Consider the following 144,179-nt stretch of genomic DNA (forward strand, 5'->3'; position numbering starts at 1 on the left):
GGACATTCTAACAGAAATCTCTCCACATTAAGATAGCTTAAGCTAACGTGTAAAATTGAGATTTGTTGCTAGTTAACTTTAGAGGTAAATTTTGTTACCTAACCACTGTGGATGTGCACAGAACAGAGGAGCATATTTCATGAGAAAAATAGTGACTACTGATACGTATTAATATGCCTAATTGTGCTGAAAATCAGCAAAATTCTACTGTTAGCTAAAAACCCACTCAGAGAGATAGCTGTTATACACACATACTATTTGACAAAAGCTTTTAAGTCCATTTGTGGAAAACTTTGCAAATGGAAGCTAGGTTTCTAGTTTAACCCATAAGAGTGTAAGTAACTGTCCACGAAGCTGGACTATATAACATAATATTAAATGCTCAAGTTCTGGGTCCTGAGAAGGAGGCTTATGTCATGTAGATGAGTTTCCTCTCTTGCTCTTGGAAAGAAGACTGAAGTAAGTAATGATTAAAATTGATTTACCTTTGTCATATCCTTCTAGCTCTCTAACCTTTTTTATACTCGGGTAGGGCACACGGCCCTAATTGTGCTGCTGGAACAAAGCTATTTGGTCCTACCTACTGTGTCAACAGCCCTTCCTTGAATCTTCCAATAGTAATTCCACAACTGTGGAGCAATTGATGGACATCTCAACAAATAACCCAGAAAATGTTACCACTGTTAAAATATAACTAGTGTTGAAAGAGACCATCTGTTACTTATAAAAGCAAAAATATTAGAAATTGATGTTAAAAATTTTAGAGACATGGTCAAATAAATTATGATACATTTATATGATAGAATATTATGCCAATATTTTTTAAATGTTTAAAAGTAAGTTGAAATGACATGAGAAATATACAAAATATAATGCTGAATAAATAAAGATACTAAATGCTATGTTCTTTATGAACTCATTTATGGAAAAAATACATGAGGACTGGAAGCTAATAACACCGTTGAGTAGTAGACTTGTAATTTATGGATTTTTCCCAGTTAGTACATGAATCCATGCTTTCCAGATTTTCCCATATCAAGTAAGTGCTATTAAAAAAAAGGAAAATCAGAGAAAAAAATATAAATTCAAATAAATGTCTAATTGGTAGAATTTTAGAGAGCTATAAACAGTGCTAATTAACAGGCAATGTGGAAATAGAGCTTTGTGGGCAAAGGAGCATTCCTTTATTTGTTTGCAAAAGACTTTAATTAGGAGACTTATTTTATTTTGTGTGTGCATGTGTGTGGTTTTTTTAATTGAAGGTCCCTTACCGCTCCTGCTTCCATGCGTGGCCACCAGCAGGGGAGAAGGGAAGGGGAACCAGGCAGTGCAAGGAGGGGTCCTCTCTGCAACATTCCATTTATACACAGAACTAAACAGACAAGCACAGAGTCACTATTGATGTTAGAAGTTACCAGCATGGGGGATGCCTGGGTGGCTCAGTGGTTGAGTGTTGCCTTTGGCCCAGGGTGTGATTCCAGGATCGGGCTCGAGTCCCACATCAGGCTCCTTGCAGGGAGCCTGCCTCTCCCTCAGCCTGTGTTTCTGCCTCTCTCTCTCTCTCTCTCTCATGAATAAATAAATAAAAATCTTAAAAAAAAAAAAAAAGTTACCAGCATGAGAAAAGGAACAGGTGGGAAATTGGAGTGTCATAAAAAAAAAAAATACAGCCCCCCCTCAAACTGGGGTGACAGGGGGAAACTTGGTCTGTTTCAACCCAAGAGGAATCAGATCAAAAGCAGCTTGGGAAGGCCAGAACCATCAGGGATGGACGGAGCAGGAAGGCCCAGGGGGTGAGAGGGCTGTCTGGCAACTGAGGTGAAGAGATTGGCCTCCCTTGCTGGGATCTCCCCAGCCCCTCAGGTCTGGCAGGAAGGGCCGCCTGCAACCCCCATGTGCAGGTCTGGGGCTGCCCGATGCTCCAGGCAGAGCGCTGGAGGGGGCTCACAAAGGCTTGGCCTCCAGGGAGATAACGGCACGGCCCCCCAGCTTCTCTGCCCGGTTACAACAGTCCTTGACCCCCTCCTAGCAGTTTGCTTGTAATTCATGCTTGATCTCCGTCAGCTTCTTCACGATGGCATCCTTAGCACTGGCATAGATCATTTTGCTCTTAACGGGTACAGGCTCAGGTGTCCAGAAGATAAACCCAAGGTGTCCTCCTTCTTGCTCTCTCAGTCTCGTAGGTTGTGTCGCAGAGGGCACAGTGGCGGTCCTTGTCTGACAGCATCCTGACAAAGGTGGCATAGGGGTGGTCGACAGTCTGGCCCACGTCACCTGCCAGGATCTGCTTGCGCTCCTCCAGGTTGACGTTGTCCTTGTCCTGGCTCGGGCAGAGGAGTGCCGCCTTCTTGCGCTTCCTCACCTCCTCTGGTGTTGAGGACTTACCGTGCTTACCCCTCATGTCACCAAACACTTTGATGATGCCATCAGAGACTGCCACACCAGAGGCCACGTTTCCGGTACCGAAAGGGAAATAACAAGGACAGTCAGAAGACAGGAGAGCCATTGCCACAATGCTGCTGGGATTGGACTGAAAGAGACTTACTTTAAGCTAACCACATTATAAAAGAGTAAGTTTTGTGGTCATGAAAATAGTGCTTATTGCTACTGCTACGGCATTTTATAGATCCTAAAACCTACGACTGATGCTTGCTTTCCTCGATTAAAGACACCAGCGTTTCTTTTTTACATATATCACATAGAAAATAACACAGGCATGGGATTTAGATAAATAGGAAATAAAGGTTATATAATGAAAAAGTCTTCATCCCGTCTTACAATGCTTTCCCACATATAGCAGTGATCCACAGCCCAGAAATTATTCTTGTGTAAATCTGCCCGATGTGTATTTATACACTAATTACTCCCTATATGCCTTATTTCACTCAACATACCTTAAAAATTTACATATCAGTATGTGTAAGTCCATCTTATTCTTTGTAAATACTATTTAGTATTCTGTTGTATGGCTGTAACTTATTAGTAACCCCTCACTGATGGACATTTAAATTATTTCCCATTTTTCTCTATAACAAGGCTTCAGGAAATATATTTTAAGATTTTATTTTTCTTTATTCATGAGAGACAGAAAGAAGCAGAGACATAGGCAGAGGGAGAAGCAGGCTCCATGCAGGGAGCCCGACGTGGGACTGGATCTCAGGACCCCAGGATCACGACCTGAGCCAAAGGCAGATGCTCAACCACTGAGCCACCAACGTGCCCCAGGAAATATTCTTGTACAAATATCTTTATGTACATGAGCAAGATTATCCAGGAGATAAATTCTTAGAATTCATATGGAGTCAGAGTATATGTACATTAAAAAAAAATTTTTCACACTGCCAAGGTGCCTGGGTGGCTCAGTCGGTTAAGTGTCTTTTTTTTATATATAAATTTATTTTTTATTGGTGTTCAATTTGCCAACATATAGAATAACACCCAGTGCTCATCCCATCAAGTGCCCCCCTCAGTGCCCATTACCCAGTCACCCCCACCCCCCACCCACCTCTCTGTCCACCACCCCTAGTTCGTTTCCCAGAGTTAGGAGTCTCTCATGTTCTGTCTCCCTTTCTGATATTTCCCACTCATTTTTTCTCCTTTCCCCTTTATTCCCTTTCACTATTTTTTATATTCCCCAAATGAATGAGACCATATAATGTTTGTCCTTTTCCGATGGACTTATTTCACTCAGCATCATACCCTACAGGTCCATCCACATCGAAGCAAATGGTGGGTATTTGTCATTTCTAATGGCTGAGTAATATTCCATTGTATACATAAACCACATCTTCTTCATCCATTCTTTGGCTCAGGTTATAATCTGAGTCCTGGGATCAAGTTTCATATCAGGCTCCCTGCTGGGGGGGGGGGGGTCTGCTTCTCCCTGTGTGCTTGCTCCCTCTCTCAAATAAAAAGGCATTACCAAATTGCCTTCCAAAGAATTTGTGCCAATTTATACTCCAGGGAAACATTTCCAATCAACATAGATTCTTTTTTTTTTTTTTAAACATAGATTCTTTAAAGCAAACTCTAATGCTGTCAATGGCCAGGAAGGTAACATAAACCAGGGGTGCAGGCTGGGACAGGCAAACAGAAGACTGAAGAGCGTATTCAGTCACTGAAAGAAGCAGCTTCTCCTCAATTGCACCTACTATGCCTTCTAGGAATCAATACCCAACATTGTTAGTGTTTTCTTGATCTCTCAAAAGCCTAAAATCTAGACTTCTGCATGAAACTTCCGGATTTTTTATATGTTGACAACTCATTTCAGAATTTTAGAATTGGCATGACAAACAAAACTGAGTGGAAACCACCTACTGGGCCTCCAAATTGTGACCTACACTTTAAAGCTGGGATTTCCGGGATGCCTGGGTGGCTCAGCAGTTGAGTGGCTGCTGAAGCTCAGGGCGTGATCCTGGAGTCCCGCATTGGGCTCCCTGCGTGGAGCCTGCTTCTCTCACTGCTGTGTCTCTGCCTCTCTGTCTCTCATGAATAAATAAATAAAATCTTTAAAAAATAAAAAATAAAAAAATAAAGCTGGACACACTATTAGATACACTATTTCTGGACAAACTACAAGAGTTTATTAACTATGTGGTCACTATTCCTTCAAACTATGTGATCAATTTACTACGTGGTCACTATTCCTTCAAATTATGTGATCAATTTAATCTACTCTTGCTCAAATGTTTTTATTAATGGGTTCTTACATTGTGCTCCTTTGTCCTATACTTTTATTGCTTTAGAGTGCTGTGTTCCTGTTTTCCTCATTTTATGGAACCACTACATGTTTTAAGGGCTGAGTCATTTTCCTATAAAAGTAATCTTTCACCCAAAGGGGTTAATAATCTCTAGTCATTTTTCTATACTACTTTGCATTCAACGTATCCATCTACTTACAGAAGACATTATAGGACTACAGTATATTAAAAAGACTTGCTCCTCTTGCTTAAATAGTATTTTTAATCCATATAAAATATTTTATATTAACTACATTCTTATAGTTAAAAGATAAAAACAACATAAAAAATAAACCTTGAATTTGCTAAATTTGTATCAAAAATATTCAAATTCAGGGGTAAAATACCATGAGATTTTTAATATTTTAATATCTCTTCTACATAAATACTTGCAGAAGGACCAATCTGACAAAGCCCAATGTATTGTACAAAACAGAAATAAATGTTTGTAAACATTAAATTATAAGGAATGTAATATTAAAGTGGTCAGTTACCTATTTGAAAACCCAGAAGGCAACCTCTTAAACAAGTGAACTTTGAGAATAAAAATTTTTAATTAGCTTCATTTATCATAAATATGCATCTGAGTCTTAATTTTAAAGCTAATTGTCATTTTTAAAGAATTCCTAGTTTTGAAATTAATTTGTTCAGAAATGCTTTCTCTCTACATATATATATATCAATACGTATATATACGTGTGTGTATATATATATATATATCTGCAATAACAAAAGACCAAAAGACATATATTCAAGAAGCTCTATAACGTATCAAAGCTGTCAATGTATGTTGAAAATATGACTAGCCACTCATAGAAAAAAATCTGCATGAGTCATTTTACCAACATCAATACCACTGGATAGTGTACTTTTAGTTTCCAAAGGCAAAGTCCTAGACATTGTAAGTTCCTCTGTTAGCACTTCTAAATATGTAAGCATTCCTACACTTCCCCTTAAAAGGTATGCTGCAACTACTCAAGTGTATCCTTTCAAAAGAATATTGATTAGATCACCGTAAAATTTAAGAACCCAAAGCTCTGTATTAGACATATGTCACCTGATCTCAGTATTTTAATCACAAAAAACAAGAATAAAAAATTACATATTTAAATTGTAATCTGCACATTAGATTACTTCTTCAAATGTTAACAGAACTCACAGATAAAATAAAAAGAATGTGGTAAAATATTACATTTAGTTTTGCCTAAAATATAAATTAAAATAGGGCATAAGAAAAACTTTGAGACTACAATACATATATGGAAAACTGACCACTGAGAGATGCAAATAATTCATACAATATAAGCTTTAATATATAAATTGTCATTTCATCAGCTGTTAGTCACATCAGTCTAAACTTTACATTATATATTAAAATATTAAAAAGCTAAAAAACATCATTGCAATATAGATTCAATATGGGAAAATACATATTTTTGTGGCTTTATACACAATCTAAATTAATACATTCTATACAATAGTTTTCCAAAATATAAACAGCACTTTACATGCAACAGAACATACCAGGCTGGATGTCCTAATATAACTTAATATATAGGAAAATAAAGAGAAAACACCCTTTTAACAAGACAGTTACATAGTGGAGGTGGAATGTAGAATAAGATTTTTGCCTTAACACAATCTTGGATAAGAGTAAAGAAATATGAAAAAAGACAATTTCTACTACTTTCAATTAGCACTTTTTAAATTGAAGACCACTGTGATTTTATATTTTCTAATTGTGTCGCAAACAGAAAACATAAAAGGGAACCGGGAAGGGAGGGTAGAAAGCGTGATCCTTTATGAATTTTAAACATCAGCCCTGCCTATGGGGTGCATTTAGGTTCCTTTTCTGTTGACAGTTTCCTAAATTATTTCTGCCACTCTGAATTGCGCATCAGTAATCGGATGAAATTTTCAGAGTTCTTTAAGCCATTGTGTAACCATAGCTGCCACAATGTAACGCCACAAGAAGTCTGTCCTTGAGTATTTCTTTACTTGGGTATTCAGGTAACTTGAGCATGTTGATGCTTTAAAAGAAAAATATACCACCATTAAAAAGGAAATCTATGAAATTTCTTATTGTTTTGTCTAGCAGTTAAAACACTACTCAAAATTAACATAAAACCACCCTCTCAAATTTGCATTCAAATTGGAAAACCCTGAAGTAGTATTTAAAAAGAAAAAAAAACTGCTGCATTGCAGTTTCCTTTAGCATGCAAATGTAGTGGAAGAAAATAAGTTCCTTTCAGTCTAAAATTAATAAGCAATAAGGGAATTTAGTGTGAAGTGATGGTATAACTCAGCAGTGATACTTATGACAGTGTAACTTCAGTGATACTTGAACGACATTCAACTAAAATTATAGGTAGGTCGTTTCCTCAAATATTTTCCCTACCATAAAAAGAAGAGGCAATGAATTATGTTGATACTTATTTATCACTGATTCCAAAAAGCTAAAAAGAGATTACTGTTGAGGTTTTCCTTTAATGTAGCAGTATAATAGTTAGACCTTTAATCATTTCAAAAGTAATCAAGACAATTCACAATGCATTTAAATAAGCCAATTTAACATACCATGTGCTTGAAGTTGGTAGGAGATTTGGAGTATATGGCACAGCAGCAATTGTAAAGTTTTGCAATCCACTTCCACCCATGATGTTAGCAAATCCACCATGTGGGACCCTGGAACTAAGAGTTCATATCTTAATAACTTGTAATCATGAAAGGAAAATCTTTGTGATACATACATTACAAATTACAAGTTAGAGTAAGAATATATTCAACTCCAGGGCACTGACAAGGTAACATCTTTGGCCCGGCAGAACTCCAACTCATTATTAAAAGATGCTTTGTGGCCAGTTAGCACGCTTCCATGGAGACACTCCTCCACATTTCTACAAGCCATACTATGCTTTCAATTGGCCACTGCACACATACCTCTATTATTGTACATAGCATACTGCACGTACAATTATTTTCTTCTGTGTGTCTCTCCCCAATTAAACTGGGACTAATCTGAGGATCTAAATGTGTCATATTTGTATCTGTACTCCTGGGGTTACTAAAAACTGGCATCTGACAGACATTCATTAGATATTTGCTGAATACATGAATGTTTGCTTGATTAATTCAAGCCACAGAAAGTCTGTTACACATAATCCAAATGATTTTTCAATTTGTGAAAAAATATCTAAGTATCTAGGGTTTGATAGGGTTCAGGGTAGGCCATCCCTAAATATGCCACTTAGGCGTACTAATATTTTTTTTTTTTGCATACTGATTATTTTAAATTAAAGTTACTTAACAACAACCAGTGAAAAAAGGACACTTTAATCTTCCTGTCTCCCTGAAAGCAGGAAATAAAGCTCCCACGTGAAAGGTACTCTTACTGTTCCTGGAGGTGAAGAAACATGCTATGACTAGAGACGGATTCAGGGCTGAGATAGCCGCAGAAACAAACCTCATCACTTCTTTAACAATATACTACCCCAAGCACAAACTTCTTTGTCTTCTCAATTCCTCAAAGATGCATTGTCTTTTTGTCTAAAAAGTGTCAAGCCTGCCTACTTTGGTCACTTCTCTGAGACTCATATTTCTATGAGCTCCAAAACATATGAATTAAATTGATTTTCTTCCTATTAATCTATCCATGTCAATTTAATTCTTACACCAAGCAGAGTAACTTTGAAGTGTAAAGAAAAATTTTTCCTCCCCAATAGGTCAAAGGGTTTTTGTTTTTTATTTTGTTTTTCACAGTGGGAAAACTAGAATATCCTTTACATTTCTGTTCCAAAGACCCCATAATATCAGCGCCACCTTCAGCCCGGGGCGTGATCCTGGAGACCTGGGATGGAGTCCCAGGTCAGGCTCCCTGCATGAGGCCTGCTTCTCCCTCTGCCTGTGTGTCTCTGCCTCTCTTTCATGAGAGACATTCTGTGTGTCTCTCATGAATAAATAAATAAAATCTTTAAAAAAAAAAAAAAAACAAACTTGTGCACCAAAAGATACCATCAACAGAGTGAGAAGGCAGCCCATGTAATAGGAGAAAATATTTTCAAGTCATAAGTCTGATAAGAATTGATATCCAGAAAATAAACAGAACTTCTCCAACTCAACGAAAAACAACAAAACCCATTTAAAAATAGGGAAAGGACCCAAATAGACATTTCACCAAAGAAGATACACAAATGGCTTTTAAGTATATGAAAAGATGCTCAATCAACATTACTAGTATTAGGAAAATATAAACCCAACCCACAAATACCATTTCATACACATTAGGAGGATCTTCTTTTAAAATTAAAAAAACATATATGTATGTATGTATGTATGTATTTTAGAGAGAGAGAGAGAGAGAGAGAGTGTGTGTGTGTGTGTGTGTACAGGGGAAGGGGCAAAGGGAGATAATATTTTAGAGAGAGTGTGTGTGTGTGCAGGGGAAGGGGCAAAGGGTGAGAGAGAGAGAATTCTCAAGCAACCTCCATACTGAGCATGGAGCCCGACATGGGGCTCAATCTCACAATCTTGAGAACATGACCTGAGCCAAATATCAAGAGTCAGATACTTAACTGACTAAGCCACTGGGGCACCCTTCAGATGATCATTTTAAAGAAAAACACAAAAATTTTAAAAAACACACAACAAAAAATAAGTACTGGAAAGGATATGCAGAAATTGGAATGCTTATACACTGCTGGTGGGAATGTAAAATTTACACCAGCTATGGAAACAATATGGCTGTTTCTCAAAAAATTAACATAGAATTATATATATAGCCCAAAGAATTGAAAATAGAAACTAAAAAAGGTGATTTGTACATCCATAGTCATAGCAGCATTATTCACAAAAGCCAAAAGTCATAGCAGCATTATTCATTCACGAAGCAACTGAAGTGATCATCCACTGATGAAGGAATAAGCAAAAGTGGTATATATGTATACATTGGAATATTATTTAGCCTTCAAAAGGAAGGAAATTCTGACATATCCTACAATGTGGATGAACCTTGAGGACATTATTCTGAGTGAAATAAGCCAGTCACAAAATGACAAATGATGTATGGTTCCATTTATATGAAGTACGTAGAGTAGTCAAATTCATAGAGACAGAAAATAGAATTATGGTTGCCCAGAACTGGAGGGAAGGGGTATGAAGAGTTAATGTTTAGTTGGTTGACAGTTTCAGCAGAAGAAGATAAAAACGTTTGGGAGTTGGATAGTTGCACAACAATGTGCCTGTACTTAGTATCACAGAACTGTACTTAAAAATGGTATTTATTTTCTGCCACATATACATAAAAACTGTGGAAATATGCACCATGATTCTGTTTATTTTTTACAAGATTTTATTTACTCGTGAGAGACACAGAGAGAGAGGCAGAGACACAGGCAGAGGGAGAAGCAGGCTCCATGTGGGGAGCCTGATGCAGGACTTGATCCCGGAACCCCAGGATCACACCCTGGGCCGAAGGCAGGCACTAAACCACTGAGCCACCCAGGGATCCCCAGATTTTCTGTTTAAACTCATAAATGGTATGTATACGTTCACAGGAGGAATAATAACAATCCAATATAAATAAATCTCTAAAAACAGCAGTTTTCTTTTATCACTGGGAAGTCATTTGGTTGCTATTAAATGCTTTACTGATGAAATGCCTGAGATTACCTTGGAAATCCAAGTGACTATTAAAAAAAGTCTTGTTAATAAACATTCATGCATGAGCAATTCCTACATAGGGCAAAAGAATAGCTAAAGAAGACCTGGACATGTCGGTAAACTGAAATAAAATTCAACACTAGTCTATGCAGATTAACCTTTGCCTAAAACTTTAATAAAGGCAACCAAAAATGAAAAGGGATAAAAAGCCAAGCTGTTCTCAACTTCCTGCAAAGGTAGAATTTAAAAGTACACTATTTTATCATGGTAAGGTGAGAAAATGAGACTTGACACTGTTTCTTACACAAATTAATACACAGTATTTCAATATCAGAATGACTGATCTAAGGTTTTTTGTGTACTAAATTTTTAAAAATAAGGTTAAAAATCAGAAGGTTTCCCAATTTTAAGATCTAAACTAAAATTATACCGTAAACTGATATTCACTAGCAATCCCTGAAACTTTACTCTTCTTCTAAAATTTTTTTTTAAAGATTTTATTTATTTACTCATGAGAGACACAGAGAGAGAGGGAGGCAGAGACAGAAGCAGAGGGAGAGCAGGCTCCACACAGGGAGCCCGATGTGGGACTCGATCCTGGGTCTCCAGGATCAGGCCCTGGGCCCAAGGCGGCACTAAACCACTGAGCTACCCGGGCTGCCCAACTACTCTTCTTCTAAACTACAAATATGACCATGCTCTAATACCTGAATAAGCAGTGAATCTTACGCTAAGACGGCTCATCAAGCTTTAGCATGTGTGAGAAAAATAAATGAAATGGTCTTTGGTTGGATATTATGACACTTGGATTATATAATGTAAAATTACAGTTACTATAAACGACATGCATATAAAATAGAAATTTTATACACAAATCAAGTCTGATTTTCATTATTCTTAAGGGTTAAGGACAAAATAGAGTAAATCATTTAATTAACAGAGACTGATAGACCAACAAAATAATGTCACACCATAAAAATACTTTAAAAAAAACTTAAAAATTACTTTTTTTTGCACTGATTCTCTTGGATCTAATAATTGGAACACATTTGACTTTTTAGTAAGTTTGCACTAAACTATGGATAATAGAAAAAGATATTTTAACATCTAAAATATAAACAAATAGATAATCAGAATTTTCCAGAAAGGGTTGAATAAAAAAATACTAAGCTTAGAATGGCAAACTCTATGCCTATACTAAATGAAAGTTAAGGTTTAAAAAAGCTTAAAACTTAGTCTGAATTCAAAACAAGGACTCTGTAGACTGTATTGAATGGTGGCTTCTTCAGCATGGTGTTGAAGCTTAGCTCTGTGTTGTTCCCCTCAGCTTCCTTGGCTTCTATTTTTACTCACATCATTCACCTTGGTTTAAATGGATTCACAGGCTATACTTCATGACCAGTTAAATAATAAACAGTGCAATTCTTTTCAGTACTGCTAACAAGGACTATATGATTGACTTGGGAGACGCACTCTGTATTACTAATATAAGAGTTTTTCATTCTACAAGAGCAGCAACTTAACAGACATTTTTAGTACCAGAGAACTTGAGTAATTGTAATTGTTATCTGCAATTTAAAGACTTATACCAACCAAATCATGGTGGCGGTGAGGGGTGGGGTGGATATAATAATCCACTGAATGGTGTTTAGATATTATCATTTAGAAAAATAGTAAGAGCTCTATACCTCAATACATAAACCAAAATAAAATCCAGATGGCTTAAAAATTGGAATGTAAAAATAGGAATTAAAAGAAACTACAGAAAAATGCAAATATATATATTTGTATACAATATATTTGTATATATTGTATACAAATACATATATATATTTATAAAACCTTGAGAGAATGGGGAAGGATTTCTAAAAACCACAAAGTACTGATATCAACTTACAAAATTAATCACTTCAATTTTATACATGTATACTTTAAATTACATGGAAATCTGTATATTTAACTTAATGAACTTAAAAGGCAAATGATAAACTAGGAAAAGTACCTATAGAATTAATATCCCACATAAACAACATTTAGAATTGAATTTTTTAAAAATGACGATAGGGGAGCCTCGGTGGCTTAGTCAGTTAAGTATCTGACCCTGGTTTTAAGCTCATGTCATGATCTTGGGGTTGTGAGATCAAACTGGGAGTCTGCTTAGGATTCTCTCCTCCTTCTTCTCCCTCTCCACAACCCACTCCCAAATAAACAGATGTTTCATAAATAAATAAATGAATTACAATAGAATAATGCATTCAAATTAAGACCAGCAATTTACATAAAAATTATATAAATAAAAAATTAGATGAAAATAGAAATTATTACATCTAGTAATTGACAGAGTAAAAGGAATCAGACCCCTGACTCCCTGTTGATATGAATACTGAGACCTTTCTAAAAGGGTAAATGAACAATATATATCAGGTTATAAAAATTTACATACTTTTGTATCCAAAAATTTCCCTTCTAAGAATTTTTTCTATATAAATAATCAAACTGGCCCACAAGTGTATAAGTACAAGAATTCCTTATTTGTTCAGCATTATTTATAAACAGGAAAATTTAGCAAAGAAGGACAGTACTAATTAAGAGAGGTCCATAAACTGAAGAATAAGCAGCCATGAAAAAGATTAGATCTATAAATGGAACAATTTTTAATAATATACTGCTAAATTAAAAGCTATAAAAGAGGAATGGTGTTTTTAAAAACTAAAATCTATGGGGCACTCGGCTGGCTAGGTTGGAAGAGCATGCAACTCTTTTTTTTTTTTTTTTTTTAATTTATGATAGTCCCACAGAGAGAGAGAGAGAGAGAGGAGAGACACAGGCAGAGGGAGAAGCAGGCTCCATGCACCGGGAGCCCGACGTGGGATTCGATCCCGGGTCTCCAGGATCGCGCCCTGGGCCAAAGGCAGGCGTCAAACTGCTGCGCCACCCAGGGATCCCCGAACATGCAACTCTTAATGTGCAGTTGTGAGTTAGAACCCCAAGTAGGGTGTAGATATTACTTAAATAAAACTTAAAAAACAAAACAAAACAAAAAAAAGGTAGGGCAGCCTGGGTGGTTCAGTGGTTTAGTGCTGCCTTCGACCCAGGGTGTGATCCTGGAGACCTGGGATCGAGTCCCACATCGGGCTCCCTGCATGGAGCCTGCTTCTCCCTCTGCCTGTGTCCCTGCCTCCCTTTCTCTCTCATGAATAAATAAATAAAATCTTTTAATAAAAAAAAAAAAAGTAAAAGTTTAGGTATGTCGGGAAAATTCTGAGACACTGATATTAGAAGTGATTTTTTTTTTTTATTGAAATTATCGGGATCCCTGGGTGGTGCAGCGGTTTGGCGCCTGCCTTTGGCCCAGGGCGTGATCCTGGAGACCCGGGATCGAATCCCATGTCGGGCTCCCGGTGCATGGAGCCTGCTTCTCCCTCTGCTTATGTCTCTGCCTCTCTTTCTTTCTCTCTCTGTGTGACTATCATAAATAAAAATTTTAAAAAAATTGAAATTGTCTAACCCGGGCAACCCCGGTGGCGCAGCGGTTTAGCGCCGCCTGCAGCCCAGGGCGTGATCCTGGAGACCCTGGATCGAGTCCCACATCAGGCTCTCTGTATGATGCCTGCTTCTCCCTCTGCCTGTGTCTCTGCCTCTCTCTCTGTCTCTATGAATAAAAAAATAAAATCTTTAAAAAAAAAAAAAAAAAAAGGAAATTGTCTAACCCTGGGGCATCTAGGTTGCTCAGTGGGTTAAGCATCTGCCTTCGGCTCAGGTCATGATCCCAGCATCCTGGGGTTGAGCCCCATATGGCACCAGGCTCACTGCTCAACAGGGAGTCTGCCTCTCCCTCCCCCTACTCTTGCACTCTTGCTCTCTCTCTCAAATAAATAAGTAAATCTTTAAAAATAAAAAAAATTGTCTAACCCTCCTACATGGAATATATAATTTTTAAGTCTTTTCATTAAATTATTCAAATCTCTGGGTATTTCTTGGCATTAAGAAGCCAAAAAAAACAAAACACAAGACTAAAACAAGGTTTTCTTTTTATCTTTATTCTATGATCTGGGAATATTCATATTCTCTCTTTTTTTAAGATTTTATTTTTAAGTAATCTCTATACCCAGAGGGGTGCCCCAATTTACAACCCTAAGATACAGAGTCTCAGGCTTTCCTGAGTCAGTCAGGTACCCTGAATGATTATTCATGTTTTATTTATTGTTCAAAATGAGATTTAAGAGTGAAGGGGAGGTGGGTGGGGGATGAGGAGCTGGGTAACAGGCACTGAGGAGGGCAGTTGATGGAATGAGCACTAGGTGTTATACTGTATGTTGGCAAATTGAATTTAAGTTAAAAAAAAATTAGAGGTATAGTGTAGTACAGTGTGACTTCAAGTATTTTTCTAACTCCATAGTTAATGGACTTAGAAAATAAAGCAAATGTTAAACTATTATATCTAATTACTTAATGGATTTTCATTTTATTTTATCTATATTCTTCATCTTCCAAATTTTCTATAATGGTTATGGGGCTACTATTAAAATAAGGAAATAGTGGACTTTAAATTACATATATATATTATATATATTTTATAGAGACATATGCTCACAATTATGTTTTTAAAATAAACAGAAAAAAATACAGAAGTGAATACATCAAATTACTTATAGTAGTTTTGCTAGCAGGGAGTGGTATTCCTTATTTGTTCTAATTTCATGTATGTTCCAACTTTACTAGAATAATGAGGTACATTTATAGTGGAACAAAGGAACTATGAGTCCCATAAAGAGAACAGCACAGATGAAACTGTAAGATACTAAGAACGAAAATTAGATTTTTTAAAAAATCTTTCAGAAAGTTAAAGGAGGTTAAAAATCATCTAGTTTTCTAAAGCTTTAATCAGCCTAAAAGTAGACTTCCAAAAAAGATTTTATTTATTTATTCATGAGAGACAGAGAGAGAGAGAGAGAGGCAGAGACACAGGCAGAGGGAGAAGCAAGCTCCATGCAGGGAGCTCGACATGGGACTCGATCCCGGGTATCCAGCAGTCGGTACTAAACCGCTGAGCCACCCAGGCTGCCCCAAAAGTAGACTTTCCAAAGACATGTGGTATCACAAATTATATTTTAGGTCATGCATCTTGAGACTTTAAAATCTGGCAAGAGAAATGCCTGGGTGGCTCAGTCAGTTAATCTTCTGACTCTTGGTTTTAACTCAGGTCATGATCTCAGGGTTATGGGATCAAGCCTCCTCACTCAGCAGAGAATCTGTTTGGGATTCTTTTCCTCTCCCTCCAGGCTTCCCCCCACCCATGCTTCTCTCTCAAATAAATAAATAAATAAATAAATAAATAAATAAATAAATAAATAAATAAATAAATAAAGTCTTTAAAAAAAATGGTAACAATTGGAGGAAAAACTGCTGAGTATGGATATTATATATGTCATGTGTGTGTATGTGTGTATTGTCCAGCAACCTAAAAATATTAAAAATTTGGCACTATCTCTGACTTACCTACACAATGAAAAGATTATCAAATTACAAAATACAGTATATATTGTATTTTGTATTGCTGATTGCATTGTACTGCTGATTGTCCTGATTGAAATAGTTTATTTTTTATACATTAAATATTTATTTAGCACTACCATATGTTTATCTTTAATGGCTAAATAAACCCTTAATAACCTAAAAAAATGGAAAAGGAGGTAGAAACTGACAATTCAAAGTAATAATGCATTTTGACTATTTAAGCCATTAAAACTGCAACACATTAATCTCCCTCCACATTAGCATAAAAATACTTCTTACCTGCCAGTAACAAACTGCAAGAGAAGAACTCTCTCCTCTGGAGTAATGCCTTCCACAACTTCCCAGAACCACTAACAACAACAAAAAAAACTTAACTCATATTTCAGTGCAATTGTAGACTTGTTAATACCCGAGAATATGTAATATTCATAAAGCATATTTTATTCTATGAAACTCATTTATCAAAAATGCTTTCATACAAAGTTTTCAGATGCAATATTCCCAGGAGAAAAGTTTAGGGAAAAATTTTACTTTGTTAATTAATGTAGGTTTTCATCCAATAGTGCTGAAAAGCTTATAAAATTAAGTAGCAAACTTAACTTCATTCTCAACTCTAGAGAGATTTTACCTGAATAACTGGATCTTCTCTTTCATAGCCACTTGTGTATTCTGTATTTCTTATCCAATCGCTCACATCAATTTCTGGCATGCCAGAAAGCAGTAGCTCCTTTGGGGAAGAGGTAAAGTATTTCATTAATCTTCACTGGGAAAAAAAAAATTACATTTAAATAGTAAATTTGCCTTAATTAGAAACTAATCCCATGTAAAAATGATTTATTTTTGTGATAGTTTCTGCATGTCATCAATAACAAGTACTCCATGGGAGAGAACTCTTCATAATGATAATCTCAAATATTGCTGAGATGTGGCAATGCCTTCACATTGATAAAATTTCATTAAAACATATGAGACAAATACACAAACATATGCAACAAGTTTACATTTCCAATAATTTTATGAATTTGTTAAATTCTAAAGAGACCATAGGCTCAACATAAAAGTGACAACAAAGACCTGAGTAAGTCCTGGCTTAAGCAAAGGAAAAGATCATTGAAAAACTCTAATCACTAGGAAAAAGGAGCAATATAATAAAAACAGGTAATGTAATAAAGTGATTTAAAAAAAAAGAACATATTCAGGGCCTTGAAGAAATCTATTTTGGAATGATTTGGATCCTTTAAAGCCAACATTCTGCAGTGTAAGAAAAAAAATGCATTTTCCTAATGACTTTTGGTAGTCACCTTTCTTTACATGAAAATATTAATGAAATAAATAAAAACAAAATTAAGAATGTCAAAAAATATTTACCATATGTTTTCCAAGAGGAAAGAGAACATGGAAGGAGCTTGTCCAGATGTCTCAATGAGCCCTTACCTCACAGTTGGATGTGTTTACATGGTCAAATAAGAGAATGAATATACACCACACTCAACTAAGTACTAACAAGCCAGAACAGCTAAGTTTGTTGTCACAGACGTAGATACAATGTGTTTAACTACTACAACAACTACTCATAACATACACCTGACTAGTATAGAGGTGTGCTCTGAAGAAAATTAATGAAACCTAATAAGAAGTGAGATGTGACAGCTCTTGGGGGGTTTCTAAGATCTATTCAGAGTCTACAAGGTTCTCCCTTTTCCAACATATCTGAGTCTGGATTTTCTTCATAAAGTTCAAGCAAACAACATATTTTAAGTGATTACATGCAACAGCAGATATGAGAACCTAGTTGCCTTCTATTAACCAGATATTAAATAAACCTACAGAAATGTAAAACAATGTCACTCTTCCCACTATTTTTACCTTGATTCTAGAAACGGCAATTTTCAATTTTTTTTATTTTTTATTTTTTTAAATTTTTATTTATTTATGATAGTCACACACAGAGAGAGAGAGAGAGAGAGGCAGAGACACAGGCAGAGGGAGAAGCAGGCTCCATGCACCGGGAACCCAACGTGGGATTCGATCCCGGGTCTCCAGGATCACGCCCTGGGCCAAAGGCAGGCGCTAAACCGCTTAGCCACCCAGGGATCCCAATTTTCAATTTTTAAATGTTACTTATGTAAATATATAATGGTTTGTTATTTTTATGTTAAGAAAATATTTAGCAGTTTTTTTAAGTTTCAAATACAGTAAATATCAGGTAATATAACCCACATAGATAAAAACTTTGTTGTAAGGGTGTCCTAAAACCAAAAAGTTTGAGAATGGCTGGTCTAGGGTGTGTTCTGTTCCTTCTTTCCACAGTATTATAAAATACTTTTCCTAGATGGATATTCTGATTAGTCTCCATTTTAGCAATCTAAATACATTCTCCACCATTCTTTGTACTTTTCTGTACCCCAGGAGACCAATTCCTATAGACTGACTGGCTCTTCTTGCCCATCAGCTTTAGGCTGGGCTCCATCACTGGGAAACAGGCAGGCCTATTGAGGTGAGGATATTTTTTATTTCCACCTTGCGTCAGCACATCTTTGTAGTAACCATGTATCCTCAACCACGGCTACTACCAGGATGCCCCTCATTGGTGCGTCAGGCTCTCAGAGGGTCCTCGCAATACAATAGGAAGGCCCCTACTTTTATCCACAATTTCGCTTTCTGTGGTCTCAGTTACCACAGTCAACTGTGGTCCAGAAGCAGGTGATCCTCCTTCTAACATATTGTCAGAAAGTCAATAGTAGCCTAATGCTAAGTCATGATGCCTACATCATTCACCTCACTTCATCTCATCACATAGACATTTTATCTAACATCGTCACAAGAACTAAAGTACCACATAACAAGACATTTTGAGAGAGACCACATTCATGTAACTTTTAGTATAGTATATTGTTATATTATTGTTGTTATAAATATTATTAGTTATTATATTACTATTAGTTGTTAATCTCTTACTAGGCCTAATTTATAAATTAAACCTTACCCTAAGTATGTATATTTAGGAAAAAACATAGTATATACAAGATTCGGTACTATCCGTGGTTCCAGGCATCCACTGGGGGTATTGGAACAGATTCCCTCTTGATAAGGTGGGACTAATGTAATTTCTCCACCTGTCTCTTCAATTCTAGGGATGATAAAGCTTTCCACTGTTGCTAGTCTCTGGATGTCTCCCCATACTCTTGTGATTCTTAACACCGTCACACTTCTGTAATAGCCCCTTTGTTAAGTTTCTATTTGAACAATCTGGGGAAATTCTGTTCCCCGGCAAGACCCTGATACAGATCTGCCAAAAGGGAGCAGGGATGAATTTTACACATTTCTTATAAGCCATGAGAGTTTAGTCCTCTTCCCTTCTAGACTGAATATAAGCTTTTAATAATATTAAGTATGCTTTCATTATTAATAATTATGAATCAAAATGACTGAGAATATATTCTCTCAGGAAAGTTGAAGCATTTCATTAATATATTATTATGACTTTTGTGAAGAGGATGAAAGATCTTTATTATCCCACTTAACACCTGGGCAAAAAAAGTTATTACAGTGATTAAAAACAAGTAGATGAAATGGAAATTCCACAATAAAAAGAACATACAGCAAGAAGATTTCAAGTCTAATCAATAATTTAGTTTTAAAAAATATGACAAAATAAATGAATTTGTCTACTGGAAATGGGTATAACATATATATCCTATATGAATGGCCAGAGATGGAGTCATGCAAATGTTCATAGCCAATAGCTTACCTAGAATTCATATGGCTCAATGTGTTAATATTCAGGTACCACATATTTACTGTAGATGTCTATGCCAACTTTTTAAAAGGTTTCCTATCCCAGTCTAGCATAGCCCTTTCCTAGGAAAGACATAAAGTCATCCAGGTCCCATTTATAACTCATGCTTTTGAAAGACAGTTTGATATATTGATGAAGACAGAGTGGACTCTAGGTCACAGACCATGGGTTCCCAGTGTGGCGCTAACACATACTGTATGAATAGAAGGAAGTTCTGTACCTTCTTTGGATTGGTTTTCCTCATCTATAAATTGGGAATAATAATACTTATGTCAGAGGTCTGTTGTGGAAATTTTATTTTTTTTTATTTTTTTATTTTTAATTTTTTTTTGTTGTGGAAATTTTAAAAGTGAATACATATGAAGTGCCTGGCAAATACTACGTTTTTATTTATTTATTTTTATTAATTTATTTTTTAAAAGATTTTATTTATTCATGAGAGATACAGAGAGAGAGAGAGGCAGAGACACAGGCAAAGGGAGAAGCAGGCTCCATGCACCGGGAGCCCGACGTGGGATTCGATCCCGGGTCTCCAGGATCGCGCCCTGGGCCAAAGGCAGGCGCCATACCGCTGCACCACCCAGGGATCCCTCCCAGAGTTAGGAGTCTTTATGTTCTGTCTCCCTTTCTGATATTTCCCACACATTTCTTCTCCCTTCCCTTATATTCCCTTTCACTATTATTTATATTCCCCAAAGAATGAGAGAATACAATGAGAACATACAATGTTTGTCCTTCTCCGATTGACACTTCACTCAGCATAATACCCTCCAGTTCCATCCTATGTTTTTAATAATAATTTTCATCACTGCATAAATCAGGATCATGCTGACAACACTGCTCTTCCCAAATAATCCCTCCATCTGAAATCAGCTCAACATAGTAAAGCCAGAGTCTAAGACAGATGAAGAATCCTGACTTTACTTCTAATATAAAATCACAATTGAAAACTTAACAATAGCAGACCTACATATGAAAGATAAAGGAATAAAGCTTTTAGAAGAAAATACGGGAAAACAACTTCATGACCTTGGAATAAGAAACAGGTTCTTAAACATAAAAAAAGAAGAAAAAAAAGCTCCATCCATTAAAAAAAAAAAAGAAAAAGCAAGCGATAAATGTTGAACTGTGTTAAAACTAAAAACTTCTATTCACTAAAAGACACCAGCGTACAAGTTATTCACAATATAGATAACAAAGACTCCTATAAAGAATCTTATAAATCAGTAACAAAAAACCAGAAAACCATAGAAGAATGTACAAGTTACTTGAGCAAACACTTTAAAAAAAAAAAAAAAAAAAAAAAAAAAGAATACCGGTGGCCAATGAACACATAAATGCACTCAAACTCATTGGTCACTGGGACATGAACCACAAAAATGGTAAAAGTGAAAAAGACAGAAAGTATCAAGTGTTACTGAAGATATGGAATACCCAGAACTCTCATACTTATTGGTGGGAATGTAACCTGACACACCACTTGAGCTATTTGCAAATATCTACTATAATAGAATAAATGCACACCTTATGTCCCAGTAATTCCACTTCAAGAATGTATACATATATCCTCCTACAGGCATGTACTAGAGTGTTTGAAATAGTAGTATTTCAAATAACTCAAAGCTGAAAAATACCCGCCAAATGTTCAATCAAGAGTAGAATAGACTTCTCCACACACACACACACACAAATGAAATACTAGAATGCAATAAAAATGAACAAATTACAACTTCATGCAACAATACGCACAGTTTTCACAAAAGGTTGAACTAAAGAAGTCAGATATGTTCTAGGTTATTATTCCATTTACATTAAGTTAAAAAACCAGAAACCTAATCTAAGATATTTTTAGAAGTCAGAATGGGGCACCGAGGTGGCTCAGTTGGTTAAGCATTAGACTCGGATCAGGTCATGATCTCAGGGTCCTGAGATGGTGCCCCACACTGGGCTCAGTGCTCAGCAGGGAGTCAGCTGGAGATTCTTTCTCTCCCTCTGCCTCCACCCCTCTCCCTACTCATGCTCTCTCTAAAATATAAACAAAATCTTTAAAAAACAAATATAAGACTGATGAATCACTGAACTCTACCTCTGAAACTAACAATACACCATATGTTAATTAATTGAATTTAAATAAATTTAAAAATAATAATGTTGATGGGAAAAAAAGGTCAGAAGAGTGGTTCCCCAAGAAGAGGGATAGTGATGAGGAGGACAGGATTGGACATCTGGGGTGCTAGGATTTTTGTTTCTTGATCTGGGTGATTTTATGGTTGTATTCAGTTTGTAAAAATTCATCAAACTTTTCTGATGCGTATACTTTTCTCTACATACACTGTAAATCAATAATAAGTTTCGTAAAATTTAGAAGTATCAGTAAATTAGGAGGCAAAGTTTTCGTCAATTATTTACTTTGTTGCTATTTGTTTTATATACACAGGTCCAGAAAATAATGTAAAATTCTGTTCTGAACTTTACAAGGCGAATTTAGTAAGTACAGTACAGAAAAAGTCATTTCAGTCATGTTTAATAATAGTTCCTAAATATTCCTCCATTTCTAAGTGCTAAAAGTAACTTATTGCTATGCAAAAACTAGACCAGTCTATATACTAAACAAAACCATTAATCTTAAACCTAAAAATGCAAACAAAAAAAACCCCTCAAAACTGACATTTAATGAAACTAAGTCACAATGGGCTTCAAAATTAACTAGTAAATTCCATTCACTACTATACTAAGATATACTATGAGTGATAAACTAAAAATACTGGCACATATGTAAAATTAAAAGGTATAAATCAATGTACTTATTCATACAGTAAAGTGAAAGGCATAGGGTAAAACTACTTTATGGGAATAATAAAAAACAAAGGATACTTTTCCATTGCTCTAAAATTTACTATTCCAAATTATAATTTTTAAATAAAAAATAGCTATATTCTATTTAAAATACTACATTTTAGTAAGGAGTTAGACAACTCAAAGAGTTTGAAAATAATTTATTATCAATAATGAGAGAAAAAGGATATGAGGGAAAATACAAACATAAATCATATAAAATTAGAAATCCTGTTAGGTCACAGTAAAAAGCAAGCAAATTAAAAGAGCAACACAAACATTTATTAGAAACTGGAGGCTGGCAAAGAGAGGACTCCATATAGATTTAAAATGGAAAATGATAAAATGATATATATGGTAAAATAAGAAGCCAGAGAAATTAAACAAATACAATAAAAACTAATTCTTCTATTCAGAATGATAAGAAGTTATTATTTTATACCTCATATGATCTAATAAAAAAATTCCTACGAGTTCATTTTTGCTTGAACTCTGACCCCATGAAGTCAAAATCCATGTGTAACATCTGAAGTCCCCTAAAACTTAACTGTTAATAGCCTGCTGTTGACCAGAGGCCTTACTGATAACATAAACAATAAATATATATTTTGTTATTTGTATTACATTTCATATTCTTAGAATAAGGAAACTAGAAAAAAGAAAATAGTATTAAGAAAATCAAAAGGAAGGGGCATCTGGGAGCCTTAGTCTGTTGAGTGTCCGACTCTTCATTTGGCTTAGGTCATGATCTCAAGATTGTGAGATGGAACCTCACACATGTTCGGTGCCAAGTCTGTAAGATTCTTTCCCCTCCTCCTTCTCCCTCCCACTCTGCTCCTTCCCAACTCATGCATTCTCTTTCTCTCTCTCTCAATGAAATAAAATCTTTAAAAAGTAAAGAAAATCAAAAGGAAGAAAAAGAAGCTATAGCATTATACTGTAAAACATCCACATTTAAGTTTGAATCCACACAGTTCAAACATACATGTGCTGTTCAAGGTTGTTCAAGGGTGAACTGTAATATGAATATTGCTTTTGAGAAGACTGACCTTCAATATCTCCCATGTAAAATACTTTCATATGTGTTTCATCTTTGTTTATCACCACCTCACCCCACTTCACACTAAGGAATTGTTACTCTGGTTATTAAGCTTAAGAGAACCACATTCACAAATCTTGTAACAAGTCTCTAAACATAAACATTAGACTATAATGTCTTATCACATATGATTTCATTCATAGTAGTACTCCAAAATTATTTGTAAATTACAGAAACTGGAGTCTTGTGTTGTTTTGCAACCACAGAGAACTGATGTTTTTCCTTACCAATTCATATTCATCAAAAAGTTGTATGAGGGAAGGTGGAATGAACATATGAAAGCCCTGTAAAAAAGCATTGATCTGAGGTTGAATGGCTCTTGTCATTCGAAGTTCAGTAACAAGCTGGACATACTCCGCCTATTAAGAAAAAAAAAAAAAGTGAGGATTTTTTTTTTCAATTTCACATACATAAAGATACTGTTGATACAATCATTTCTCATTGAAGAGGTGAAGGTTTGTAATTAATTTGGTACCATTATTCATAAACCACAGTAAACCCATAATCTACCAATAGCTACACTACTTAGGCCAAAATCCTAGGAATCAATCACCCATGATTTTTCTCATATGCTGTATCAGTGAGTCCTATCAGAACTACCTCCAAAAAACATTCTCAATCTCACCACTTCCACTTCTAGCACCTTGGTCCAAGCCATCATCTTCACCTGGATTACTATAACATGTGGTATCTCTGTTTCCATTTTTCCCTCTATACAGCTTCTTCCATAACACCAAGTGATTTTTAAAAATATATAAGTAATGTTTTATATATAATTCAGATCACATTACTCCTCAAAACACTACGAGGGGCACCTGGGTGGCTCAGTCGGTTCAGTCACCTCTCTTCCTCCCTAAAACAAACAAAAACCCTATAGTGACTTGAGTAAAATTCAAATCACATTCCTAGCCTATAAGGCCGTAAATGATCCAACCTCTGCTTTGCTCTCTCATCTCATTTCTTTTCATTCTCCCCCTGGTTCATTCTCTCTACTCCCCAAACATAAGCTTGTTCAGACCTCAGTGTCTATACTTCCTGGTGCCTCTGACTGAAATATCTCATTAGAATATAATCTTTCTGGAGGCAGGGGCTCTGTTTTGTTTACCAGTATATATTCCCAGATCCTAAAAAAGTGGCTGTCACTTTGTAAATGTTCAACAAATATCTGAGGGAATGCACACATTCAACAAGTGCATGTAATATATACTCAGAACTTGATAACATGGGTGGTTTAACCATAGTCGATTTGATTCTGAATTAAGGTAAATTATTTTTACACATTTTAAAATACATCCCCCCAAAAACAAACAAACAAAAAATACAGCATTCCTGAAAACAGTGTCACTTAAAATTTAACTGGAAATAAAGAATGTATTTTGGCTCAGACAAGGATCAATTACCATACCTATCAGTCAACTCTATCAATTGTTATAACTTTATAATTATATCTAAGTGAAACTTTGTGACTTAAAAGCAAATATACCATACATAGTTCTCACTTCCCAGGTATGAATGTTCTAAAGAGAGTAAAGAAAGCCTGTTTTAGGTTCCTTCTTTTATTTATTTGGCACTAATCTGATGCTCTGTCCAACCCCACTCCCCAAACATACTCCAGGGGGGAAAGGAAAACCACAACCACTGAGCTAGCAAATTATATATAACCGCTGGCTGTGGATTCTCCATACATGTCAAAGCTACAGAAGTGTCATGGTAGATTCTCCACAGTTCTCCCCAAGCCCCATGTGGCCCCTGGTGCAATCTAGCACAGGAAAAGCTGTCATCTCTGCTATTCAGTCTACTCCCACTCCCAAATCCCATGCCCTACCATCCAAAAGCTTTTCTTTACTGCATAGGAATTAATCAGTTACTACATTTAGGTCGTTACTAGAGAGAGGGAGACAAAATTGTGTGCCAATCAAACAGAAACATAAACTAGATTTTTCAGGTCCCATCCAGGAAATAATATATATAGCACTGTTCAAATTATAACGAGCAGTGATTTCAACATTAGCACATCATTACCTTTTAGTTTATGTCTGCTCTAACTAAACTGACTACACTACTACAATTTTTCTGCTCCATTCATTCATTAATGTTTAAGGCGCTGGTCAGACCCCCTTTTCCCTTAACAAGAGTAGCTTTTTTCCAGAAGGTTTTGTTCTTAGAATCTTATGGTGCTATTCAATAATTATTGTTTAAGACCTTAAATCATGAAGCATAAAAGTAAAAGATTTGTGGGGTGCCTGTGTGGCTCAGTCAGTTAAGTGTCTGACTCTTGACTTTGGCTCAGGTCATGATATCAGGGTGTGAGATGGAGCTTCATGGCTGGCTCCACATTGGGCATAAAGACTGCTTAAGATTCTCTCTCCTTCTGCCTCTGCCCTCCCTCTCCCCTCCCCTAACCCCACACATGTGCACAAGCACTTTCTCTCTCAAAAAGAAAAGATTTGTGAATTGCTCAAGATACTTTACCTATTTTAATTTGCCACCGCATTTCGTATTTATCAGTACACATTCTGTTTTCAATAAATTAATTGCTATTATTTCCTCACACATTCTTTTTTCAAAAATTAATTTCCACGAGTATACTAATCATTCCTTACATGTTTCCTTCTATTCTAATATAAAATATTATTCTAATATTCTAAATATTTTCAACATTTATTTCTGTAACTCTGACTCATAGTTATTGCATATCAATTTGTGGAAATGAGCACCTTCAAATACTAGTTTCCATGTTATATTAATTTAAATGTGGATGAATCTTGGTCTAAATTATTTCTCAGAAAAATAATTAAATCCTAACCATCACAAATCCTACTGAGATATTTAGTAAAATAAAGTTTTCCATAAAGCTGAAAGATAACTGTGTTTAACAGAAGAAAATACAAATCCAACTGTTTTCCTCCTTCCTTAAACATTACACATCCTCAAATGGAACATAAATTAACACTTTCTTGATGATACAATATTACTATGAACATCCACTATTATTACACACTAACAGCATGACAATTCATACTGTGCAGAAATATGCTGGCTACATTCCCACTACCTATGAATCCAAGTGACTCACCTCCCCACACTTTATGCTCCTGCATAACTACATCAAATATCTTACATGCTTCAATAAGGAAACAGATGACAATCAGTTCACAAAGGAAACAGATGACAATCAGTTCACATAGAGTTGCACAATTAAACCTAAACTATCATTTTCTTTCAAGTTATTATAAGAGATTGATATAACTTGGGGATAGGGGATCTTTTTTTATCCCTAACAGATGGCATATCCTGGAGTCATATTTGCTCCCACCTGAGATATATGGTCTATTCTTTGAAGGCATAAAATAATACCAGATGCCAAAGAATTAAATTGAAGAATTAATCATATTAAAGAATCTTAATACTTTTACTAGTGAAGTATATTAATACATAGAAAGCTTTCAATTGGAAAGCCTCAGCGTGGAAACAACAGCAACAAAAAAGAGCCTTAGCAACTTTTTTCTGGCTTAACTCTGACTCTGGTAACTGATATAAAATAGATAAGCAAAAAAGAAACTGTTAAGCGAAAAACATAACACTGAGATTAGGAAGACTGAACTTGTGGACATTATGTTCCAGTAAAATTATATGTCCATATTTATAGAAACATTATTTTTAATAGTCTCCTAGTCTTCTGCATATGTGGAATAAATAATAATCAATTCTCAGAAATATTCCTTAAAATTTTAACTTCTTTTCAGGCTTTGAACCTAAATTATGTCTTCTTCTGAGGAATGGCAGTGATGTTGAAAATAAAGTCTTTTTTTTTTTTTTACATTTTATTTATTTATTTGACAGAGAGAGAGCACGCAGGCAGGGGGAGCAGCAGGCAGAGGGAGAAGGAGAAGGAGGCTCTCAGCTGAGCAGAAAGCCTGATGCGAGGCTCAATTCCAGGGCCCTGAGATCATGACCTAAGCCGAAGGCAGACACTTAATGAACTGAGCCACCCAAGTGCCCTGAAAATAAACACATTTTTAAGCTGTTTTTTTCCCTGAAAATCTTGTTTTTTGAAAGACAGCTAAATAAACCATATTTACTTAAATAAGTTAACTTTTACTAGTGAAAACAAGATGTTCTTTTTTTCCCTCCTCTAAGCAGAGGAAAAAATTGGGCCACATTTGTAGAACAGTTTGGAATAGTTATTTTTTTAATAATTAACAGTTTAAATGGCATTACTGTTGGCATAATTCAATTCACTGTTTGAATATATATCCTTTAGTGATAAAAGCTTCTTTCTTGAGTTTATCCACTTATTACTGCTCTAGTATGTAAGAGTTCTCATTGAAAATTTCTCTACTGAGAATTCCAAAGGATAACCAGATTTCTTTTGTAGAAATAAGCAGATATGTCAAAAAAGGCAAGAAATTATCTCATTTTCTCCATCCCCCCTGCCATTGTCCTATGAAATCCTCATGCATCCCCACATCAATACCAAAACCACCTATCAGTTGCCCTGACTCCAGTACTGCCCCACTTCAACTCATTCTTCACACTCCAAGCATAGTTTGTTTTTGTGTGTTTTTAAGAAACAGAATCCATTGATGAAACTTGCCTCTATAATGTCTGCAATCATCCCTATAGTCTTCAGAATAATTTTCAAATTCTTAATTGTGGCCCCTGACTTTCAGAATTTGGCCCCTGACTACTCCCCTCATCTTTTACCACTCATTTATTTTGCAATCCAAGCTAAGATCTACAACTCTTAAATACCTGTGGTTCCCTGAACACATCATGCTCTGTCATCCTTAACTTCCTATAAGCCCAGAACATTTCTGTTTTCCCCCCTTACTCCTATTTGGCCATTTAATGCTTCTCCTCTATAATTCAACTCCCATGCCATCTCCTCTATTCCCGGAAATCCTGTCTTATCCCACCCCTATTTCTTTCTCTCCCAGGCAGAATGAACTTCATGATTCACTGTAAAAATGTTATTAGCACTTAAAACTCATGTAGCTTACTCTTCAGTTCTAGGAGATAGAACTGAAGTTGTAAGAAAACCTGTCACTTCTAACTCAAATTTTATGGTTCCATGATTCTAGCTTTTGGTCAAGAATAAAAAAAGAAAGTGAAAAGTAAAAGCAAAACTTTTAAAGAAAGAAGAAAATATTATTTAAATGTAAATTGTTCAGTTTCTGGTAATTCAGCCATTTTCAAAACTGACACCAGAGTTTTGTTTTATTATTTTTTAAGATTTTTAAACAAATTGACAGATACAAAATTAAATTTAAAAGAGCATTATGTTTCAAATGTGGAACTGATATACATTCTTCTGCCTACAACATTTGTATTTATTTAATGTACTCCTTTTTAAACAAAGGTATTTTCATCTATTCGGATGAAAATTTTCCCTGTATAATTCCCAAAGCCTTTCCATAAAATTTAGGAATAAATGACTCCCCCATGTGGAGATCAGCTTACACAGATTTTCTCGTTCTAACAAGTTTGGCAACTCATTTAAGCTTCAATATGCTTACAGATTTTGAAGTTGAGCTCCAAATGGGACATTATAACTTTATACCTATAGAGTCAAGGAAGTAAAAAGCTAGGCCTAAAGTAACAAAAAAGTTCAGGAAAGAAACAGATGTTAAAAAATAACAAAATCTCTAAAAAACATGGTTTGAAATTTTTATTTGTAAATTGAATATGTTAACAATCTTAAAGCAAGCAATCAATTTAAGATGCAGGTATTTTTCTAAAGATTTTTTATTTAAAAAATTAATTAGGTTGCTTATTGAGTAAGCATTAAATGTTTAAACATCAAGAATGTGATGATCTTGATGTAAACTTCTATCTCTAATCAATTTTTTCAAAAAAGAGATGCCCAATTTACATATCCACTGAATTGTGCTCTAAGGCTGTTTCAGGAACTGCCTAAGCTATCTAACACAATAGTAAAATGATCCTTCCTAACTCAAAGTTTGATATTTGATGATTTAGTTAATTTAAATATTTTATCTATTATAAAATGTTATGAAACTCTTTTAACAGCAAAGTTTTTCTAGCTAGTGTCAGTAGGCTAGAGTAGTCAGCAAACTATCAGGGCCAAGTTACAAACAATGGCTAAGATAAATATTTGAATACTCACTTTGTTATTTTGTGTCACAAGAATACTTCCACCCCCAGGTTTCAAAGGCACCTCTTCCATTGCTCCAAACACATCAGTTTCAACAGAAAAGGTTAGTTCTAGACCCAGATCACTAATGTCATTATCTAAAATCCACTGCAAATTTTTGGCATATTCTGGATCAATGGATGCCACATCTTGGTAATTTACAGGGATACCTAAAAATGCAAACATAGAGCAGTTAGAGTCTAAATGCTTCTGCCTTTCCTTGTTTAATGGTAAAATACTGCCCTCTACAGATATTCCATAAAACTGCAAAATATAATCCAATTCACAGCATGATTTAAAATGGAGGCTAATTACTGGATTTGGAAGTCTGTTAACTTTAAGTTTGTGGGTTTTTCCACATTTTTATAATATAATCTTTCTTTGAAATCACTACACAGGAAAATTATCAGATCCTTCAAAAAGTGCCAATTCTCTTAAGTGTATTCATACTAAAATGCATCCTCAGCATAAACATATATACACTAAAATGATCAACAATTTTTTCAGCAAAAAAAGATTTTTTTACTCCCCCAGGCTCCCAAATGCCTTACATATACAGATAGCTTCCAAGTGAAATAAAAATTACCTCATCCAAAACACCACCACTTATCTACTTAGTTTTTCCTTAAGATTCTAAGAAAAACATTTTAAATAAATGCCTATGGAAATAACAGTAGAGCCATACCAAGAATGTGCTTATAGAACGATCTTGTGAAGTAAATGTTGACCAGCTGCCTGTGGTTCAAAGCTAATCCCAAGATCTGTCCAGCAAACCGGAAATAGTTCAAGTGATCAGGATTTACATAGGAATTACTATTAGGCTGAAAAGTTGTTCCTATTAAAATAAATATGAAATAAATATGAAATAATTTATTCCAAGTGATCAGGATTTACATAGGAATTGCTATTAGGCTGAAAAGTTGTTCCTATTAAAATAAATATGAAATAAATATGAAATAATTTATTTCTAGGAATCCAGATGTAGAAGAAAGATCATTTTCAGTGCTGATAAATCAGTTCATATACAACTTCAGTAAAACCAGGGTTACATTATGTATAAACTTCCACCAGAATGTTCTTTGTGGAATATATGACAATGGAATTGTCAGAAGATAATCATTAATTCACACATACTTATCAGAGTAAATCTTTGCAGAGAAAATTTTAGAATACTTTTAACTGAAAGTAGTTGGAAGATGTGTCAGAGAGATCCTGGAAATAATATACTAAAAGATAACATACCTAACACATTTTCCTCAGCAGTATAGAAATACTAGGCTGTGAATTAGGGCAGGCATAGTTTCATTCATCTATACACACCCAGTGCAGTAGACTTTCACACTTTTTGCTCCTTATGGAATAGAGCACTAAAAAAGAATAACTAAAAATTGTAAACTACAACTGTTCTTAAGTGATGAACTCAATGCCTTTTACCAATCACCTAAATCCACAAGTCAACTGATTATTCCTCGCAACAAATAATCAACTTTTTTTTTTTTTAAAGATTTTACTTATTTGAGAGAGGGTGAGAGAGCATGTGCAAGTCGGGGGAGGACAGAGGGAAAGGGAAAGAGAAAATCTCTAGCAGACTCTCCAGTGAGCCCAGAGGCCGACTTGGGCTTGATCTCACAACCCTGAGATCATGACCTGAGCCGAAACTGAGAGTTGGACACTTGAGCAACTGAGCCACCCACTGGCAAAGGCAAGAGTTACCAATTACTGTCAAAACCTAGTATGATTCCACTTATATGGAAAAAGGTCTGGAAATAGATAGTGGTGATGGTTACACAACACTGCCAACATACTTAATGCTAGTGAATTTAAAATAGTAGATTTTATGTTCTATATTTTATGATGATGCAAACTAAAGTCTAAAAACAATCTAGTGCAGTGGAAAATCTAATACCAAGACCTCAACTTTAAAGAACTCTTTTTGTATTTTTCTGTAATGATCACTAACTGTGAACACAACTCTCATACATTCAACAAATATTTATTGAGCTTTTGCTATTTACTACTGTTCTAGGCACTTAGACCCAACAAAAGAATAACTGCTTAATCTAATGAAATAGTATCCAAAAATAACATAAAATAAAGGAAAAGTGGAAAGTTTTGGAAAGTGAGATGTTTGGTCATTTGGTATATTATTTTGACAATAATTACTTTGTGCGTTGCTGATCTTTGACTTTTCACTACTGGCACAAGAACTACATTGCTGAGATCAGTTTACTTAGATCGAAGGTAAAAACTTAGAAGCTTAAGGTTGATTGACTTAAAAGGGCCACATGAAGCTAGTCATTCACTGTCAAGCACCTTTTAAGAATCATTCCCAGTCATGCGAAAGACTGGGTATGAAAAGTCAAAGAAAAGTTTTGTTAGATGAAAAAAAGACTTCAAGGACAAACATAACTATAATGCCAAAAATATAGTAATATAAGAATAGTCACAAATATTTTTGAATGCTAAGGGTATTAAAAATAGTGAATGCTAAGGCTATCGATGAATCGATCAGCAAAGATCTTTGATAACTCAACCTTGTCCCCTAGGTCTGTGATTCCTTTGCTAAGTACTTTCTTGGAAATCTATGTTATTAAAAAGAACAGATAAGGAGAAGGAGAAATGAAAAAAAATAAAGAAGGAAACAAATGGGGGAAAAATCTATTTTTTTCCTGCAGTAATAGTTTAAAACTATTCAGGAAAGAAGTAATAGGTTTTTAACTTGAAAACCACTTAAAACAGAACACAAAGTTTGGGTTCTGTTTTAAGTTCAAAATAAATGTAACTATGACACAGCTATTTTCATTACCTCAGAAAAATCCCAGTGAACAAGAAAATATCATTTTCCATACAATAATAGCCTCTAATAATTATTTCTGCTTTTTATGTGCCAGGCACTAGACTAAGCACTTTTTACATAACAGCTAATTGATTTGTCTCTCACCACATTACAAAACATTCATTATCACCATTTTCAAATGGAAAAAATTGAGATCCTGAAAGGTTACATTTACTGGCCCAAGATAACAAGAGGAGCAGAGCAGGACTCACACCCAGGGACAAAGGCTGAGATGCTACAGTAAGCATCTTAATTTAATTAGAAAGCAAGTTTTAAAGAAATTATTATAGACATGAGGACTATCCAAACATTTCCCACATTCTGGAATTTTTAATTGAAAATTGTAATGTAAGTCCCTTCATGTCAACTAAACTTAAGAACAAGGAACCATTTCACTGAGATTTTAATTTATGAATACTGTGACCCCAAAGAGAAGACTTACATGGCTTACAAAAAAGGACAAATCACAATCTTTATGATCTCTATGCTTCAATAAATGCTCTGCTAATACAGTCATAGTAAGAGAAATTACCTTGACTGAAGATTCCACACCAAATCTGTTTTTTTTTTTCAGGTATGAAACTAAACAGACAGACTCAGAATAAGGGACTATAAAGAAATGAAATAAATCTAAAATATAATGCTCTAATGCTAAATCTTTTTTCAAAGATCAGGCCTAACTAAATGCAGCACCTCCTCAAACTTGTCATAAAAACAACCAAGACACCAAATTTACCTCAGCGCAAATAATCAGAAGTTACAGAATTAAAGCAGATAGTCACATATTCCTCAATACCTTCAAACAGACCATGTGTGTCTGAGGAGCCCAGCACACAGGTGAATACCTGTTCCCTACTATCACTGCAGCCCACCACCACCTTACCACTCCTAAAGTCATCTTTCTTAGTGGAGTTTTGCCTGCTGGTTTGGTTAGAGACGAGAAGGTACAATTAATGATGCATTCTCTCCATATATATATATATATATATATAAACAACAAAACAACTTAAACATTACGAAAGAAATGATTTTCAGGAAATAAAAGCAACTGTGTAAAGCATTTAAAACTGAAATCCCAAATCAATCAATCAATCAATCAATCTGAAATCCCTTCTTCACTTGTATGTCTTTCTCAAGTTAGAGAATTGTCAAGTATTCCTCATATAGATGAGGTGGTAACCACTTCCATTTAGCCTACAATATCAAATTAGAATTATGCAAGTCAGAAGCACTATTTCAATAAACAGTTAATCTGTATTATAAAATAAGAAGAGCTTTTTTTAATTGGCCAGGTTTCAATCTTTTAAAAGGACTGAAAACTAAGTTACTATACATAAGTAGATTATAAGTTAAAATTTAATACCATGATTTCTAGACTTTGTTTTTTATGACCAATTAAATTTTAAGATTTGGCAATAGGAGAAGGACAAACATTATATGGTTTCATTCATTCGGAGAATATAAAAAATAGTGAAAGGGATTAAAAGGGGAAGGAGAGAAAATGAGTGGGAAGTATCAGAGAGGGTGACAGGATATGAGAGACTCCTAACTCTGGGAAACGAACAAGGGGTGGTGGAAAGGGAGGTGAGCAGGGGGACGGGGTGACTGGGTGACGGACACTGACGGGGTGGAGGGGCACTTGACAGGATGAGCACTGGGTGTTATATGTTGGCGAATTGAACTCCAAAAAAATATATATACAAAAAAAAATTTTAAGACTTGGAAACTCAAATAGGGTTAGCAAATTTGAATTTTTCCAAATTAATATTTAAGTCCATCTACTAGCACTATTTCAGAAAAGGAGATTTTAACTCAAAAAAGTAGTTTAAGGACAATCCTTAAATTGGATAATTTAGTTTTACTTTATAAAGAACTGATGAAAGCTTCCTTGGAGCCAGAACTGGTCCTTGAGATAAATATTTGAGAACCAACTATTTAAGAGAACAGAATGCTAGACTGAGGAGCCCCTGGGGTGGCTCAGTCAGTAAAATGTCTGCCTTCGGTAGGTCATGATGATACCAGGGTTCTGGGATTGAGCCCCGTATCAAACTCCTGCTGAGCAGGGAGTCCGCTTCACCCTCTCCCTCTACATCTGTGTTCTCACTCTCTCAAATAATAAATAAAATATTTTTTTAAAAAAAGAATGCTAGACTGAATCAGGTTCCACTCATGATCCTACTGCTCATTAACTATGTTAATGTAGATAAAAACTCTGAATTTCAATGTTCTTTTCTATGATATGGGAATACTCCACACCTAGCTCATAGAATTACTATGGGAATCAAAGGATAAAGTGCACTGAAGTAGTTTGAGAATGAGAAGCCACAGAAAAAGTCATGTAGACTGTACAACTTACCATCAGCTGACTGGGTGAACAATGCATAATCAGGATTCACTATCTCATTAGACAGAATATCAAACCACTCACGCACAACACCTTGGCCCTGAGTTCAAGAAAACAAAATTAAGTATCAACAAAATATATTATGGGGAAATCTTTTTCTGAATAATAAATTAAAATCATTTCTAATTTCTTCCCTTTTCAATTATGTACTAAACTTTATTCAAGTGCGCGTTTCAATCTTTTATATATAAAATATTTTATATCTTTTATATCTTTTATATAACAGCACTTATTTTTATACCTACCATGCCTTCTTCTCCATGGAACCGTACAGCAATTCCTTGCTTTAGCTTTGCACAGTTTGCTTTTGACACAACTTCACAGCTACTCCTAAAAATAGAATCTAAATATGTAGCATTGGTTAATTTTATATATTAGAACTTCAAAGAACTAATATTTTGTGCCTCACACACATCAGTTTATTAAACATACCTCTGTGAACAAGCAGGATATCATTTTCATTCACTGGCCTGTGCACCATGTCAGAATCTGGTTGTCCTGAGTGCAAATGTTCATAGAACCACTCACAGCGATCTTTAAATGGCTACCCCAACAAATGACAGTAAAATATGTTAGCAATATTTCAGTTACTATCAGATTATGTAATGAGCCTACTAATGCCCTTTCTACAAATAATCATTCTTAGACCTTTATTTGTAATAAATAGTTCTAGATAATGTTCTGACATTTCAAAACCTATTCACAAAAAGGCAAATCTTAGCTGAAATACTTTGATCACAAAGAGTATTTTTTAAATAACCAACATTTTTAATAGAAAAGACTTGATAAATTGGGTTATATCTAAAAACTTAATATCAGATATGTAATTGATGGCATTACTCCCAATTTCCTTTAAGCCCAACAATGCTTTTAGGAATGAATTTCCAAATCCAGAAAAATTACATTGCATGTTACACTTAATTCTTCATGAAAATAATCTTCTACCTTTATTCTTTTTTTTTTTTTGATAGAGAAAGAGTGCGTGCTCAGCCTGGGGGAGGGGTAGAGGGAGGAGAGGAAATCTCAAGCAGAATCTGCACTGAGCCTGGAGCCCGACACAGGCTTTGGTCCCAGGGCTGTGAGATCATGACCTGAGCTGAAATCAACAGTCAGATGCTTAATCGACTCAGCCACCCTGGTGCCCCTATCTAACTTTACTCTTATTTCTATTCTTTGAATATGGACTGTAAACCTTGACTATTGGGATATTTTTTCTTATTTAACATAGGTGCCTGACCTTGATTGCCAAGGCAACCACTTCAAAGAGGCATCTACTCCAAAGATGGCTATCTCAAATAAATAGAACGCCAGCCACATAACTTGATAAAGAACCAGGCCATTTTCCCACATGGAGGCTCCTCTGTTTTAGAAATCTTGGTTGATTTCTATAACTAACCATTTGGCCCACCTGTTTTTCCCCTTCCCGTGCTTGAAATTCCCACCTGTATGTTTTAGATTCAATAGTGAGTCTGTGAAACCCTAGGCGCCCACCTCAACCACAGTAAAAGCAGAACCTCAGGCCCATGTGTGTTATCATGCTTGCACATATGCACACACTCTCCCATTCCCCCAACTCCACCATGTGTGCTGTGTAATATCCAGATCCCATAAGTAATAAACCTTTATATATTTTTTTTCAGTTTCCTGATGGTTAATGTTAAAGGGCATTTTGCAACCATAATAAGAACCACAAGGGCTGGTCTAGGCACAAGCTGAGGCTTGTTATCGACAGGCTGAGACCAATATACAACCATTGGCATAGTTCGCAGGACTGCGTGATTGCCCTTAAAATTAACCAACAGGACTGTTTTTACCTACAATTTGCCTATTAATTGCCAAACTCATCATCTGAGAAAGAAGCAGCTTTAGCTGGGGTCTGTTGTGCTGCTAGGTGCTTTCACACATCGCCTGTGTTGTGTGTTGCCTGAAGTATCCAACCTAAAAGGTCACAGCTGCCGTAATGATGCAAGAATATCCCCAGAGCAGCATGATTAAAGCCATATGGTCTAATGAGATGATCAGACTACTAATTATAAAGGTCTTAATTGACAATATGTATAAGGGTCCTCCAAAGCCAAGGATATTGAGGGAGGGTGGATTAGACTGCAAGGCTACTGTCACTGCCCAAGGAAGGTTCTGGGCCAAAGGTAGATAGAAATGATTCCCTTAGCTAAGGAGGAAGTGGAGATTTCCACTTGCAACCACTGAGTCAAATGGGTTGTGCCCAAATAGATGTCCTAACTCAGAAGAGAGAAACAGCCTTGCAAATGGAAGCCAAGAGCACCACAGGGGTAACATACAACAGAGGCCTACAGCCTCTGTGCCACCACTTCACTCACCACCATTGCTACTTGTCCCCTGACCCAATAGGATACTATGGATTCAATCCCAAGTGTGGTACTGCTAAAAAATTAATGGACAAATATAAATGTCCTAAAGAATCAAAGAACCCTGAGGAGGCACACCAGCTCCTTGATAAATACAAAACCCCGTGGACGCTTCCTAGGTATTACTCAATTATGCACACCAAAATGCCAAGACTCTGGTTTATGCTCCAGAGGCCTACAGACTTTTCCCAAAGACCCTGTGCATATCATGCTACCGAAGGCAGACTCCAACTCCGAAGAGGTTTCTTGAGACACCCTGAAAAGGAAAGTGCCACCTACAAAGAGCACCTACCTGACAGTGATGTCATCCAAAATTTCCTGGTTAACTAGTTTTCCAGTAAGATTAAGGTAACAGGATAAAAACAAGAAGTAGAAATTGAGATCAAAAGCTATATCTTAACTGATATAAATTCAAACCTTTCTTAAATATTTTATGCAGCATGAAAGAGAAAGGAGAACTAATTGATTATTGCAGGTTTTCCTGTTTGTTTGGAACAGGCTCTGAACTGTTGTTACTCGCAGCGGCTAAAATGCACCAACTGGGTGGTATCTCTGAAGACTCTAAAACCCATAGCTTTCTTTAAGATCCATCTGGGCTATAATGCTCATTCCTTCTGAGAGAGTACAGATTCTGAGCCCTCTCAGCTTTCTGCTGAACAGGGCATAACTATAAACATGTTTCATGAGGTTTCCCTGCTATCAAGGGAAGAGCAGACAGGGTAGGGTTATCAAGGCCTCTCTTGAAAAAGAAGAGGGAAATAGGAAGACAAAGGCCCCTAGAGCCATTGATGTTCATATTCTAGCCCTCCCTCTTCTCACTTGGACATGTGCTGTCTGGCACTGTACCCATCCTTCCATCACAGTGATCACTGCTAAGGCTTCCAGAAGCGGCCCATCTCCTACTACACAAAATTCCCATGGTCCAACTGGTTCATCATTTCTATGACCACAGTGATCCAGATGACCCCTTCTTCATTTCCAACCCGAAGAAACCCCATTTGACCTTGAGTCTAGAGGATTATTTCACAAGGCACTCCCCCTAAATACAGGGTTGCACTACTACATTTTATTTTGACATCAGAAACCATCAAAAAAGCACTAGAACTCCTAGAAGAAAACTTATATTCTTTCTCTATCCCTTGAAGATGTAAATACAATGACTTTGAAAAGTAAACACCCTAGGAGGTAACTAAAACTCTGCCCAGAGTTGCCAGAGACTGAAGGGAAAAAAGAGGGGAAAGCCTTTTAAAATACAAAATGCTATAAAAGCTCTTTTGCCCAAACTCTAGTCCCAGCCTCCTTAAGATTATTTGTTAAGGATAAATACAAACCTTAAAAGTCTCCACAAATACTAGTACAAAGCTTTAGCCACTGGAGCAGGCAACCTTAACTTATTCTGTCTGCCAATTTGGATTCAGCTGTTATTTATATGACAGTGAGTTTTATACTGTTGTACCTGATTCATGACTAGAATGCTGGAATTGATGCTGCAGGTCTCTGCGTCTGCCTGTATGTTTATGTGTATCTATGCATATGTTATATGTATATGATTTTTTTCTTCTCTCAACTTCTAGATGGTACTGCCAAAATTAATTTGCAAAAGAACTCTATTTAATTAGCTTAAAAATAAGCACTTATGAATTAAGTCTTCCTAAAACTCTGTAATACTGAAACTAACCCAAATATTTCAAGTTCACATGATCTGGGATAATCTTTGGGAAGTAAAAGCTAGTTTAAATTTGGTTTAATTAGGGATCCCTGGGTGGCGCAGTGGTTTGGCGCCTGCCTTTGGCCCAGGGCGCGATCCTGGAGACCCGGGATCGAATCCCACATCGGGCTCCCGGTGCATGGAGCCTGCTTCTCCCTCTGCCTATGTCTCTGCCTCTCTCTCTCTCTCTCTGTGACTATCATAAATAAATAAAAATTTAAAAAAAAAATAAATAAATAAATTTGGTTTAATTATGGGATGCCTGGGTGGCTCAGTGGTTGAGCGTCTGCCTTTGGCCCAGGGCGTGATCCTGGAGTCCCCAGGATCGAGTCCCACATTGGGCTCCCTGCATGGAGCCTGCTTCTCCCTCTGCCTGTATCTCTGCCTCTCTCTGTGTGTGTCTCTCATGAATAAATAAATAAAATCTAAAAAAAAAAAAAAAAATGTGGCTTAATTTTTTAAAAAGTATGTCTTCAGATATACACATATTTAATAAAATGCAGATTATATATTAACCTATATATAATATATAATTAACATAATTATATCATGCACATATATGTACTGTATGTTAAACATAGAGATCATATAAATATAATGGGAAATATGTTAAATAAAATGCAGATAAAAATGTATTGTACCTGGATTTACTAGTCAAATAAATTCATGTTATCTCTATTACAAAATCTGTCAGCAAGTAAAGTAGCTGGGCATGATGCTACCTAATGAAGATTTTCATGGACAGTCTAAACATAATTGGTGTGATCAAGTAATTTAGATAAATGTTAAATGGTATAAGAGTTTCTAGATGAACTTTTCAGCAATAATTATGTGTTATGTCCAGCTAAAACTAGTTTCTAAAATTTTTGTTAACTTTCACCCCTAGAATTTTGCTGAATAAGGGAATTCATTGAATGTCTAAATCATTTCCAAATAAAATACTGAAACATTCATTGCAAAACAAGTCGAAGTTTACCTACTTTTGACCTCTTATCACAGAGGAAACTGAAGATATTTGGGTCTGTTAGTAAGCATGTCTTGTGACACTGAAAAGTTGTACCATGGGGAAATATATATTGATAGAAATTATGAAATATAAACACATAAATTTGCCAACCTAAAGAATGCTGGTATAACAATTCACAAATTTTGCTTTTTACTTTTTATCAGAAATTAAGGTTTCTGAGGGCTAAGAGTTCTAATTAATCTATGTAATTACAACTACTAGAAATAATATGGGAAACATCTCTCTGCATGCAAGGAAGGTAGGACATATCTTTAGTTATGAGAAGGTATGAGGTATGAAGATGTATATTTATTAAGGGAAAAGAAAGGAAATTTGTCTGAAGTAAAACTGGTTATTTCAGAATGGCAAAGAGGAAAATAAAGGATAAAATGGTACAGAAAGTAGAGAAGAAAGAATGAATTTTACCTTGTGGTTGACTTGACTAAAATCGAATTGTTGTTTACAAGGGTTTGTTTGTTTTTATAAGCTTTAATATCAATACTATGCTTATATAATTTTCTTTCATGTGTTAAAAGGACAAAGTTTTCTTGGGAGTACTGGTCAGTTCTTGATAACAGATTATGAAAGCTTTTGCCTTACCTTTTAAGTAATCTAGCTAGAAAGCAAAGATTCTGTGTTTTATCAAAATAATTAACCTGTACTTCATGCTGTTTTGATCAGGTCTTTGATTACTTAAGCAAACAGCATCTTCTCAATATTAAAGTAGTTGAATTTTGCTCCAAACTATGTAATCTTCTGTATATACCTTTAAAAATCTTTTGTCATTTTGGGTAAGTAGATAATTATTGTTTCATAATTATCTGTGATCCTATTTAGTCAAATGTCCAAAACCTTTTGATGTTTTTGACTAAATTCCCAAAATCAAATTCTAACTAATGTATTTCTGACCTGGAAATAACTCTGGAATTTTCTACAGAACCCCTGGAACATCTCAAAAGATCTGCTCACTCTCTTTATAAAAAGATAAACAGTGAATTTAGCTTATTTGGTATGATAACTACATAAGAAGCACTGTCAAATAAGAAATAATGCTGAACCTTCCTTTTGGATATCCTTGTATGAATGGATATATGCTATCAATATAAGTATTCAAGAAATTCTACTGAATTCCTAAAAATCTGATACAAAATGTTTTCAGCCATCACTCCAGTTATCATCTTACAATGTGTGTCACAGAAATAGCCAAATTTCCTTATTAGTTGTGTTATAATTAACTCTCATCAGATCTTTAAACATGGGCATTTTCAAGTGTTTTATCTTTATCATATTTAAGTCTTTTAGTTTTTTTATCCTTTACAGACAGTTACTGTTTCACTCTGATGCTTTTGCACAAGTGCTTCTTCATCTTCAAGAAGATTCCTGGAAAGAACACTGACAAACCCAGGTTTCTGATAACTTTCAGATCATATCACTGAACTGGGTAAGAAAGGAAAGAACTCTAAGGAAAAACTAGATTCATAAAACTGCTAACAAAAGATCAAGATGAAGAATCACTGGGACTGAATGAACTGATGAGAATGATTATAATTTTTTATGAGCCTTCTTTGAAACACTGTTGGTTCTTTAATCTTCTGTTTTCCAAACTTAAGGAAACTTTTTCTCTTAAGCTACTTACAGCAATTTGGAAGAATGCCTTTGTGAACAAAGATGAAACAATCACTGTTACCTTCCATCTGATCCTTCCAGAATTTGGAAACTCTCACGGTGAGTATTCTTAAATTTTCACAGTAGCATAGTTATTAACATAATCTGTTCTTGTATCACGACACAACTGGAAACAATGGTTATACTATCAAAGGCTTTGAATGGGGCAGCCCGGGTGGCTCAGCGGTTTAGAACCGACTTCAGTCTAGGGTGTGATCCTGGGGTCCCAGGACTGAGTCCCACGTCAGGTTCCTTGCATGGAGCCTGCTTCTCCCTCTGCCTGTCTCTGCTTCTCTCTCTCTCTGTCTCATGAATAAATAAAATCTTAAAAAAAAAAAAGGCTTTGAACGGAATGTCATATTTGAGAGAGATATGCATATATTCAGATATGACCAAACAGCTTTAAAAAAGTAAGGCTGACTTTATGGAACCAATTAAGCCCCTTGGGAAAATAAGTTTTACCTTACTTATAGGGTTCCCAGCAGCCTTACCAGATGAGTGAGGAAAGTCACTTCCTGGCAGGCCTGGGAACATCAGAATATTTTAAGAACCTCAAAAAATGAGGAATTCACCCAAATCTATTGGTATTATAGGTGAAGTCTGACATCAAGTCCTTAGCTTGGCTTCCCAGCCTTGAGTAGCTTTTAAAAATTCAATCTGAGACTCCTTATGAAAAAATCCACCAGAGCTGACTTACTACATGATCAATCGCTATTCATGCTGCACTTTCGTAAATAAGCAGGCCAGGTTTAAAGAGACTGGGCTTTCTTAACAAACCCTTTAGCCTTATTTTCCTCATCTCTGATAGAAATGAGGGTGACTACAGAGAGTAAAAATTATGTTTCAGTAATACACCTTTGTGAATATCAGATTTTAGTGCTTTTAATTGTCCTTGAGGTTTTGTTTTTCACCTGTAAACTGAACCAGATCATGAACTCTTCTAGTATCTTCCAGTATTTGGCTACAACTCTCCAAACTGACACTTCCTATTTTTCTCCCACCCTTCTGACTTGGAATCACAGAGAAATTAAAATTGTCTTTTTCCCAAAGCCATGAGAGCTAGAATGGAATAACCTGATATAAAATTCAGAAAAATCATTACAATACTTCATATATAGACAATACTTGCACGTGTTGCTGTGTGGACAATAGTGAGTTTATCTCAACACTTGATGGCATCATCAGAAAATCCAAACTGCAAAGATGCTTTGAGCCTAACATCTAGAAATCCTGCCTCCAGGATTCAGATTTGGTTTATAATTTGCTCCAACCATTAGCCTTTATTTTTCCTTTGTTTCCATAAAAATGCCTTTTATTAAATACCTGATTTCTTATAAATACAAGCCTAATTTTGGGAATCCACTTGCATGACCATCTCCTGAAATGAGATACAACTTTTTAATTAACTGATCTATTGTCATGGCTGGACCTTTCCAGTTTGAGACAATGGCTACAGACTGGATTTCAGACTACTGCCTGCATAATTATTAAGTTTTGCAATTATAATTATATTTAGATGTGTATGTTGTGGGTTACAAAATGCCCTGCAACAGACTTTGGCATATCAGTTACCCAGGCACTTAAGGTCCTCACTATTGAGTCCAATGCCTCATAGTCTGTAAACACTGACAGTTGTTTGGGTTTATTTCCTTTTCATAATGCAAGTGACTGACTTAAACTTTGATTGCTGTGGCAGCCGCTCCAAAGATGGGCTATCATGAGGAGGGGGTGCCAGCTACAAAACTAGATTAAGAGTGCCAGACTACCTCAACATACTGAGGTTCCTCTGTTTTATAGATCTAGGTTAATTTTAGTCATTAACCATTTGGGGAATTTGTTTTTTCTCTTCCCATGCTTTAAATTCCTGCTCTTATGTTTTAAATTCACCAATAAAGAGTGAGCCCTCAAAACCCTAGCTCCTAACTCAACCCCAGGCTCAGGAGTGCTCTTTCTCTCTACCTGTGACCTCACAGCATGGCCCTAGGTATGCTGAGTAATTCCAGGTTCTGTAAGTAATAAACCTTTATATTTTCAAAGTCTTCATGGTTATTGTTGAAGGGTATCACTCAGAACCACAAGGGCAGATGTAGCCATGACACCGGTTACTGGTAAGATGAGACTGACACACAACAGAAGACATACAGCAACTAGAAAAGAACTATTACCCTTTTTCTTCCCTTCCTCCACCCTAAAAACTGAATAATAAGATCTCTTGCAGTAAAGAAGTCTCTACATTTATGTCAGATAAGCAAACTTGCAAGTGACTTGTAGTTTTTATGATTAATCAGGAAGTATTACATACCTAATGCAGGTAACATAACAGCTTTAAAAATCTCAACTTCATTGTGAAAAATTATTTAATACACCTTAACTTCTTAATACAGTTAAAGAGATAAGGCCAACATAGGACAAACAATATGTATATAATATCACGTTCTAAATGGTGAAGTACAGACTTCCACTATCATGGTATAGTGCACTAAGAATGTAGAGACTATGCAGATGAGGAAAGTACAAAACTTTCATGAAGTCACAGTTTGAGCCAGGACATAAAGCTGGGTAAGATGTGCTCAAGCAGGGAGAAGAGACACACCAGGCTAAGGGAGTCCAAAAAAAAAAACAAAAACAAAAACAAAAAAGGCACACACACACACACACACACACACACACACACACACAAAGGCACAGAAAGAACAACTGTACGTCTCCCTAGAAGATGCAGTTAAGGTAATTGCCATAACCAGAGTCCTATCCCTACACATAATGAAGGAAATAAGTTTGTATAAGTACACTTAAGGACATAATTATGGATCCTTAGAATCAAGTGAAGAATACAGGGACCATTGTGGGTATTTGGTCAGAGGGATATAACATGATAAATGTGGTCATTAAAATGAGAGTAGAAGCAATGTTAAAGGGAGACCATCTAAGTGGCAGTTTATTAAGTATTGGGTGATAAGGAGTTGGTCATAAGATGAAAGAGAAACAAAAAGGAAATCTGAAAGACATTACTCCTTTGAATAAAGATGAAAAGAGATGATCTCTAGGGATAGAACTTAATGATAAAAACAGCTTAAACGGGGAATACTCTCCCCTCACAATCTACCCCCATAGTCCTAGGGGCAGAGGTGGTAGGATAATTAATGAGGTTTTATATAACCTGAATCTCGGGTTATTTGGGATGCAACTTAGTACTTACTAAGAGCTTGGAAATTAGCACTGGAAAGTGCCATAGCTGAAGCACTGGAAATAGAGTCATGAACAGATCTGGATTTGGACACAAAGTAAGGTTCTTTGTTCAAGAGATTAAAGATACAGAGAACAAACACCTAGAACAGAGTTTACGATCACAGGTTAGGACTGAGAATCTGCTTACTGAATGATACACATAGCTAGAAAAGCCAAAGGAGGACCAGGGTGGTGCAATAACACAAGGCCAAGAGTTTTAAAACTAAGTATCATCAATATCCAAGACCACAAAGGGTATCTTTGAGGCAGTTTGTAGAACACTAGTAAATTTCTTCATGTGAGCTAAATTATATACTAGTTTTGGTTCAAAAGGCTTAAACATTACTTTATTAAGTCTTAATAAAAATACTATTATGAAGGTAACTGGTGAGAGATTAACTTCTGCCCTTTAATACCTGCCTATTCAGTAAAAAAGAGTAAATGCTCTCTTTTTAAAAGTTAAATGTATTGGGGAATCTGGCTGGCTCATTCAGAGAAGCATGTACTCTTGATCTCTGGGTCATGAGTTCCAGCCCCATTTGGTGTGTAGAGATTACCAAAATAAACTAACTAACTAACTAACTAAATAAATAAATAAATAAATAAGACTTAACTGTACAATTTTGTCCATAATTCTAATAGTCTTTCACTGAAAAAGTACTGCTGTTATCATATAATTACTGGGCATATAAATTTTAATAAACAAACTAGAATATAAAGTGCTTGCAGTTTTAATGATTATTTCTAAAACTCTGGTAAAAGAGGAGAGAAAAAAACATTACACAGAGGTGATACATTCAAGTGAGGGCTCTTAAGTTTGATAAATATGGTTTGGAATCCTGGTTCTGTCACTACTGGGTTTGTGATCTTAGGGGAATTACTAAATCTCTCAGAACTTCAGTTTTCCCACCTATAAAATAGGGAAACTCAAGGACTGTGAGGATTAAATGAAATAATGCAAATACAGAATATAACAATAATTGCAATAATTAGTTAACTAATAATTCTTAAAGCACCTGTTTAACCAGGTACCGTTTTAAGCACTTTACACATATTTTTACACATAATCCTCCCAACACTGAGAAAAAGGGATTCATATCATCCCCAGGTCACAGAAGAGAAAAATGTAGCACCAAGAGGTTAAGGAACATGTGGAAATACTCAATATCCAGAATGTTCAAAAAGTAAGTATTGTTCTCATCACTCAGAACAGTGTTAAAATTATTTAACATGATGGAAGATGACAGAAAACTTATTCACCATTATAAGATAATAAACTATAACCTTTATCTATAACAAGTGAACCAAGAAATAAAAGCAAATGGTATTTTTTAAAGTAATTCTAATGAAACATTAAAAAGTACAAAATGTGGGACACCTGGGTGGCTCAGTGGTTGAGCGCCTGCCTTCGGCCCAGGGCATGATCCTGGAGGCCTGGGATCGAGTCCCACATGGAGCCTGCTTCTCTCTCTCTGTCTCTGCCTTTCTCTCTCTCTGTGACTCTCACGAATAAATAAATATTTAGAAAAATAAAAAAATTTTAAAAATAAAAAGTACAAAATGTTACCTTCAAAAGCTAATAAATGATCTGTAAGATCAAAACATCACACAAATTTATATACACCTAAAAAGCCAAAGAGCACGTTTCGTATGTAAAGTTTCTGAGTACCTGCATTTCCATAAAATAATTTGTAAAACAAGACTGATCACAGAGGCTCCTCTTTTTTTTTTTTAAGATTTTATTTATTGATTCATAAGAGACACAGAGAGAGACACAGAGACACAGGCATAGGGAGAAGCAGGCTCCCTGTGGGGAGCCCGATGTGGGACTCGATCCTGGGACTCAGGGACACACCCTGAGCCACAGGCAGATGCTCAACCACTGAGCCACCCAGGTGACCCAACAGAGGCTCCTCTTAAAAGCATTTGTACAGCAATACAAAATGTCTCTCCCTTTAACTACAGGCCACCTAAAAGCCACCAATAGAACAAAAAGTCATTCCCTTACCACAGGTAATTTTGTTCTATTTTTTGGGTTTTGTGAACCACTTCCAAGTTACAGAAAATTCCTAAATATAATAGAGTACAAAGCATTTTTTCCCTGATATGAGTTAGCTGCCAACATGATATCCAATCACCCTTAAATACTTCAGTATGTATTTCTTACAATCAAGACAATTCTCCTACATAACCATCAAAACATAACCATCAAAATCAACAAATTAACCCTGATACATTACTATAACTAATTCTTAGATTCCATTTTAAGTTTTATCTGTTCCCTAATAATGCCCTTCACAGTGTAAATGACTCCTGAATTGGATTCAGTTGTCCTGTCTCTTTCACCCTGGTACAGTTCTTCAGTGTCTTAATTTTCATGACCTTGATTGATACTTTTAAAAACTGCAGGTCAGTTATTTTGGAGAATGTCCCTCCACTGTAGTCAGTCTGATGTTCTTCTCATAATTAAATTCAGGGTGTATATCTTTGGCAGGAATATCAAGGAAGTGATGCCACATTCTCCTCAGTGCATCCTATCAGCTGGCATATTCATATGCCTATTTTGATGACTGCCAAGTTTTTCACTTAAGTTTTTAATCTTTGTAATTCTTAAGCATCCTATTAGTAGATACCCTGAGATTGTAAAAACACCCCACCCCTCATCAAACTTCCCATTTATTAATTTTTTTCAATATAGACTTACAGGTTCTAATTTATTTATAATACTTTGCCATCATTATTTATTTGGATATACAAATTATTCAGCTTTGGCCAGTAGTGTCCATTCAAGCTGGTTCTGTGTCATTCTGACATAATCCTATCACTCTTTGAACAACTTTCTTGCATAAAAAGAGGTTCCAAGCTCATTTTGTACTTCCCTGACCTACCCCTGAAATTAATCATTTGTCCAAAGAGCCCTGGTTAATTCAGAACGGTGTTTCTGGACCAAGAACTGGGTGCCAGGTTTGGTTTACCTATTGATCTACATTAAAAATTTTAAGTTCACACCGATATCTTCAATTCTAATATAACAGCACACGGTGCACTCTATTCTCCTCCATTTTGAAACTCCTTTCTCCAATACTAAGAAACCAAGCTCCCATAATAAATACACTTACTTATCTGATAAACTGCCCCACCCTGTATATAACCCAATTTCCTGTCACTGACATGGACACTTTACTGCATGGATGCCCTCTACCCTACTCAGGCTCTGTCAGTCTACTCTGAGCACCTGTCACCATCCTCTACACTGGACATCAGCATGTGCTGCTCCAACTCACATCTCTATGCTGGGCCCCTCTTCGACACAATCTCCTTACCACACACAAGCTCCAAAACCCCACGCTAGGCTGGCTACCACTATGCATGTGAACCCCTTCCTTACCCTGGCCAGGCAACAAAACCTCCTCTGTGGTGAAAGAGGTGGACAGCTTAATGCAGATGCTTTTGACTAAATTGTCCAGGAAAGGAAGAGGAAAACAGAAGTGAAAAGCAGAGATAATATTAAAAATAACAAACTATCTCTTTCAAAAACTAAAAGCTTGGGATGCCTGGGTGGCTCAGCGGTTAAGCATCTGCCTTTGGCTCAGGGTGGGGATCAAGTCCCACATCGGGCTCCCTGCATGGAGCCTCCTTCTTCTTCTGCCTATGTCTGCCTCTCTCTGTGTGTCTCTCATGAATAACTAAATAAAATCTTAAAAAATAAATAAAAAATAAATAAAAAAACTAGAAGCTTTTTTCACCTATAATCTCATTTGCCCTAGATTAGAGTTACATAGTTTGAATTTAAAAAACAGACTTTTAAAATCTTGTTCTCTCACTTAGTAGTTGAAGGACTTAAACAAGGTACTTAATTTCTTCAGTTAAAGAGTACCTATCTTTGCATGATTGTTATGAAAATAATCTATGTTGGGCACTTGGGTGGCTCAGTTGGTTGGGCATGTTCCTTAGCTCAGGTAATGATCCCAGGGTCTTGGGATCGAGCCCCCGCATTGGGGTCCCAGCACAGCGGGCAGCCTATTTTTCCCTCTCCTCCCGGCTTATGCTCTCTGTCGCTGTCTCTGTCTCTCAAATAAATAATTAAAATCTTTAAAAAAAAAATCCATGTAAAGCAAATATATATCTGGCCTAGAGTTAGCATTTAATAAATATAAGTTATTATTACTACCTTCTCTTTTACATTATCGTTTTTAACACATGTCACAGGATAGCTATATACACATGTATAATTTTATAAAAAGTAGTTCTTAATTTTCTTTAATTTCTGAAAGGTTCAGTGTCCCTAAAGACATTTAAAAACACCTACAGTATCTATGACTACTAACCAAACCAGAGCCTCCAGTCTATCCTACAATTTTGACAAATTATTTCCTGAAGTTTTGCCAAGCTCATATCATTCTCCTGAAGCAAAGGGCTGCTGAGAGTCTAGAAAACAAAGGTTTGCAATGTGGTAATCAAGGTTTAACAAAGTGTGATCCCAACCTATCTTTCCAGAATTACATCTCATTCCTCACCTACACAAAATTTGTTTCAGCCACTGTAATTTTATACACTTTTCCATTTACAAGCCCTGACCCATATCTTGGCTAGAATGTTCATCTTCCTCATTTACTCCCAGCAAGATTCTGCAATATTTTTCAAAGTCCAGCAGAAAATACACCTCCTCTTCAAAATTTTCCTTTACTACAACAGGCAAAAGCAAGGTCTTCCTCCCTTAAACTTCTAAACAACTAGATAATAATATAATTACTGTTTCATAGGTACATTTATTATCTCCCCTGCTAGAGTGAATTAAGATCTTTCTGGAAAAAAGACATATGCTTTCTATCTCCAAATAACTACCATTTATTGAACATACATACCAATTACATTTATTCTTCACAATAGTTTTGTGAAATTGGTATCATTATCTCTATTTTATAGATGAAGAAACCAAGACTCAAGGATGTTGGAAACGTGCCCCAAATTACACAGCTGGCAAAAACAACCTTTTCCCTAGCATGTTTCATGAAACATGAGATATGAGGAATGAACTTTGCTACTAGGGAACAGGCTCTCAGGTCAAATAAATTTGGAGGATTAAAAAAGTTTAATCACTATTTTAGGCAAAGGGCTTCTCAAAGCCTTTTAACAAGCTGTTGATATGCTTTATAAATCTCCAACAGAAATATTATTATATTTTCCAAATGCATTTGGGGATAAAATCCTTTTCTCAAGGATCATTAATCTTATAGGACAAATATTCCATGAAACCCATTTCAGGAAATGTGGCAATGTATTCTGTTGTCTTTGCACACAGTGGGCACTCAATACACACCTCCTTAAAGATAAAAAAAAAAATGCTCCTCATATTAAAGTAAGATACTAATGTAATTCCACATACTAATATACAGAATAAGGCAATTTCACTCTTCTTATAGCAGGAGGTCCAAGTATAACAATTAACATCATTAAACAGCATTCAAATTTAAAAATTTTTCATTAGACAGACTAAAAACAAGATTAAGAGAAATCTCTACCTGTGCTTTTATGATATGCATGAATCTTGACATCAACTCAGGACATTCAAGGAGGAAATGAAAGTGATCAAATATAATTTTGGGATTTCTAAAAGAAAAATATAATTTGTTTGAATGGACAGGAAGAATGAGCTGTTATTAAGTCAAATGCAAATTCAGATATACAGATACTGAAGCAGGAGAAAAATATTAATCCACACTTGTAATACTTTTACTTGTCATGGTGCATTTTTTGAATAGTAATAGAAATAACATTATTTCTGTTGAGATACAAACTATGTAAAGAAATAAAAGTCTACGAGGGCAATGCATAAATCTAAGAAAACCTTACCTATTAACAAAGCATTTTAAAACTTCATCATGTTTGCAGACAAATTCAATGAAACGGGGTGAGGTCATTCTGTGGGTGATAAAAAAAACAATCAGAACACAGAGAAATTGATGATACAGCAAATTTCATAATGATGTACAGAAATGGACTGGCTTCTATACAGAAAAAAAAAGATATGGGTTTGGACTGTCTTTATAAAAATTTGAGAAACTGAGGCATACCCAGTCAATTTATAAAACAGTAACTGTTTAAAAATCTTGAAATTTTAAACATCTTTGCTCTATACACTTTGAATACATAATTAAGCATCCTATACAAAGTAAGGATCTTTAATTAATGACTTATATAATGCTTAAAACTCAAATATTTTTAGATTAGTACAGTAAGTATCATAAAACATCAGAACAGAACCTAAAATCAACAAATTATTATCTGTTGTTACTGGTCACAAAAAAATCATAGCTTTTCTTCATCTATCAGAAAAGGAAATAATAAGCAGAAATCTTACCCTGGAGGCATCTGACAAGAACAGCACATGTAAAAAGCTTGAATGACAGCACTTAGCCGGTTAGCTGTCATAGAAATAACATCCTGACAGTCTGCACTGGCTTCCTGTTTCCCTCCAAGAGCATCTGGTTTAGATTCTCCTGTGCCACTGGATAGATTTTCATAGCTCCCAGGTCCTGGAGGTTCAAATGGAGGAATGGAAGTACCATCTTGATCTTGGCCTTTTTGTTTCAGTAAAATAGAAGTGATATCCGTTGAGTCCTTTTTGTTTTTCATCAATTCTGTAGCTATTAAAACTAGCCATTCATCTAATGAGTGCCAAAGCAATTCAAGAGGCTAGGAGAAAAACAGAAGCGTTTTTTAAATATCATTCTTAAACTCCAGGAGAAAAAAACCTCACACAAAAAAATAATATAAAAGAGAAAATTTATTCTAGATATTTCTATTTTCCCAAGTTAATGTGATAACAATGCCTAGAGGAAGTAACAAAAACATAAATGCCACATAAATAACAATTTCTTTGCTTATAGCAAAAATTTATTCCTTGGGATAAAAAGGTAAAACTAAAACCTTAACAAAAAAATGTATAAGCAATCTATCCTCTTTTAAAATTTTTCAAAAACTTAGCTTTAAAAACATATACTACTTCTATATATACAATCCCCCAACCTTTACTATATTCATGTGTCAACAATTTTCAATTATAAATCTTTTCTCAATTAGAAAAATTAGAATTTCTAAAAAAGCTTAATAAACAGCTTAGTTTTGGGGTGCCTGCCTGGCTCAGTCAGTGCAGCATGCGACTTGATCTCATGGCTGTGAGTTCGGAGCCTCACACTGAGTGTAGAGATTACTAAAAGAAATAATTTTTTTTTAAAAAGTTTACTGTGCTCTTTTTTAACAAGTAATTCACAGAATTTTGAAAATTTTATGGTAAAGTTAAAAGTATGATGTAATATTTATATATACACACACATACATGTTTTCATGCACATATACATAAAATCCATCTCTAATAACTAGTAATTATCAAATACTGACCAGCAAATTCTTAATTCCAAGTAAAGATTAACAGCTTAAAAAAAGAAAAAGAGGGAGAGAGTAAAGTGTTTCTTATTTCTACGCTATTTAAAATATTCCTTTTAAGAATAATGAAATATCTTTTGTAAATTAACAACAAATGAAATTCCTTTTTATATATTATGTGATCACAAAAGCTACAATAGGACCAAGTACTAAAGAAAATGAAATATATACATCATCCCTAATAATTAGTAATTTTTAAAAATTTTATTCAGTTATTCATGAGAGACACAGAGAGAGGCAGAGAGAGAAGCAAGCTCCCTGCGGGGAGTCCAACGTGGGACTCAATCCCAGGACCCCAGGATCACGACCTGAGCCAAAGGCAGACACTCAACCACTGAGCCACTCAGGCGTCCCCCATTAATTTTTAACAAGGAGAAATACTATCAAACAACAAGCTAGCAGTGATCTAGTATTCACCACCATAACTAGTTAGTAATACTGTACGGTTTACTTGAAAGTTGCTATGAGAGTTAAGCTTTAATGTCCTCATCATAACAACAGGAAAATGGTAATAATATGAGAGAAGGATGTGTTAACTGACCTTATACACATGTACCAAATTATCACACTTGTACACCTTAAACTTACACAGTGTTATAGGTCAGTTATATCTCAATAGAACTTGGGGGAAAAAAAGACCTGTTAGAACATTTTTAACCCCACATAAAAACTTAACAATTATGGGGGCATGGCAAGGATAGCAGTTAAATGCTCCTTTATTCCTACACTACTTTAAACATTCCTATTGAGAATGATGAATTGTCTTCCTGCAAATACAAAAGTTACTCTTCCTTTTTGTTTCTTATAGGATCACAGAATGCTACACATTAGACCATGTGCTTCAGAAAGACCCATGCCTACAATATTTCAACCAAAAGAAATAATGTTACTTTTTAAGATTAAAATATTAAAATCTTACTTTATGGAAATAGATTCTACAACTATATTTGGAAGTTTAGGGAATATTTAAACAACCTGTTCTTCCAGGAAATTCTTTACAGTTATTTTCTCTTTTTTTAACATTTAAATTCAATTAGCCAACATGTAGTAGTACATCATCAGTTTCTGATGTAGTGCTCCAGAATTCATCAGTTGCGTTTAACACTAAGTGCTCATCACATCACATACTCTCCTTAATGCCCATCACCCATTTACCTCATCCCCCTACAATTATTTTCTAACAAATTCATCTGCTATATGTTCAGCTTTTCTTATTTCCAGAACATTCTCTTTTTGAGAATATTTGACTTACTGCATTTGCAAATGATTAAATCAGCCCAAGTCCTCACTGTAATAAACCAAAAGAGGAAAACAAAACAAAATAAAGCAAAAAGCCCCCACTATCACCAACAAAAACCTATTTGCTTCATTTAACAAATATTTAGTTAGTACACACTAGGCAACAGTTAAGCAAAGTAAGAAACTAATTATACTTTGAGGCTGAAATAAGCACCCCTGTCCCCCACAAAGAAGGCTTTTCCATGGTCAGGCACAGCAGTTGGGAGATCCAGGATCCCTGAACTGCTGAAAGGAAGTGCAAGAAGTACCAGCTGCCATAAACACTGATGTGCCACCTGCACCGAAAATGTCTTTATTCTCCTCATGAGCAAAACATTAAAACTGCTGTAAAAGATGAAAAAGAACTTTTTATGCTAGCAAAACTTTTAGTTTTACATCACCAAATGAACTTCCGAAATAGAAAGAACATGTGGGAATGTAAAACTTCTTGAAACAAAAGGCAAAAGGAATAATTGGCCTCTAAATGAGATGGGCTAAAACCTAGAAAATGAACACACTGGATGGAGATGAAGCCTAAGGCAAGAAATGATACCTAACTGCTCACAGAGAGGAGAGCTCTAAGACTGAATCAACAACAATCCTACTTTTAAACACTGACAATGCATAAAAATTAAAGGTCAATTCTGAATAATCCAGAAACAATTTTTTAAAAGCCAGATCTGTGTAAAAATAATAGTTCTAGAAAGAGTTTTTGGTAAAGGAACATAGCAAAAATTAAAAGAGATTGAGGGAAAAAAGAAGTGGTAAGTCATCTTAGACCTTTCTTTACTTTTCTCTTTTCCCTATCCTTTTCCCTATCTTTTCATTCTTCATTCACACATGCATTAAAACTAATTTCCAACCTCAAGGCATCTTTACCTAGAGAGTTGTCCCTTTGAAGATTTTTTTCAGTTCATGCCTCAATAACAAAAAGAAAACTGTGAAAATGACTTTAATTTCTAACTGTGGTGTAGCAGTCTCAGATAAAAAGGATTAAAGTAAATTTTTAAAATAAAAAAATGAACTATTGCAAAGCTTATCTATGATGCTTTCTATATCTATAAATAATAATGATAAAAACATTAGATAAGATACAAATATATCAACTATTACTGAAAAATGAGTCAATGACTATGGAAAATGGGTCAATGACTACAGAAGCCATTAGCAGGCTTCTTGGCATTGTGAAATACTACTTCATTTCATATTACTGAATAGTCTTTACTACAGAAATATATTTTACACATAGCAACAATGCTGTGACTATCATACATGATTTTCAAAACATTTTAGGTCCTATTTCAAAGCTGTAATATATAAAAATCTCAACTTGTTGGATAATGTTAAAATTATTAATATCCAAAAAAATTATTAATATCCATATACCAAAGTGAGACACAAATTTTATAGGAAAGCATTAGTAACTTAAGTTCTCTAATAGTGTCTTGAAATTTTCTCTTAGTCTGACTATTCTCAATTTGATAATATCAAATGTTATAACCCCAAAGATAAGATTTTAATGTAAAAAGTTTCTCAATTTTTTCTGGCTTCCAAATATCCCCAATTATAATTTTATGAAAGTGTTAACAGTCACAGCTTACTATTGTCTCTCTCTCAGACACACACACACACACACACACACACACACACACACACACATACACACCATATCAAGATTCAGGAAGCCTAAATTGTCTTCCCCATGCTCCCACTGCTTCAATAACCATAACTACCTTCTCCCTCAGATGCCCCAAAGTTCCCAAGCACTAGATATATATCTCTTAACACCGAAAAAAATGGCTAAGTGTTAAGATTAACTTAAAGGATTTCTTAGATAAATCAGAAAACTAATAACAGGATGTTAAACAATTTCACCTACTAAAACCACATGGCCTATAAATCCACTCATACTTAATGGAAAACCCATTAGTTAATCCTAACAATAAAGTGACATGTTAGAGTACCTAGTTAATGAAATGGAAAGTAGGGATCAACTGCTACCTTAGACAAAATGTGGTAAAAATTAAGATGGTATTTCCAATCTAGCATTGCAGGAACTCAGGAAATGGTTATGATCTTTACAACTGTGAATCACCCCACAGTGAACCGAAGACTTTATATACACAGATGACAACACAGTTTCTATATTTTATCCTTATAAGTTGGAGGGCAGATCATTTTGTCATCCTCCAGTCTACATTTAATTCACACAATTATATGAAAGAGCCTATATGTTTTAACAGTAACATCTAATGTTTTTAAAAATTAGGTGAGTTTTGTAATAAAAATATTTTACTAATGTGCAAGGTCAAAATTTAAGAGAAAATGAGTGGTCAGAGGCATAAGTAGTTGTCAATGATGGAAAAAAAATTACCTTAAAAAAAGAAAAAAGAAACTAACAAAAGGAACTTTTTATATTATATGTGTCACTGATATATGACAATCAAAAACAGAGTTTAGATTTCATAAAAGAAAAGCACAAAGAAAACCAGTGATAGCCTTTTCTACTCTATTATACCTGTAATGATGGGCTAGATAGAAAACTAACATTTTAAGTCAAGCATTAAATTCCCACACAGAGGCTACTAATTAGCACACAACTTATTTTCTGATGTCATTAGCAAACACATGGCAGACTTAAATTTTAACGACAGCACCAAAGACATCAGACAAGAGTGAATATAACCTACATGCAATTTGGGTAACAGTGATTGTATTTATACCTGATTTTATTTTGTATTCATTATTATAGATAAGTAGAGAGGATAAGCAGAAAATGAAATCAAGCCTCGATTCAGTAACCAACAGCCTGGGCCACACAAGAATACATTAAGAATAACTGCATGGAATGTGAATGTTTAAGCAGTAAAATTCACTTAACACTGACAAAACAGTGCAACAATATTTAGATTCAAAATTTGCAAAGATAGTAAGTTATCACTACAAACACTATTTTAAAAAATAGACAAAAGACGTGCTGAAGAAGTGGTATGTAAAAAGCCAAAATTTTAACTATAAGAAGATGTATAACTGACTTCTTCCAGGAGGTGGCACAATAAGGGAAAAAAAAGGAAGGAAAAATAAGAAACATTCTCTCTCTCTCTCACACACACACACAGCTGCAAACTCTTTCTTATACTAATTCTTTAAAAAAAAATAGTGAAGCAAACAGATGCAAGACAAACCTTTCTGAAAGCCTATCATATCCATTTTAGGTTATTAAAGAATCTACTAGTGTCAAAATACTTCCTACTTCCAAAACACCTTTCTGTAAGTGCCCAAAAAATTTCTGTGTAAGAAAAGAATCATTTAGCATAGTTCATTAGTTTTACTTTAAATTTTACAGACAGTAAAGCTATCAATCTGAGGAAATAGCACATAAAAATGTTTATATCACTTTTTGGATAGATAACCTGTATTTATACTCAAAAGACTAAAGAAATAGAAGCCTTTGTGAACCCAAAAGCAAATTTTATGCTATGAAAATCCCTTAAATTGCCTTTTAAAAATTACACAAAAACAGTTATAAAATTACACATTCGTCCAACATCTGAGTTGTCTAAAAATAAAATGCCACAAAAAAAGCCTTAACAATAGCAATTATAGCCATGTTCATTTTGCTTAGTTCGTAAAATTTTAATTTGATTTGGGTGGCAACATTGTCTTGGGTCTTACAGGAAGCAGCTGATGCAATACAAAATATTTAAAGAATATATGGGGCGCCTGGGTGGTGGCTCAGTTGGTTAAGCATCTGCCTTCAGCTTAGATCCAGCCCTGTGTCTGGCTCCCTGTTCAGTGGGAAGCCTGCTTCTCCCTCGCCCTTTTCCCCTCACATCCTTCTCCCCCCTTCCATCCTGCTCCTGCTCTCTAATAAATAAAATCTTAAAAAAAATAAAAAATTAAAGAAAATATCTCAATGATTTTTCCTTGAAGTGATCTCAAGAATTGGTAGTAAATCCAGGAAATGAACGTAACCTTACTTCAAAAACACATACACATACATAACACACACATGATAATAACCTCTAAATAGAAAAATTATGTTCAGAGGGGAGGTGGATGGGTTAAATAGGTGATGAGGATTAAGAAGTGCATTTGTCATAATGAGCACAGGGAGACGTATCGAATTGCTGAATCACTATTATTGTATACCTGAAACTAACTTTAACACTGTATGTTAACCAACTAGAATTAAAATTAAAACTTTAAAAAAATAGACACAAGAGAAAAAAAGAAAACTAGATGTTTTCTTTCCTGCTGAATTAGAAATTAAAAAAAAAAACACAAGATGGCTGCATATTGTCACATTTACCTGTAATCCAATAAAAGTAGACTTAAAAATTAAATATCTTTAATCTTAAAATACAACACTAATGGAATTACAATGTTAGTTATAAGAAAAATACAGAAGAAAGCTCACCACTTAGGATTTCTAATGATTAGACAGAAATGAAAGGAGAAAAGTGTACCTAACTTAAAATGTGATATGAGTAGGAAGCAAACTTAGTTTATGAGGTTTCTGACTAATGAAAGCATGCTTTGTCAAATTCATCTCTTTTTCATCTATCTTCCTAACAACGTCATATATTTTTCTGACCTTGAACACTTGGCTTCTTGGAGTTTTATTCCCGTTGTAGCCCAAATCAATTCCATTACTGGGAGAGGATGGACCAATTCGAAAGACATGACAAAATATCCTCACAATCCTTAAGAGGCTCTTCATCTGAGCATCATAATTACTAGACAGACTGAAAATAAAAATTAAAATATGAACAGGTTAGGTGAAATAAAACAAATTACATCTTAATTTAAAACATTCAAATTACATTGACCATGCAGGTTTCCTAATATAAGTAGCAAATTCCTACCATGACAGGGTTGGAATGTTTTAATAGGAAGTTGCTATACATTATTTGGATTGCATATGAATGAATTATTAATGTTTAAGCAATCAGAATAAAACTGATAATCAAAGCATAAAACTATGAAGAAAAGCACCACTGTAAAATGGTTTCTTGAGGCACCAACTTAACGCAAATTCGAACTTTCACTTCTCAAAGTATATAATGTAAATTACACTGAGTCTTTAGAACTCTGAGAATATTTCACAGAGAAACAATGATAGAAATCTTGATTATGTTAAGTCAACCCACAACTCAATTGTAGAAGCTAAACTTTCTACTCTCCTATCCATAACCTCATTTTCCCTCCACTCCCCAGAATAGTAACCAATTGTTCATGTACAGTAGAACATTTACAAATTGAATAATCTTAAAGTTACTATCAGCAAGGGTGGTTCTCTAAATAATGGGTAGTCTTATGACTCTATATAAATATAGGATATATCCCACCATGGAAAAAAGAAAAGAAAAACTCAAATCCAACTAACACAATAATACTGAATATAATACAAACCTTCTTTGACAAATCAAAAAGACCTTTAGAATTCTTTACTGCCTGGGGATTGTTAATCATTACAAATATCAACCAACTACCCTTCCACAGAGAAACTGTAGGAGTTAGGCTAAATCTGTACTGAATCCAATGCCAAATCCTTAAAAAAAAAAAAAAAACCTCTTGTTGTTCAAGTGGTGGTTTCATTTTGAAATCTCTAACATCACTTATCTTGTATTACAATAGTTGCTCAATAGAGTAAAGAGTTGCATAAACTTCTGGGCATAATGGTATGTCCATCAATTGGTAGATAGATGGTATGTCAACTCAATAATATTTAATAATGTTATACGGTGACATATAGTGACTCTACTTATGATAAGCACCGAGTAGCATACAGAATTGTTGAATCACTATGTATGTTGTACACAAACTAATGTAACATTGTATGTCAATAATGATAACGTTTTAAAAAAGAGGGGGAATTAGTAATGTGGAAATGACAAATGCCTACTTCTAAGAATTTCAGTGTGGTAATGCCAAATAGAGGGTATTTTCTAACCTGGTGACATGTGAACCCAAAGTTTTCTGACACTTTCACTTCAATATTCCTGTTGTTTCTCATTCTAGGAATTATTAAATGGTTAAAAGTAGTCAATAAAAATTAGCTATCAGTTCCAATTGTTAGTGAAACGTAACAGTTACTGCTATCCACACTATTAAACTGTGAAAGCTACTTAGCAAAACTTTTTGTTTTAGTAACTTTGAATTAAATGTGTATAGAATCACTACTTTAGCTTGTACTGATTTTTGCATATTTGTCTTTATGAAGTGTTTCTAATTTTATAGCCAAAGATTGTTAAGACTGATAAAATAGAAATGTAGTTTAGCTGAAACTATTTCTTTCTTTGTGCTGTCACTCAGAAAAGTTTAACTATAATGATTCTCAAATTCTTCCATGAGAAAGAGGTAAATCCTCTGCAACATTACCATAGATATAAAAATTTAAGTACCTGATCTAGGAAACACTTCATGAGACATCTTAAGAAGTATTTTCTTACAGTGGAATCTGAATATCACTGTCAATTATTAATATAGTCTAAAACTTTGTATTACTATATCCAGTTTAAACTTCTTCAAGCTAATTCAATGGATCTAAAAAATGTTATTTTTCACTTTACAACCTGTGAAATACCTCTTTAGTATTATACCAAAAGATCATAAAATCCAAGCTTCATCATATCCTCCATTTAATCATAAAATGATAATTTCTTCCCAAGCCATGAGGTGTCTCAATATAAAAGTTTTAACATTAATTTCCTATTTCAAAGTCCTATCAATGTACTTACCTTTCATTTACATAAGAGTATACTTTGATTCAGTGCCTTACTAAGCAAACAGTTGTGATTTCTGTTCATTTACACATTGATAACTATCTTTATCTTTAACCATATGTATACAGAAAGCAAGATAACGTACTTATTTAGAAGAACACAACATTATCCGCAAAAGGGCCTTTAATAAATATTTGTCCTTAGTAAATATTCCTAGAATCAGTCAAACAAAAGGCTATCCATTTTTTTAAGAGTAAGCTAAATAATATCTCAATTGTCACTAGGAACAATTTGCAAAAGTACCATGAAACATAAACTGGTAGGGAGGAATAATTTGTATTTGAGATCCTCTTAAGACTCTACCTTGGCAGTTGGGAGATAATAGCAAATATATATACTGGTCTCTGCCCCTGGTTCCTGGCATAGAGTTCCTAAAATCCTCATAATCTCCTAAGTGATAAGAGCACTAGGAGCATCTTTTGTTCCAATATTTGATCTTTGATCCCACTTCCTAATATACAGCTCCTAAACCTCTTATAATTTCTGGGTGATAGCAGTGTTTCTTGTTCTCCTGAAGTGACTCTTGGTGGGCTCCTGGACGGAGGCTGGCCACAAGAAAGATGAAGCCATGATCAGAAGCTTGGAATTTCCAGACCCACCTCACATTTTCCAGAAACGGAAGAAGGCCCGGAAATGCAGTTAATGATCAACATGCCTACATGATAAAGCCTCCACAAAAAGCCTAAAAATATGGGATTCAAGAAGCTTCCAGGTTGCTGAACATATCCACATATTAGGAGGGAGACAACACCCTCAACTCCATGGAGACAGAAGCTTCTGTGCTCAAGATCCTCCAGCACCTTCCCCTATATATCTCTTTACCTCGCTGATCATCTACATTCTTTATCATATCTTTAATAGAGTGGTAAATCGAAACAAGAATACTTTGAGTCTCAATTTGAATACTTTTAGCTATTCTAAAAAATAATCAAATCTAAGGGGAAGAAGATCATGAGAATCTCTGATACGAAGTGAAGTCAGACAGAGGCTGTAGGTAATCTGGGGACCTACTACTTGCAATTGGCATCTGAAAGTGGGATCAGTCTCATAGGAATAAGCCCTTAACCTCTAAGATCTGATGTATCTCTAGATGGACAGTTGTCAAAGTTGAGTTAAACTGTACACAGCTGCTGTCTAAAGAATTTCTGGGTCTGAGGAATAAAAAACCCACATATCTTGGTAAGTGTGGTAGTAGTGTGAGAGTAAAGGAGAAACACAGGATTTCCCAAAACAGAAAACAATACAGTAAATTCTAATAAAATACTAATAACCAATACTCACTACCAATCTCAAGAAAAAGATACACAGAACCCCAAAATGGCCATAATTAACAGATTTCACAGAACATATGAAAAATAGCATTGTAAGTCGTGAGGCAATGCAGGTTAGCAAAAAGTTTTAAAACTTCTATGGTTGTGCGATGGGACACCTGGGTGGTTCAGTCAGTTAAGCATCTGCCTTTGGCTCAGGTCATGATCCCAGTGTCCTGGGGTCAAGCCACATGTCGGCTCCCTGCTCCATGGGGAGCCTGCTTCTCCCTCTCCCTCTGCCTGCCACTTCCCCTGCTTGTTATGTGCGCTAATAAATAAAATAAAAATCTTTAAAAAAAAAACTTGTTATGTTTATAGCTCCCTTTCTCCTACCCTACTTCTGTTCCACTAAACTCCTTTATTACTTGTTCCAAATTGGAATCCAGAATCTGCCCTTTACTAATGATAATAGAAATCCTGGTTCTTCTAATGTATAGCTTGGTAAATCGTTAAACTTCAGTTTTCTTCTATGTAAAATGGAAATAACTTTCTAAATAACAAAATTACTGTGAGGTTTAAATGAAATAATGTATTTGAATGTTCCTTAGTTGAGTGCGTGGTTAATAACTATTAAAGGTAAACTTAACATAAATACATAAAAAGAGACTTTCTCATTACTGTGGAAAAGCAAAATATAGGACAAAGACTTAAACAAAAAAATAGGTTAAGTTTCTAATGTAAGAAATGTAGAGTATTTATAATAACCAAAATCATTATCTCTGACATTTTCCATTTATATAATCATAATCATCAACTTTACTATGTGCCACACACTATGCTTGGCACTTTCTAGTACCTTATCATTGTATTTTACAATAGTTCATTAAGAAGATATTTAATACCATTTTCCAACATGGAAATAAAATCCTGAATAGGTTGTAAATTAAATATAGGAGGGATCTTGTCTGTTTTATTCACAATCAGCTACCAGGTGGCCTGGTGGATAGTAGGCACTCAGAAACATATATTAGATACATGGGTAGATGATAAAGGGAAACTCAAAACAGTTACTTGCTGAAATCGCATAGTAAATAGTGATATCTGGAGTTAAAACCTGAGTCTGGCTGACTCCCAAGCCATGCCTTTATTTAGTATGTCTGAATTGAAAGTACTCATCAAATAAATGGATTAACAGAAATGACTAATTAAAACAAGAGCATTACATAAAGCTGAAATTCAGTGAATCCCATAAACAGAATCTAAAGTGGTCTCAAAGGTAGAAACTGAATAAAAAAAAAAAAAAATTAGCAGATGGTATAGTGAGTAGAAATGCTGAAGAAAGACTTAATGGAAAAACACAAGAGGGTGATGTTGGTACCATGAAGGATAAGGGGCCTAGCAAAGACCCTTCTAAGTAAATGGTATAGAGCGTGATCCAATCTGAATGAAGTATATGAAAAGCCCAAGGAAGAGAGAAAAAAAAGGGCTAACTTAATGGATTTGAAAATGTAGCTGATTTATAGAAACAGCAGAGTGTCGGGAGGAAGAAACTCCAGTTGCAAACACAGAGACAGAGAAGACCATGACCTATTCTAAGACTGTCAAAGTATTAAAAAACATGAAAAGGAAACTGCAAAGGAGAAAGCATCCAAATTAGAAGTGGGCCAAATTTATCAGCTAAGAAAAAAACACATGAACCATTTCTAAATGGCTGTTTATTCCCTTTTTTATTAAGATTTATTTATTTGAGAGAGAGCATGTACATGTGCGGGAACAGGGAGCAGGGTGAGGAGCAGAGGAAGAGAGAGAAAGAGAATCCCATGCCGACTCCACACTGAGTGCGGAGCTGGACACAGTGCTCAATCTCACAACCCTGAAATCATGACCTGCATCAAAATCAAAAGTCAAAACACTTACCAACTGAGCCACCCAGGTACCTCTAAATGGCTGCTTATACCTAATTGGGGCTGTTTATTCCTAATTAGGGGGAGCTAACATACAGTGAAGTATGGGTACAGGAAAATGCAATATATATATAAACACAAGTAATATAAAGGCATTACCTCCATGGACACAGCAATGAGCCATTAAAACCACAGCATCTTTTGAAAGAATAAAGAACTGAACAGGCAGTCCAAGTGGCTCAGCGGTTTAGCGCCGCCTTCAGTTCAGGGCCTGATCCTGGAGACTCGGGATTGAGTCCCATGCCAGGCTCCCTGCATGGAGCCTGCTTCTCCCTCTGCCTGCCTCTTTCTCTGCCCCTCTCTCTCTCTCTCTGTCTCTCTCATGAATAAATAATAAAAACTTAAAAAAAAAAAAAAGAATAAAGAATTGAACAGAGGAGGACAGTTTAAGGAAAAAACTTTATAAGGAATCATGTGGATATATTGAGAGGCTGAACAGTAGTCCGTACACAGAGTTCTATAGTGATCAACATTCTTAAACTATTTTCTTGAAGGAGGGACATAAAAAAAAAAAAAAGACTCCTAAACTTTCTGATTCTTCTTTATGTATATTTACTTAGATAACTAATCTATCATCTTATAAAATTTTAGACATCTATGTCCAAATCCACTTAAGTAAATATTTTTAGTCTCTCTAGACAAATATCTCCCAGTAAGAGCTGACTGCCCTAGTCCTTTAAAATGAAACAGTAAGTCAGCAAATTTTTAGAACATCTTACCACTGATGAAAACATCCAACAAAATAAACCATTCCCAGAAAAGCCAAAAAAACCACAAAGCTGACAGATACCACTACCTATTGATTTGTCTATATTTTGAAACACTTACCTAAGCAGTTTATGCCCATTTGTTGTGGCAACTTCAGCAAGGCTTGTTAGAATCTTTAGGTACTGGCTTTCACTTTGCTGAGACAAATGTTCCAGAACTTGCCGTAACTAAATTTTTTACAAGTAAAACAAAATGTGATTATACAATAATCTATTAAACTTTATCAAGAAATTGAGTATCTATTAGTTTAAAAAGTATCCCGAAGCCAAGTAGCTGAAATCAAGTCCTTTACAGCTATTTTGTCTTGCATAAATTCAAAAGCTAATATACAGATGACATAAAATCTTTTCAAAATCACCCAGTAAAAAAGCAATAAGAAATATAAATAGAAATCACCAAGTTAATTTACAGAATCTGAATTCCAAACTTTAATATATGAGAAGTTTAAGCTCTGCAATTTTTCAGAGTAAAGCTATTATAAACTAATGATTACCAATGATACGATGATATTCCTCCTTAGTTATTTTCCCCCTATCTATGGAGAAAATTCCAATTCTTTTAAGCAAAAACCAAAGACCCAGGGGTATTCTGGGTAGTTCAGTTGGTTAATCATCTGACCCTTGTTTTTGGCTCAGGGCTATGGGACTGGGACTGAGCCTCAGGTTGGCTCTGTGCTCAGTGCAGAGTCTGCTTGAAATTCTTTCCCTCCCTCTCCTCCTAAACATGCTCTCTCATAAACAAACAAATAAACAAACAAAATCTTTAAAAACAAAACAAAGACCCAGAGGGCAGAAGGTTCATAGGACTAAATAATAGCACAAAATTTATTAGTATACTATTTATACTTTCCTATAATGCAGATAAATTTGAATCATTAAAATATTTGTAATAATAAAATTACTAAGTACATTTTAAAATACCATATATGCTAAGCATGAACAAAGCTCGTTCATTTAAAAGCTATAGTACAATTACATTACCATGTTTTCTCGGAGATCTTCATTCTGTGTCATTTGAATAATTGTCTGGAAAAGCCTAGGGTGATACTGAATTAATACTTCACAAGTCTCTCCATAGCCACCCTAAAAAAGAGAGAGAGAGAGAGAGAGAGATTTAAAATTATCTAAATTTTTTAAAAAGTTCCTAATAGAGAATTTATTTCCTCTACACACCAATCTGATACTAAATGTGTAGGTTTTCCACACCAAGCAATTCTCCAACTGTCTATAAACACCAACTAAGTGTCATACAACTTAATTCAATTCTGATGCTAACTACGCACAGTTAACACAGACTCCACAGGTTAGGAGCTCAGTCTCATAAAAGTGCCCCCCCCTTCAGAAGCCATTCACAAGACCAGGCCACCCATACTTCTAACTAACCAGCTATAAGTCAGGAGTTCCCATTAATCCTTCCTCAGGTTTGATGATCTGCTATTTGCTGTTTGATAATAGCTTCCAGAATTCAGGGAGACACTTTATTTACTATAAAGCATGTAACTCAGGAACAGCGAAATGGAAGAGATACACAGAGTAGAGTATTTGGGAAGGGGCATAGAGCTTCCATATCCTCTCTGGGTGTGGCACCATCCCACAACTCTGATGTGTTCACCAACCAGGAATCTCCCTAAGAACCCCACTGTATATAGGATTTTTATGGAATTTCTATTACATAGGCATGATTAATTAAATTATTGGTCACTGATAACTAAAGTCAATCTCCAGTCCCCCTTACCTCCCTGGGAGTGGGATACAACACTGCTCTGTAGTCACATGGTTGGCTTCCCTGACAACTAGCACCTATCCAGAAGCCACCAGCCACCTCATTAGTGTACAAAAACATTCTTTTCACTCTGGAGAGTCCAAGTGCCTGAGAGACTCTTGTGTTAAGAACTGGGATGAAGACCAATATATATTTCTTATAATATCACAGTTCCTTTTTCAAGATCATATTCTTTTTTAAAAAATCATCTTCTAAAAAATAAAAAATAAAAACAAAAAAAATAAAAATAAAAAATCATATTCTTTATAGAATAAAAATCTTTGCATCTATCCTCTCATTTGAGGGGAAAAAGTGATTTTACCAGTGTCAGTTTCTATCATAAAGTAAAGAGCTAAGAATATGCATTAACATATGCATAACACATACCTGTACACATAAATCCAGAGGCGTTACTCCATTTTTATCTGACAGATATTTAGCTCCTCGTAACAGAAGAATTTGTGCTGTGTCTCTCTGACCATGACTGTACAGAAGTAAAACCATGTAAAAAAATAATCTTTTTAATTTAAAGTTTTTCTCTATGAATTATAGACAGTCAGTATGAATCAACAGAGGATTAACAATTTTTAAAAACTGAGAAGAGATCTGAATTACATCCTCAACATCTAGGAAAACATTTCCCAATGTTAAATCATACCTTCACTATGTAGATAAACTGACCTATTAAAAATCTTAAAATTGAACTTAGGACACATTACCTATATAATAAATCATAATATCTTGGGATAGGCAGCTACTATTCAGGCTTATGTGCTATTTTTTCTTCCAATAATTTCTTCCTCAACTTTAGCCTGACCCTTCCTACCACACCCATCCAAGTCTCTAGATTTTTAGTCAAAAAAAACCTCAATATTCAAAACAAAAGTACATTTTATGGCACTTTAATACTTGGCAGAATAAATAAATACAAAACGAAGGAAGGAAGGAAGGAAGGAAGGAAGGAAGGAAGGAAGGAAGGAAGGAAGGAAGGAAGGAAGGAAGGAATACAAATATCAAAATAAGAGAATGAGAGGAGGGTAGGGATTAATACCCAAAAATATTATCCAGCTTTCCACCTTCATTTTATCAACCCACACAGTTTGGCTTCTGTTGACAGTTATTTAATCTGAGGTAGAACGAACAATGCTCCTATCCAAATGCCCATTTTCTTTTAAGTAGTAAAATTAGTAACCATCACTCTTTCAGCTAGGAGGAATCTAATTTGGACGACAGTAACCCCTAGACTCTAGGGTCTTATTATTCAGTGAGCTAATCTGATCCAAGATAGTCTAGGCAATAAAAAAAAAAATTTGCAATCCAAAGACACTATAGTTTAAAGCTAATTTTACCAAATGCCCAAGGAAGTCATATGGTTTGGAAGAGTATGTGATCAAAAATTTTTATTTTGTAGTTGATAAAAGCTACTAACTTAAGCACAGGTGAAACCAGAATTCAAATCCCTGCTCTTCTATACCAATACTCTTCCTACAATACCATTACACCTAAAAAGGTACGTCATTTCCCAAAAAGAAAGACAGATTTCTCAGAAAGTAAAAAAAAAAAAAAAAAAAAGCCTACTCATTCTTTTCCACAAAATGACACTGCATAAAGTATAATTTATAACCAAATAGCATTAAACAATTAAACAATTTTAATTTAAAAAATTTTTAATTTAATAAAATCCTACTATGAATCTGATGGCAGATATTATAGATGTATCACTCTCACAATACTTTATTGTCATGCTGATTATTTAGCTTAATACAAGTATCAAGAGGTCAAAACTGAGTCAAGTACAAAATCTAATTTACTAGAGAAAACCAAGAAACCAAGGAAATCAGCAATTTCTCCAAAAGCAACAGTAGTTAGTTTCACTATTGTACATCAAGAAAAGTCTTCATTAGACGTCATTTGTCATTAAGCTAGGAGTGCTGGTCAACACATTACCTATCACAGCTAATAGCAAATAGCTTACAATTGAAACTGTTCTTTTCTTTGTAATACCTAGAAATGAAAGCTAAGTGAAAAGAAACTAACTTAACCTTAATTTATTTAGAGACAGTGATAACTTTGCTACTACCCTTGGTTCTGGAAAAAATTTGCAAAGCGAATCTGTTCAACTTTCACGACATTTCTTCTATAATTATTTAACATCCATGTGTCTAATCATTCCAATTAAACTGTAAACTTCTTCACCATGTATTTATTCCATAGCACTAAGCACAGTAGTTGGCTTATAACATGTATTCAATACATTTGTTGAATTATATTATAGTTTTTAACTTCAGGTACCATTCATTTGACAAATAAGTATTAAATAAAGTAACATACACAGAAAGCAAGAAAAAAAAAGACCTGATTCATAATTTATTTAGGATCTACTAAATGACAAGCATAATGCTCAGTTCTTTGTACAAAGTCTGATTTAACTCTGCCCCTCTTATAAAATAAGTATTCGTGGGAGTCTGGGTGGCTCAGTGGTTGAGCATCTGCTTTCAGCTCAGGTCATGATCCTGGGGTCCCAGAATCAAGTCCCACATCAGGCTCCCTGCAGGGGAGTCTGCTTCTCCCCCTATGTCCCTGACTCTCTGTCTCTCATGACAAAAATAAAAATTTTTTAAAAATATAATAATAAGTATTCATTTCATTTTCAGTAGCAAAAACTATGACTTTGAGAAAACCACGGAGTTACTCAAGATCAACAGTTACATGACAGAGTAGAATTTGAATCTAAGTCGATCTGATCCAAAATTTTCATCTGTATCATATCATTCCAAAAGATGGATAAACATAGAGTTTGCTCTCAAAGCATAAACAATTTAGTATTTAGTACTCAAGAGAGTATGGTGTAAGTTGCAAGGGGATATATGCTCCGAGAAAAATACAATGGGGATCACACACAATGGACAGACAAGATCACCATGTACAAATGGGACATTGTTGAATATATCTGGTTTTTAAAATGTCTCCAAATAATTTTATTTATCATATATAGCCAAAAGGATAATTAGCATGAAGGAAAAAGAATTCCATTTTGACATTTTTAGAAAACTGGAGTAATCTCTAAAACTACATTAAAATCTCATCTGTGATCAAGTAACGTTTCATTTCAAAAATAAATTAAAATCAAGAAACAGGTGCTAAATAATGCATAAAATATAAAATCTGCACAAACCGACTTAGGCCTCAAGTGCTCCACTTATAATATTGCACGACATTAAGAGTAATCTGTGACAAACTTCTCAAGAATATTGCATAAAAAAGATTTTTCAGTTCAAATAACTGTAAAAATTTGCTCAGAGAATATTCTTTACAGTTTAACTATCTTTTTTTTAAAGATTTTATTTATTTATTCATGAGAGACACAGAGAGAGAGGCAGAGACACAGACAGAGGGAGAGCAGGCTCCCAGCAAGGAGCCTGATGTGGGATTTGATCCTGAGACTCCAGGATCACACCCTGGGTCAAAGGCAGGCGCTCAACCACTGAGCCACCCAGGCATCCCATTAACTTTTTTTTTTATATATATATATTTTTTTCAAGAAGTAGATATACATGTTATCAGAAGTCTCATTGATATGACAATGGAATATGTAGGGAGAGGAATGTAGGAATTATATTAAAAGATTAAATTCTTTATTTTTTTTTTTTATATTGATTGAGATTATAGTCCCTTCAATGAAATGCCAGTGCATTTTCTGGAAACTAAGAAATTGGCAAAGATTTAATAAGAAAGCTGTAGTACTTCTACTTAGAAGTGATTTTCAAGCACTTTCAGCCTCCTAATTTTAGGCTCTTTCAAGCAATATGATCTGAAAACTTGGCTAAAGTGCATATGGTACAAATATTGCAGGATTTTTTAGAACTACTCATAAAGAGATATTTTCTAATGGTCTTTTTCCTATTCTAAAGTTTACAACTTTGAGTCTTTGGGCTTTGCTTGTGAATTCCACTAATTGAAAGGAGGTATTTGGCAGTAGCTACAAATCCATGTTCAGAATCACACCTTTTTCTCTCTATTGCAGACATCCATAATTACATAAACATCTCACTAATTTACTGTATCTATATAACCCCAGCTAAACCTTGATTTTCCTAATAGGAAAAAAGTTATCCCAGATATAGAAAACACTTAAAAATCATTATACACCCAAACCTTTATTTAAGGAACTCAGTTAAGGGAATGGGAAGCATATAACTGAAAATAAAACCAATCTAGCAATTTAAGGACTTGAGGCATTTGTAAATACTATATAAAAGTCCTAGGAAACCTGGATGGCACAGTGAAGGCAACCAACTCTTGGTTTGGCTCAGGTCATGCTTTCAGTGTCATGAGATTAAGCCCTGCATTGGGCTCAGCACTGAGTGAAGAGTCTGCTTAAGACTCTCTCCCTGTCTCCCCCTCTGCCCCTCCCCTCACACTCTCTTGCTCTCTCTCTCTCTTTCTCTCTCTCTCTTGCAAATAAATAAATAGGGGTGCCTGAGTGGCTCAATTTGTTAAGCATCTGCCTTCGGCTCAGGTCATGGTCCTGGGATCTGGCTCCACATTGTTGGGCTCTTTGCTTAGTGAGGCGCCTGCTTCTCCCTCTCTGTCTGCCTGCTGATCCCCCTACTTATGCTGTCAAATAAATTAATTAAACCTTAAAAAATAATAAAATAAGGGGCACCTGGGTGGCTCAGTTGGTTAAGTGTCTGATTCCTGATATTGGTTCAGATCACGACCTCAGGGTCGTGAAATTAAGCCCCGTGACAGGTTCCATGCTGGGCTTGGAGCCTGCTTAAGATTCTCTCTCTCCCTCTCCCTATGACCCTCTTCCAAAAAAAGCCCTATAAACAAAGGTGCCTAAATATGGGAAGGTGATGGGGAAATAATTGTGTGCATGAAAAGAAAGCTAATGAATTATGTCTTGTGCAAAATACTTAGAGGAAAAAAGTGGCTGGAAAATAGTTCCTGTCATAATTTTAGGTCAAAATCAGTTTGAAAATGACTCACTCACTACATAATTAAATATGGCTCAGAATTAGAAAGTAAGCAACACAAAGTAAAAAAAGTCTGTATGGTAGGAGAAGAATCCTATTTCTCAGTATGAAAATCTTGTATAGCAATAAAACTAAATGAGGACAACCGTACTTTGTGCATACTGAGGAGTGGAGACATATACCGCAGGTTAGCGAGCACTTATTAAGTGCAAAATACTCTGCCATATGCTTTCTATAAGCTATCTCCTTTGATCCTTACTATAGTCTCACAAGCCAGATAGCAGCATTTCCATTTCAGAAACAAAGGCTTCAGAGGTCTAGGAATTTGACTAAAGTTGCACAGCTTTGGGGCTGAGATTTGAACCCTGCTTCCAAGGCTCTTTCTCCTATATAGCTCAACACCTTTCAAATGTAATTCAAAATTTTAAAAAAGCATATGATAGTATATCTCATAATACCTCTCAACCAATAAAAACTTACATTATGTTTAGCTTTTTAGACCTCTTTTTTAAAATTATTTATTTATTTATTTATTCATGAGAGGCAGAGAGAGAGAGGGGCAGAGACACAGGCAGAGGGAGAAGCAGGCTCCATGCAGGGAGTCCAATGTGGGACTTGATCCCAAGACCCTGGCATCATGCACTGAGCTGAACGCAGATGCTCAACCACTGAGCCACCCAAATACCCCAGCCTTTTAGCCTTCTATACTTTGTCTATAGGGTCAACTTGTTCTGTTTCCCACATTCCTTTCCCCTTTTCATTTATCATAGATGATACAATGGGAATAATTTATACATTTAATGTATATCTATATCTAGATATCGCAAATACAATTAAAAGTCTGCCTACAACAAATATCATATGATTTCACTCATATGTAGAATTTAAGAATACAGATGAACATATGCGGGAAGGGGAAAGAGAGAGAGGAAAACAAATGTCAAGACACTTAAAAATAAAGAACAAACTGAGGGTTGATGGAGGGAAGTGGGTGGAGAATGGGGTAAATGGGTGATGGGCATTCAGAACACTTGTGATGAATACTAGTTGTTGTGATGGATCACTGAATTCTACTCCTGAAATCAATATTGCACTGTATGTTACCTAACCAGAATTGAAATAAAATTTTAAGAAAAAAAAAGTCTACATACAAACGAACTATGTTCCATATCTATCATCCTGCTATAATGATTCATTTCTTTTCTTATTTCAATTTTAACTTAAAGCTTAACTATCTCTGTTCAAAGAAGCCTAATATTTGCTAGAATAAGTTAATACTGGGAGGGGTGCCTGAGCTGGCTAAGTCAGTGGGGTATGCGAATCCTGATATTGGGGTTGTGAATTCGAGCCGCACGTTGGGTGTAGAGTTTAAAGATAAAATCTTAATTTTTTTTTTTAAATAAAGGTTAATGGTGGCAATATAATACTAACAGATAGTACTTCTAAAAACCTTTTTTTTGCCATACCTCTATGCTCAAACTAGAATAGCCGCATTCTGAACACTAATATACCAATATTTAACTATCACACATGCTATCATTTTATAGAAGATATTTTTCAAACATGTAACTATAGCAATTCATTCATTCAAAAACATTTACTAAGTATCTAAATGCAAAGCACTGTACTACACATTGAATATAAAGTGGTAAGATTCTTCCCTTTTTTGAACTTTCAGTCTAGTAAGAGAGACATACAATAAATGAATAAGTAAACCATTACAAAATACAAAGTGCTATAAAAGAAATGACTGTGGGACGCCTGGTGTCTCAGTCAGTTAAACGTCTGACTCTTGATCTTAATAAGCTGAGGTGTTGATTCCAGGGTCATGAGTTCAAGCCCTCTGCTGGGCCCCAAGTTGGGTGTGTAGCCTACTTAAAAAAAAAAGAAAGGGAAAAAGAAACAACTGTGATGCTGTGAAATAAAATTTGGGGAGAGGCCATACTCACACTGGCCAGGAACTGCCTTCCGAAAAAGTAACAATTAAGCAGTGATATAAAGAAAGAGTCAGCCACATAAAAAGCCAAAGTAACATCATTTTGGGGAAAACAAACAGTATGCAGAAAAGCCTACTGGAAAGAGTACCTTGCATTTAGTGAACCCCGAGAGAACCACTGTGACAGAAGCACAGTTAGCTAAGACAGAGTCAGACCACACAGGTCTCACAGGCAAAATCAGAATGTGTATTTTATCTGAAATGCAACAGAGGCACCAAAATTTGTAAATAAAGGGTTTAAACACAAAATGACAAAAGCTGGGTTTTTTCAAGATTTTATTTATTTTGAAAGAGAGAGGGCAAAGAGAGAGAGAGAAAATCCCGTACAGACTCCATGCCATGTGCAAAGCCCAGAGCCCAACTTGGGGCTAAATCCCACAATCATGAGACCATGACATGAGCTGAAATCAAGAGCCGGACACTTGACCAACTGAGCTACCCAAGTGCCCAAAATAGATTCATTTCTTTAAAAGATTGCTTTGGCTGCTAAAGAAGGGACAGATGGAAGGGAAACGAGAGCAACCAAGAAGACCAGTTACGAGATGACACAGTATTCTAGACGAGAGGTATCGACGTTGACTATGATCATTTCAGTGAGTTGGAGAGAAGAGTTTCAGAATATATTCTGGAGGCAGAATTTACTAAATTCCAAGTTCAGGGTCAGAGGGAGACAGAGAAACAGAAAAAAAATAACGATCTAGTTTCTATTTAAACAACTGAAAAGATAAAGGTTCCAATAACTGAGATGAGAAAAGGTAGACAAAAGGTTTGAAAAGGGAAATCAGAAACTCTGTTTTGGACGTGTTGACATCTGAGATTCTATAAAACTTGCGAGTGATGATGTAAATCAGGAAGGTAGCCATTCAAATGTGAAGCTTCAAAGAAAGGACTGATCTAGAGATAATCCCTCAAGATAGGATATGATTTCAGGGAATCAAACAATGACATTATTCATATATTCAGGACACTATGGAAAGAATGGGTTTTCTAACCAAGCAACCAAAACATAAATATAATGTAAGAAAATGGCTGGATTCAGATAGAAGTCTAGAGATCCAAAAGTCCTTGTATTCTAAATTTGTTCAATGATGATTTGAAGCAGTGTAATCAAAGTAACATCAGAGACCCTAAAGAGAAGCTAAACAAGAACAAAAGCAGATCTTTTAGTCTAAAACAAACCTCCAGGAAAATGACATATAACAGAAAAAGGGATTTAAAAAAAAAAGAGGAGCTTTCTGGAGAACTTTATATCTGCATTTAAGAGACTAAATAAATACTGCAATTCATATCATCTAAACCAAAGACAAGAAACACTGGTATATTGTAAACTGCTTCTAATTGCAAACTACATTTATAGAACACACATATATATATACATACACACACACATATGTATGGGTATGTATGTGGTGGAGTACATGTATAATTATTATGTTGTTAGCTCCATATGGACTCAGGTTTTATTGATTACTGTATCACTAATGCCATAATATATGGCACACACTGAGTAGCTAACTAAATGTTTGCTTATTACACGAATGAACCAATGAACAAAATGTATGCTTCAAGAAAATGAACCAAGACAGAACTACAAAAATAACTTAATCTATAAGTTAATATCTAACCAGACAAATGCAAAGATTTTTTTTTAAAGTTACAAATCCAAAGAAAGCAAAGACACGGCTCTGGTCTAAGACATATTTTAATAGCTTATCCCTCTGAAACTGACATAGTACTTAACAAAGAAAACTATGAAATTAAAGGATTATACAGACACCTTTTTTCATTAATTATTAAGTAATTAGTCTAAAATTTAAATAATCAAGTAAATCAAAAGCTCCCACCTATTAACATATAAAAACACTGGCAATATAATAGAAAATATTTTTCCTTGTGCAGTTGAGTACAGTATTTGTGGGAAAACAAGAGAACTTTAGAAAATATACAGAAATGTTTGTGTTTGGCAATGTAATAAATACACACATTCTTTAATGAGAGCATCTAAAAATAGAAAATATCATACCTGCAAGCAAAGTACAATGGAGTGGCTCCAGATACATTTGGCCTGTTAATATCAGCACCACTGTCTAGCAAGCACTGCACTGTCTGGAGGGAAAAGAAATAATTAAAAAATAAAGCCAGAGAAGTAAAACAAAGACACAATTACCACGATTTAAACAGATAGAAGGAATGGTCTTACCACAACTTGAAATTTTAAAGTAGAACAAGTAGGAACATGACAATTATGATAGCTGAACTACTTCAACTTTTTGGTTAGCTCTCTTGAGACTCTCAGGTACTAAATAATACATGTGTAATTATCAATGACATATAACCTGTTAGAATCTGGGAAGGTTCTAAAAAAATCACTGACACATGTAGCTACCAAGGACTTGAAAACAGGCTTGAACAACTGAGGAACTGAATTTTTAATATATTTTATAATAATTAAGTTTAAATAGCCACAAATGGCTAGTAAAGTTGACAGAACTACTCTAGATATTTGGATTTAAAAACCAGAATTCTTTTGCCTCTAAAAATAAAAAACAGGTACCAGAACTATCATTTTCTTAAACTCAAACATAATTATTAAAGTTCAAAATGTTAAAAAGCTATAAAGTCCTCTTACTACTAACAGTAATCAATACTGATTTCAGTTTCTCTGATAGTCTCATTCATACATACTGTCTCCTAAGCTCTACTTCTGCAATCATTCGAATCATATACTAAGGAAAAGCAAATTATAAAACCTTAAAAACATATATCCCATAATTAGAGATAGAATGAGGCTTGCCTAAAACCTCAAAAAAAAAAAAAAAAAAAAAAAAAAAACATCTCTCCTGGCTTTATTCCTTTAGTCTTCATTTGAATTTCTCCTACAAAAAAGGAAGAAAACATGTAAAAACCTAAAAGTTTTTGGAATTACACCATTTAATATTACTTCTGGACTGAACACATGTTCATTATTGCTGCTGTAATACCTAGTACAAGGTCAGTAAAATAATAAGACTATAAACTCACAAGAAAGAACAGGAAAGAACAGAACAGTATACTGGACAAATCGATCAGTTTTGGGAAAGTGGCAAACAAGTGGAGGGATAGAAGCCGACTATTAGATCAAAGGCAGCTGAAGTCTACATGCCTGCAAACGTGGATTCCAACAAACCATCAAATTCTCCCTTTAGAACATACATACAAAATACAGGAATTGGAAGTACCAGGTAACTTAGAAGACAAAGATAGTTACAAAGAGCTCTAAACAGAAATAGTAGTTGAAAGCCTGTAAAAGAAAGAGCTGGACCTTACCCTAGAACCCTTCTTCCCCATGGCAGAGAGTTTAGCCACTATCTCTCCCTACACTGTCTCAAAATAGGAAGGTTTATTCTCTGGACAAACTGAACAGGGAGGCTCTAGACTGGCAGACAAGATATAGAAGTAAAGCAGAGATAAGGAGCCATGATGAACAAAGTTAAGTGAAAATCTTTAGCCCCTACATTCCACTAGGCTCCCAGAAATCCAGTAGCCAGGCTTAAAACCTCAAAAGGTGGAGATTCCAAGTTTCCTCTCTGGAGACTGGCAAGAGAAAAGAGTCCTACAAATACCAGCATTACAGAGTGGCCATGAAATAGCCCAATCGTCTCCAAGGGGACATTTGATAATGCTGGGAGATTATTTTTTCATGATTGGGGAAGGAAGAGTACAATTGGCAGCTAGTGGGGAGAGGTCAGGGATAGGTCTAAACATCCTACAATCTACAGATGGCCCCCATAACAAAGAATTTTCAGGCCCAAAATATCTCAGGCAAGATTGAGAAACCATAGCACACTGTGGGGCCAGCCAATAAACCCAACCCATGTACACAATGCTTCCTACCAATATTTTAGTGCCTCACCACTCTACACGAATGGGCAGACAACATTTAAGAGACAACTAACTTGATTAACTAAAAGCAGGTCTCTATCCTGAAAAACAAAAATCAAAACAAAAGAAAAAGGAAGTCAGGAAGATAAAGATAATAAAGAGAACCAAAGAAAAAGCCACAAAATTTAGAAAAGATATTACCTCAAACAGAAAAGATATTATATCCATAGGACAAGAACAAGATGCTGGGAGAAAAATATTCAGAGAATAAGAAATTAAAAATATGATAGAAGTAAAAATTCAATAGGAACTTAAACATTTTTTTAAAGTTTATTTTGATTTGCTTAAGTATTCTCCACGCCCAACATGGGGCTCAAACTCACAACCCCGAGGCCAAAAATAGCATACCCCTCTCTGAGCCACCCAGGCACTCTGCAAATTCAATAGTTTAGAAAGACAATATTGGAAAAACTCCACAAGAAATAAAGTAAAAAAAGACAAAACAGGAAGAATGGGAAATTAGTAGATCAATTCAGGGAGACACTGTAGAAATAAGGAATAAAGAGAATGAAGGAGATGGGAGACCAAAGGGAAGTAATCAAGAAATAATGTCCAAAAATTTCCATAACTGAAAGACATGCAGTGCCAAACTGAAAAGATTCACCAACTGTCTGGTGTAATAAATTAAAGGCCAACAAAGCACATCAAAGTAAAATTTCATAATACGGAGGATATAAGATTACAGAAATAAACAGAAATCAGATTAGCACTAAACTTCTCAACAGCAACATTGAAATTTAAAACACTAATTGCCTTTAAAATGATAAGGTAAATGACTTCCAATGTAGAATTCTATAGCCAACCACACTATCATTAGAATAAATGGTTTTAAATAAAAAATACGCTTAACTACATAAGATGTTGAAAAAAAAGTACATCCAATGCACCTTTTCTCAAGAAGCTACTAAGTAAAGGAATATATCAAAATATGAAAACTAGATTATTAGGGATTGAACATAGGAGAAACTAAGAAATTTCTAAGTTTAAAAAATGGAAATTCATTCATCATCTAATGAATTTGTCTTTGTAGAAAATAGTACTGAGATATTTTGTTGGCACATATAGGAAGAACTACTGATTCATAAAAAATAAATTGAACAAAGCCAATTATTGACTTTAAGAAAAATAGTCATCCTAGATAGAAAATGTTGTTATAATTCATTACTTGAGGCACCTGGGTGACTCAGTGGTTTACTATCTGCCTTCAGCTCAGGTCTTGATCCTGGGATCCTGGGATCGAGTCCCTCATCAGGCTCCCCACAGGGAGTCTGCTTCTCCATCTGCCTATGTCTCTCTCTCTCTCTCTCTCTCTCTCTCGGTCCCTCATGAATATATAAAATCTTTAAAAAATAAAAAAATAATTCATTACTTGAGTCAAGAATAAATAATAGTTACCTAACTATATATACACCTAATCTTCTCCGTCAAAATTGACAATTTAATCTTAGAAATAGGGGAGAAGGCATGGGAAGAAGATTTAAATGGATTATATCCTCACTCACCAGGACAAGAAATGATTCAGTGACATCTGAAAGTTGAGAAAGAGCAATAGAAGTATATTATTTGGAAATAGATACCAGAAGAAACACTTAAAGAGCTCAAAATTGTTGCCTGGTGATCACGACTGGACAGAAAGGGTAGCTTAAGGGACTATCATTTTTATTGCAAAGATTCTGATTGGTAAGAATAGAATTATTTTAAGATAGAGTATTCATGTATTGCTAATTGAATTTACTTCTATTCCAAGAGGAATAGAAACACTGTTACATAAAATTTTATTATCCTCTATAGAACTCCTTTAAACTGCGGACAAGTGGTCAAGCATAGCATTTAAATATAAGAAAAATAAGGGGCACCTGGGTGGCTCAGGGAGTGATGCTGGTGTACCAGAATCGAGTCCTGCATCGGGCTCCCCAAAGGGAGCCTACCTCTCCCTCTGCCTCTATCATAAATAAATAAATAAAATCTTTTAAGAAAAATAAGAAAAATAAGCTTAATTAAGTCATATTTTTATAAAACAAGGCCTATTTGAGCCTTTTGATCATGGCTTTTTCCTTTCTGAGTTTTGACCTAGAAGCTGTGTCTGCATGGCCCAAAACAAGAATGAGATGGACAGCACCAATAATGTTTCTTAGCTGTTATAGAAATTAGACAAAAAGCCATATCGAAAAGGCTCAGGAGAGGTGAAAGCAATATATATACTGAAAATATATACTAATATACAATTAAAACCAAGCAATCCAGATAGAAGCAGAAATAAATTATTATTATGATATTTAAATACTTTAATCTCTATATTCAACGTGGAACTTGAACTCACAACTGCTAGATCAAGAGTTGCATGCTCCAACTGGGCCAGCCAGGCGTCCCAGAAGAAGAAATAAATTATTAATAAAACATACTATTAATTCACAAAAGTTATAAAGTTGTTTAAAATACATAATGATATAATAATGTAACTTTAACATGTACCTGGACACTGTGCTAATAAATTTAATACATCCTGTAAGGAAACTGATATTCTACTTTTAAAGTAGGAAACTGAGTCTCAAAGAAGTAATGTGCATCCCAACACACAAATTAATAGAGAAATCGGATTAAACTCAAATCCATGTTCATAACCACTATGATACCTACCAAAAAGTAGGAATTCTAATTTTTCTGAATTTGGATTACTAAGTAGAAGTAACGCTAATTGGCAGAACTTCATAAACTACATTAATTATAATCTACTAATTCCCCACTAAATAACTACTTGAGAGTCAAACTTAAGTGCCTAGACAGCTATTTGTGTTTAGCTTTAAAATAGTGTCATTTAAAAAAAAAAAAAAATAGTGTCATTTTAAATCATACACTTTTTACAGTATTTCCGTATCTTTTTTTATACTGTAGAACTTAGAATACAAAAACAATTAGGCCATTACCCTAACATATCCTTCTACTGTTCTCTTCAACAAAGTGGGAGACAAACTCTGAACACATCTTAGCAAGAAAACATGTCTCACTACATGCACCATCCTATGTTCCTAGCATAGCCTCACTTATGGGAAATACCTGACAAAGATATGAAAAATTATTTCTGTTCTTGAGAAAAGATTAGAAAGTAAAGTAGCTCATTCTAGCATTTTCTTTTCCATTTGTAAATCTTTCTGCTTTTCTAACAAAATTAACATCACTGAATTATGTATCTATTAAAAGAAACATTTTTTTAAACTTTCAAAAATTCCACTTGTGGATAAAATGTTGCCTGAAGACAAACAAGAAGAAAAAGCTAGTTCCTTCAGAGTAAGGATAAATAATATATAAAGGGATGTGAATGTAAGGAAAGAAACTGCCTTGTAGCACCGAAATGAATGAAAAGTCATCAATCTTTAGGATTAAAAAAAAAAAAAAAGGATTTGCGTACAGACTTCTTTTTGTAAAAGCTCGGAAACAGGAGGAAAAAGAATAATGCAGAATTAGTTAAATGGCATAACAAAAGAAGAAAGAAAGTCACAGATAATCCAAATCACAATTAAAAAAAAAAATTCCAGTCTATGTAGAACCACTTATATGTATACAAAGGGTAAAATAACTTTGAAACTAGTAAAACTCAGGTGGAAGAAACTGAGCATTTATTAAATACATGTGTGCTCTTGAAGAAACTATACTCCTTGAGGACTTTAAATTATACAGAAGCCTAAGGAAAAACATAATTGAAGAAATTAATTCTGGATTTAACTACTAAAATCCCTAAAGAGTTTCAAAAGCAGAGATTTTTCACCCATAGGAACAAATCAGACACATTATAAGTGTCTGATTATTATAAGAAATAGCACTTATCATGGCACCTGGGTGGCTCAGTTGGTTAAGCGTCTGACTTCATTCAGGCCATTATCTCGGGTCCTGGGATAGGGTCCCGACATCAGGCTCCGCACTCAGCGGGACATGTGTTTCTCTCTCCCTCTGCCTCCCCACCCCTTCTTGTGTGCACACATGCACTCTCTCAATAAATAAAATCTTTAAAAAAAAATAGTACTATCAATATATACAACATTTAAAAGTACAAAATTTAAAAGTGACAAACATTCAGAAATGGAAAGAAAATGGCCGAGAAAAACTGGCTGAAATGGTACTGCATTTTTTTGCCCATTCTATCTTTCAAAAAGAATCCCAATATCCATTACATGCTAGGGACTACTCTAGATGCCAGAGTTAGATAGCAATGAAGAAGAATCCCTATCCTCATGAAGCTTACATTCTAGTGGAAAAGGAAGACCAAGAGACAAAACAAAAACAGGTAGTATGTGAGACAGTGACTAGTCACATCCAGAAAAATTAATAAGATTCTCTATGATAGATTTGCATTCAATGTGTTGTAGCAAATTCCTCACACCTACACCCTTACCTACAAATACTTCTGTAAAAATTGCATTGTCGGTTTTACAGACTATAAACCATGAAATCCAAAAAAACCTGCGATTTACAATGGTGATTATTCTTCTGTTTTAAAAACTTTATGACTTCTCATTTACCTGAAAAAATTAGGGTCAGAAGCTTACAGTATGAAAGCAGACATATAAAAGTATGCCAACATAAATATTTGTAAATGACAGTTGATTATCTACATTTTCCAATATAATAATTTTAAGAATGAAATCATTTGCCTAGTTTAGATAACCAAAAATATGCTTTCAAGGTAATTCAAAACTTCAAATTCCCTGTCCAATATTTCCCACCAGCAAAAACACAACAAAAAAACAAACAAACAAACAAAACTATCCTTTTCCTAGATTATCTACATGGGGGAGGGGGGTCCTTCCTCCTTACAGTGTAAGAAACTACTAGGAAGTAACCTTGAAAGAAAAGCATTCAAAGGGGATTTTCAAATTGCTTCAAGAAATCCTTAAGAAACAACACATTCTCAACAAACTTCATGACTTTTCAAGTGGTAAAACAATATTCTGAGTGGAAAACTAAATGTGCCAAGCTAATGTTTGAGTCAATCTCAAAAGTCATTAAATTGAAGGCAGTGACTAACCAAGACCACCTGTGCCCAAAACACTGAAAATTACAAAGCAAGAAATCCAAGGCAGCTCAACTTTATCAATATCAACTATAAAAACAACACTGACCAAAGTAAAAAGGAATAGATATCCAATATTAAAATTACAAGTAAAAATACAAATTGTGGTATTATTACTTGCTACAAGACAAAACAAAAAAGCCTATTTATCTTTTATTAAAAATAATTCTGATGACAGGACTTCACAGCAGTGCACAAATTACTTATGCACTAAGGAAAATGGCCAACTCACTAATCAATGACTGTTTTATATGTTTCTCTAAGCTTACCAAAGCTTTGAAGTCTTATGTTACATCTAATAAAAATCATTATTACCCACTTGTGTTTGAAAATCACAGTAACAAACTTTCTATTATTTATTTGCTCACATTTTCCAGATGTTATTAAAGGAGAATTCTAACATTAGAATAAATAAAATTATTCTGAATCTAAAAATACAATCCAAAATGTTAGTCTATCTACCTTTGAGCCTCAAGGCTGAATCCAACGAATGATTTTGCAAAAGCATTCAATTAAGTTTGGATGGCTGTCCTGTAATTCTCCAGATGAAAAGCTTGAAAGCTGGCTAAAAGATATCAAGAGAGCTGACTGAACGTAGGTAAGCACTGTTCCTTACCAAGCCTACAATTTCAGTAAAACATGCAGTCAGTTCCACCAAAGACAGTTTATAATACCAGCATCAAGTAATGCTTTTAAGATTCAGGAGCTTAAATCTACTCTAAGCAGGGTCCAACGATCATTTTATATTATCTATGAAGTTTCATATTTAGCTCTATAAATTTAGCAACATAAAGTTTATTCTGATAAAAATAAAATCTCTTCTTTAATGAAGTGAAATTAGTCCATAAACTAATCCCTCTGTGTATTCCAATTTATTCTAATAAATTGTGACTAAACCATTTGACAATTTGCTAGGGTTTCTAAACCCAAGTTATTCCAGGAAAACAGTGATCAATCATTTGTGGCAATTTTACACATTACTAAATCTTAAAGAACTAATAGCAAAGAAAAAAGTCATCAAAAAGTAAGTTCAGCCTATGGTCAGAAAAACTGAAGTCGTTATATCTATGTAGGTTTTACTATACTTTCTAAAAATGAGATTAAGATTCAAACAAGATACTGGTTCTAGGTCACTATATAAGACTGAAGGAATTAAGGGTCCAGAGAGTGCTTTCTGTACTTTCCTTGCAAAATCACATCATACACATTAATAATGGTAGTAGAGAAAGAAAGAAAGAGTACCAATACTATTACTGTTCTTTATTTCTAAAGATTTTATTTATTCATTGTTATTGCTCTTAAGTATCTTCCAAGGTGTTCACAACACTTAACATAAATTACATAAACAGTAAACAGAATATACCTTAGGAGGTAGGTAAGGGCAGGGGAAGAAAAATTTGCAAAAGACTATATAGCAGGCTAGCTGAATAACCAAATTCTGAAGTGATTTTTAAAATCAATATCCCAAGACAAACCGTAATTTTGCTATTGTACAGCAAATAACAGCTGACCTTGGGAAAGTTATTAAAAAATTAAAATACTAAGGGGCTGGGGCACCTGGGTGGCTCCATGGTTGAGCATCTGCCTTTGGCTCAGGTTGTGATCCTGGGGTCCAGGATCAAGTACCACATTGGGCTCCCTGCATGGAGCCTGCTTCTCCCTCTGCCTGCGTCTGCCTCTCTCTCTCTCTGTATCTCTCATGAATAAATAAATAAAATCTTTTAAAAAAAAATACATCTTGAAACCTGTGAGCACTGCTGTATGCCTACATGGAACTAAGTTTTGAGGTCCTTTTTTTTTTTTTTTTTTTTTAAAGATTTTATTTATTTATTCATGATAGTCACAGAGAGAGAGAGAGAGAGAGAGGCAGAGACACAGGCAGAGGGAGAAGCAGGCTCCATGCACCGGGAGCCCGACGTGGGATTCGATCCCGGGCCTTCAGGATCGCGCCCTGGGCCAAAGGCAGGCGCCAAAACGCTGCGCCACCCAGGGATCCCTAAAGCTTTACTTTTTTTTCTTTAATTTATGATAGTCACACAGAGAGAGAGAGAGGCAGAGACACAGGCAGAGGGAGAAGCAGGCTCCATGCTGGGAGCCTGACGTGGGATTCGATCCTGGGTCTCCAGGATCGCGCCCTGGTCCAAAGGCAGGCACTAAACCGCTGCGCCACCCAGGGATCCCTAAGTTTTGAGGTCCTTTTAATGAATTTATACATGAATTGGCTACTTAGAGACCATGAAAAAGCCATATTTACTTGCTGCTAAAATAAGTCACCAGGATACCTGACAAAGCATTTTAGATTCAGTGTTCAATCTACAGAGAGCTATACAAAGAGCTAAAAAAACAAAAAAACAAAAAAAAAAAAACAAAAAAAAAAAACAAATCAATAATCCCTACCCTGTAAAAATGTATTCTATCATATGCTCAACCGCTGAGATCTTACCATGTCCCAGAAAGAGACAAGTAATTATAAGACACTGGTAATATTAGCTCAACTACCAACAAAGATAGACTAACTTTTCAATATTTCTTTTTGCCTTAATGAAGGAAGAATTAAAGATGCATATAATAATTCACAAAACAGCCAGTGCTAAACATACTCTTTATCTGTTCATGATCCTCACAGATAACTATAACTGACCAACTAAAAGACAATGAAATCTCACTCACTAATACAATCAACCGCAAGTCAACATGGCTTTTTGTACCCTTCCTCCAATGCTATATCTGCAAAATCTCACTCTGTGAAACTCATCATTGCAGTGAAGTCAAGCCCCCTTATAAATCTTCAGAAAATACAATTCTTCAAAGGCATCTGACTATAAGGAATCCTCCCTTACTTCACCACACCTGCTTTAGGTTGTAAACCATATGGAGTATATTATACTTATACTAACTATTCTTCAATAACTTCAGAGGATAATTCTAAATTTTTAATGCAGCCTGTAATGCACATGTTTTGAAATAAGGTTTTCTCAGCAACTCTTGTTTCTTCACTGGCTCAAGGCAGCTAAAATGAGCTTTTATAGAACACTTCTAATCTAAATCCTAGTTTTTTGTAGAAAATTCTTGGGCAACAGGTAGCATTTATAATCTTAGTAAATGACACTCCACTCCTGTTATGGCACAGTGTTTATATTAAAGTGGGTGTTTTTCTGTCCTATAACAACTACCAGCAGGACTCATTCTCTAATATGCAACAGTTGTTTAAAAACCTGGGCCACTGGGCAGCCTTGGGTGGCTCAGCGGTTCAGCACCGCCTTCAGCCAGGGGCGTGATCCTGGACACCCGGGATCGAGTCCCATGTCGGGTTCCCTGCATGGAGCCAGCTTCTCCCTCTGCCTGTGTCTCTGTCTCTCATAAATAAAAAATAAAATCTTTAAGAAAAAAAAATCTGGGCCATTTTGGGCAGCCTGGATGGCTCAGTGGTTAAGCGTCTGCCTTTGGCTCAGGGCCTGATCCTGGAATCCCGGGATTGAGTCCCACATCGGGCTTCCTGCATGGAGCCTGCTTCTCCCTCTGCCTGTGTCTCTGCCTCTCTCTGTGTGTCTCTCATGAATAAATGAATAAAATCTTAAAAAAAAAAAAAAAAAAAAAACCTGGGTCATTCAAGATTAGGACATTTCAGATAATTTTTCTTCACACAGAATATTTTTAAGTTAATAATGTTGACTCTCAGAAAGTAAAACTAATGAGAAGGAAAATAATTCTTGAAAACACTGGGTTAGTTTTCAGATGATGAAAGACAAAAAATAATAATAAATGAATAACTGGTGTTCAGAAGAAACTCTGGGGGAAAAAAATGCTATATCCCTCCTCTTATCCAATTCATTAAACATAAGACAATGGTACTCCTGGCCTCACTATCTTAAAGTAGTACAATATTCTGTGAATTGTAAGTCTTACATAAAGCATCTAAACATATAGGATCCTACATTCTGAACCCAGATTAGGGAAAAAGTGTTTGCAGAGGTGAAAATCTAGATTCCAGTAGGAATTTTCCCAACACAAAGACTCAGAGAATGTACAAAACAATACATATTAAACACACAAATTTCTATATCTTGCAGTTACTGATATTTTTTTTGCTTTCGGCTGGGTTTTGTTGTTATTGTTATGGTAAACAAGTAAATAAGTAAATTATTATCAATAATGTTAAGTGTGAAAAAAAAAACTCAAAAGTAACCAGGATAGGAAATTATAACAAAGCAGATTTTCAATTTTAAGCTAACAATATTTTTAAAGATTTCATTTATTTATTCATGAGAGACACAGAGAGAGACAGAGGCAGAGACAGAGGCAGAGGGAGAAGCAGGCTCCATGCAGGGAGCCCGACGTGGGGCTCGATCCCGGGTCTCCAGGATCAGGCCCTGGGCCAAGGGCAGCGCTAAACCGCTGAGTCACCCGGGCTGCCCTAAACTAACAATTTTTATATAAAACAGCCGTCTCCTAGTGAAAGAGAAAAGTGTTAGCAATTTTTTAAAGTTGAACGTTTTTACATGAGAGTAACAAGGAAGTACTGACATAAAACAAATGTAAGACTTTAGAAATCTAAGAAAGAAAACCACCACCATTCTAATCTTGCATCATGTTCCAAAACAAGAGAAAAATATGATAATCCAAGTTGAAATATTTAAGCAATGTCAGTGCTCACTTTCTTACTATCCAATCCCAATAACTGAGGCTTACTGGTAAAAAGTAAAATATTAAAAAGTTATGTGATAAGACTGAGAATAAGATCATTATTACATGTGAACAACATTTAAATTTTAGTATATTCAGCTATCAAAATCTATGGAAGAGAAATAAATTTAAAATCCAAATATTTTAAACAGATTTAAAAGCACTGTTTTCTATTCCTTTTATCCACAAAGAATATATAGTAATCATGAACCCATATGATGCAGAAAACATTCTGAGATTTTGCTACAATGCTTCATGCTGCCAATTATGCACAGTGGAAAATTTTTCATGAATTCAAAGTTTGCAAAATAAATACATGCAACTTAAAGTCCTCATGGCTGAATTTACCGTCTTGTGACCATTCTGGCAGGCGACATGCAGTGCTGTCTGCCCCATCGCATCCTCAACGTCGACGTCACTGACGTGCTGCACAAGGTCATGGAGTAGTTCTGTCCGCCCATTCACAGCGAGCCAGTGTATCTGTACAGCCATTTAGTTACTTAACATTTGTGCAAGGAGTGTTTCATAAAGACAGCAGATAAATAATGCTATTATTTCTCAAATGTGAGCATAGTACACATACTAAAGATTAAAATAAAAGCCCATATATTTCCTGTATTTTTCCTTTTTTTTTTTTAATGGGGAAAAATATGCATCAAGATATAGGTTATACCACCGTGTACTTCAAAATCAAGCATTTCATGGATCATTACAGTTAAATATCCTAGACTTAGGACCACCAAATACTCCACTTCCTAGATGATCCTGGACTCTATGCATAGTTTGTCTCTAAAGGAAAGGTACTGGATACATTTCCTTCCCCAGAAACAAACATGAGTAAATAAAAGGTAATTAATACAATAGACATATTCTTTATTTCCTGTATTTTCCAAGTAACTCATGTATCATACATAAGTAATAATATAAAAGGAGAATAAAACATCTTAACTCTACCACTCAAAGATAATCAATGTTAAAACTTTGGACTATGCTATCCATGCATTCTTCAATTGACTTTTTTTCCATTAAAAAATACATCATGAAACTTGTTTTAGGATGGCAGCTTAAACACATGCATCAACTTCTGATTCTTCCCCCAAACACCACTGAAATGACAATGAAGAATATACTTTTTCTTAAAAGAACAGACCCATTACAATAAAGAAAAAAAGAGACTATAATAGCAACAAGTTTTACAAGATAAAAGCTTTTGTCTGAATTGTCAGAACAGAAAGCTGAATCCTAAACTAGTAAGGTGATTCAGAGATTGAATCCTAAACTAGTAAGGTGATTCAGATCTCTGAAATCCCAAAACGCTCAAGAATCAGTGCACCTTGCATCTCTTGAAGTAGAGATGAACTAGTGGATTTAGACCCTTAAATCCCCAACCCTCCTCAACTCTTCCAGGCCAATGACTGCCCCTTCCCAATCTGAGAGACTACAGGAGGCTTGAAAACAATCTTTAGATAAGTGACACCAGGCACAATGAAGCAAGAATATCACATTGAAAAGGGAAATGAGGGGCATCTGGGTAGCTCAGTCGGTCAAGCGTCTGCTTTTAGCTCAGGTCATGATCCCAGGGTCCTGGGATCAAGCCCCACACTGGGCTCCCTGCTCAACAAGGAGCCTGCTTCTCCTTTTCCCTCTGCTTGCTACTTTGCCTGCTTGTGCTCACTCACTCTGTCAAATAAATAAATAAAATATTTTTTAAAAAAATTCAAAAGGGAGATGAAGTGCAAGTTTATATATGATACTGAAATCCCAAACCGTTCTCCTCTACCTAGCATCCAGGATGCTAACACCCTCCTGGCAATTGTCAGGGCTTTCTCTGAGGAATCCAACCAGCTTGAGAATAAATGCCTAAAGAAACCGGTATCAGGAAGGATCCTAAAGGCAATTGCCCAAGCAGATCACCCTACACTGAAGCCCATGATGAATAATCTTATTCATTCAAACAGAGCTTTCAAATAGCTTTTCCTAATTACCAAACATTTGACAAATGCATCTAGTCTGAAAGACCAAACAGCAGCAACAACAAAAAGCAAATAGCAGAGAAGAAAAGGAACCATGAATATTCAAGAAAAGAAGTTTCAAAAGAAAAAGCTATATATTGAATACTCTCAGAGAGAAAACATACAGACTGCATCCTTCAAACAAGAACAGGATATTATTTTTTAAAAAGACAATGAAAAACAAACTCCTGGAAATTAATACTGTGATAGAGACATGCAAACTCAAAAGAAGATCTAGAAGAATATTGAGGAAGCCTTCCAGGAAGCACAAAAAAGACAAAGAAATGGAGAAGCAAGAGAAAAGGTGAAAAAATTAAAAGGTTAGCCCAACAGGTCCAATATCCAAATGAATGATTACATAATCAGACTCAAAACTCAAGTAATGCAAGTATCAACACAAGGATCAATACAAAGTATCAACAAATTTTCCTCCCATTAACTTTTTCTCAGTTAACTATTGGAAATGTGCTCCAGCAAAGTGACAGAATAGTTATCTACAAAGACAGACACAGAATCCACATAAAAAAGAACCCAAAACAAGAGAAAGGCAAAAGAAATCTCTAGGATGATGGTGAAGAGACATTCCAAACAACTGTGAAGGAGCCTACAAATCACCCAATCCATCTTAGAGAGGACAGAAGTCTCCATTAAAAGAGTCCTTCAAAATTAATCAAGAAGATGAAAGACAGTGAATCTTTATCATGAGGATATATACAAAGCTCAGAGAGAGCTTAGTAAAGAAGTACTTAGAAAAGTTTTTTTTTAATTTTTAAGCTGCAGTTAACATAGAAACTGGAAAAGACGAAATTATCTCTACTTGAAGATGACATGACTGTCTACATAGAAAACCCTAAGCAATCTACAAAAAAAATTCCTAGAACTAATAAAAAGTAAGCCCAGGAAGGTCATAAGAATACATGACCAATGCTCAAAGAAAGGAATCCCATTTCTACATATTATCAGTGAACATGCAGAAATTGAAATTAAAAACAGTGTGATTTAGTATTGCTCCAAAGAAAATGAAACTTAGCTATACATATAAAACATGCACAAGATCTCTATGGTGAACAGTATAAGATGTAAAATTTCATTTATAAAAAGAAATCAAAGACCTAAGTGGGGAGACATACCGTATTTACAGTAGTGAAGTCTATTCTCCTTAAACTGATCTTATAGGTTTAATACAATTTCAGTAAATATCCAGCAAGGTTTTTTTGTCATAGTCAAGTTTATTCCATAAATTATTCTATCTATAAATTTCTGACAAAGAAACCAGAATAGCTAGCACAATCCTGACATAGAAAAATAAAGTGGGAGGAATTACTCAACCACATACTAAGGCTTACTATTTAGTATATCTACACTAATCAAGACAGTGTGGTATAGGCAAAAGCCAGTGAAACAGAAATAAGAACCCATAAAAAGGTCCATATAAATATTCCCAATAGATTTTTGAGAAAGATGTGAAACCAATTTCATACAGAAAGGATAGTCTTTTTTTTTTTTTTTTTTTAAGGGTAGTCTTTTTAACAAACAGTGCTCAAGTAGTTGGACTTGATGAGAAAAAAAAAATGAACCTCAAGCATCACATCTTACACAAATATTAGCTCACACAAATATTAGCTCAAAATAGATCATAGATTTAGATGTGAAATGTAAGATTATAAAAATTTTGAGAAAATATTTGAAAAAAATTTTTAAGATCTAGAGTTAGGCAGAGTTCTTAAATCTGATACCAAAAGCATAATCCACAAAAGAAAAACTCGTATATTGGCCTTCATCAAAATTGAAACTTTTATACAGAAGATCCTGTTAAGAATTAAAAAGGCAAGCTAGAGAAAGTATTTGCACATCACATACCTTACAAAGGACTTCTATCTTCAGTATATAAAGAATCCCCACAGTCAAAGGTTAAAAGTAATCCAATTAAAAAATGGGCAAATGACATGAACCAACATTTCACATAGAAAGATACACAGATAGCAAAATTACTCAAAGAACACAAAAATACTAATTCAAAGAGATATGTGCATCTCAATGTTTATAGCAGCATTATCACAACAGCCAAACTATGGAAACAGCCCAAAACCTATACTAATGTTTACATTTATAGCAGCTTTATTCAAGATAGCCCCAAACAGGAAATGACCCAAAGGTCCTTCAACAGGTAAACAGTTTAACAGTCACATCTACACCAAGGAATATCAGTCAGCAATATAAAGGAACAAACTACTGATACACGCAACAACCTAGGTCAATTTCCACGGAATATGAGGAACATACAAAAGCTAATCCTATTGTATTGTTCCATACAATATCATTCTATTTATAGGACATTCTTAAAAAAGACATAATTTTAGAAATGGAGAATAGATTAGTTGGCTGCCAATGGTTAGGCATGGAGTGAAGAGGAGGAAAGGTGTGGTTACAAAAGAGCAGCAACACAAAAACATCTTTGCAGAGTTGGAAATGTTCAGAATATTGACTGTGGTAGTGGAGACATGGACCTACACAGGTAATAGTACTGTACAGAACTTACCATACAAACACGCACACAAATAAAACCAGGTACAATTCTGTATGTTGGCAAATTGAGCACCAATAAAAAATAAATTTATTTAAAAAATGAAAAAAAAAAAAAAAAAAAACAGGTACAAATGAACAAGCAGAGGTGCCTGGGTGGCTCAGTCTATTAAGCGTCCGCCTCTGGCTCAGGTCATGATCTCAGGGTCCTGGGATCGAGGCCAGCGTCAGGCTTCCTGCTCAGTAGGGAGTCTGTCTCTCCCTCTCCATCTGTCTCTCCCTAGCTTGTGCTCTCTCTCACTCCCTCTTCTCTCCAATAAATAAAATCTTTAAAAATAAATAAATAGAAATAAACAAATAAAACTGGGGAAATTGGAACAAGACAAATTATATAATATAAATATCCTAGTCACGATATTATACTATTATTCTGTATAATGTTACCATTGAGGGAAATTGGGCAATATATACAGGGCATTCCTCTGTATTCTTATAGGTATAAATGAATGTACAATAATCTCAACTTTTTTTAGAATGCAATTATTAACTACATGAAAAATGCTATGTAAAGAAAAATAACTATAGCAAACTATTTGGCCTATGAATAGTATGTATATAAACAAAAAATTAAAATACTGAAGCATGATCTAATTAAAATTACAATTATATTAGAAAGGTGTGAGGGAAATGTGATTGTACATGATGGGATAGGGGGAAATGGAGCTGAAAAAGAGAGCAAATAACCTTATCTTCCATAAAGTCAACTGGTGATGCCTAAAACTGAAAAATCAAAAAATAATAGTAGCATGTTATTTAGATGTGAAGAAATAAATTTTTACATCCATTAAAATAGTTGAGAAGAGCTAATACAGAGTTAGAAGTTTATAGAGCCTGGGGAGCAGTATTTCCTTTTCTGGGGGGAGTGTCACAATATAGATGTATATTTATTTGAGGTATAACGTCATACAATTCACATCCCATACAATCCATCTATTTAAAGTACACACCTTAGTGGGTTTTGGTATATTCATAGTTGTCAATCATCTCCACAATCAATTATAGGACATTTTCATTTCCCCAGAAAGAAACCCAGTACCATTAGCAGCCACTGCCTATTTCCTCCCTTGTCCTGAGATAGGTAAGATACATGTCTCACCCTGATTTTGCAACTGGGTAAAATAAATTAACATCGCCTTTAGTATGTTTAACTGATTTTTTTTTTTTTTTTGCTTTGTTCTTGTAAACCTTTGTTAGAGGCAATGAATTCTCTGACAGTAGTGGGTGGATGATAGAGGTAGCATAATCAAATATCCCATCACTCCTATTGCTTCACTTTTTTTATAATTTTGCTGGGTTCAGAACAAACCAACTTAAGTCTAATTACCTCGCCCCTAACAGCAATATGTACAAGGCAAGGCAAAGTCTACAAAATCCTGCCATGATTTTATGGTTTATGGTGCTGAATGACAGAGCCTTTACAGACACCAATCCTTTGGCTTGTTCTTTTGTTTGCCACTATCCCAGGCCATCCTTGACAATGTGCCTTAATAATATTCAGGATGGATGAGCATAAAATATACTTTATTTAAAAAGTACTAGGACAGTGATTCTGAAGGTGAAGGTGGAAAGGGCAGGCTCTCTACTGCAGGATGTTCTTGAGCATATCATCTGAGGAAAAAGCACATATAGAAGCTAAAGATCTGGAAACTGATCCCCATAACTATTCATGCCAAAGATCTTTGGGAAGTCTCCATGAATCCCAAGGGTACCTGAACACCAGTTAAGCTCACCACTCTAATGTAATACACTCTCTTTCATCTCCAAGCCTTCACGAAATCTATTCTGTAGAGCCAAAATTCTCTTCCTCACCTCCTCTCCCAAGCCTACTACCACCACTTTCACCAGTCTAACTTCTGTTTGTCTTTCTGGCCTCAACTCATGTGATATGTCCCTGGGATACCACTTCCAATGCCCTAGGTGAGGATGGGAGCCCTGCAAGGACTTCCATAGCATCTCCTTCTCCTATCTTGATATTCATTACAGTATTACCACTGCCTGGTAATTTTTCAGTCTTCTTCTAAAGAAAAATAAGATAAAAACATGGAGGGAGGCATATCATAAAAGACTCTTAATTATAAAGAACAAACAAGAGGGTTACCTGGGAGGATTGTCTAAATGGATGACGGGCTTTAAGGAGGGAACTTTTTTTGTAGGGGGTGCAGCAGGCAAAGGAGAGGAAGAAGCAGGCTCCCTGCTCAGGGATCCCATGGGATCATGACCTGAGCTGAAGGCAGATGCTCAACCAACTGAGCCACCCAAGCGCCCCTGAGGAGGGCACTTGTGATGAGCACTGGATGTTGTATGTAAGCAATGAATCACTAAGTTCTACCCCTGAAACCAATACCACACTATATGTTAACTTGAACTTAAATAAAAACTTGGAAGGAACAAAACAAACAAACTTTTGGGATCCCTGGGTGGCGCAGTGGTTTGGCGCCTGCCTTTGGCCCAGGGCGCGATCCTGGAGACCTGGGATTGAATCCCACGTCGGGCTCCCAGGGCATGGAGCCTGCTTCTCCCTCTGCCTATGTTTCTGCCTCTCTCTCTCTGTGTGTGTGTGACTATCATAAATAAATAAAAATCAAAACAAACAAACTTTCCTGTCTTCCTTAGAATTTTGGGGACAAGGACCAATCAGTCATATTCACGGCTCTATCCCACAACAACAAAGTGCCTAACACATAGTAGGTATTCAAGAAATTCCTGTTGAAATAACAAATGAAGGAAGAAATATGAGGAGTCCTTTGTGAGGGTAAGCAGCCTAGAATGCATGCAGTCAACAGTTCTCTCCTTTTGTAAGAAAAATCCTGGGGCTCCCGGCTCCTCACTCAAGGTTTCTTCCAACTCAGGAGCCATTGGCTTTACTGTCCCACGTGTTTGGTGGCAATTATTCAGTTCTTCAGCAACACATTTTCACCATCCCACCTTCCTTCAGCTGATGGGGTCAATGGGCTCAGCTGCTGAATTAATCTCATCATGGTGGTCTGGGACCAGGTGGAATCATGCTTTGTGAACACAACAGTTTTCAAGAGCAGGAGACACACTATACCAGTCAGGGCCATAGGAGAAAACAGCAAGGTTGGTCCCAGGCAGAAAGAGTATAGAGACTATTTTTCTCTAACAAGCGTTGTAGAATATCTTGACTCTTTAAATATGTGCAAGAATATTTATGGTAAGAATTTGATTTTTAAAACTTTTCTACTCTACTTCCCTTAAAATTCAGGAGTGAAAGAGAAATTAGCAGATAAAAATGTATGTAATTAAACAAATTATGTTAATATTGAACATCTTATCTTGCCTATACTAAAGAGTGTCCTAAGGACAGGTCTATGTAAGTTCTATAGTTTTATAATCCTCAGCAGTAGCTAAGCATCTTGTAGATATCAAGACTATAGTTTTTCTTTTTAGAGTCAGTGGCATTATCTTGTTAATTACATAACAAAATCTAGACTATCACAGGAATTGTGGATTCCAAATAATTATCATGACTGAGCTTATTCTTTATCTTTAGAAAGTCACTCACCGAATAAAGCAAATCTTAGGGAAGCTGTTTTTTAATGCTCTACCACCCTCTACCTTCAAAATGTTTTTAACAGAAAATCCTGAAAACTGACATGGTATGTAAATAATACTCTTCTTTATCTACAAATTAAATGATTCAGAATCTATAAATACTACCAAAAAAGGTAAAAAAAAAAAAAAAATTTTTTTTTCAAATCAAGAAACCGACTCAACTACAGAGAACACACTGATGGTTACCAAAGGGAAGGAAGCTGGGGGTGATGGGTGAAATAGATGAAGGGGATTAAGAGTACACTTATCATGATGAGCAATAATAATGTATAGAATTGCTGAATTACTATGGAGTACACTTGAAACTAAGAAACACTGTATGCTAACTATACTGGAGTTAAAATTAAAAACTTAAAAAATTTTTTCAGCTTTATTGAGTTATAACTGACAAAATTGTAGAATATTTGAAGTATACAACATACTGATAGACACTGGAAAAGGATTCTCATCATCCACTCAATACATACATCACCTCACAAACAGGAAGGTAGAACTTAATATATAAAATTTGACATTCATTACAACTTCAAAACAATTTCTCAATAATCACAATTTATCTCTACTTCTAAAATGAATAATGCTCCATTAAATAATGACAATAATTAAAATTTTTAGATTTCATGTACAGAACTGATGATCACTACATTGTACATCAGAAACTGAAATAACACTGTATATTAACTATACTAGAATTAAAATAAAAATAAACCAAACCAAACAAAAAATAATAAACAAATTTTTTTAAATATGTGGATTTTAACAATCTTTTCAGAAAGGTCTCACACCACCTCCAAATAACATCTATATGGATCAAAAATATATTAACTTATTTTTGAACAAAAAGTGACACAGCAAAATGGGTAAAAATACTAGGTTAGGTAAGATACAAGTCTGAAGGATACAGACCAAAATATTAACAGTGATTATCTCTGAGTGCAGAGGATACAGTGAGTGATCATTCCATTCATTACTTTTTTTCCTTTCTGCCTAGCCATCCAATTTCCCTAAAATGTACCTATTAAAATAATTTTAAAGAATGTAATAAAAAATAGCTCTCCTTTAATGAACTCATAACACAGCAGAAATGCTCCTTAAAAATCCCCTGAAAGTCAGTGACAAAAGCTAGAGGAATAAGTCCTCAAAATAAATGAAAGGTCACAAACAAAAAAGAGAAAGGAAAAACACAGTGAAACCATAACTTCTCTTAATAAATACAGCAGAGAACTATGCCTCAAATCTTTCTGCACAAAGAAGTATCTAGCAGAAACACTTGTACTGCCCTTTGCATTACTTCACCTTCAATATTATTTTCTAAGAAGTATTTTAAAACTCTCAGATAAAAGTCTTAGCACTTACTGCTGTAAGGCCTTCATTATTACAAATGTTGACATCAGCACTGTATTCTAATAATTTACTCATGCATTTCTTCTGCCTGAAAAGAAAAGAGACACAGATAACCGGTATGAGAAAAATAAGCAAATGACAATTATTTTACTGAAATACTGACTACAATCAACATTAGTTGCTGGCAAGTATCCATCTGTAGGTTTTTAAACAAATGCTATAACATTTGAAATAAGATGAAAAATCATTTCTATAATTCAAAATGACAGGATAAAGAAAATGTACAATGAGAGGTTTTCATGTCATTAGGACAAATTCATCATTCAAAATGCCAAGAAATTTCTAGTGTTGACTAAATACTTGGAATAGTAATATTCCTTAGAAATATAAGACATGGGGGCAGCCTGGGTGGCTCAGCAGTTTAGCGCCGCCTTCAGCCCAGAGCAAGATCCTGGAGACCCGGGATCGGTCCCACATCGGGCTCCCTGCATGGAGCCTGCTTCTCCCTCTGCCTGTGTCTCTGCCTCTCTCTCTCTCTCTCTCTCTGTATCTCATGAATAAATAAAATCTTATAAAAAAAAAAAGAAATATAAGACATGGAACGCCTGGGTGGCTCAGCAGTAGAGCGCCTGCGTTGGGCCCAGGGTGTGATCCTGGAGTCCCGGGATCGAGTCTCACGTCAGGCTCCCTCATGGAGCCTGCTTCTCTCTCTGCCTATGTCTCTCCCTGCCTTTCTCTCTCTCTCTCTCTCTCTCTCTGTCATGAGTAAATAAATAAAATTTTTAAAAAAAGAAATATAAGACAATGTAAGTCAGGTGGAAGGGGAATGGATATAGCAAAATGTCTCAATGCTATAGTATCATACATTCTTGATTGCAAAATACTTAAAAGTTAATACTTAGATGAGTTGTAAAAACATAACTACAGAATTAATGAAGTGCATGTCTATCCATCCTCCTACCCTATTTCATTTCTCTTTTTGATAATTTTTACTGTGGTAAAATACACAGAACATAAAATTTGTCATTTTAACCATTTTCAAGTGTACAGTTCAGTGGTAGTAAGTACATTCATATTACTGTGCAAGCATTATTATCATCCATCCATAAAACTCTTTTCATCTTGCAAGACTGAAACTCTATACCCATTAAAATGACTATTTTCTCCCCTTGGCTTCTGGCAACCACCATTCTACTTTCTGTCTCTACAATTTATCTAAGTACCTCATAAAATTGGAATCTTAGTGTTTATCCTTTTGTGATTGGCTTATTTCACTTAGCATAATGTCCTCAAGGTTCATCCATGTTGTAGCATACATCAGAATTTCCTTCCTTAAGGATGAATAATATTCCATTATATATATATAGATATATATATACACACACACACACATTTTGCTTATCTATTCATATATCAATGGACAACTTCAATTCCTTGTTTTAGCTATTGTGAATAATGCTGCTATGAATAAGGGTGTACAAATATTTCTTCAAGACCCTCCTTTCAATTTTATTGGGTATACACCAAGAAGGGGGATTGTTGGATCATACATGAATTCTATTTTCAATTTTTTGATGACCCATCAAAAATTGTTTTTCAGTGTACCATTTTACACTCCCACCAACAATGTGGAAGGGCTCCATTTTCTCTACATCCTTGCCAACACTTGTCGTTTTCTGCTACTTTTTGATAACCATACTAAAAAAAAAAAAAAAAAAAAAAAAAAAAAAAGGATAACCTTCCTAATGAGAGTGTGTTGGTATCTTGTTGTAGTTCTGATTTGCATTTCCCCAATGATTATTTATATTGAGATTGAGCATCTATTCATGCTCATATTGGCTATTTGTAGATCATCTTTGGAGTAGTCTGTTCAAGTCCTTTGCCCCCTTGTGAATTGCCTATCCATTTCATTGTGCTCACAATGTTTCCTTTTAGGCTGATCCATTCCTACTCACTATTCAATATTCATCTCAATGTCTGCTTCATTAAATAATGAAAAATCATGCTTCAGAAACTGCAAGTGATACACACACTATACATATATATATTTATGATATACATTTTATACACACACACATATATGCTTGACTATACTCAGTACTAAATTAAGGAAGCAAGATATAATCCATGGCATGAAGAAGTTCATGATTTGGCTGAGTAAACAGTTATAAGTATAAAAAATATGTAACAGTGTATATGTAATAACATATTATGTACTATGTATTAATATACAGGTATACTACATATATAGTACTGTATATAACATATACAGGAATAGATAGCATATATTACTATTTACTCAATTAGATCACAAATTTCTTCATGCCATGAATTGTATATTTCTTTAATAAACTCAGTACTGAGCATAGTTAGCTGCTCTCAATAAAACTTTATTGACTATTAATTATTCTATTTTTTAAGTTAACAGCTAAAATTTTTAATAACTGAATAAATCTTTTTATTTATTTAAGAGAATTACTTTTCTAGCTTTGGGTTTTGTATCCGAAATGAAATTAAACATCATTTAAAATCAGCATAATAAGAAAGAAAAAGTTCTGAGTAAACATTTACAAAGCTTATCTAATACACTGTTCTGAAAACTTTAGGATATAAACCTTCAATAATCCTGAGACAACAGACCAGACAGCCCTATTAAAATGAATACATTGTTTAAGATACGTATGTGTGTGCCTATATCCGTATTGCTGGATTTCAAAAACCTCCTTAAAAGCTGTCTTAGGCCACTGGCCCATTGCCAAAATAAACATTCCGTTGGGAATGGGCCAAAGAAATAGTCCTAGAGGGGTACTTGGGGAGGTTGCTGAGGTAAAGCAACAATCTATAATGCTCCTCAACCCAAAAATGAACTGCAAAAGACAGTGGTATGAGAGAAATATATCGTTTTTTATCATTTAACAATCATTATTGCTACTCTTTCAAAATTTTATTTATTTGACAGAGAGAGAAAGAGATAGAGCACAAGTAGGCAGAGTGGCAGGCAGAAGCAAAGGGAGAGGAAGAAAGCAGGCTCCCCACTGAGCAGAGCACCAACACAGCGCTCGAGCCCAACCAAGACTCTGGAATCATGACCTGAGCTGAAGGCAGATACTTAACCGACGGAGCCACCCAGGTGCCCCACATTATTGCTACTTTAGAGAATCTCAGTATGTCAAAACAATCTAAATGGGCAATATTTTGCCAAGATTTAGAGCTAAAATATTAATAAATGGGCTCCACCCTTTATGAGGTCACAACCTAGCCCAAAAAAATATAGAAAAAAATCATGTTTCAAATTTGACCAACATGCAGCCAGCCTAAGAATACACAACAACTGTAAAGTCTTCTCTTCTAACAATCTCATTTAATCATGAGAAACACTAGATCCTCCTGCACAGGAAGCAACTATTTTCCTGCCCAGATACTGCAACAATTATAGGAAGCTTATGGTAACCCAAATGACACAGGAGCAAATCATCCTAGTGCTCTGTGGTAGCTTAATGGGTCTTCTACTGGAAAGGAAGGCAATTCAGTACCAATGCACCCAGCACTAATGGTTAAAGAAAAGAATGCAGGCCAAGAGAATTACACTACTCATCTAACAATAACTGAGGAACAAAACAAAAAACTACCAAAAACTCATGGACAAGCAAAAGGGGCAGAACTCCCCTGTGACTTTTGCTTCCCTCTAGACAAATCTGAATTCATAAAAAAATTATAATAAAAAGCTACTTCTGAAAACATCAGAAGCTATAGGAAGTAATATGTACTCAAAACCACTCAGGAAACATTTATGGAGCAACTCTAAGTTGTACAAAGCACCCAATAATAAAAACTAAAATAGTCAAGTATTGAATATCAGTATTAATCTTTACAGAAACAGAAAGGTATCCAAATTGGATGTTATGTTAGAGTTACAAACTCTTTTTATTCCTTTTCTCCTCATTGACTTACCATGTGATCAAGTGATTTCGGTCATATTTCTTCATCTTTAAATGTAATGATCTCCAACTTAAACGTTCTCACATCCCTCACCCAAAGAAAGATAAATGTGTAAGGTGACAGTGATGGATAGCAAATGAAAGGAATCCTTTCACAATGTATATAGGTCTATCAAATCATAATGATGTACACTTTAAAAATCTTATAATTTTGTTGGTTGTACCTCAACAAAGCTACGAAAAAAAAAAGTTATGGTCTCCTAAATGACTTAAGTCTCTGACCAAAATGGCAGTAGGCATTTTACCCCAGCTGTACACTGATCCCTCCTTTCACTTATAGTTGCTGAGATAGAGTACTAAGGTATTTTTCTATGTGTAATTTTTTGAAAAAGCTTTGTCACTATCCTACCAATACTTGGGATAATGTATCCAGATTGGAGATCAATTCAGAAAGGAATGAATTCGACCAAATCTATGACACTGGGTATAATACCCTACAAACATAACCAGTGTGCTCATTATTATAAAAAAAGTTGCTTAATCAGCATGTTGTTACCCTGTTACCTATCAGAACAGTGGACAACTAGTTCACATGCTAAATCAAGAGCTGGATCAGACCAGACAGGGTCAAAGGAGTATGCTTCGTCTGTCCAACCTAGATATCACTAGGATTCTTATGCTTTTGGCTCCACTTTAATCCTTTTATGCAAAAATTTGGTCTCAGAATGACACAGTGCACAATTTTAGCCCCATAACTATCTCAGGTAGGCATCTATCTCAACTACCTAGAATCCCAAGTCAAACAGGAAACAAAAATATCTTCAAAAGTAATAAAAAAAAAAAAAAAAAAAAAGAGGGACGCCTGGGTGGCTCAGTTGGTTAGGTGTGTGCCTTCAGCTCAGGTCATGTTCTCAGGGTCCTGGGATTGAGCCTCACATCTGGCTTCCTGTACAGCAGGGAGTCTGCTTCTCCCACTCCCTCTGCCATGCTGCCCCCCTCCCCCAGCTCATGTACATACACACACACACGCTCTCTCAAATAAATAAAATCTTAAAAAAGAGTAATCAAAAAAGAGACACATAGGAATTAACTAAATAAATAAAATCTTTAAAAAAAAAGAGTAATTCAAAAAAGAGACACATAGGAATATACCTTTGTTTTTTGGGGGGGGATGGGCAGGTAGAGGCAAAGAAAGAGGGAGAAAGCGAATCTTAAGCACACTCCATGCCCAGCACAGAGCATGACACAGCCCTGGATCTCAACCCTGAAACCATGACCTGAACCAAAATCAAGAGTTGGAAGCTTAACCAACTGAGCCACCCAGGTGCCCCAGGAATATGCTTCTATATGGAAGTTTTATAAGCATTTGAAACATATTTATAAATATAAGTTCTTCAAGCCCTGAGTCAAAAACTTTTTCATTTTAAACAGAATTCCAGCCATTTGGTATGGTTTCTCAGTCCAACAGAATTTTTTTTTTTAATATGTATTTATTTGAGAGAGAGAGAAAGAGCACATGAGTGCAAGAGCAGGGGGAGGTACAGAGGAGGAAAAAGAGAGAATCTCAAGCAGACTCCCCACTGAGCTCAGAGCCCAATGTGGGGCTCAAAACCAGGACTCTGTGATCACAAACTGAGCTGAAATCAAGAGTCAAGATGCTTAACCGACTGAGCCACCCAGGCGCCCCTCAGTTCAACAGAATCTTAAGACATAAAAATAGTGGTAAGTAGAGGCAGACACAGAGATGTGACACCTGAAATTCTCAAAAAAAAAAAAAAGGGGTGGGGGAGAAAGAAAGTCTTAAGAAGTGTAATAGGGTATAAAATAGCATACAATGGGGGTGCCTGGGAGGTTCAGTAGGTTAAACGTCTGATTCTTGGTTTCGGCTCAGGTCAACATCTCAGGCTCCTGAGACAGAGCCCCATGTGATTGGGCCCCATGTTCAACAGGAAATCTGCTTGAGATTCTCTCCCTCTGCCCCTGCCTGCCACTCTCTCAAGCGCTCTTTCTCTCTCAAATGAATAAATCTTAAAAAAAAAAAAAAAACGGCAAACAATAACATGAAGATGTTTATAATGATGACCAGAGAAATCAAGAAAAGGCAAAAATATATTTACATTTTGGAAATACTTTTATAAGGGGGAAAAAAATTTACTAAGAAAATTCAAAAGGAAGGGTAGTAAACACATTATTTATTTAGAAAACCTCATGTCATAATTAAAAGGAAAAATAAGTTTTGGGACTGAAAGGAATAAGCTACTCTTATTTAGAAAGCTTACCATAGTATAGCTCATTCTCAAAGTTATAAATAAGCTGGGTATAATATATTCACTGTCTTTAATTCCATTAATAAAGTTAACTGAAAAGCAATGTGGAAAATAAGACCAGGAATTAGATGAGGAAAAAAATAAGCAGGAAAAAGAACACCAAAACAAAGAGGTGACAATGATACATCTCAGAAAAAAAGTATCATTATGATACAAGTAAAACAAACTTAAACAAGTATATTTTCAAGAGAAGATATTAGTAAACAATTAAATAAACATGATAATTATTTCAAAATTGAATGTAATGACCCACAAATTTCTTCCCAAGGCAAATATTGGTCAAAAAAATCACCAATCAAGAGTGCCTTGAATACTGTCAGTCATAACTGATATCACAACTCAAGCTACTCAAGAAGACAAAATATTTACCCATTTCTAGCTGCCAAATGAAGGGGTGTACATCCTGAAATATCTTGATAGTTAGGATTTGCTCCTTTCTTTAATAGCAGGACCAAGCATTCCACTGATCCACAACTAAAACAATATTAAAAACAGTTTAGATACATTCAACAAACAGCCGTAGTTGAAATACCTTAATTAAAAAAACAAAAAAGCTCTACTAAACATATTATTTTTGAGGTCCATTATTAATCTACAATTTGATTTAACTTCTGTCACAAATAGCATATTCCAAAAAAAAAAAAAAACATAGCATATTCCTCTACTTTCAAGAAAGTACATTCTACTATGAAAGCTATGAAGTATTTGAGATGTTCAAATAAATTATTAATACATAAAGAAACCACATAGTACTCTCAATTCTTTGGCTTTAGAGAAGCCAAATTTATTATGAAAAATTAATTTTAACATATATCTAGGTCCTGAAAGGAAGTTAGAGATCAACTAATTGATTAAGTACATACTGAGAGATTATGGGTAAAAATCATTCTCACACCTAACTAAAAAATATAAAGCCAATGGCTTCATGTGCAGTTAACATGTAAAATTTCATACTGGTAGGATGAAAGAAAAATTTCATTGAATGTACCCTTTATTAAGTACATCCAGGAAAGACAAACCTACTGATCTGATCTAGAGCAAGTTAAAACAGTAGACATGAGACTTGAATATGATCGCAAGGTTAACAATATCTAGAGAAAGGATGCAAACACAGCACACTATGCTCTCAACAGAATAATGAACCATTCAGCAGTCTGTTCTTATCTATTCCCATACCTCTTGTGGGACAACACTGGCCCAAAGCTTACTGATCACTGTGCTAGACCAGATTTTAATTCAAAAATCTTTCTTCTTACTTTGCTGCAATGTGAAGCAAGCTTCTTTTCACACGTCCAAAAGCATAATTGACATCAAACTTTGAATTTGATAGTAGCTCAGAAACAGACCTAAGCCAAAAGAAAATTAATGAGTCAATACATTAAAAAAAGTTTTTAAAAACACAGTAACTCAAGTCTATATCCCTTTAGTTACTCTAACCAATGATCCAAAAAGTTCTGTCCCACATCAACCAAAAAACAAAGCACTGTTTTCTAAGCACACCATGGTAGCCAGCACAGTTTCATCCAAAAAACAACTGCACTGACCTATAAACTGATGTTAAAGGTTTCCTCATCTGCTGATCTATATTATCATCTGCTCTGAAGATACTTAAGTTGGCTTCAGTTCTCCCTAGATTCTTGAGGAACAAAGAGAGTTGGGATGGCTGCTCCCCCTGCAAAAAGTATAGCCTACGTATATTAATTTCGGCCAAATAAGAAAAATCAGATTTAAACATGTTTTAGTTGTATCACACAGGAAGTTTAAAGCAAAAAATTACTTATATTTTAAACTTGTTTCAAAATAGATTCCTTGTCACTTTCTTATTATACCAACTACCCACTGGCTAACCATAGCGGAGCAGCCTGCTAGAAGTATAAACATCTCATCATCCAGCCAGATAACTGTATCGCATATGCACCCTGTAAAAAAAGTGTCCACACTACATGAATAAAAAGAACATCAAAATAGAACATTAGGGAAGTAAGCTGTCCATCAGCCCCAACCTTTTGCAATAAATCATCAATGACCAACAAAATACCTGACTTAATATCTGATAATTCATTAGAAAATCTCTTACCAAAGAATTTTACAATTGATATGGATCTTGGAAAACTTTGGCTTTTATTTCACAGGCAGTAAACTATAAGAGAGGTTAAATAATGTGATCCAGGACAACATCTGTGTCCAAACTGTGCGTTTGTGTGTGTATATGTATGTGTACACAACATAGATAAATGTACTTCTCTTGGGTTTTGGTGTTGTTGTTGTTGTTGTTGTTTTTTATTTTTTTTTTTTTTAGGAGTCCTTTTTGTTCGTATCTTTTTTTAAAAGTAGGCTCCCTGTGGAGCCTAACACAGGGCTTGAACTCACGACCCTGAGATCAAGATCTGACCTGAAAACAAGAGTCTGCACACTTAACTAAGCCACCCAGGCACCCCTGTCCTGTATATTTATACAAAGAGTATAAATTCGAAATAGACACTTACCTGTGTTGATCAGCCATAACCATTGGCATTAATGTATAAACAGCAGTTTCATTATCTGAGTAAAAAACAAAACAAAACAAAAACTAAACAAAAAACAGAAAAATATTTAATTTGTCCTATTTTTTCCCAAAGGGTAATACTTAAAACCACCTTAGAGTTTTTCTAATTTCATATAAAAGATGAGAAGAGGTGGAAGGAGATTAAAGATAGTGCAGGATACCAAGGTACTGCAAAATTTGCAGCAATGCAGAATTTCTTATCCTAATGCTAGGTTGCTTTACATCATCACCAAAGTGCTTAGCTTCTGGATTTGATGGGGAAAATGAGAGGCCTGATATTTTCTGTAGTTTTAACAACAGAAATTTCTTTTACTTCCAGAGAAGTGTTTATCAACTTCATGATTTATCAGGCTTACATGTAGTTTTGGGGAATTTTTAAGTATATGGGCATAATAGATATATATGGTAAAATAATTTTAAAACCTTAAATACACATAGTACTTGCTTCTTGCCAATATTATAACAAATGAAGTTATTTTAGAAACTTTTATGGAACAGCATTAAAGTCTTAGTTTTCCCTGTTACTTTACACTATTAACATTGTAATTTATATCTTCTATAGAATTAATTCACAGATATATGATCTAAAAGAAAAGGTTAAAAGTCAACATCTATGATATGAGACTATACTTACGTAAATTCAGCTTTGTTTGGATTTGTTTTTATATGTTACTAACGATCATTTCTCAATTCAATGCATTTTAGAGGTTTATGATCTTTTATAAGTCATTTACAGAGAAGTAACTCTGATACTCTTAAAACATTAGTGCCAATGCTAAAATTAAAGTTTCCGGAAGAAAAAGAGTATTTGCATAGCATCAAAGTATCTCCCCAAAATACTGACCACAGTGGAGAAACCAGCAGATACCACCTTGATCAACTGATAAAGGGTAACATCACCAGATATAATTGATATCATGTAATATCATGTGGCCTCTGATATGATCCACATAGCACAGCACATCATGAAAAAACATCAGACAAACCCAAGTTAAGGGAAATTTCACAAAATGCCCGAGCAGTCCCCTTAAAAAGTCTCAAGGCCATGAAATACAAGAAAAGACTGAAGAACCATTACAGTTTGGGGAGGGTAAAGAAACAGGGACAACTAAATGTAACGTGATGTTATCAATTGGATGCTCAAATAGAAAAAGGACATTAGTGAGAAAACTTGTGAAATTCTAATAAAGCCTGTAATGCAGTTAATAGTATTACACCAATGTTAATTCCTTAGTTTTGATAACTGTACTATGGTTATGCAAGATGGGAAAATTATGGGAAGTCGGGAGAAGGATGCATGGGAATTCTGTACTATTTACGCAATTTTTCTGTAAGTCTTAAATTACTTAAAAATAAAAAGTTTTAACAAAAGAAGAAAAAAGGGGAATTGTTATCATTAAAAGAGTCTTAAGAGATGATCAACCAAGTATAAGGTGTGGACTTTGGGTACTGATCCAACTGTAAGAGGATGTGTCTGAGAGACAAAAGCTCCGTAGGGAGTGGGTATTTGATGATAATAAAAATTACTGTCATTTGCGTTGGCTCCAACAATAGTATTGTAATTATGTTTGAAAAAAGCAGTTTACATATTCTGAAATACAAACTGAAGAAATATATACCAGAGAGAAGGAAAAAAGTTATCACCATTTCTTCAAGTTTGTTCATTATTTCACTATTTGTAAGTATATCCATGAAAAGCAATTTAGTCCTAGTCATGACTATAAACAAGTTCAGCATGCAGACACAACTCTTTCACTACAAAACAAACAAACCCCCCCCAAAAAAAATCCTAGTCCTAACAGCCCACATGTTTAAATCATTATCTGAAAGGCATTTCTCTAAACACTTTATGTGCCTCATCTCTTTTATCCTCACAATCACCTTATAAAGTAGGTACTATTACTATCCCCATTTTATAAATGAAAAAACTGAGCACTAAGTAACAAGCTGCACAATAGTGGCATTAAGTGGTTAAGCTTGAATTCAAATGTGGCTAATCCCAGGGCCCACACAATAAAAATCTTACAGTGCACTACATAAAGTAACCAAAAGGTTTATAATACAATACTTAGTCCTTTATATGCAGTACACTCTAATTTGTTTTATTCTCTTCTATTTCTTTTTTTTTTTTTTTTTTTAATGCTGACTGCAATAAATTGTTCTCATTAACTACCAGTGAGTCACCGCCAGGAGTTGAAAAATACTGCACTAAGCCTCCCTGGGCATGGCAACATTCTTTATCTCTCATATGATACACACCTCATTAAACATCTGAACTTCCAAACCATGACAATTTCATTAAGTTGCTCCATAATAAACAAAGTCATAAAAAGGAAGTACCCTTATTTTTAATTTAAACTTATAAATCGAGTTAGTACATAATTTTAAATGAGCAAAAGTTTTATAAGGTTCACGTGGGTTTTATTTATAGGGTGTTTATTTAGACAAAATTTAGATATAGATCTCCCTTTTTTAAAAGATTTTATTTATTCATGAGAGACCCAGAGAGAGGCAGAGACATAGGCAGAGGGAGAAGCAGGTTCCCTACGGGGAGCCTGATGAGGGACTGGATCCCAGGACCCCCAGGATGGCGTCCTGAGCTAAAGGCAGATGCTCAACCGCTGAGCCACCCAAGTGTCCCTAGATCTCACTTTTTTAAGTCACATATAACTTTGTAAAAACATAGCTCACATACACTAAATGGTATGAGGAAATAAATATAACCATAACTATGATGCTAAAAGGAGACTATTCAGGAAACAGTATATTATGGAAGAACAGAATAAAATTTGTTGTCACCTGCTTCCTTCTCCACACTCAGGAAGACACCTTAAGAACTAGGTATATAATTGAAGTTCTCAGAGTGATAAAAAATGTTCAATCTCTCACTTTTTCAGATTTTCAGTGTTGCCCACTTTTGATTAGTTGATAAAGTTCCAGAACTCTACAACTGAAAGGAAAACTTTAAACAAGGAGCTTTAAAAAAAAAAAAAAAAAAAAAAACAAGGAGCTTTGATTCATTATATTATATACTATTTCTCTTTAAACCATCAAATGGGAGCAATTTTTTAAAAAACCCTAATCAGCATTCAAACATACGCTAATATGGGCTCAAGTTCTATTATTTTACAAAACAAGCTATATTTACCGTTAAAATCAGTAACTTAACACTATTTTAAGATTGACAATATAAACCAATTTTTTAAACCCCATTAAAAATCACATCCCTAGAATAATCTTTTTCTCTTCACTTCCTCTCTCACAAGAATATTCCTGTCAGCCCTACCCAAGATGACTCAACAACCTGCCCTCCTTTATTCAATGATAATACTTAGTGGTAATACTCAGGTTTTCATCATCATCATCCCAAAGAAACACAACCTATTCTACTAAAGCTGTTCGGAAAGATAGAGATGGAATACTTCCAAACTCGTTCTATGAGGTCAGCATCACCTTATTCCAAAAACCAGATAAAGACCCAACCAAAAAGGAGAATTATAGACCAATATCCCTGATGAACACAGATGCAAAAATTCTCAACAAGATACTAGCCAATAGGATCCAACAGTACATTAAGAAGATTATTCACCATGACCAAATGGGATTTATCCCCGGGATGCAAGGCTGGTTCAACACTCATAAAGCAATCAATGTGATAGATCATATCAACAAGAGAAAAAACAAGAACCATATGATCTTCTCAATAGATGCAGAGAAAGCATTTGACAAAATACAGCATCCATTCCTGATCAAAACTCTTCAGAGGGTAGGGATAGAGGGAACATTCCTCAGCATCTTAAAAGCCATCTACAAAAAGCCCACAGCAAATATCATTCTCAATGGGGAAACACTGGGAGCCCTTCCCCTAAGATCAGGAACACAACAGGGATGTCCAGTCTCACCACTGCTATTCAACATAGTACTGGAAGTCCTAGCCTCAGCAATCAGGCAACAAAAAGAAATAAAAGGCATTCAAATTGATAAAGAAGAAGTCAAACTCTCCCTCTTTGCAGATGACATGATACTGTACATAGAAAACCCAAAAGACTCCACCCCAAGATTGCCAGAACTCATACAGCAATTCTGCAGTGTGGCAGGATACAAAATCAATGTCCAGAAATCAGTGGCATTTCTATACACTAACAATGAGACTGAAGAAAGAGAAATTAAAGAATCAATCCCACTTACAATTGCACCCAAAAGCATAAGATACCTAGGAATAAATCTAACCAAAGAAGTAAAGAATCTATACCCTAAAAACTATAAAACACTTCTGAAAGAAATTGAGGAAGACACAAAGAGATGGAAAAATATCCCATGCTCATGGATTGGAAGAATTAATATTGTGAAAATGTCAATGTTACCCAGGGCAATTTACACATTTAATGCAATCCCTATCAAAATACCATGGACTGGGCAGCCCTGGTGGCTCAGTGGTTTAGTGCCGACTTCAGCCCAGGGCCTGATCCTGGAGATCCAGGATCGAGTCCCACATCGGGCTCCCTGTATTGAGCCTGCTTCTCCCTCTGCCTATGTCTCTGCCTCTCTCTCTCTCTCTCATGAATAAATAAAATCTTTAAAAAAAAATACAAAATACCATGGACTTTCTTCAAAGAGTTGGAACAAATCACCTTAAGATTTGTGTGGAATCGGAAAAGACCCCGAATAGCCAGGGGAATATTAAGAAAGAAAACCATAGCTGGGGGCATCACAATGCCAGATTTCAGGTTGTACCAGAAAGCTGTGGTCATCAAGAGAGTGTGGTTCTGGCACAAAAACAGACACATAGATCAATGGAACAGAATAGAGAATCCAGAAGTGGACCCTCAACTCTATGGTCAACTAATATTTGACAAAGCAGGAAAAACTATCTACTGGAAAAAGACAGGCTCTTCAATAGATGGTGCTGGGAAAATTGGACATCCACATGCAGAAGAATGAAACTAGAGCATTCTCTTACACCATACACAAAGATAAACTCAAAATGGATGAAAGATCTAAATGTGAGACAAGAATCCATCAGAATCCTAGAGGAGAACACAGGCAACACCCTTTTTGAACCTGGCCACAGCAACTTCTTGCAAGATACATCTATAAAGGGATCCCTGGGTGGCTCAGTGATTGAGCGCCTGCCTTCCGCCCAGGGTGTGATCCTGGAGTCCCGGGACTGAGTCCCACATCAGGTTCCCTTGCATGGAGCCTGCTTGTGTCTCTATTGTGTCTCTGCCTCTGTCTCTCTCTCTGTCTCTCATGAATACATAAATAAAATCTTTTTAAAAAAAAAAAAGGCTACATCTACAAAGGCAAAGGAAACAAAAGCAAAAATGAATTATTGGGACTTAATCAAGATAAAAAGCTTCTGCACAGCAAAAGAAACAGCCAACCAAAGAAACACGAATGTGTTCTACCAGAATCCACTTCAGTAAATCAAATCTGAGGTTTAATCCTATGCAACAAAGTTAATTTTAGATTAAAAGCTGATTAAATAACATTCTAATGTGTTCCAATTAGATGATAATCACTGAATTATAACATGGCAAAATAAATATCTCATTATGTTCTAAATTTAGAGAGACCTCAGAACTTCCTGCAGTCTTCAAAATGAAAGCACAACAATCTGGAGTTTTATAGCTAGATTTTTTTTTTTATAACAAATATACATACATACTTGAAAGAGCCAATCTCAAATAATTCAGAAAGAAAGATCCATCAGAATTAGGAACAGGGATGCCTGGGTGGTTCAGTGGTTGAGTGTCAGCCTTTAGTCAAGGGTGTGACCCTGGGGGTCCTAAGGTCGAGTCCCACATCGGGCTCCCTGTGCGGAGCCTGCTTCTCTCTCTGCCTCTCTCTGTCTCTCATGAATGAATGAATAAAATCTTAAAAAAAACAAAAACAAAAACTTAGGGACAAAGACAAGATGAGCAAATCCATTATAATGAAAGAAAAACAAAGGGAAGCAAAATGCCACTTTTGCCTAGCAATGTGGGAAAATGTTTCATTTTTATTTACTACTCTAGTTTCTGGAGACTCTCAAGACTGTTGGTGGAACTTTCTAATAAGCAGAGAGGCCGATACTCAGAGCTTCAAAAATGTTGACTAATTAGATCTATAATTCTTCTTCCACTTATTAATCCTAAAGAAAAATTTAGAAGACTAAGTCTTAAAAACTACAAAGCTGCTCCTCATAAAATCTATTATCAAAAAAAAAAAAAATCAAATCCAGTATTTGTTACATTACCGTATGAAACGCTGCAAGGTCATCTGGCATATTTAAAGATATTTTTTTAAAAGTGATGTTTTCTGGGCAGCCCTGGTGGCTCCGTGGTTTAGCGGGTGCCTTCAGCCCAGGGTGTGACCCTCCCTGGAGACCAGGGGTCGAGTCCCACATGAGGCTCCCTGCATGGAGCCTGCTTCTCCCTCTGCTTGTGTCTCTGCCCTCTCTCTCTCTCTCTCTCTCTCTGTGTCTCTCATGAAGAAATAAATAAAATCCTTAAAGATATGATAAAATAAACATTTCTTTGGGCAGCCCGGGTGGCCCAGCGGTTGAGCGTCTGCCTTCAGCCCGGGGCGTGACCCCGGAGACCCGGGATCGAGTCCCACGTCGGGCTCCCTGCGCGGAGCCTGCTTCTCCCTCTGTCTCTGTCTCTCTCGTGAATAAATAAATAAAATTAAAAAAAAAATATATATATATATATATATCTCAAAACACAATAATGCTCTGCATTTCCGAAAAGAAAAGAAAGCTTAATTCTCACTCTGCAGCTTAAAGTTTGAAAAAAAAAAAAAAAGTGTTTCGGTGAACGTCCGCGCCCCGAGCCAGCGACGACCGTCAAGTGCCCCACAGCCGCGGTGTTCTCCGAGTCCGGGTCCGGCCACCCGACTGGTATCCGTCTTGTCCCTTTGCCAAACCGCGCGGCGACCGTGGGGAGTCGCTTCTCCTTCTCCGGCCCGCAGGCCCGCAGGCCCGGAACCGCCGCGAGCTCCCCCTGCGCGGCCCGAGCCGCCCCGCCCCGCCCCGCCGCTCCCCCCGAGGACGCGGAAGGCGCGCGTCCCCCGCCCCGGCCCGGCCCGGCCCGGCCCCCGCCCCGCTCACCGTCCGGCAGCTCCACGGTGCGCGCGCGGCGCAGCGAGCGCGTGAGGCGGTTGAGCTGCTCCATCGCTCTCTCCATCCTCGGCGCGCCCTCCGCGCCCACCCCGCCGCGCCGGCGGCCTCCGCGCCCAGCGCCCTACATCCCGCCCCGGGCCGGCTCGGCGGCCGGAGGCACGGGCTCGCCCCGCCTAACGCCCGGGGCCGCGCGGGCGGCTGGGGGGGAGGGCGCGGAGGGCCGGGGGCTGCCGGACCGACCACTGACGGGCCACTCGCCGCCGCCGCCGCCCGCGCGCTTCCTGCCGCCGCCGCCGCTTCCCTCCCGGCTCGCACGGCCTTCTGGGAACTGTAGTCCAGAGCCCGCCGACCCGCGCGCCGGAGGCGGAGCCACGCTGGGTGCGCGGACGCCGGGCAGAGAGCGGAGCGCGGGAGGCGAGGCCGGGACCCTGCGAGCCCCCGAGTTCCTGGCGAGGCTCGCCGTGCCCTCCACGGTTGCAGAGGAGCAGCTTCCTCCAGTTCTCTCCCCGTGCTGTACCGCCGATTGGGCTTTTGCGCAGTTGTTCTTCGAATCCATCCTTCCCCTTCCCCATCCTAGGCGGGGTGCGTTGGTTTTCCAGATGCATAAACTATCCAAAGAGCTTGTTCTCGTGCATCAAACTTAAGATTGAACCCAAACAAATGCAAAGCTTCGTGAGGGCAAAGCACCACTGTATCTCGTGTCTTGGACTCCCACGTTTATCACCTGACATACAGAAGACGACACTTTAAGGAAGATCTAGATGAAGACATCCTGAAAGAGAATTGTGGTTTCTTTGGAACAGTGCTGAAGTGTCAAAGTGATGGCAGATCCCGGTGGGGAATGCAGACTTTGACTTTGTGAGTTGGGAAGAAAGAAAGAGAGAAAGAAAGAGAGAGAGAAAGAGAAGAAAGGAAAGAAAGAAAAGAAAGAAAGAAAGAAAGAAAGAAGAAAAGAAAGAAAGAAAGAAAGAAAGAAAGAAAGAAAGAAAGAAAGAAAGAAAAGAAGGAAGAGAAAAAAGGAAAGAAAAAGGAAAGAAAGAAAGAAAAAAGAAAGTGAAAGAAAGAAAAAGGAAAGAAAGAAAAAAAGGAAAGAAAAAAGAAAGAGAGAAAGAAAAATGAAAAAGAGAAAAAGTTGACAGTACCAAGTGTGGAAGAAATGACTTATGAGGAAATCAGTGGAGGAAAATCATATTTGTCAGCTCTGCACAGAACTTGAGCACAAGCCAAGGGAAAAACAGAAATTTGAGCAGCTGAAACATGAAAGAATCCAATCCAGGTAAATACAAACCTGGCTACGCCTCTAACAGTGAAAAGTTGAGGGAGGGATTTTCTTGGATGCTGAAGTAATAAAGAAGCAAACAGCATGGACTTTCTCACCTTCTTCAAAGAAGCAAAGCTGTTCCAAGAAAGAAAGGGAAGGAGGGGAGGGAGGAAGGAAGGAAGGGGCAAAGCTGTTCCTGCAATAAAGGGACAGATGTGTGCTGATGATGTATGTTGACTGACTGACAGCAGTAAAGAGTCTCAGCCGCCCATCCAGAATATGCTGGGGCACATGGTAGCTGCATGGTGTTCCCTGCCAAAACCAACCTAAATCAGTTTCAGTCTAGACTGCAACTGTTAGGCACTTTTGTCAGTGGTGCAACAGACTCAGGGCAGACCTTCTAACTAGTTGGTTCAGATGAGACCTAAACCAGTCTAACAACAGGATTGAGGGACGCCTGGGTGGCTCAGCGGTTGAGCGTCTGCCTTTGGCTCAGGGCGTGATCCCAGTTCAGGGAACGAGTCCCACATCGGGCTTCCTGCATGGAGCCTGCTTCTCCTTCTGCTGTGTCTCTGCCTGTCTCTGTGTGTCTCTCATGAATAAATAAATAAAATCTTTAAAAAATAATAACAAAAGGATTGGGAGGCCAAAGTTCCAAAGGAATCCCAAATGCTACAGCCCAGTCTGGGTCATACCCAACGCTTTGCAACCTGGTTTCAACTGGAAATGCTTCAGCCTTTCTCTTCCTCCCCATACCATTCAGGTCAAGACCACTACTGTAGAGAAGTTAACACCTCTGCGTCTGTTAGCACTACCACTCCCGAAGCTGTTAGTCCATACAAATTACTTCCAGCATCCTGTGAGCACCAAGCCTGAATGCTTGGGTACAGAGGCAGGATTGCCCAGCAGCCTCCGTAGTGGGCATTGCTCCCTATGCCGGTCACTGTTCACCACATGAGCAGAAGATACTGGAAGAACGCTGCTATAGGGACACCTGAGTGGCTCAGTGGTTGAGCGTCTGCCTATCGCTCAGGTATAATCCCAAGTTCTTGGGATCAAGTCCTGCGTCAAGCTCCCTGCAGAGAGCCTGCTTCTCCCTCTGTGTCTTTATCTCTCTCTCTCTGTCTCCCATGAATAAATAAAATCTTTTAAAAAAAATGCTGCTATGGATTATCAGGTCTAAATTCTGCAACATGATACAGAGTCTCGGCTCCAAGGTGTAATAAGCTACATTCCTATTACAAGCTTATCACATACTGTCCAATAGAATTTTCTACAAAGATAGAAATGTTCAGGGCACCTGGATGGCTCAGTTGGTTAAGCATCAGACTCTTGATTTTGCCTCAGGTCATGATCTCAGGGTTGTGGGATGGAGCCCTATGTGGGGCTCTTCACTGGGCATGGTGACTGCTTAAGATTTTCTTGCTTCTCCATCTACCTTTCTGCACCATCCTCCTTCTCTAAGTAAGTAAACAAATAAATAGGCAGATTTTTCTGTGGCCCCATTTTAGCTTTCTTTTTTTCTATTTCTGAATATTTTTTTCTACCTGGAAATTGGTTCTAATGGAGATACCAAAGCTTAAGTTTCTCCATTTGAAAAAAGAAAACTATCAATTTGACAAAAAGCAGGAAGAGAGCAGGGGGTGGAAAAAGTACAGAACAAGGAACATCATTGTAAAAACAAAACACAAACATAGGACAGTAGGAATCAGTCCAAATACATCCATGGCCATAGTCACAGAAAATAAAAAGAGGAAACTTAATGGTTAAAAAACAGAAGTCTTAGATTGAATAAACATGTAAAACAAAATAACTATTTGCTATTTCTAAAAGACCACCAGTCACAGGAGACCACCATGCCAAGAGAAAAATGGGAAAAAAGACATACCAAATAAATTTTAAAGAACCAATATTGTTATATATTAGTCCGGGTGCTCCAGAGAAGCAGAACCAATAAACTGTGTGTACATTTATAGAGATTTATTACACAATATTGGCACCTGTGATTATGGAAGCTGTCCAGTTGAAAATCTGCAGTGTGGACAAGGGGGCTGGACACCCAGTAGAGCAGATGGTGCAGATCAAGTCTGAAAGGAGTCTGCCAAAGAATTCCCTCTTGCCAGTCTTTTCATTCTTCCACTCACGTTATGAAGGGCAATCTGCTTTATTCAGAGTTCACTGATTTAAGTTTTCATCTCATCCAAAAAATCCTCCAAATGGACACATAAAATGAACTATCTACAAACACATTTAAGATTAGCAAAATAAACTTTAGAGCAAAAAACATTATTAGAGTCAAAGAGAAGAATCACCAATAGTTTGTAATAGTCTATACCTGACAACAGAGACTAAAAATAAATCTACATTTGACAGAATTACAAAAAATAGTTCTACCACAAACAGAATTTTCAGAAGATTTATTTATTTATTTGAGGGGGGAGGGGTGGAGCAGAGGGAGAAAGAGAGAGAGAGAGAGAGAGAATCTCAAGCAGACTCCCTGCCAAGCGCAGAGCCTGACACGGGACTCCATCCCATGATCCTGAGATCATGACCTGAGCCAAAAATCAGGAGTCAGACCCTCACTCAAGCACCCTCTTTTAAAAATTAAGTTAAATTAAAAAGATTTATTTATTCATTTATTTGGGATGGGGGACAGCAAGAGGAGGAGAGAGGATTGTAAGCAGACTCCCCAAACAGTAGATGTTTAATACCCTTGTCTCTGAAACTGATAGAGATGGAAGAAAAAGATACGTAAGGAGATACAAGATTCAGAACATTGAAATACAAGCCTCATCAAGGGCATGTGTGAAAGCTTCACCCCCCCTAACATAGAATACACATTCTTTTATTTATTTATTTACTTTAAGATTTTATTTATTCATGAGAGACACAGAGAGAGGCAGAGACACAGGCAGAGGGAGAAGCAGGCTCCACACAAGGAGTCCGATGTGGGACTTGATCCCGGGACTCCAGGATCATGCCCTGGGCCGAAGGCAGGCGCCAAACCGCTGAGCCACCCAGGGGTCCCCAACACATTCTTTTAAAGTATATGAGTTACATCGAAAAACACAAAGGGCAGTAGTGCTTGTCTTCCAAACAGTATCAGGCAGGAGACAACTAATGATACCATGAGAGAGGCCGGGCTGTTAGGGATTTAATGACTTTCTTTTTGTAGTTAAGGTTTTGGTGTTCCCGGGCAGTGCTATTTCCCATCCACCTTCCACACCCTGGCCCCCTCAGCATTGTCACCGGACCTGAAATGTAACATGTGCCTTTCCCCTGTTGTCTCCTTCACTCTTGCCCCTCTCCCATGGGCTCTGATGAAAAATTGTTGAGTGTAGCTTTGGAAGTTGAGAACTGAACTATTTCAGTTCCAGGAAATAAAACCCATTGATAAACAAAAAAAAGGGTATAGTGGGAACCCCAAGGAATGAAGTGGACAGAGGCAGGATCAAAGGAAAACGAAGCAAGGTTGGGGTGAGGGGTGGCGGTCAAGGGATGCAGGGGACGTAGGAACTAGAAAAACATAAACTCTGGAGCTGAGCCACAAGAAGCAGCGACAGGTTTCATTAAACCACACTCTCTCATTCAGTATACAAGAAACTGAATCTTTATTTTTAAAGATTTTATCTGTTTGAGAGAGAGAGCACGAGCAGGGGGGAGGGTCAGAAGAAGAGGGAGAAGCACACTGCTGGTCAAGCAAGGAGCCTGATGGAGGGCTTGATTCCAGAACTCTGGGATCATGACCTGAGCCAAAGGGAGATGCTTAACCAACTGAGCCACCCGGTGCCCCTACAAGAAATAGAATTCTTAAATTAAAATTCAGGATCCGAGTCCGCTTCTCCCTCTCCCTGTGGACCTCCCCACTGCTCATGTGTGCGCTCGCTCGCTCTCTCTCGCTCTAAAATGAATAAGTGAAAAATCTTTCAAAAAAAAAGGTTTAGGATCCCCCACTTGCCATATGGGATTTCACTACTTCAGAATATTGAAGCCATTATTATACCTGCAAAGACCTTTCTGGATCCTGCATCTACTACCACTCAGGTGTTCAGTATCCTGTCATCTATATCATGTGTGGATTTGACAAACTCTTCAGAGATTTAAGTCAAATAAAAGCACAGATATAACAGGAGGCCAAAGAAAAAAATCATTAGAATTGCCACTTAAGACTTTTCCTAGATTATCTTTGATTCATTAATGGGCTCTTTTGGGGAGAATGTTTCATCATTTATGAATACATCTAATTGTCCATCTATTAAAGGCCATGTAAAAATGGTTGTGCACCTTTTAGCCCTGTGAAGAGGCCTGTGTGGTAAGGAACTGAGGCCAGCCTTGAGCCAATGAGGCACTGAATCCTGCCAGCAATGACATGAGTGAGCTCAGAAGCAGATCTCCTCCAGTCAAGCTTTCAGATGACCACAGCCCTGGTTGACACCTTGCAGCTTTGTGAAAGACTCTGAAGCGGAGGACTCATCTAAGCTCTACCCTGACTCCTAACCTAGAGAAACTGAGATGATAAATGTTGTTTAAAGCCACTAAAAAAAAAAAAAAATTGTGCACATTTTAATCCATTCATTTCACCTTTGGGAATATAGCCCAAAGAAATTATCTAAAATAAAGACAAGGATTTAAAAGTAAATATATTCTGGGGTGCCTGGGTGACTCAGTTTGTTAAGCATCTGCCTTTGGCTCAGGTCATTATCTCAGGGTCCTGGAATCGAGCCCTGCATTGGGCTCAGCAGTCTGCTTGTCTCCCTCTTGCTCTCCCTCTGCCCCTCCTCCTGCTCATGCTCTCTCTCTCTCTCAAATAAATAAACTCTTTAAAAATTTTTAAATTAAAAATAAATATATATTTTTTTAAAGATTTTATTTATTTTTTCATGAGAGACACACAAAGAGAGAGAGAGAGGCATGGACACAGGCAGAGGGAAAAGCAGGCTCCATGCAGGGAGCCCAATCTGGGACTCGATCCTGGGTCTCCAGGATAACACCCTGGACTGAAGGTGGCACTAAACCTCTGAGTCACCAGGGCTGCCCCAAAATAAATATATTAATTTGTTCATTCAGAAGTATGTTTTGAGTACCTCCCATGATCCAGCACTATACTATATATCTTAAATAATATTTTTCAAATAATTACACTTATGAATATATCATTATAAATAGAGATAAATGCTCTGAAAGAAAGGAAAACCATTCTGTGACAGACTGAGAACATTTAGAAAGGCTTTCCCAAGAAACAGACTTTTAATCTAAGAATCAAAAGATCAATAGGGAAAAAAAAAGATGAATAGGAGATACCTACACATAGGAGAAAGGGTGGTGAGGAACATTCTGAATAGAGAGAAAGGTATTTGCAAAGATCTTGTGATGCATGGAATGTTTAAGAAACGTAAAGAAAGTCTTTCAGTTATGTCACTAAAAGCTAAGGAGTAAAAGGGAGTACCCTGTGAGATGAAACAGTTTCCAGCAGTGGAAAGGAATTAAAGAATTGGAAGCTCATGGGAATAATATGATCAGATCCTTCTTCAAAAGGAAAAAATAAAAATCTCTCCTCCCAAAGTATGAAGAATGAATTGGGTTCATGGTAGAGTACATAAGGAAAGACTGGTTAGGGGTACTAGTTAGTCTAAGTGAGAGATGATTGTCTTTTGAACTAGCATAATGACTCTGTAAGTAGAGAGAACAGACTGGATTGAGAAATATTTTGCTGATAAAATCAATAACTGATGATGGATCGGTATGGAAAATATGAGGAAGGTGGATCATGCAACTGCATAATTGACAGTATCATTGCTTGGAACAGAAAACACAAGGACAGAAGCAAGTTTAGAAGAGTAGATCATGGGATGCTCTCGAGTGGCTCAGAGGTTGAGTGCCTGCCTTTGGCTGAGGGTGTGATCCCGGATTCCTGGGTTCGAGTCCCACATCAGGCTTCCTGCATGGAGCCTGCTTCTCCCTTTGCCTGTGTCTCTGCCTCTCTCTCTCTCTCTGTCTCTCATGAATAAGTAAATAAAATTTTAAAAAAGAAAAAAGAGTAGATCATGTCACAAGAGTCTGAAGTAGCTCTGAGGTAGTGAAGTGGGGATATCAGGTAGATATGTGAACACATAGCTATTCTGAGCTAGAGATGAATACTTGGAGATGTCACTGTATAGATGGTGTTTGAAACCTAATTTAAGAGTATAAAGTAGAAAAGAAAAAGAGTATAAAATAGAAAACTAGAGTTAACTTATCCAAGATTGATCCCTGCAGGCTGACTTCCCAGAGGGGAGGCAATCTTCCTGAAAAGCTTGATGGAAACTGGATAAATCTGAGCGGTAAAGGTGGTGTATTCCAACAGAATATCGAGGTATTGGATCAGGGTGTGCAGGAGTGAAGAGTAAGAGAGAGGTAGCTGGAGTGGGATGTGGGGTTAAGAGAAGGTTTTTCTGTTTTGTATTTTCAAGTAATAAAATAATTGAAGATTTTTTTTATGTTTTTTTAAAGATTTTATTTATTTATTTATTCATGAGAGACACAGAAAGAGAGGCAGAGACACAGGCAGAGGGAGAAGCAGGCTCCATGCAGGGAGCCCGACTTGGGACTCGATCCCGGGTCTCCAGGACCACACCCTGGGCCAAAGACGGGCACTAAACCACTGAGCCACCCCGGTGTCCCTGAAGATGCTTTAAATGCTCTGCTTGAAACTAATAGAATAATCCAGAAAATAAAGGAAAGTCTTAGTCCATTCAGGCTGCTATAACAAAAATCTCAGAGAGTGGGTGATTTAAACAACAAACATTTGTTTCTCAGTTCAGGAGACAGGAAGGTCAAATCAGGGTGCCAGCATGGTGGGATTCTGATGATGCCTTCTTCCAGGTTGCAAACTGCTGTTTCCTTGTACCCTCACACAGCAGAAAGAGCGAGAGAGCTCTGTGAAGCTTCTTTCTTAAGGGCACTAATCCCATTTACAAAGCTTCATCCTCATGACTTAATCACCTCCCAAAGACCCCACTTCCTAGTGCCATCACTTTAGGGGTTAGGATTTCAATATATGATTTTTGGAGGAACACAAACATTTGGTCAATAATGAGGAATAATCAATAATGTAAGATCTAAAGCATGGGAAGCTTCGTCAATAAATGAGACCTGCTTCAATGTTCAACAATAAGAAAATTGTCCAACAAATTGCAGAATGTCTACATAATGCAATGTGTTGCAGCCATTACAAATGGTGTGTATGAGAAAAGGATAGCATTGATCCCAGGAAGGGCAAGGTGGGAGGGGGCTCTGGGGATAGAAAATTAAGTGACAAAGGCCAGCAATGGCAATGAGACTTATCACTTTATCCCTCTACAACTCTTTCTAATTTTCACCTCTATGAATTCATTTCTTATTCAACACTGTGAAAATAAACATAGTAAATGATGTGAAACAAGAAACAATGATAAATATGTAAAGCATTAATATATAAAGTATTTGCGGTTTCCCCCAAAATATTCAACCTCCCTATACTTTTATGAGAATCCTTATTTAATTTTTTTCCAAGGATAGAGGATTTTAAAATTATTATTAAGGATTTTTTTTTTTACTTAAAGTAAGGAAAATAGCAAAATAAAATCCTATATATTCATCATCCAATCAACCTTGTTTTGTCAATATTCCCATTGACACTCCATCCTCATGCTGGATTACTTTTTTTTCCCCCTTCTATGTGATTTTTATTAGGGGATGGAGGTGAACATGGGGGCATTATTAAGTTCTCAGCACAGGAGCCAGAGTATAGGAAATTTTGGAGGGATCCCTGGGTGGCGTAGCGGTTTGGCGCCTGCCTTTGGCCCAGGGCGCGATCCTGGAGACCCGGGATCAAATCCCACATCGGGCTCCTGGTGCATGGAGCCTGCTTCTCCCTCTGCCTGTGTCTCTGCCTCTCTCTCTCTCTCTCTCTGTGACTATCATAAATAAAATTTAAAAAAAATTTTAAAAAAAAAGGAAATTTTGGAGCCTCCTCCTGGGGCACAGCCACAGAGGAGGGGGCAGCTCTTCTGGTACTCAAGAGAAGGTAGTTAGTTTTAAGCCATTCTTTCACTTTATTGTAAGTCTCCATAAACCAGTTCCTGATCTTCGCAGGAATGTCACTCAGCTTGATGCTCTCAATGGCCTCCCATGCCTTGTCCTCCAGGTGTTACCAAACTCCTTCAGCTAATCTGGGATGCACTCCAAAGTTCTGATTATTTGTGAGGCCACCTGGGCCAAGGCTGGGCCTTCCAAAACCATCCACAGAACCACCGCCACAACCGGGAGCGACAGGATGAGCCTCATGGTTAGGTCCAAGGGAGAGTCTGGTTCAGTCTCAGGACAGCACGGGGTTACACTGGATTACTTTAATGTAAATTGCAGACATTGTAGCATTTTATCTGTAAACATTTCTCATGTATCTTCAAAAGATAAAGGACTCCCCAAAATAATTATACTACTATAATTATGTATAAAATGTTTGCAAATTGATATTGTCAAATATCCAGATGATGTTCACATTTTCTCAACTGTCTTAGTCATATCTTTTTTAAAAAGACTTTATTTGCAAGAGAGTGAGAGGACAAGCGGGGGTGGGGGGAGATAAACAGACTCCCCCGCTGAGTATGAGGGGACATGGTCTCAATCCCAGGACCCCGAGATCACAACCAGAACTAAAGTCAGATGGTCAACCAACCGAGCCACCCAGGTATCTTTTACATTAGTTTCAGGTACACAACATAGTGATTTGACAAATCTATACGTTACCTGATGCTTGCCACGGTATGTATAGTTACCATCTGTCGCCATATAACCTTATTATAATATTATTGACTATATTCTTTATGCTATACTTTTTATCCTTGTGACTTATTTTACAACCAAAAGTTTGTAACCCTTAATCCCTTTTTCCTATTTTACCCATCTCTTCCTCTGCCCTCCCCTCTGGCAACCACCAGTTAGTTCTTTGTTTTTATGAGTCTGTTCTAAATTTAGGTTTGTTCATTTGTTTTGTTTTCATGGATTCCACATATAAATGAAGTCATATGGCATTTTCTTTATCTTATTTCACTTAGCATAAAACTCTCTAGGTAATCTATGTTGTCATAAATGACAAGATTTTGTTCATTTTTATGGCTGAGTAATATTCCATTGTGTGTATGCATAAATAAATATGTATATCTTAGACATTTTTGACAATTTTCTAAGATTTTTTTTTTGAGAGAGAGAGCATGAGTGGGAGGGGCAGAGGGAGATTAGAATAATTTGATACTCATTTGGAGAAAAAAGAAAAGAATCCCAATCTCTATGTCACATCACACAAATTAATCTGGGAAAGATCATAAATCTGCACATAAGAGCTAAAACTATAAAGGTTTAAGAAGAAAATACAGGAGACTACTTTCGTGGTCTAGGAGAAGGCAAAGATTTCTTATACAGGTCACTGAGAGCAAAAAAATATAAAAGCAGACATTTGATGTTAGTTTTCAATGGTAAAAACTCATGCTCATCAAAAGATACCATTATGAAAATGAATAGGCAAATTATCCATGGGAGGGGCGCCTGGGTGATTGGTCAGTTAAGTCTCTGTCTTTTGATCTCAGCTCAGATCTTGATCTCAGGGTGGTGAGTTTGAGCATCGTGCTGGTGCTCAAATTATCCATGGGAAAGAATAATCATAAAGCACATATATTATAAAGAATTTCAAAAAAAAAAAAAGAATTTCTTGGGCAGCCTGGGTGGCTCCATGGTTTAGCACTGCCTTCAGCCCAGGCCTGATCCTGGAGACCTGGGATCGAGTCCCATGTCGGGCTCCCTGCATGGAGCCTGCTCCTTCTCCCTCTGTCTGTGTCTCTGCCTCTATCTGTGTGTCTCTCATGAATAAATAAATAAAATCTCAAAAAAAAAAAATACAATCCAGTAGGGATACCTGGCTGGCTCTGTCACTAGAGCATGAGACTCTAGATCTCAGAGTTTTTTTTTTTTAATTTTTATTTATTTATGATAGTCACAGAGAGAGAGAGATAGGCAGAGACACAGGCAGAGGGAGAAGCAGGCTCCATGCACCGGGATCCCGACGTGGGACTCGATCCCGGGTCTCCAGGATCGCGCCCTGGGCCAAAGGCAGGTGCCAAACCGCTGCGCCACCCAGGGATCCCTAGATCTCAGAGTTTGAGTTCAAGCTCCATATCGGGCATAGAGCTTGCTTAAAAGAATGTTTTTTTAAAGCAATAAATAAAAGATGACCTAATAAATTGGAGATATTTGTGCTGTAGTACTCTCAGAAAATGTATCACCCCTGAGACAGAAAGACATTCTAGTACCTTTTTTTAAAAAGATTTTATTTATTTATTCATGAGAGACACAGAGAGAGGCAGAGACACAGGCAGAGGGAGAAGTAGGCTCCCTGCGGGGGCCTGATGTAAGACTTGATCCTAGGACCCCGGGATTACACCCTGAGCTGAAGGCAGATGCTCAACCACTGAGCCACCAGGTGTCCCGACATTCTAATATCTTTTATGACACACAAAGATAGTATTTATTCTAGTAAAGCATGAGTCTTCTTCTCTAAGACTAAAATGAAATAATATAGGAATAGGGTGGAAGATGTTCTCCTTTCCAGACAACATTCATGCTTAACATATGGGAGAGAATTAGTCCTGGAAAAACCTAACTGTAGTAAAATAATTTTTTTGAGTCCTGAGATAACATACTACAAATATTGAGGACATATACATTAAAAAAAAATCCATACCTAACTCTATGAATTCAAAGTACTATAGATACCAATTCTCTTCCCCATATCAACCATAGTAAGTACATGCCAAAGGCAGCCAATGCTTGCAGATACAAATTGCAAAGTAAAAATTGCAATCTACTTTCTCGGGAGTAGATTATTGCAAGCCTACATGAAATTTAGGATTAAAATTAAATTAAATGTATTCATTTTGGGAGAGATGTAAATCATGGGATTTCCATAAATCTCATAAATAGTGATTGTGTAAAGTAGAAGCTTTTGGCTAAAATAATTTTGATGTTTTTTTTTTTTTTAATTTTGATGTTTAAAATCTTAATTACTGTTGCAAAAATTTCATGGTTTACGCTAGTATTAAAAGTAGTCCTAGGGGGCGCCTGGGTGGCACAATGGTTGAGCAGCTGCCTTTAGCTCAGGTCGTGATCCCAGGATCCCAGGTTCGAGTTCCACATCAGGCTCCCCACGGGGAGCCTGCCTGTCTCTGTGTGTCTCTCATGAATAAATAAATAAAATCTTAGGGCAGCCCTGGAGACCCAGGATCGAGTATCACGTCGGGCTCCCTGCCTGGAGCCTGCTTCTCCTTCTGCCTGTGTCTCTGCCTCTCTCTCTCTCTCTCTCTCTCTCTTTCTCTCTCTCTCATAAGTAAATAAAATCTTTAAATAAATAAATAAAATCTTTTTTTTTAAAGGTCTTACAAAGTGAGGCATTAGAATATAGAGATAGGCAACCTCCAAAGTGAGACTCATTCTGAGAATTTTAAATTTTTAAACTTTTATATTTTTTTAAGATTTTATTTATTTGAGAGAGAGCGATCGAGAGAGCAAGCATGAGCAGGGACAGGGGAGGGAGAGAGAGAGGCAGACTCCCCACTGAGCAGGGAGCCCGATGCAGAGCTCCATCTTGGGACTCCCAGATCATGACCTAAGCAGAAGGCAGACGCTTAAACGACTGAGACACCCAACCACCCCAAAATTTTAAATTTCTAAAGCACTAGCAGAAGTCTCTGAATTTCATTATAAACGAAATAAAATCAGTAATTAGTCCTATGGAAGAATTTTGTGAATTTTGTAGTAGGTTTAGTGCCCTTAGTGATCACTTGATAGCGTGAAAGATAATGTTTCCTAACAAAAAATAATAGTGTCAAGAAAATTAGTATTATTGAATTGTGCATATTTGAAATTATACATAATCTTTTTTCCTATTTCAGTAAAATTCTGCCTTTTCTAAACATTCAGTTTGAGTTAGATAAATGATGTTAATGAGTCCATGTCGTCATCAATAGCTTAGTCCCAAATTCGATGCAAATATTTATATGCAAAGTGAAGGTGGACATACAATAAAGAATAGCCATTTTTATTTTACTCTCAGGGAGAATAAATTCTAGAAAGTTGTGACATGTGCAAATATAATAGTAATAAATGGCAAACTGTGGAGTTTCCTTCAAGTTGTGATAAAAACCCTGGAGATATGTGGGGGGAGAATGATCACTGCATAGCAGGGAGGGAGTGGAATCAAGGAAATTTTCATGCCCAAAAGGAGGTCACATTAACACATGGGGAATAGAAACAAGCAGGACAATCTGATTAACAACAAATAATAACAGCTGATAATTGTTGAGCATTAATAGCTGATTTAGCTGAGGCTTATGGGCAATTGGAGCATTAAGGCTAACATGTGTTAGCCAGATTTTACTTAGCCTTGATGCTGTGGAGGAGCTTGAGGCCAGCTCTGCAAGCAGTGAGGAACGACATAATTAGATGGTAGTAGATGATGATGGCAACAAGTGAGTAAGTTAATAGGCCCTACAATTATACAGGTGAGTGCAAACAAAACATAGTATTAAGGTTGGAGTGAAGAAAAATGATGGATGTGGATACTACGGATTAACAGGATGCAGAATATAGAATCTAGAGGGGCTGTGGACTACATGGGCAAGAGTTAAAGATGACTCCAAACTTAGTGGTAGTCAGGAGTAAGTTCTTTTGAGGGAGAAAAGCTTGTTCAAAGTTAAAACGAGAGCACTTGGATGGCTCTGGGTTGTAAATTTGAGCCCCACATTGGGTGTAGAGATTACTTGAAAATAAAATATTTTTTAAAAGTTGTCGAAGACTTTTAAACAGGGGTGCCTGGGTGGCTCCATTGGGTAAATGTCTGCCTTCCACTCAGGTCAATATCCTGGAGTCCCAGGAGCCCCCACATCGGGCTCCCTGCTCAGTGAGGACTCTGCTTCTCCCTCTCCCTCTGCTCCTCTCCTCTGCTCCTGCCTTTCTCACACTTACTCTCTCTCTCAAATGAATACATAAAAAACTTAAAAAACAAACAACGTTTAAACAGATTTCCATAAAGGAAGGCATTTTATTTATTTATTTATTTATTTATTTATTTATTTATTTATTTTGACAATCGTTTTAAATTCAAGTCCTCCATTTCTCATAAAGCTAGGTCTGAGACATTCAAATTTAGTGTTATGAATGTTTGGTTCTGTCTCCCCTCCACTTGGTGCAGCAGACTTACTGGTGAACACATGTCACCATGTTTCTTACTATTTATGTGCACAAGCTGTGTCTCCAACTCGAAATCATAGACTGCAGAGTTGGAAGAGCCTTCTCAAGGCTGAGCCTGGAGTATGGGACAATCTAAAGAGACATTTAATAAGTGCATCTGTCATCTGAGTACTGGTTTTCCACATCCATGTTTCAGTTGCATTTAATTTACATAAAATCACCTTAAATAACCATGAAGAATAGATTTGCTCACCTTTTCTTCAAACCAAATCATGCAGTGGAAAAGTAAAGCGTTTAATTTACCAGAGTAGAGTGGTTTAGGACTGGGAATGGAGAGGTGGGCATTCTAGTGCCGACACTGACACTGGAACACTGTGATTCCTTCAAACTGTCCAGTTTCAGGTTTCTTCATCTGCAAACTGAAATTTATTAACAGGACTTTTTCAGTTGCAAGTGACAGAAGTGTGACTTCAGCCATCTTATGTTAAAAAAAGGAATTTATTAATTGAATAGGATGCCTTATGGACTCCCCAAGGGAGGAAGCACCATTAGAACGCTCTCTGGTCTGTCAGATAAATTTTTCTAGAGAACAACTTGAAACATTTCACTTTCCACCTCAGAATCTATGTTGTTTTCCCCATTCTCCATAATTTAAAGTCTAAACTCCTAAGCATACTGTTCAAAACCTGACACAATCTGTTTTCAAACCACTTTTTCAGTCCTGCATTTATTGAGCACTCACTGCAACCAGGATTTGTCCTAGAGGGAAATAAGTTGGGATTAGAATTCATGGGTCAATTCCTACTAACCGTGTGTCTTGCAAAAAAACTTCCCAAACTCCTGGAAGCCTCATTTTCATCACTTGCAAAATGGGAATACATACAGTATCTGTCTTTTTTTCAATTACTTCATTCTGTATTTCACAGAAAGAAACATAGTTTCACATCTTACAGCTTTCCTTTTTTTTTAAAAATTTTTATTTATTTATTTATTTATTCATAGAGATGCAGAGAGAGAGAGAGATAGAGACACAGGCAGAGGGAGAAGCAGGCTCCATGCAGAGAGCCTGACGTGGGACTCGATCCCGGGACTCCAGGATCATGCCCTCGGCTGCAGGCGGCCACTCTCCGACCAGGGTACAGAGTCAAGCTATTTAAATAGGTTGCTCTCTCAGGAGCCATGTACATGAGAGATGTAGTTCCCCCCAAAAAATGGGAGCTGAGAGTTAAAAAATAATTTGGCCAATACAGAGGATGTGAACTTACTTTTTCAACTCTAAAAGTCTGTGTCTGGGAAATAACATTTTTTTTGGCACATCCTTGACATGTATTCTTTCAAAGTGTTCTGTAAAGTATTTGCTTCTTTTGTTTGTACTTCCAGCCTGCATTTATCTCCTGAATCCTTCTTCATTTTTAGCATTACCACACCCCCAGGAATCCTCAATTAATTTAGTATCTTAGCATTTGTTGCTTTTAGGAAAACAAGAAGGCCGAACTGATCTAAGAGATCTCTCCTCCACAATAGCCACTGTGGAAGACTGTGCCCTCTCACCACTCTCTTGACCCAAATTGGCCATTTGGGACAGAGTCAAGAATACTTGATCCACCTCTCCACTCTGAGCCTTGGAGGTCGTAGACTTCATGTTATCAAGGGAAGAGCAGAACTTGAACTTAGAGCTTTATTTAACCTGGACACTCATCACAGCTCCAAAGTCCTTATTTAACCTCAGCTCTACGTAATTAACCATTGATTTTGGTGCCCCAACCTGCTTCCTACCCTATCCTACTGTGACAATTTAACCTCTGCATTTCAACATTTGGGGCATTGGTTCTTCAAATTACATCTATAACCTAGTATAGCCTATAGCATTCACAAAGGCAGGGCTTGACTTCATATGGAAATCCTGGAAGAAAAACAATAAAGATGATGGGATCTATCTTTTCTTCACAATTACCTGAAATGTAGATACCTGGGAATGCGAACATAGTGGTTTAGAAATAGAATGTAGCAAATCTTTGTTGCTTAACAGTTCTTTTTTAGCGGATCACTAAATCAATTGGAGAGGGGTGATTTTCTTTTTTCATTTTCCTAAAAAATCTATGAAGGATCTTTAGTTTCTCTCTCTGAATTTTAATGCAATAGATCCAGTTATACTCCCTGGGTTATTACAGAGAAAAGTTTGGTGAGATGGGACCAGAAGGCACATAAAGGGGGAAGCAGGTGCTCTAGACTGGATGCCTGAGAAATAGTGGGGAGGGAGAGATCATCTGGGGCTGCTGATCATTCCTCTATTAAGACCCAGTGATACTTGGGAGAGCTTTCTGTTAGAGGATTACATGGCCCTGATTCCCTCATTCTTGGAAGGAATTCTTCCCAAAGCACTGAAGGTAGAAAGAAGTCTGATTCTCACCGAGGAACCTACATGTCCATGTACTATTTACAGTGATACTCAGATAAGTGCCACTAGGCTGGCACTATTCTACTATAGCTATAGAATAGCTCCTATACTATAATACTATAGTATTAGCTATAGTAACTAATCTATTCTGAATAGCTTTTTATAATTCAAATATTTTTGGAAGATATCATAAGACTGTAAGGCTAAAAGAAATAGCCCTTCATCCTTTTGACATCTCCTTATCTCTCCAAATCCCTATTTCATATGTTCAACAGATGAAACAAGTACAGAGCTTTGTGTTTCATGCTAAAGGAGATCATGATAAATGTGTTGTACTAGTCTATAAAAAAAACAACAAATGAAAACTGGTGGTGGAGATAGAGGAGAGTCAAACACATGGTGGAAAACATATTAAGACATGCATATTTTATTTCACCGAACACGTTTTTATTGTGTATCAATTCCATTCCAGGTGTTGTTCTAGGTACTGGGGATATAGCAATAAACAAATAATATTCCTATCCTCATGGGTTTACACTCTAGTGGAGAAAACTTAAAATATGAAAATTAAAAATAAATAATATGATATTAGCCATATAAAAGTGCTGAGGAAAAAAGGCAGAAGGAACAAGTACAAAAGTCATTAAGTGGAAAAGAGCTTGGGGTGTTTGAGGAATAGCACAAAGCCCAGTGTCATTAGAATACAATGAGTTTAGGAGAAAGTGTAGGAAATAAGGTCAAAGAGGTATTGGTAGGTAGACATAGTCTGAGGAACCAAATGGTTTGAACCAATGGAGTGATATAATCTTATGTATATTTTTAAAATATTTGCCTAGCTACTGAGTAGAGAGCATACTGTAGGAGTCAAAAGCACAAGCTAGGACGTCAGTTATGAGAATATTGCCAACAATGCAGTAGAGGAATAGTGGTGGCTTGCACCAAGAGTACTTCAGTGACGGTGGTGAGATGTATGTTTTTTGAGATTTTGCAGGTGCATAGGATGAGGGGTTTAAGACAAAGAGAGAAGTCAGAGTCTAAGATTTAGAGCCTAAGGATTTTGTCCCAAGTTACTGGGTGACTGAAGTTGCTATTTAATGATGTGGAGGACTCTGGAGGAGGAGCTGGTTGGGGTGGGGAATAATTAATTACCAGTCCTTCATCTTTGAGATGCTTATTAGACATCTAAGAAGAAATGTCAAGTAGGAGGCTGGACAGATGAGTCTGGCATGGAGGAAAGAGGTCAATACTAGATACATTCCATTTTTTAAAAAAATATATTTTATTTATTCATGAGAGACACAGAGAGAGAGAGAGGCAGAGGCATAGGCAGAGGGAGAAGCAAGTTCCATGCAGGGAACCTGATGTGGGACTTGATCCCGGGTCTCCAGGACCACGCTGTGGGCCGAAGGCAGCGCTAAACTGCTGAGCCACCTGGGCTGCCCAATACATTCCATTTTTTACCATATGTACATTAGCTATCTCATCAGCATTGTAGTCTTAAAACCACGGAAATGAATGAGACCCTTTAGGAAATGACTGAGAATAAAGAAATTTGAGGTAATAAGCCATGTAATATATTATGGAAAGGACGGTGTAGATCTAGCAAAGCAGTCTAAGGAGCAGTAGTGAGAGCCGGTAGGCCAGAAGTGAAGAAAGTAGTTACAGTGCACCTGAGAGAGTAGAAAGTCTCAAAACTGACTACTGAATGAGGCAGCATAGAGGTCATTGTGTTATTGGTAAGTACAATTTCATTGGAGTGACCAGTGTGACTCCAATTGTGACCTGATTGGAATGGGTTTAGTGAGAAATGAAACATCTTTCCTATATCGCTCAATATAGTGTTCATTTGTATAACTCATTTAAGGGACAGTTTGGCAATAGCTAGCAAAATTCAAACTCACATGCCTTTGACCTGGCAATTCAACTTGGAATTTATCCTGTAGATATACTTGAATATGCGTAAAATAACATATAAAGGTAATTTTTAAAGACTATGGTAAAATTTATGTAACAAAACTTACCAGCTTAACCATATTTAAGTGAATGGTTTGGTGGAATTAAGTACATCCACCTTGTTGTGTAACCATCACCACCTCCATTTCCAGAACATTTTTCGTCTTACCAAACTGAAACTTTGTACCCATCATTCCCCAACTCCCTCCCCCAGCCCCTGGCAACACTCTTCTACTTTCTGTTTCTATGACAAAGAGGTGTTTTTTGACCACCATCATATATAAATTAATAGTGTTATATTAATTAAATATGACGGCCTTTAAGCTGAGGTGGTTCTTATATCTTAGCAGCCTATGTAAGAAAACCAGATACTAAGCCTGTAAATGTCTCAAAGTTAAGAAATAAAAACCTTAGGACAACCAGTCACGAGCAGCCAACGAGGCTGCCCCAAACTTAAGGCAACTATAGCCAAACAATTTCCTTGCTTTGCTCCTATGTCTTCTCTATAAAAGTCTTGCCCCTAACTCCTGTTAGTGGAGTACTTCTAGCCACCTTTAGACATTGGATGCTGCCCAATTTGAATATATTTTTGCTCAAATAAACCTTAAAATTGTAATATACTTCAGTTTATCTTTTGACTGTACCTGTCCAACCCCTCCTACCATTTTCTAGATCCTTTATCCTGTTTTATTTTTTCTCATTACATTTATCTCCACCTGACACATATTGTTGTTTATCTGTCTCCCCTCCCCCATTGGAATGTATGCTCCTTGAGGGCAGGACATTTGTATATTTTTGTTTTGTTTTTTCTATATCCTCAGAATCTAGCATAATACTTGGCACGTGTAGCAGCACAGTATTTGTTGGCATGAATGAGGTTCAGGGGGAAATGCACTCCTATTTTAATTTCCTGGTTGATGGATTAGACTCTGACCCTGAGGATGTACATTCTCTAGGAGTTGAGCCCTTACTCCTTTGTCTCTATTTCTCCCCATCTATCAGTTCTTGATCAGCACAACTTTTTTCTTAATGCAACTTTGATCCAATTTCTTATCTTTTACACCATTTTAAATCTGTAGTCCCCTTGTCCTTCCTCAATGACCTCCGAAATACTGCTACTTCCAGTTCATTGATGTCTCCAAGATACATTAACATATTGACTATTTCTTCCTCTCTCTGTGTGTTTACTAATATTATCCTGAATGCACACACTAGGTTTCTGGAGTAGAGACAGATTATTATTATTCACTTAAAAGCAAATAACCCCCCCTATGGTGTTCCGTGTCTCAATTCTTCCCCCTGGAATGATACAACAAAAGTCATATATGACTCTACAAATACAGGGCTTATATTGTAGCAGACTAATGCCCTCTCCCCCCAAAAAAGAATCTGGGCATTTATATAAAAGGGAGAGGCGCTGTCCCCTTCCCCACTGAAAATCTCCTTGGAGATGGGATGGAAAGGATCCTGGATTCTCTTATAAATAAATCTCTTAGGGGAAGATAAGATCGTTGTCTTCAGCTTTACAACACAGCCATGCCTCCATGGTTCTGGCTTTCACTCCCCCCTACACACACACAACTATAAACACATGCCTCTGTGAGGTAAATCTGGAAGTCTCTCATTATCTAATCAGTCATAAATTACCTTTCACTGCTTGCTGGAACCATGCTTCAGTAACTTTTGTTCAGAAATCCCTGGCTATGCAGAAACCTAAAAATGTTTTCTCTACAGCCCCCACCATCTTACCCTCCAAATTTGCTAGCATCCAGCAAGAACCTTAATTGCAAGCATCAGAATCTTACTCCGACTGATTTAAGCTAAAGAGTCATGAGGAAGCACACGGTCAGGCTTGAAAACCAGGCAAGGAGGTCTGAACAGCAATCAGGGTTACAAACAAGATCATTCCACAGAACGAGTCTGACATGACTGCTGATGAATGCCAGGCATCACAGCCACACAGCTACTATCAGCTGTTAGCTGCTGAGAGCAAATACTGGATGCCACACCAGAACTTCTGCTACTGCCAGGCCTACTATAAGAATAGATTAGAGAGTCAATTCTTTATGTCATAGGTTTCCAGTGGTTGAGCCTAGAATATGTGGTTCTGCCCAAGTTGCAAAGAAGGCTAGGAAAGTGAGTCTGTCATTTTCGCATCTATGGTGGAAAGTGAGTGCTGACTATAGCTAAGACTTTACTATGGGGAGTTGCCCACCCCACCCCCACCAAACAAAGGAAGCTCTGATGCTGGGCAACCACAAAAACAAGAAATGCCCACTATTTGGCTATTTACCTGTGTTCTTTATCTCAGTCTTTATCTATATCTATCCAAATGCATAAGCCAGAAATCATGGCAGCATCTCTGAATTGTTCACTCCTATACCCAATAGGTCTCATTGTATCTCACTGACCACCACCCCTTAAGCATTTCTTCTTTCCCTCCAGGTTTATTGGGAAAACTAACAGATGTGTTGCATGTCTTAGTTTAAAGTGCACAACATAATGATTTGATATATGTATATATTGCAAAATGATTACTAAAATAGGTTTAGTCAACAACCATCATCTTCCATAGTTACAAAAATTTTTTTTGTGTTGAGAACTTTTAAGATCTACTGTCTTAGCAACTTTCAACTATACAACACAATATTGTTAACTATAGTCACCAGGCCACACATTATATCCTGGAAGCTTTTTTTCTTGCAACTGGAAGTTTGTATGTTTTGACCACCTTCACCATCCTCCTGCCCACCCCCCACCCCCAAGCCCTTCTTTTATCTGCCTTTTACTTTTATCCCCATTACCATGGCCACAATCGAGGCTTCATCATTTTCTCTGCAATATACTCTTTTTATAGTGTCCTACTTGGTTACCCTGAGCCAGACCTTTACCCCCCTCAATCAGTCATTTACACTCTGTAAAGACATTACATAAATGTCTTTCTAATAATATTCAATCATGTCAGTCTTTTAATTAAAGTCTGTCAAGTAGTCTTCATCACATTTAGAATAAAGTTCAGACTATTGGAAATGGCACACAAGACCCCTTCTGAGGTCTCATTTTCAGCTGCATCTTCTTTCAGCTCTATGAACCCTTCACTTTAGTCATGACAAAACACTTGTTCTCCAAATACATAGTGCTTTCTCACACATCGTATCTATGCATATACTATTGCTTCTCTCCAGAATGTCCTTTCAACCTCATTTACTTGCTTAAGTCTTACTTTTTCTTCAAGACTCAGCTCATGCCTCCCCTAGATGAGTTAGGGACCCACCCTCTCTGATCACATAGCTTATTCTATACACGTATATCAGTTTAATCATTATTTGTTAGGTTATTTTACTGTTTGTCTCCCTTACTAGTGATTTCTTTGAGATAGAGACTTGCTATCTCTATATCCTCACTGTCTTGAATATTCAATAAATATTTGGTGATAAGATAAAAAACATCATTGGAAACAGAAAAGAGTTTCCATTGGACATACAGAAGGGATATGTATGATTTTAAGTAGAAAATATTCAAAGATCTTGCCCCAGAAACAATTCTTATGAGTAAGAGGCTATATAGGACCCCAGCAAAAGTTATCCAAATAGTATTAATTTCAAATATAGAATTAATTTCATACATAGAAATTCTTTCCACCATAAAGTACTTAAAAGTCACCATCTTCTAATGTAGTCAGCTGATCTGCCTTAGAAATGTTTGAAATGATGGTACTCATGTGAAGGCAAAAATCTGAGTTCTTAAAAAGACAAGTATTGTATGATATCAGTTATGTGTGATCTAAAAAAGACAAATTCAGAGAAATAGAGAATAGAGTGGTGAATACCAGGTGTTGGGTGTAGAGGCTCTTTTAGGCAATAGGCTTGAGCAGTGTAAAGTAGAAAGGACCCATGGTGGCCCCCTGGCTAAATACAGACAAGCTCATCAGGCGACCCGCCTCAAAATATCCATAGGCACTAACTAACCAATGGAAACCAGGCAGTTCCCAAATAAGGGAAAATTCCAATTGTCCCCATACCTACTCACCTTCTCCCTTTAAAAACACCCCCTACCCATGGAGTATGGACATTTTAACAATATTAATTCTTCCAACCCATAAGCATCCCTGGAATAAATCCTATTTGATCATCATGTATGAACTTTTGCTGTACTGTGAAATTCAGTTTGCTAATATTCTGTTAAACTGCCTTGTGGCAGTCTCTCCATTGCTGTCCTGCCCACAGCCCCCTTGCACTGTATTCAATAAATTTCTATTTCTTTTGTTCTGCCTCAGGTGAATCCTTTCATTGCCCACACTACCAGCTTCCACCTGATGGGATCGCCTCCCTTTTTGGGGGCCCTCATCTGATTGGAAGAGATACAACTTTGGGGAGTGGGGGAAATGAAGAGATATTGGTCAAAGAGTACAAACTTGTAGATAAAAGATTAACAGCTTCAGGGAACTAATGTACAGCATAGGAAATGAGGAAATTGAAAAGATACTGGTAAAAGGATATAACTTCTTGTTATAAAATTAACAACTTTGGGGATCTAATACTATATCATATATTTGAACACTGCTAAGAGAGTAGATCTTAAATATTCTCATCACGAAAGAGAAATGGTCAACTATGTGATGGAATGGAAGTGGTAGCTAATAATGTGGTGATAATTATTTTGTAATTTAGAAATATATCAATATCCAGTCCACCTTAAACTTACACAATGTTATGTGTCAATTATATCTCAATAAAGGAATAAAAAAGCTGATGCAAAGAAAAAAAAAACCCTGGGTTTTAATGTGGCAAGTTAAGTTTTAAGGCAATGACATATCAATAAAATGGTGTGGCTTTGTTCTATCATTCTTGTTAAGCAAATCAGACAATTGCTTATATTTCCTCCAGTCCTTAGTTGCTGTAATTGTAGTAATTGTTCAATAAAAGTAACAGAGTTGTTCCTGGCTGGCTCAATTGGTAGAGCATTCGATTCTTGGTCTTGGAATTGTACGTCTAAGCCCCACGTTGGGTGTAGAAATTACTTTAATAAATAAATGAATAAACAACAAATAAATAAATAAAATAAAAGGAACATAGCTTATTCTATACACATATATCAGCTTAATCACTATTTGTGATTAAGCAACTGACAAGCAGCCATAAGCATATGGATGATCCAGAACAAAGTTGTTAGATTTTGCGTGTGAGGCTATAATTATAAGATCAGAGCAGAATCCACCATGACTAGAAGTCTAATTATAGCTCAGTACCATAGCTCCTGGAAAATTAAAGAAGTATTTCCAAATCATTACTGCCTCAGTGATTTAATCTCATGGTAACAAATCATCATACCTACATGGTCTGCAGTAATAATGGGCAATAAATATTTTCTTTTACCTTTGAAATTTCATCCTTTGTTTTCTACAGCAGGAAGGCTCAGAAGACTGTCATTAGAATGAGACCACAGGGATACCTGGGTAGCTCAGCGGTGGAGCATCTGCATTCAGCTCAGGGCGTGATCCCTGGTCCAGCGATCAAGTCCTGCATTGGGCTCCCTCTGAGGAGCCTGCTTCTCCCTCTGCCTATGTCTCTGCCTCTCTCTGTGTGTCTATCATGAATAAATAAAATCTTAAAAAAAAAAAAGAATGAGACAACAGATTTAGTCTTAAAATGTGTTTAAACATACAAAAAAACCCAAGCACAGAGGCCCAATATGATGTCACTTACACCAAGTTCCCAAACCAGAGCTTAATATATAATCTAATTGCAATTTCAACCTCCTCCAGGAATGTACTCCTAACCGGTCAGCCCAAAATTTTTCAACCTGTACCCATGAATCTGCCACCTGGGTCCTCTTCACTTACCAGAAAAAAGATGAGGTAATCTGCATAAAACATTTAGACACTTTGCTTTTTCCCCTAAAAGTGGCATCCTCTGGACCAATGCTTTTCTTTTGCTAATAACTTTCTTACCTCTACCGTCCTTCTATAAAAACCTTCCATTTTCTACAACTCCTTAGAACACCTCTCTATTTCCTAGATGGGGTGCTGCCCAATTACTAAATTCATTTAATAAAGCAAATTAGATCTTCAAATTTACTTGGCTGAATTTTGTCATTTAACGGATGCAACAGGTATTTTAAATGGAGGAGTAAATACCTATTTAATGACTATTACTAGCTCTCAAATACAGTTAAATTTAAAAATCAGTTGGAAGGAAAACATAACATAACGTATATGTATGTAATATAATTACATATTCCTAAGTGTATACATCAATCTTAATTCATTTTTTAAAAAGGCACACAGATAATACCCATAAACCTGATAATGGCATCACCTCTGAGGCGAAACATCATATTGAGAGAAGAAAAGTTAAGGTCACATGCAGCAATTTATACTTTACATATCTCTATATTTTTAAAGTTTTTTTTTGCCAAAATTTCACAAGTTGTATTAAGTGTTAATCTTGACAGTTAAAACAACAACAAAAAATTTGTGACTTCATAGAGCAGAATTGGACTCAGGCAAGATAAAATTTCCCATGCCCTTAGTAGCTCTGTTACTATGACACAATTATATTATGAGCATGTTTACATAACATAGTCTAGAAATAATGTAATGTTTCTAGTATTTTATTATATATAGTATAATTTTATTCATAAGTTTTTAAATTTTGTTTCCAAATATTTAAAACAATTTTAAAAACGTTTTATTATGGAGTTTTCCAAAAACAAAATTAGATAGCATATATATAAGAAATCCCAAAGGATCTATAACCCAGCTTCAATGATTATCAATTTATGGCCAAACCAACCAACTTTGCTAAATGAAAACTTGGCTTTCTCTACTCATATAACATTTTTCTCTTTGTAATCATCTTTATCTAAAGATGAAGAAGAGGGATCCCTGGGTGGCGCAGTGGTTTGGCGCCTGCCTTTGGCCCAGGGCGTGATCCTGGAGACCCGGGATCGAATCCCACGTCGGGCTCCCGGTGCATGGAGCCTGCTTCTCCCTCTGCCTGTGTCTCTGCCTCTCTCTCTCTCTCTCTGTGACTATCATAAATAAATAAAAATTTAAAAAAATAAAAAAAATGAAGATGAAGAAGAGATTTAATGAATATCTGGATTCTGGTCCATTCACCGTTCTCAACAACTTTAATTAACCTTTAGAATCATCTTCCATTAATAACATGGTTATTTATCAGAGTTTCACAACTATCTGGGGCGAACGTATTTAAAATCTGAATCCCCGAAGATTTTCTCTGTCCCTGTGACAATTCAAAAATATAAAAACCCGTGCAAAGAACTACAATGATAATTGTGTATTTAAGCTAGCAGTACACACTGACAGATTGATTTGAACAAAATAGAGGGGACCAGAAAAGAAAATAATTTGGGGAAGTGAACTAAAAGCTTTTTTCCACACTTAACATTTTCTTCCAAGGACTTTGGTTTTAAGCGTCTTTTAGGTAAATGAAAATAAGCCAGGTGGAAAATGCAAGCCCAGTTCATGATTTCAGTGGCTCCACATAGCATCCTCGTGGAGTGCTTTGCAAGTTAAAATAGAGTTATTTTCGAATGCAAGGCAGAGCAGAACTCAGAGATCAAGACCATGAATTAGACTGGAGAGCAAGTTGAATGGAATGGAATGTCATGGAGCTCAGTTCAGTGGTGATTCAGAACCATGGACAGTGGTGCTCCCTCCCTTATCATCCAAGTGGTAGTAGGTTCCTCCTACAGAAAGCCTTCGTTACTCTGTGTCCAGAGTGGCTAGAGCCAAGGCACAGACAAGGTTCAGAGGCCAACTGCAGAGGCCAATCTAGCATTAACAGAGCCCAGGGAGAAGCATGGTAAAGGCCTTAAAATCCAAAGAGAAAAATGCAAGAATCACAGGGAAATAAAAGGTAAAATTTGAGGTCACATTTTATACTGCAAAGGACTGCAGTATAAGCTAAGACCAAATACAATAGAGAAGGGAAAGCATTAAAGTTGGGGACTAGAAATAGCGCTTTCAAGTCTAGAATAAGGTCTTCTTGCCTTTGGATCTGAATTCAATTCAAGTTCATTCAAATGCGCAAGCACTCAATGTACACAGATAGTGAGACAGTGGTTTTAGGCAGTAATCCTGGTCTGGACAGATAAGAGAGAACAGATTTTCGCTGCTCAGAGGCATAAACAAGATTGAACAGATGCTACTGATTACACCTGTGACCTATCTCTTCTGGAGCCTCAGATCTTGACATCTGGAAGAAGTACTTTAATTCACTAACAATTCTTTAGTACTAACTCAGAGAGGATAAAGAAAACAGAATGAAAAGAAGAATGAGGTCACTGGGAAAGGGGAAATTGATGAGTACTGACATGATTACCCCCCCCCCGTTATTAGGTATTTCATTTTAACACTTTTTTTCAATGTCTCTAGACAAAAAGTGACTTTATATGGACCTCCTTTAGGAAGAAAACCACATGTGTGTCTGTGTATGTGTACATGTGCATATAAATTGAAAAATTTTGTTTTTATTTTATCCAAAACAGAAAAAGGGGTGCCAACACAATCGACAGAAATAGACAATTAAGCACAATATATACATTTTTTCCCACTCAAGAAGGAAAGCACCTCTTACTTAAGAGTAAGAGACTCCTTACACTTTCTTTTTAAATATACTAAATAAAGGACAGACTCATTAGACAAAACAACCCAAGAATAAAGTGGGTCAGACTCTTAACATTGGAGATTCCTTTCTCAGAGATTGACAATGCTGCCAAATTAGTGGGAAGAAATTGTAAATAGAAGTTTGCAAATAAGCAAACAGAAGTACTGGAAGATCATATGCCCTTTTGATTTTGTTGCATCATTGGTATAATAGTCATGGATGCAAATGTTGTCTGGCCCTAAGGTAAGTCTCCTCATCAAACTTTATAATAGATTTGATATGAGTTGATTACTTGGATGCTCTCAAACTTCTTCAGCCCTCCCTGAGCACTTTTTCCAAATTAATTGGTTTGTTGATTATAGAATACCTTCCTAGACAAGAGACTTATTCTTTGTTCAGAAATACACAAAAAACTATACTTCTGCTTAAAGCACATTCAGGTCTTGCCTAATATTTAGGAAGATCAAGGGCCACACATGGACCATAAAGATTTTTCTTCTGTAGACATCATGATTTTTTTTTTTTTAGATTTGGTTTTTATTGTAGAGCACACATATCAGGGCAAAGTGCTGCACACACAACTACAAATCATTTTTGGGAAAAAAGCTGTAAAAAAAATAAAACTGCAACTGCTTTAGTTATGCAGTCCCGACTTGAATCCACGCTGGCAAAGGAGTTCTGGCCTCTGAGAGGGGCTTCTTGACGGCTGCCCCAGATTTCTGCAGCCTCAGGCCTGGGCCTCTGTGAGTCAAGGCCCCCCTGGGGTGGTGGCAGCCCGGAGACTGGGAGGGCTTTGAGTGAACTTCTAGAATTGGGGTCAGCATATTTTTTTTCATGTAAATGGCCAAATAGTAAATATATCTAGCCCTTAGTGGGCCACATATTTTTCTCTACCACGTAATCTTTTTCTTTTTAAAACTTTTTTTAACAATTAAAAAATGTAAAAAACATTCTTAGTTTAAACTACAAACCAGATTTGACCCATAGGACATAGTTTACCAACTCATGCAAAGAAAAAGGTCAGAAGATCAGAGTTGCCTGACCTACAGAAAGGAATAGGATGAGGGCACATCAATGAAACCAGAGAAACATATAACTTCCTTAAAAAAAGTGATACTTTTTTCAAAGGAATGCTATCTAGGTTTTGGTTTTTGACAAATTAGGTTTTGATTAATTTTTGGACAACTAAAATTAATTTGTTCTTGGAAAAGGATATAATTTGTTCATGCCATACAAGCAATGATGTTCATAGAAGTAAACCAGTAAGAAAGACTTCTGACAAACTCAAGTGGAATATCCACTACCCACTTGGATTTTCCTCCTCATAGCAGCTTTTTAAAGCAATGATTTGAAAGAAAACTTTCCTTCCATATTATGTAGAAAATATTTGTATGTGATATGTGTGTGCGTGCATTTAGGAAGTAGATGAAATGTATGCACATTTACATATGTAATAATTTATAAAATGTGTATAGATGATAAATAAATTTACAAACAGTTATATATTTCTCTAGCTCTTAGGTCCTATTTTTGCAGAACTCAGCTTTCATATAAATTTCAAAATATATATAAGGGAACTATTAGAGTATAATTGAATGAGTAGGAATGGTCATTGCTCAGCCATCTAATTAACTAGTTTTGTCAATTATTGCCTCCTATGCCCATAAGGTACTGGACATACACACTCATGTAGCAAAAAGGTCACCAGTGTCATTTTATAGAGTAGTGCTCATATCTGGAGCAATGAGGGTTCTACACTTGCTTGATAACTACTGTCAGGGTATGTCACACCCATTTCTATTAATCAGCTGCTCCTTTTGTAAGAGGAAGTTTTTCATAAATGTACATGTTTAGATTTTTTTTTTATTTTTTTTATTTTTATTTATTTATGATAGTCACAGAGAGAGAAAGAGAGGCAGAGACACAGGCAGAGAGAAGCAGGCTCCATGCACCGGGAGCCCGACGTGGGAATCGATCCTGGGTCTCCAGGATCCCGCCCTAGGCCAAAGGCAGGCGCCAAACCGCTGCGCCACCCAGGAATCCCCCTACATGTTTAGATTAAATTTACTGTCAAGGAGGGACACCTGGGTGGCTCAGGCAGTTAAGCATCCAACTCTTGGTCTCAGCTCAGGTCTGATCTCAGGGTTGTAGGTTCAAGCTCATGTGAAAAACAAAAGTAAAATAAAAAAAAAAATATTGTCAAGGAGGTGACACTGCCTGCTACGAATGATTTTCATACGTGCTAATTACCTTACAGAACACGGAAGCTATAGAGAGATTAGGGTAATGACTTGGATGGATGAACAAATAGGTCAGCTAGAGATGAGTGAACTGATTTGTCTAATATTAGAACCAAGCCCTACAAACCCCCTGCCTGAACTAAATCATCCAATTGCTTCTGCAGTGTTAGAACTTAAACCTTTGAAGTTTTTAATTTTCATATATTTGCTAGTCTTCAAGAACTATAACAGATGTGAATATAATTACAGTCTGGAGAATTATAAAAGATGTAAAAACACTAACAAAACTGCATTCCTAAAGGTTTGTGATTTGGCCAAAGATTCTCCCATTCTGTAAGATTTTCATGATTTCCCTAATATCCATCGTAAAAAGGCTCTGAACATGAAAACCCTCAAAAACTACATGGGCTGCAGTCATGAACAAATATCAAAATGTAACATGAAAATGGTCCTTCATAATATTTATGAGCAGGTAGGACTTTATGATTTGAGTAGATAATATAAGGTGATAAGTAGCCAACATAGAGGGTTTACTGATACAGGGAGTTAAGAGACACAGACCCTTAGTTCATTTCTGCCTTTAAGAGGCTTTGTGAAATAAGACATTTAGCCTCTCAGCACCTCACTTTTCTCTTTATAAAATTCGCTTCACATGCTAGTATCTATGCCTCAGTTAATGGTAAAGTTATCTCAAAGAAGGAAAAAGACAGGGTTCTTTATTTTGTACTTCTCCCTGCCTTTCACATGCACCTTTCTCAATCTTCACAAAAGTAAAAATACCAGATTCAGAAATAGAATGAGAAAGATAATTGACAAAAAAAAAAAAAAAAGTTAAGCTATTAGGCAATATGATTCAATACTTGTTTTAATTTCCTTAGGCAACCAAAGACCATCTCCGTATGCGCTGCTCTGATATCTCATCTCTGTAATGAGAATTAGGTCAAAGTGTTTAAATAAGACCAGTTTTTACTGCTGTAGGAAAAAACTGAAGGTTACTCACATGACTGGATGTAGTGGGCCCTTAGTGAGTTAAAACCCGCTAGTTTAGAGGGGCCTGGCTGGCTCGGTTGGAAAAGCAGCTCTTGATCTTGGGATTGCAATTTTGAGCCCCACATTGGGTGTAGAGATTACTTAAATAAAGTTAAACCAGGGGATACGTGGGTGGCTCAGTGGTTTAGTGCCTGCCTTTGGCCCAGGGCATGATCCTGGAGTCCTGGGATCGAGTCCCGTGTCAGGCTCCCCACATGAAGTCTGCTTCTGCCTCTCTCTCTCTCTGTATGTCTATCATGAATAAATAAATAAAATCTTAGAAAAAGAAAAATAAATACATAAAATTAAATTAAACCATTAAGAAGAAAGCTCCAGCATTTAGACATATCTGGACCTGATTTTTAACTTGCTTCCCCCCGCCCCTACCATTTCCTACACTGGCAAAACCCACCCTGCACTGCGCCACCCCACCCCACCCCAGCCACCCATACTCCAGAGGCCAAAGATGGAGAAAATAGCATGTCATGTCTTGGATACTTGTCCTCTAGCTCAGCTCCATTAATTCCTAGCGAAACCCTCCAGAGAGAGAGCTACAAAATGAATTCCAAGAAATAGTCTATACGGCACTCCAGGAGTCAAGATAACATGATTGGATATAACTAAGGAAGGGGGCATTCTCCATGTTTTCTCATAGTACAGCATGACCTGGCATCACATTTGGCAGCTCTGAAAGCAATGAAAGATGGCACTTTTAACAGATTCAATATTTTACTGGATGTGGACAACGAAGGAAGGCATCACTTCCAAGGGCTTCCCTTCTCAGGCAACACATTAACTAGGTGATGAGAATTCCAGAGCATATAACAGGGTTTCCCAAGCTGATGTGAAGCATGCCCTGGGAAGCTGGTGGGAGGTGGAAGCCTACGATAACAGGAGGGGGCAGGAATGTGAAATTTGATCAATCACTTATTTAAGTCCATTTGTACCCACAGACTGGTGAAGACTGAGGAATTAAATTATATGGATTTTCTGGTAAAATCCAGATTGCAAATACTCTTCCTGTGGATTTAAAAACCATGGAAA

At 36.3% G+C, this 144,179-nt stretch overlaps 1 protein-coding gene and 2 pseudogenes across 6 annotated transcripts; all 3 read right to left on the bottom strand.

Annotated features, from left to right (window-relative positions):
• Positions 1 to 3,480, bottom strand: part of LOC112658435 (cofilin-1-like) — a 4,030-nt pseudogene extending 550 nt beyond the window's left edge.
• A 2,547-nt stretch (positions 3,481 to 6,027) lies between these two features.
• HACE1 (HECT domain and ankyrin repeat containing E3 ubiquitin protein ligase 1) lies at positions 6,028 to 112,623 on the bottom strand. Of its 6 annotated transcripts, none has more exons than XM_025444456.3 (24): positions 112,353 to 112,623; positions 105,201 to 105,255; positions 103,971 to 104,060; positions 103,084 to 103,188; positions 96,462 to 96,537; positions 87,286 to 87,417; positions 75,292 to 75,374; positions 66,681 to 66,777; positions 65,513 to 65,614; positions 64,593 to 64,699; positions 58,360 to 58,510; positions 51,400 to 51,734; positions 50,892 to 50,960; positions 50,561 to 50,648; positions 35,477 to 35,588; positions 35,290 to 35,387; positions 34,997 to 35,084; positions 30,490 to 30,639; positions 29,778 to 29,974; positions 23,875 to 24,006; positions 16,543 to 16,641; positions 16,194 to 16,264; positions 7,317 to 7,430; positions 6,028 to 6,769 (listed from the first exon to the last, which is right to left on the bottom strand). In XM_025444456.3, exons 1-24 carry the CDS (start codon positions 112,426 to 112,428, stop codon positions 6,667 to 6,669), a joined length of 2,730 nt encoding a protein of 909 aa, XP_025300241.1. In that variant the 5' UTR covers positions 112,429 to 112,623; the 3' UTR covers positions 6,028 to 6,666. The 6 variants fall into 6 exon arrangements, with proteins under 6 accessions (XP_025300241.1, XP_025300242.1, XP_025300244.1 ...); XM_025444457.3 differs by lacking the exon at positions 112,353 to 112,623 and adding an exon at positions 111,498 to 112,241; XM_025444459.3 differs by lacking the exon at positions 87,286 to 87,417.
• A 7,049-nt stretch (positions 112,624 to 119,672) lies between these two features.
• On the bottom strand, positions 119,673 to 121,983 carry LOC112658329 (apolipoprotein C-I-like; annotated as a pseudogene).
• Between the last annotated feature and the right edge of the window lie 22,196 nt (positions 121,984 to 144,179).

Source organism: Canis lupus, chromosome 12, assembly GCF_003254725.2.
Source record: "Canis lupus dingo isolate Sandy chromosome 12, ASM325472v2, whole genome shotgun sequence".
Classification (NCBI taxonomy): Eukaryota; Metazoa; Chordata; class Mammalia; order Carnivora; family Canidae; genus Canis; species Canis lupus.

Excerpts from the sequence above, each read along its gene's own strand:
- HACE1 (XM_025444456.3), bottom strand. The coding sequence starts at position 112,428 with ATGGAGAGAGCGATGGAGCAGCTCAACCGCCTCACGCGCTCGCTGCGC. Across the intron at positions 75,375-87,285 it reads GCCAGAATGGTCACAAGACG|ACAGTGCAGTGCTTGCTAGA; the intron begins GTAAATTCAGCC and ends TTTTCCCTCCAG. Across the intron at positions 66,778-75,291 it reads CCATTGTACTTTGCTTGCAG|TCATGGTCAGAGAGACACAG; the intron begins GTATGATATTTT and ends ACTTCTGTACAG.